Here is a 144179-nt window from a genome sequence, read left to right on the forward strand (position 1 = left end):
GTATGAGAGAGTTGATACTAGGGGTGGAGTGACCGTGTGGGGCTGATAAATCGATGATCAATCTTTCTTTATTACTAAATTTGCCTGTGACTACGCCAATAAGGCTGACTCTCTACCGACCAAAAGGAGGAAAAGAAAAGGGGCCTATAAGGAACCCCTTAGCCAACTCGATGGAAATCAGTTTATCTGCTGCCTGAGGGTGAAGCTCCGCTGACAATAAATTCCTGCATTCATCAGATGATTCGGGCAGGGCAATTAGGCCAGTGTGGAAACCTGATCTAAACCCTGACATGAGGAACTGTACGAAGCTAGGGTTGTGGTGGTTGCATAGGAAATGCAGCAGGCAATCAACGTTAAGGACACTCAAATATGACTTATCTGCCTTTAATGTACAGACCGACTTGGGATGGGCTCTGAAGCAATTCACACAGACATGTAACAGCCTACACTGACTGTAATTGCAGGAGGAAAAATAGAAATTGTTGCAGATCTGTGACCGGCCGAGGTATTGTATGGGCCTTCCCAACTTGTCGACTAAACCTGAGGCATTCTGGGGTTCAGGGTGCCTAGACGGCTGTGCGGAAGGGCTACTATCAGCACTTGAGGCAGCCTTGTGACACCATTCTGCTGTGTGGTAGATGGACTGACACAGAGAACAAGCAGGAGCCCTGAGGCCAGCAAAGTGTCTGCAAAATATCTCAGTGTCGATATTACCCCATTTTGTGAGGAATTGAAATTGACTGAGGGCCGCCGCGGCTTTGGCAGAAAAGAAACAGTGATAATCGTAGAACGAACTACCACCATATTTGTACCCGAATTTGGTTACCCTGAACAAATAAAGATCTAATTCCTCCCTGCGGTCGGGCCGTACGGAGCAAATCACATCTCTATACAGGCTGTAAGCTAGAAGGAACTCAGGGATGGTAAGCTTTCTGTTAAGCCTGAGATCACGGCCCCCGAGTACTACTTAGACATCACCGCACGCAATGACTTTGCTGTCTGAGAAATCCCGAGTAGCAATCAACAGGGAAGCCAAGTTGACGTCCCTGCCTTCAAGAATATCCTTCTTGGTGTTGGCCGGTATGAAGTGAGCCGGAGTGATATTAGGAACAGAGACAGTCGTACCGGTACCCCCAGCAGTGGACGTGGATGGGATGGCCAACTCTGGACCCGGAGGAGTGAGAATAGCACCACGGGACTCGACCGTGTCCAGTCTGGATTGAATGTACGTGACTGATGACGTAAGATTGTTGAGCATAAGGTGAATCTGAGCAAGCGACGGTTGGACTGTGGCCATCAAGACTTCCTCCTGATGCTGAGGACTCGAAGTGGACATGAGTAGGCGGTATAATTCTGCCTTTCTGGCCGAGGCTGTAAACAGGATACCCTTCCTGGACAGCTCCGCCATCAACCTGGGTACGGTCCAATTCCGTAGTGACGGGATGCTGCCCACTTCGGATAGCCTGGCGGCATTTTCGTTGACCGAGGCCTTCATGATATCAGAGGCATGAGACATGGCCCTGTAGATACAGTATGTGACAATAAGGCTCAATCATCCGACCCGAGACCAGACACCAGTGACAACCCTACCACTGAACGATGCGGTGTGCATGCTCATGCCATCGTGAACGGTGTCACCTCGTGATCAATGATTACTGCCACCGACAGACTGAGCTGACTTACCCACAGCACGGAAGGAGCAAATAGCGGGATGAGGAGAATACCTGAGTTAAAACCGTGAGAGTTTTAGAAGACAGAATGAGAAGACGAATCTACCCTATACTTCCCTATACTACCTGTTGGAAACAAAACTGGGCCACCCAGAATCGACAGTTGACCCTGAAAAGAAGGAATGTCCCTGAAAAGAGAATGGAGAAAGCATACTTAAACAGACAAGGAAATGGCTATACATGACTGGAGACGTGAGCGAGATTGACGAATATACAAGCGTATCATGCGTAAACTACGAAGGTATGAGATGAGCTAGCGTAGTACTACCGTACTTGAAAATGACTAAAGGGGACCTAATGAAATGTGTAAGGAGAGTTTGCTAATAATCGTAGTACGTGCACGTGTTATTTCATTTTTTACCCCCTTTTTTTTTTTTATTCTTTATTGCTTTTTTTTTTTTCCTCAAGGAGTGTGTGTATAAAATAAATTTTTGCCAGACATGATATGAATATGAATATGTGTGTGTGTATATATATATATATATATATATATATATATATATATATGCAGGTCCTTCTAAAAAAATTTGCATATTGTGATAAAGTTCATTATTTTCTGTAATGTACTGATAAACATTAGACTTTCATATATTTTAGATTCATTACACACAACTGAAGTAGTTCAAGCCTTTTATTGTTTTAATATTGATGATTTTGGCATACAGCTCATGAAAACCCCAAATTCCTATCTAAAAAAATTAGCATATTTCATCCGACCAATAAAAGAAAAGTGTTTTTAATACAAAAAAAGTCAACCTTCAAATAATTATGTTCAGTTATGCACTCAATACTTGGTCGGGAATCCTTTTGCAGAAATGACTGCTTCAATACTACGTGGCATGGAGGCAATCAGCCTGTGGCACTGCTGAGGTGTTATGGAGGCCCAGGATGCTTCGATAGCGGCCTTAAGTTCATCCAGAGTGTTGGGTCTTGCGTCTCTCAACTTTCTCTTCCCAATATCCCACAGATTCTCTATGGGGTTCAGGTCAGGAGAGTTGGCAGGCCAATTGAGCACAGTAATACCATGGTCAGTAAACCATTTACCAGTGGTTTTGGCACTGTGAGCAGGTGCCAGGTCGTGCTGAAAAATGAAATCTTCATCTCCATAAAGCTTTTCAGCAGATGGAAGCATGAAGTGCTCCAAAATCTCCTGATAGCTAGCTGCATTGACCCTGCCCTTGATAAAACACAGTGGACCAACACCAGCAGCTGACATGGCACCCCAGACCATCACTGACTGTGGGTACTTGACACTGGACTTCAGGCATTTTGGCATTTCCCTCTCCCCAGTCTTCCTCCAGACTCTGGCACCTTGATTTCCGAATGACATGCAAAATTTGCTTTCATCCGAAAAAAGTACTTTGGACCACTGAGCAACAGTCCAGTGCTGCTTCTCTGTAGCCCAGGTCAGGCGCTTCTGCCGCTGTTTCTGGTTCAAAGGTGGCTTGACCTGGGGAATGCGGCAACTGTAGCCCATTTCCTGCACACGCCTGTACACGGTGGCTCTGGATGTTTCTACTCCAGACTCAGTCCACTGCTTCTGCAGGTCCCCCAAGGTCTGGAATCGGTCCTTCTCCACAATCTTCCTCAGGATCCGGTTACCTCTTCTCGTTGTGCAGCGTTTTCTGCCACACTTTTTCCTTCCCACAGACTTCCCACTGAGGTGCCTTGATACAGCACTCTGGGAACAGCCTATTTGTTCAGAAATTTATTTCTGTGTCTTACCCTCTTGCTTGAGGGTGTCAATGATGGCCTTCTGGACAGCAGTCAGGTCGGCAGTCTTACCCATGATTGCGGTTTTGAGTAATAAACCAGGCTGGGAGTTTTTAAAAGCCTCAGGAATCTTTTGCAGGTGTTTAGAGTTAATTAGTTGATTCAGATGATTAGGTTAATAGCTCGTTTAGAGAACCTTTTGATGATATGCTAATTTTTTTAGATAGGAATTTGGGGTTTTCATGAGCTGTATGCCAAAATCATCAATATTAAAACAATAAAGGCTTGAACTACTTCAGTTGTGTGTAATGAATCTAAAATATATGAAAGTCTAATGTTTATCAGTATGTTACAGAAAATAATGAACTTTATCACAATATGCACATTTTTTTAGAAGGACCTGTATATATGTTATATTTTTTTTTACTTTCTTCTGCAGTAGCAGGAGTGACCACCAGAGGGAGGTGATCTCTAAGCCTGCCACACACTGTCCTGTGAGCTCCCCGGCCTGCATTCTCAACTGTGGCCACCAGGGGCGCAAGGACCCAGCCAGGAGACAAGCCTGAGACACCGTGCGGGAGACCTGAAGCAAGCGAGCCGGCGGCAACAGGAGAGGACACCAGACAGGAGAGGACACCGGAAAAGTAAGTCAAACAATAACCGGCCTCACTAATGGCACATCCCGTCCTCGATATTATTATTAAATAATTTAAATAATACAGAACCCAGCACTGAACCTTGGGGTACACCACTTATAACCCGGGACCATTCTGAATAGGAATCATTGACCACAACTCTTGACACGGTCCTTCAACCAGTTTTCAATCCAATTACAAACAATACTTTCCAAGCCTATAGACCTTACTTTACCTATTAAACGTCTATGAGGGACAGTATCAAAAGCCTTTGCAAAATCCAGAAACACTACATCCACAGCTGCCCCTCTGTCCAGGCTTCTACTCACCTCCTCATAAAAACAAATCAGGTTAGTCTGACAACTTCTGTCCCATGCTGGTTATCACTTATAATATTATTTACAGTCACATACTAAACAAAAAGTTTTGAGAATGACACAAATATTAGTTTTCACAAAGTTTGCTGCTAAACTGCTTTTAGATCTTTGTTTCAGTTGTTTCTGTGATGTAGTGAAATATAATTACACGCACTTCATACGTTTCAAAGGCTTTTATCGACAATTACATGGCATTTATGCAAAGAGTCAGTATTTGCAGTGTTGGCCCTTCTTTTTCAGGACCTCTGCAATTCGACTGGGCATGCTCTCAATCAACTTCTGGGCCAATTCCTGACTGATAGCAACCCATTCTTTCATAATTACTTCTTGGAGTTTGTCAGAATTAGTGTTTTTTTGTTTGTCCACCCGCCTCTTGAGGATTGACCACAAGTTCTCAATAAGATTAAGATTTGGGGAGTTTCCAGGCCATGGACCCAAAATGTCAACGTTTTGGTCCCCGAGCCACTTAGTTATCACTTTTGCCTTATGGCACGGTGCTCCATGGTGCTGGAAAATGCATTGTTCTTCACCAAACTGTTGTTGGATTGTTCGAAGAAGTTGCTGTTGGAGGGTGTTTTGATACCATTCTTTATTCATGGCTGTGTTTTGGGGCAAAATTGTGAGTGAGCCCACTCCCTTGGATGAGAAGCAACCCCACACATGAATAGTGTCAGGATGCTTTACTGTTGGCATGACACAGGACTGATGGTAGCGCTCACCTTTTCTTCTCCGGACAAGCCTTTTTTCTGATGCCCCAAACAATTGGAAAGAGGCTTCATTGGAGAATATGACTTTGCCCCAGTCCTCAGCAGTCCATTCACCATATTTTCTGCAGAAGATCAATCTGTCCCTGATGTTTTTTTTTGGAGAGAAGTGGCTTCTTTGCTGCCCTTCTTGACACCAGGCCATCTTCAAAAAGTCTTCTCCTCACTGTGCGTGCAGATGCGCTCACACCTGCCTGCTGCTATTCCTGAGCAAGCTCTGCACTGGTGGCACTCCGATCCCGCAGCTGAATCCTCTTTAGGAGACGATCCTGGCGCTTGCTGGACTTTCTTGGACGCCCTGAAGCCTTCTTAACAAGAATTGAACCTCTTTCCTTGAAGTTCTTGATGATCTGAACATAAATTGTTGATTGAGGTGCAATCTTAGTAGCCACAATATCCTTGCCTGTGAAGCCATTTTTATGCAACGCAATGATGGCTGCACGCGTTTCTTTGCAGGTCACCATGGTTAACAATGGAAGAACAATGATTTCAAGCATCACCCTCCTTTTAACAGGTCAAGTTTGCCATTTTAACCCAATCAGCCTGACATAATGATCTCCAGCCTTGTGCTCGTCAACATTCTCACCTGAGTTAACAAGACGATTACTGAAATGATCTCAGCAGGTCCTTTAATGACAGAAATGATATGCAATTCATCTGATCACTCTTCATAACATTCTGGAGTATATGCAAATTGCTATTATAAAAACTTAAGCAGCAACTTTTCCAATTTCCAATATTTATGTAATTTTCAAAACTTTTGGCCACGACTGTATATAGTCCCTTAAGAGTCCTTCAAACATTTTTCCCATGACAGAAGTTAAACTAACTGGTCTATGATTACCTATGGAGAACCTAGATCCTTTTTTGAATATGGGCACCACATTTGCTTTGCGCCAATCACTTGGCACTGTACCAGTTCGTATAGAATCTTGAAAAATTATAAACAGGGGCACATCAATGATTGAACTCAGATCTTTAAGATCTCTTGGGTGTAATCCATCTGGACCCGGAACCTTGTTCACATTTACCTTATTTAACTTAGCTTGGACCATATCTACAGTTAGCCAATTGAGTATATTACTAGATGTAATAACAGCCCCAGCACCACAGATATCAGCTCATTTCTCTTCTTTTGTATATACAGAGCTAAAATAAAACATTTAGTAATTTAGTAACTCTGCATTTTCCTTATCTTCAGTGACTAACCTCCTTTACCATTATTTAGGAGACCTACCTGCTCAGACCATGTTTTTTTGTTTTTACTAGCATTTATATATTTTTTTTGCTCTCTTTTGCCACCTGCTGTTTTGTATTTTGTATTTTTGCAAATTTGATCTCCTTTTTTTATATCTCATAAAATGGATGTTAATTAACATTCACCATATGTCTGTTTTTATGTTGGCATAATTTTGGTAATGTTATTTTATTTTTTAGGACATTAGAAGGTGTAGAATTTTAGATTTTTTTTTACAATTTTCAAAAAATGTCCCAAATCAACTTTTTTTTTAGGGCCAATTCAGTTATGAAGTCACTTTGAGGAGCTTACATAGAAACCAACCATAAGTTACCCCATTTTAGAAACTACATCTCTTAAACTATTAAAAACTGATTTAAAATGTTATTAACCCTAAGGAATTAAAGCAAAATGGAGGTAAAATTCCCAAATTTCACAATTTTTTGGCAGATTTTCCACTTTAATCCATTTTTTCCTGTAACACATGAAGGGATAACAGCAAAACAAACCTTTATATTTATTACCCTGATTCTGCAGTTTACATATACACCACATGTGGTCGTAAACTGCTGTCTGGGCACATGGGAGCAATCAGAGAGCAAGGAGTGCCATATGGTTTTGGAGGACAGATTTTGCAGAAATGGTCTTTTGGTGACATGTTACATGACCCTGAGGTACCCCTACAGTGGAAACACCCAACCACATTTTGGAAACTACAACAACCAAGGGATTTTTAACGGCTGTAATAAGCTCTTTGACCCAACAGGCGTTTCATAGACTTTATAACACTTGGCTGTGAAAATGAAAAATTATATTTCTTGTTTTACAAAAGAATTGTGTTTTAACCCCAAACTTTCTTTTTCACAAGGGTTAATGGTAGAAAAATCACTCAACAGTGCTACCCATTTTTTCCTGAATATAGTAACACCCCATTTGTGGTTGTAAACTGATGTTTGGTGACACGCCAGGGCTCAGAAGGGAAGAAGCGGCATCTGGATTTTCTAACATGGAATTTCCTAAAAATGGTTTGTAAAAGCCATAATGGTTTTATTTTTTTTGACTTGAGGGCTTTATTTTTTACAGGACAAGCTGTAGTTTTTATTGGCACCATTCTGGGGTACAGTTGGCTATCTGATCACTTTTTATCTAATTTCTTTTGGAGGTGAGGTCGTTAAAAATTTAAATTCAGTCAGTGTTGTTTATTTTTATTTTTTAGTTCACCATGTGGTGTATATGATATGATAACAAATGTTTGCATTGTCATATACTAACATCCATAATGTTTTTATTTTTCTACCAACATAGATATCTAGATATCTAAGGGCTTGCCTTTTGCAGAACAGATGGTACTTTTTATAGGTATCTATTTGTTATTTGTGTAAAGTTTTTTACAGTAAGAACATTTTTGAAAAAGATAAACATCATGTTTTTGTGTTGCCATTTTCTTAGAGACATATTTTTTATTTTTACTGATGAGGTGATGGTCTTGTGTGAGGGTTTGTTTTTCACTGGATGAGGTGATATTTTCATTGGAAAAACTTTGGGGTTCATAAAACTTTTTGATCACTTGATATTATGTTTTTTGTCACTGAGGTGACTAAAGATTAGTTGTCTTGTCATCATTTATTTGTTATTTTTTACAGCATTCACTTGATGGGATAGATCATGTGTTATTTTTATATAGCCAGTCATTATGGACACAGCAATAAAAAATATGTCTAGTTTTTTATTTTAATAAAGCAATTTTAATTTTTTTTAACTTTATTTTACACTTTGTGTTCTTCATAAGGTCATATTTTAACGTTAGGTTATATTTAACATTACTTTTTTTTTTTCTAATTACGGATTTCTCCTGTAACTGGGGCTGACTAATATGTCCCCAGTTACAGAGGGAATACAGCCCCAGAGAGGCTGTACAACACTATACACCACTGTACAGCCTCACTGCAGGTCTGATTGAGGACTAAGGAAGACCTGGCAGCCCTGCTGGGGCTAGGAAGTGGCATAGCTCTTTCTCAGTTGTATACACAGCGCTCGTTCAGCGATGTGTATACAGCGATCCAGAAGGCAGGGGCATAGAGGAACGGTCCCTGCCTTCTCTCTGGGATGCCCTACTGTCACTGACAGCAGGCCCCCACCTCAGCAGCTGCATGATAAGCGTGCAGCTGTGATCTCTGAATAGATGTTCTAAAACGTCCATTCAGAGATAAGTTCCAACCACCAGAACATTTACAGTCTATGGAGGGTCAGGAACAGGTTAGATTTAGACAGCTTAAAAGTAGACTAGATGTGCTAAATGTATATGCGACTCATGCTGTATGATAAATTTGGTTTATATTTAGATTCTTTACATTAACGTTATGCTTCTATTTGGTTGGGCCAATTTTTTTGTGCTACAATTATGCCACAATGTGATGCATTACTATGTGTCCCACACAGTTATGTATACCAGTTTATGTCACAAATTGAGCAATGATTCTGTCACATTTAGCTTAGTAAATTTGATAAATCTGATTTCATTGTGCTGCTTTCTAAACCATGCATTAGAATATGAGAAAAAAAAATCTACTGTAATAAACTTACCTGTCCGGGCTCCAGTGGCTCAACCCTCAGTTGGGAGAGACATGCTGCTGAGTCATGCCCCACGGTGACGTGGCCACATCCTTAGTTACAGGACGCAATGCTCTGCTTTCTCCCCGCAGTACATGTGCACTGGTGGAGACAGGCAGTGGGCTAAATGACAGCCCAGCTGCTCAATTACCTTTTGTGTTTGGCGTCTGACCTATGGGAGAGTCAGGTCACCGGACCAATCATGCCTGGCTCTCTATTTAAATACCCTATTGTCATGTAACTTTTGCCAGTGATAGTCCTATTTGGCTCATTAGTGTTGTTCCTGGTTCCCTATTCCTGATTTGCTGCTTGATATCCCGTTTTGGTACTGTGCTGCTCATCTGTTTCTGACCCTTTTTCTGATGACTACGCTTATTGAGTTTGTCTGTTTGTGTGTTTATTTTTCCATCTCTTCACTTATTTAGCATAGGGTTACCGTAGTACAGTAGCAGTTCTGACGATTATGGCTAATACTAAAAGTACAATGCCTTGCAAAAGTATTCACTTTTTTGTGTTTTGTTACATAACAGCCTTAAGTTCAATGTTTTAATTTGAATTTTATTTGATGGATCAGAAAACAATAGTCTAAGTTGGTGAAGTGAAATGAGAAAAATATATAAATAAAACTATTATATATAGAAAACAGAAAATTGACATGTGTGTATGAATTCACCCCTTTTGTTAGGAAGCCCATAAAAAGCCCAAGAGGCTACAACACCTAAGCAAGAGGCATCACTAGCCAAATGCAGCGTCCCACTCAGGAAACGTGGGAACTGCAAAATAACTGTAAACTGCATTACCGTGTTGCATGTCATTCTGCATTACATCACCTGTTGTATCCCTGTTCATAGGCTGGTTAGGTGTGTTTTATACATCCCTCCACTAGAGGGGGATAGCACTCAGTCTATATAAATACCTTAGTCAGGCCTAGTGTGGGTTGTTGTTGGTGGGAGTTATTCAATTCAGTTAAGACTACACATCACAGAGTAGTGAGTGGAGTCAGAAGCGATGATGTGGTAGTGCCAAGGTATGAGGAGCAGGAGAGCGTTTTCCTCCTGTGATCCTCTTAGTTCCTTTCATCCTACAACCAGAGGATAGAGTTTCGTCCCTGGAAGAAATCCAAGCAGAGAGACATCGGTGATAACAGCCACTACCTAAGGCTTAACGGGCACCTTTGCAATCTATCTACAGGCGGCCTCACCATAAAGTATAGAAGACAGATTAGCTATCTGTTCAAGAGCTTGGAAGATACAGTAATTATAGGACTAAGCATACCCGAAAAGAGTACTACTGAACCACAGATTCAGGACCTAGCCAAAGCCTATTAACAGTGGATCAACAGAATTCTTCTATATACCCAGAGACTGTATTCTGTCTGGATGTTTATGCTGCAACTAAAACCAGCTACAGTAAAAGTTGTGAGTTATATCCTACCGCTGTCTACCTCATTCTTCAATACTACCACTACAACAAGTTGTTATACAACCATAAACGGTACTGGTGTCACGACAAATACCACCAAGGGACCCAGCCACCACAAGCACCCTAAACACCGCCATCATCAAGGGCACCTCAACCTCCATCTAGGCTGGTGCTCCCCTACCACAGAGTGTGCCCCGGAAGGTTTCGTACTGTCTTCCCCATCACTGTGCTGCCGGCCCAGGGAGGCTTTCTGCTAACCGTGAGTAAACCGATTAACTGTATTACTACTCCCCCTCATCGGCCCACCGTGCACCTCACGTGTCGCCCCTGCGGTTCTGGCACGTCGCACAAACACTGCCATGAAGACCAAGAAACTCTCCAAACAAGTAAGGGACAATGTTGTTGAGAAGCACAAGTCAGGGTTAGGTTATAGAAAAGTTTTCAAATCTTTGATGATGCCCAAGAGCACCATCAAATTTATCATACATAACAAGAGATGAGCGAATTTATCAAAAATTTGATTCGGCCAGCCCGCCAAATTTTTCAAAACATACGGTTCGATCCAAATTTATTTGCGGTGATTCACGTTAAAAAACGGCTTTCCTGGTTGCAGAGAGCCTTTATAGTGGTGTAGAACACTGTGCCTGTCAGTCAGTATGACATGCAGATGACAGGCGTCGCTGTTAGAATCACTGCACACTTCACTTTTTTGGGAAGTCACAGGGTCAAAACAGACCAAATAACTCAAGTATGAACTCAGCCTTACAGGTCGATCTTAGCGTCAAGAAGAAGCACACTCCTTTTACACAGTCATCAGTGGATTCCACATTGATGTCTACAGAACCTGTTCTATTAAACGCTTATACAAGTAGAGCCCCCGACAGAGTGGAGAGGGTGTCAGCAGTAAGTTTGTGTTGACGTCACTGATTATTTTTCCCTTCCTCTGATCCGTCAGAACAATAACCCCCAAAAAACAGATCCTTTCTGTTGAGCATCCGCCTTCACTCTGTCAGCATTTGATCAGTAATCCATCAGTATTGCTAATGCAAAAAAAACAGGAGTGGATCCAAAACAGAGATGACACATGAATATAGTATTTGCATATCTCCTGTGTTTTGTACCCACTCCTGCTTTTGGCTACCAAATCATAAGCCAATTCTAATGGGACCATACAGGCCTTAGAGCTGCTACACAGACAGGATCCGTTGTGCATCTCATTTTTCCTTCCTTCTGACAGATCAGAAGAAGGGTCAAATAAATTATGATGTCAGCCAGGCCGAAAGGAAAAATAGTGGCTTGGTTATAAAGTAGGGAGGGTGGGAACAGCATGAGAAGTCCATAGAGTGGCCCTATGACATAGTGGTGAGGTGGAAGCAGCATGAGGAAACCACAGAGTGGCCCAATGACATAGCCTGGAGGTGGCAGCAGCATCAGAAGCAGGCCACAGAGTGGCACAATGACAGTGCGGAGGTGACGACATTATCAGGAGGCCACAGAGTGGCACAATGACAGAGTGTGGAGGTGGCGGCAGCATCAGTAGACCACAGAGAGGCACAGTGATAGTGTGAAGGTGACAACATCATCAGGAATCCACAGAGTGGCACAATGATAGTGTGGAGGTGGCAGCAGCATCAGGAGGCCACAGAGTGGCACAATGGCAGAGTGTGGAGGTGGCGGAAGCATCAGGAGGCCACAGAGTGGCACAATGACAGAGCGTGGAGGTGGCGGCAGCAGCAGCATCTGGAGGAGGCTACAGGGTGGCACAATGACAGTGTGGAGATGGCAGCAGCATCAGGAGGCCACAGAGTGGCACAATCACAGTGTGGAGGTGGCATAAGCAGCAGCAGGAGACCATAGAGTGGCAAGGTGACATAGTGTGGAGGTGGAAGCAGCATCATGAGACCACAAAGTGACCCGGTGACAGAATGGGGAGGTGGCAGCAGCATCAGGAGACCACAGAGTGACCTGGTGACAGAGTGGGGAGGTGGTAGGAAATACGAGTACCAGCTGAAGATGGTGGATGAAAGAAGGAGCACATGGCATCAGATGTGTGGCATCAGGCGGGTGGCAGCATCAGAATAGTAACTGAAGCAGGGAGCCAGAAGAAACCGGTCTATTTTGTCAAAATGTGGCACCATGGATATTCTAGTCTGATGCATCAGGCATTGGTGGGTGGAAATCCTGGCTGATCCACGCCTGATTCATCTTGACAAAGGTCAGTCTCTCCACAATTTGGGTGGACAGGCGAGTTCTTCTTGGGGTAACTATGTCCCCCGCCGAACTAAATGCCCGCTCTGATGCCACACTACTGGCCAGGTAGGACAGCTTTTCCAGGGCAAACTCTGCTAGTTGTGGCCACAAATCCAGTTTGGCTGCCCAGTAGTCCAGCGGCTCTTTAATGTGGGGTGGCAGGGTGCTCCAAGTATGCACCACCTGCTGGTTCAGGTCCTGCTCCAGGTCTAGCTGCTGCTGCTGGTGAGTAATTTCTTCACTAGGCGGGTGAAGAAAGTTGCTCATCAGCGACTCTAGACTCAAGTTGCTGCTGATGGAGCTGGAACTGCTTCTACCCTACCACCCTGCCACAGCAGCCATGGCAGAGGAACGTGAGTGCAGAGGGCCGTACCGGTCAGACCTGGGAGAGGATGGACGATGGCGCAGATAAACAGCGGCCAACTGACTACATAGGATGTCTCTATAGTAGTTCAGTTTGTTCTCCCTCTCAGTGGGTGTAAAAAAGGCCCCCATTTTGGACTGGTGCCGAATGGTGACAATTCGGCTATAACTACGCAAGCAAGTAAGCATGCATCGGGCCATTTGTGCAAGTGACTTGGAGGGACTTCCTGCCTCCATCTCCACTGCATACTGCCACGGTGTGTCTGGGTCCTCTGCCTTGTCTTCCTCATCGCCCTGTAGCTCCTCTGACTGCTCCTGCTCCTCCTCTCCTGTCACCTGTGTGTAAAAACCACCCATTTCGCTACACATTGCTTGTCTCCTCCACATTGCTATGTCCTCCTCCTTCTTCTCCTCCAGTTCAGCCCCCGTAGAGTTCATGTGGCCATGAGATCTAGGCACCATGTCTCCAGTCCCCTGACCAGACAGATTTACCAGCTCCTCTTCCAGGACAGGAAGCAGTGGAATGACGTTTTTCATCCCATAGTCCTGGCGATGGACAAATAACGTGGCCTCCTCAAAGGGCCTGAGCAAACTGCAGGTGTTATGCATGAGCTGTCACTGGCTGTCCGCTTGGATGATCAAGAAAAAGTTTATGGCCTTTCTCTGTTCGTATAGTCGGTCCAACATGATGATGTAGGGTGGAGTTCCAACAGGTGGAAACTTTGCACATCAGCCTATGTTGGGGGATGCCGTTCTGCTGCTGCAGCTCAAGGAGGGTGTGCTTAGCGGTGTACGAGTGGCTGAAGTGCATGCAAAGATTCCTGGCCATTTTTAGGATGTCTCACTTGGGAGCCGGGTGAATTAGGAGCTTTATCATAACCGGAAGAAGAGGTAGCATCCACAATAACACTATGACATAAAATACCTGAGTGGTGAACTGGATAACCCCAATGCACGTTTCACGTTAGCTTCTTCAGGGGGAAAAGATGTGTGTCTCATGTTGAGACTGTAATAAAGGTTACTTTCTTTTCTATTTGTGCTGGCCCCATCTCCTTTTTTGGTGTCTTCCGATGATGATAATGTAGCTGATCGCACCTGGGAGCCAGGTGAATTAGATGCTTCATCATCATTGGGAGAAGAGGGTGGCAGCTTTCCCATGAGGCAGCGGTGGAGCCAGCAAGACGCTAGCATAGCCGGGAGTCAGCAGGGTGGCAGCAGTGGTAGGTCAGTAGCCAAAAATGCCCGGGGTAGAGCACCCACTTCGCAGGAGCCTACCTGCCTGGAAAGTAGTGGTGCACTGGTTCACGGAAGCAGTGGCGGTAGTAGTCAGTCAGTCCGTAGTGTTGGGGGTAAAATCATCTACTCAGTGGTGTGGACGTTTTTTGTCAAGCCGCCGGAGGTGAACATGGCCATATGTAGAATCTGTGGGCAGAAGGTGAAGCGTAGCCAGGGTGCCAATGGCACCACGGCCCTGCATCAACATATGCAGCGTCACCATAAAGTGGCCTGGGAGAACCGTGGCTCCGGCACCCGGTTTCAGGCAGTCAATGCTCCACCACAGCAGCCGAAGGGAGCTGTCTGTCCTTCCCATCATCTGCTAGTCCTGAGGCTCCTGCTCCTCGTCAGTGATTCCATCAGATATCGATCGCCGAAGTGATTGTCAAGAGACAACAATATGTGTGCACTCATCCAACGGCGCAGAAGCTGAATGTGCTCCTGGCCAAGTTGCTGGTGTTGCAGTCCCTCCCTTTGCAAGTGGTGGACTCTGCAACTTTCAGAGAACTGATGGCTCGTGCCGAGCCTGTCGGTGTCTGCCAAAGTGCATGGCAGCGCCGACGTGTGGAGCTGTAACTACGGTCAGGGACAATACATGTCCTTTACAGCCCGCTGGGTGAATGTGGTTCCTGCACAGCCACACCAGCAACTTGGCCAGGTGACACTGCTTCCGCCTACACGTCACGCCGTTGGTCCTGCGACAATGTCCGCCTCTGGCTCCTCATCCTCCACCGTGTCCTCAGCCTCCACTGGAGGGACAATTCACAGTGCCCCTCCAGCATACCACATGTGTAGGGCACAGCAGTGTCACGCTGTTCTGCACCTCGTTTACCTGGGCGAATGGAGTCTCACAGGGGAGGAACTGCTCTGTGTCCTTCATCAAGAAATCGAATCCTGGCTTTGTCTGCGACAACTCAAAATCGGAACCATGGTGACCAACAACGGGAAGAACATGGTGTCGGCGCTGCATCAAGGAGGGCTGAGCCATGTGTCCTGCATGGAACACGTGTTTAATATGGTTGTCGAGCGATTCCTGAAGTCTTCCACCCATCTGCAAGACATCCTAAAAATGACCAGGAATCTTTGCATGCACTTCAGCCACTCGTACACCGCAAAGCACACCCTCCTTGAGCTGCAGCAGCAGAACGGCATCCCCCAACATAGGCTGATGTGCAAAGTTTCCACCCGTTGGAACTCCACCCTACATCATCATCGAGTAGTGTCTGCACGTCACTGATGTCCTCCTCATTGGTCTCTAGGTCAGGAGCCTCTCTGCTCGCAACAACAGCTACCACAGCACTCTCCTCATCACTACTTGCCCGCCTAGCGGAGGAAGCTGCGGTTGTCTCCTCCACATCTTGGCTGGACAGTAGCTGCTGACTATCCTCCAGTAGCTTGTCCTCACTGTATAGTGGGGCTAAGCCCACTGCATATAATACTTATTCTGGCTGAGGGAACAGAAAAGGACACAGGCAGGTTGAGGACAGGTGAGGGCACAGGGCCTGCTCCCGGGCCATGCCAACTAAGGGTTGTGTCTGACGAACGCACCGACTCTTGGCTGGGGGTGTCTGATGTCACTTGGGATGAAGTGAATGACTGAGCCAACCATTCAAGAACCGCTGTGTTACTGGTCAATACATGACTGCTAGATGACACCGGGAGTTCAGGCCTCTCGCTGCAACTCCTGCTGCCACGCCCCTTACTCTGCTGCGACCTGTGCCTGCGCCAGAAACATTTAGGCTTCTGCCACTCCCCTCTGCAGGGCCTGGCACTTCTCTGTCTGACATAGGCCTCATGCACACGAACATTTTTTTGGTCCTCATCCGAGCCGCAGTTTTTGCGGCTTGAATGCAGACCCATTCACTTCAATGGGGCCGCAAAAGATGAGGACAGCACTCCGTGTGCTGTCTGCATCCGTTGCTTCGTTGCGTGGTCCACAAAAAATATATAACCTGTCCTATTCTTGTCCGTTTTGCAGACAGGAATAGGCAGTTATATTAATGGCTGTCCGTGCCGTTCCAGGCTGTAATTTTCTCACTTCACCACACAACGGCAAATACTTTTTTTGTGCATCTAATTCACGCAAAAAAGGGCTTTAGAACATATAACTGCACAGCTGAACGGCAAATATATTTTTCTTTTGCCACTAATACAAGACAAAATGGGCTTTAGAACCTATAACTGCACCGCTGAACGGCAAATATATTTTTCTTTTGCCACTAATACACGACAAAATAGGCTTTAGAACATATAACTGCACCACTGAACGGCAAATAGGTCCTTATTTATTTCCACTATTACACTCCACAAAAGGCTTTAGAACATATAACTGTACCGCTGAATGGCAAATATGTTTTTATTTTGCCACTATTACACTTCAAAAAGGGCTTTAGAACATATAACTGCACCCCTGAACGGCAATTTTTTTTTCTTTTGCCACTAATACACGACAAAAAGGGCTTTAGAACATATAACTGCACCGCTGAACGTCAAATATATCTATATTTTTTCCACTTATATACTCCACAAAAGGCTTTAGAACATATAACTGCACCGCTGAATGGTAAATATATTTTTATTTTGCCACTAATACACGACAGAAAGGGCTTTAGAACATAAACCTGCACCGCTGAACGGCAAATATATTTTTCTTTTGACACTAATACACGACAAAAAGGGTTTTAGAATATATAACTGCACTGCTGAACGGCAAATATATATATATATATACTTTTTCCACTTATACACTCCACAAAAGGCTTTAGAACATATAACTGCACCACTGAACTGCAAATATATTTTCTTTTGCCACTAATACATGACAAAAAGGGGTTGAGAACATATAACTGCACCGCTGAACGGAAAATATATTTTTATTTTGCCACTAATACACAACAAAAAGGGCTTTAGAACATATAACTGCACCGCTGAATGGCAAATATATTTTTATTTTGCCACTAATACATGACAAAAATGGCTTTAGAACATATAACTGCACTGCTGAACGGCAAATATATTTTTCTTTTGCCACTAATACATGACAAAAATGGCTTTAGAACATATAACTGCATCGCTGAGCAGCAAATATATTTTTCTTTTGCCACTAATAGACGACAAAAAGGGCTGTAATTTTCGCACTTCACCACACAACTGCTAATAAGCCCCTTTTTCCCACTAATACAAGCCAAAACATGCTTTAGAACATATAACTGCACTACACAAGGGGAAATAAGACATAGAAATATTTCCTTGCAATAAACCCTGTTAATGGCTGTATCAAACAGCACTTGCACCCCAATAACAAGAACGGTTTGCTGGAATTACAGAGCTGTATAATGGCAATTTTGATCCGCAGTCAGTGCAGCAAGATGTAATAGGATTGTTCCTATTACCCAGGCTGTAACCTCCCCTACTGAACCCTGTTCTACATAAATGCTGTGACATGATTCCTCCCTATCTTTTCCCTACACCTTGAATAATCTTTCCCTGAACTTGTAAATCTTTTTTTTAGCACAATGAAGTCTTTCCTAGCACTGTCCCAGCGCCTGCTGACATCTCTCCCTGCACTAAGTACACTGGAAAATGGCAGAATCCAACATGGCTGAGGCAATTTATAGGGCTGTGACATCACAGGGCTGGCTGGCTGCTGATTGGCTGCATGCATGGCATTATGGGTGATCCCGCATTCCCAGAGTTCCTTGCCCCATGTCCTCACACATGTAGCAGCCATTTTAGGAACAAAATTTGATTCGTTACCACAAACAGTGAGGAAATTCGGATTCGGTGCGAATCGAATTATTCCTGAAATTCGGATCGAGTTCCAGTTCGTCAACTTCGATTCGCTTATCTCTAATCATAACCAAATGGAAAGAACATGGCACAGCAGCAAACCTGCCAAGAGACGGCCGCCCACCAAAACTCACGGACCGGGCAAGGAGGGCATTAATCAGAGAGGCTGCACAGAGACCTTAGGTAGCCCTGGAGGAGCAGCAGAGTTCCTCAGCAGAGACTAGAGTATCTGTACATAGGACGACAATAAGCTGTACGCTTCATACAGTTGGGCTTTATGGCAGAGTGGCCAGAAGAAAGCCATTACTTTAAACAAAAAACAAAAAGGCACGTTGTGAGTTTGCGGAAAGGCATGTGGGAGACTCCCAAAATGTATGGAGGAATGTGCTCTGGTTTGATTAGACTAAAATTGAACTTTTCAGCCATCAAATAAAAAGCTATGTCTGGCGCAAACCCAACACATCACATCACCCAAAGAACACCATCCCCACAGTGAAACATGGTGGTGGCAGCATCATGCTGTGGGGATGTTTTTCAGCAGCCAAGACTGGGAAACTGCTCAGAGTTGAGGGAAATATGGATGGTGGTAAATACAGGCATATTCTTGAGCAAAACCTGTACCACTCTGTGTTTGATTTGAGGCTAGGATGGAGGTTCACCTTCCAGCAGAACAATGACCCCAAACACACTGGTAAAGCAACACTTGAGTGGTTTAAGGGGAAACATGTAAATGTGTTGGAATGGCCTAGTCAAAACCCAGATCTCAATCCAATAGAAAATCTGTGGTCAGACTTAAAGATTGCTGTTCACAAGCACAAACCATCCAACTTGAAGGAGCTGGAGCAGTTTTGCAAGGAGGAATGGGCAAAATTCCCAGTGGTAAGATGTGGCAAGCTCATAGAGACTTATCCAAAGTGAGTTGGAGCTGTGATTGCCGCAAAAGGTGGCTCTACAAAGTATTGACTTTAGGGGGGTAAATAGTTATGCACAGTGACTTTTTTTCTGCACAGTGACCCATTTGTTGTTTGCTAAACAATAAAAAAAAATACATCTTCAAAGTTGTGGGCATGTTCTGTACATTAAATTATGCAAATCCTTGTTCATTCCAGGTTGTGAGGCATCAAAACACGAAAAAAAGTCAAGGGGGGGGGGGGGGGGGGAGAATACTTTTGCAAGGCACTGTAGGTAAGGACAGTGGGATGGGGTTTAGTTCTGGAACTTACTGCACAGATATTAAATCTACTTTATAAAATTCCTAAAAATCTCTGTTGTTATTGTCTTTATGGTAAAGTAGGTTTTTTAATTATTCTTTTCTTATGAATCCAAGTCTTCTTCTGAAAAGTTATATTGTTCTCTGCAGGTACAAACTCCCAGACAAGCAATTGTAAGGTTACTTCTGGAGAACAAAAAAGAACTGCAAATGTACTCTCAACACATTAGTGCTAAAATTAACATGAACTGTAAGCAAACAACCAGGATACATAACAGACTCAATCCATTATGATCTCATGCAATTTATCTTTGAAGAGCATTTTAGGTCAATAAAGGGATTTGCCAATCTCAGAGACAAAGGCATATAGTGAGGATATTCCATCAATGTCAGGTGCGGGTCCCATCTCTAGTACCCATCCCGACCTCTATTTACACCGAGTTCTAAAAGTAGCTCAGTGTTCTACTTGGAAGTGCCATAGCGATGAATGGAGAGTGCACCATGCATACATAGCCACCTCTCTGTTCACTGCTATGAGACAACTGGAAATAGCAGACTCAGCCCTCAGCTTTTTCAGAACTCCCGTAGAGGCAAATGGAGGGTAGCCACGCTTACGCGGTGCGCTCTCCTTCACTTTGGGAGGCCCATTATAGAGATAGGAGTACCACCTCTGTGGCCTGCACCTAACTGACATTTATAGCATATTCTAGCTATATGACATACATTTCTGAGATGGGAGAGTTCCTTTAAAGAGGTTGTCTCATTTCAGCAAATGGCATTTATCATATAGAGAAAGTTAATACAAGCCACTTACTAATGTACTGTTATTATCCATATTGCTTACTTTGCTGTCTGGATTAATTTTTCCATCACATTATACACTGCTCAATGGTTATGACTAGAGATGAGTGAATTTTTAAAAAATTTGATTCGGCCGGTTCGATACGAATTTATTTGTGACGAATTGCGTTACAAATCCTGGCTGCAGAGAGCCTTTATAGTGGTGTAGAACACTGTGAGTTTCAGTAACACACATAGGGAGTCTGCTGTGGTAGGGAAACAATACTGTGAGTCAGTATGACATGTAGATGACAGGGTTCGCTCTTAGAATCACTGTACACTTCACTTATTTGGGCAGTTACGGGCCCAAACTGACCAAATAACTCAAGTGTGAATGTCTTACAGCAGGCATCCTCAAACTGCGGCCCTCCAGCTGTTTCAAAACTACAACTCCCAGCATGCCCGAACAGCCTACAGGTATCAGCCTACAGCAGGGCATTGTGGGAGTTGTAGTTTTACAACAGCTGGAGGGCCGCAGTTTGAGGATGCCTGCCTTACAGATTAATGCTAGCGCCAGGTATAAAGAACCGTGCAGAGGCCCAAGATCCTTCTATAGCGTGAAAGAGCACACTCCTTTTACACCAATTCACTGATTCCACATAGATTTCTACAGAACCTGTTCTATTAAATGCTTATACAAGTAGAGCCCTCCCCGACAGAGTGGAGTGAGTGTCAGCAGTAAGTTTGTGTTGACATCACTGATTATTTTGCCCTTCCTCTGATCCGTCAGAACAATAACCCCCAAAAAACGGATCCTGTCTGTGGAGCATCCGCCTTCACACTTTCAGGATTTTGTCAGTAATCCATCAGTATTGCTAAAGCCCAAAAAAAGAGGAGTGGATGGAAAACAGAGATGACACGTGAATGGAATATTTGCATGTCTTCTGTGTTTTGTCCCCACTCCTGCTTTTGGCTACCAAATTATAAGCCAATTCTGATGCAAAATTGTCACCGCCAGCTCTGTGAGAAGATCTGGCAGACGTTCTTCTCTACCTGTTATATGATGTTCTTTGTTTTGGTTTCACTTTCTATCTCATTTCCTTCTCCCAGCTGTCATCTATTTGCACTGATTGTCTCCCTTTATATTCCCTCCCATACTGCCTCACTTTGCAGTTTATACTTCTTCCTGGATTGTGTTCACGGCTGGAGGCTCCTGCTCCTGATTCCTCAGATAAGTCTGTTTCCTTTATTTGTGTTTTCTTGCTGGCTTGATTGTAGGTGACCCTGACTCCGTCCGTATTAAGTGCAGGGAGCCGGTGGTCGTGTCCCCTCACTATTGTAGGGTTTTCAGGTGTCACATAGTATAAGGTACGAGGGCATGCAATTGTCTACCATTAAGACCTTTGCATGGGCATAGCAGTCAGGGAAAGGTCTAGGGGTTTTATAGGGCTCATCCATATGCTCCTTAGTTTGGGATCAAGCCAGTCGGATGTTTGTTTATAAGTTCCAGCTTTCTGCAAAACCATCCGTGACAAAAATAGGGACCATGTCATGCAGGCCTTACAGCTGTTACATAGATAGGATCCGTTGTGCATCTCATTTTTCTTCCTTCTGACAGATCAGAAGGGTCAAATAAATGATGATGTCAGCCAGGACGAAAGGCAAAATAGTGGCCAAGTCATGAAGTGGGAAAGTTGGGAACAGCATGAGAAGTCCACAGAGTGGCCCTATGACATAGTGGTGAGGTGGAAGCAGCATGAGGCGACCACAGAGTGGCACAATGACAGTGTGAAGGTGGCAGCAGCATCAGGAAGCCACAGAGTGGCACAATGACAGTGTGGAGGTGGCGGCAGCATCAAGAGTCTGGAGGTGGCAGCACCATCAGGAGGAGGCCACAGTGTGGCACAATTACAGTGTTGAAGTGGAAGCAGCAGCATCAGGAGGCCACAGAGTGGCACAATGACAGGGTGTGGATGTGGCAGCAGCAGCATCAGGAGGAGGCCACAGGGTGGCACAATGACAGTGTGGAGGTGACAGCAGCATCAGGAGACCTGAGTGGTGAGGTGGCAGCAGCATCAGGAGACCATAGTGTGACCTGTTGGCAGAGTGGGGAGGTGGGTGGCAATACCAGTACCAGCTGAAGATGACGGGTTAAAGAAGGAGCACTTGGCATCAGATGTGTGGCATCAGGTGGGTGGCAGCATCAGAATAGTAGCTGAGGCAGGTAGCCAGAAGAAACTGGCCTCTTTTGTCAAAGTGTTGGTGTGGCACCATGGATGATCTAGTCTGATGCATCAGGCATTGGTGGGTGGAAATCCAGGCGGATCCACGCCTGATTCATCTTGACAAAGGTCAGTCTCTCCACATTTTGGGTGGACAGGTGATTTCTTCATGGGGTGACTATGGCCCCCGCCGCACTAAACACCCGCTCTGATGTCACACTACTGGCCGGGCAGGACAGCTTTTCCAGGGTAAACTATGCCAGTTGCGGCCAAAAATCCAGTTTGGCTTCCCAGTAGTCCAGCGGATCTTTAATGTGGGGTGGCAGGGTGCTGTTCAAGTATGCCACCACCTGCTGGTTCAGGTTCTGCTCCAGGTCTAGCTGATGCTGCTGGTGAGTAGTTTCTTCACTAGGCGGGTGAAGAAAGTTTCTCATCAGTGACTCTAGACTCAAGTTGCTGCTGATGGAGCTGGAACTGCTCCTACCCTGCCACAGCAGCAGAGGAACGTGAGCTCAGAGGGCCTTTCCGGTCAGATCTGCGAGAAGATGGACGATGGCGCAGATAGGCAGTGGCCAACTGACTACATAGGATGTCTCTATAGTAGTTCAGTTTGTCCTCCCTCTCAGTGGGTGTAAAAAAGGCCCCCATTTTGGACCGGTAGTGAGGGTCCAACAAGGTGGAGAGCCAGAAGTCATCCCTCTCCAGAATAGTGACAATTCGGCTATAACTACGCAAGCAAGTGAGCATACATCGGGACATTTGTGCAAGTGACTTGGAGGGACTCCCTGCCTCCATCTCCACTGCATACTGCCACAGTGTGTCTGGGTCCTCTGCCTTGTCTTCCTCATCGCCCTGTAGCTACTCTGGCTGCTCCTGCTCCTCCTCTCCTGTCACGTGTGTATATAAACCACGCATTTCGCTACACATTGCTTTTGCTCCAATGTCCTCCTCCTCCTCCAGTTCAGCCCCCACAAGGCTCATGTGGCCGTGAGATCTAGGCGCCATGTCTGCAGTCCTCTGACCAGCCAGATTTACCAGCATCTGTTCCAGGACAGGAAGCAGTTGAATGACGTTGTTCATCCCATAGTCCTGGCGACGGACAAATAACATGGCCTCCTCAAAGGGCCTGAGCAAACTGCAGGTGTCACGCATGAGCTGCCACTGGCTGACAACAAAGTTACACAGGGGAGTACTCCTGTCTGCTTGGATCATCAAGAAAGCGTTTATGGCCTTTCCCTGTTCGTATTGTTGGTCCAACATACGGAGGGTGGAATTCCAACGGGTGAAAACGTTGCATATCAGCCTATGTTGGGAGATGCCGTTCTGCTGTTGCAGCTCAAGGAGGGTGTGCTTGGCAGTGTACGAGTAGCTGAAGTGCATGCAAAGTTTCCTGGCCATTTTCAGGATGTCTTGCAAATGGGTGGAAGACTTCAGGAACTGCTTGACAACCAGATTGAACACATGTGCCATGCAGGGCGCATGGCTCAGCCCTCATTGATGCAGCGCCGACACCATTTTCTTTCCGTTATTGGTCACCATGGTTCCGAATTTGAGTTGTCGAGGAGAAATCCAGGATTCGATTTCTTAATGAAGGACACAGAGCAGTTCATCCCATGTGGGACTCCATTCGCCCAGGCAAACAAGGTGCAGAACAGCGTGACACTGCCGTGCCCTGCAAATGTGGTATGCTGAAGGGGCACTGTAAATTGTCCCTGCAGTGGAGGCTGAGGACACGGTGTAGAATGAGGAGGCAGAGGTGGACATTGTCGCAGTACCAACGGCGTGACAATGTGGAGGCAGAATCGGCGTCACCTGGCCAAGTTGCTGGTGTGGCTGTGCAGGAACCACATTCACCCAGTGAGCCGTAAAGGACATGTATTGTCCCTGACCGTAGTTTGGGCTCCCCACGTCGATGCTGTCGTGCACTTTGGCAGAAACCGACAGGCTCAAGGACTGCTGCAGCTCAAGGAGGGTGTGCTTTGCGATGTACGAGTAGCTGAAGTGCCTGCAAAGTTTCCTGCCCATTTTTAGGATGTCTTGCAAATGGGTGGAAGACTTCAGGAACTGCTTGACAACCAGATCGAACACGTGTGCCATGCAGGGCGCATGGCTCAGCACATTCAGCTTCTGCGCCATTGGATGAGTGCACGCATACTGTTGTCTCTTGGCAATCGCTTCGGTGATCGATTGCTGATGGATTGACTGACGAGGAGTAGGAGGAGGAGCAGGGGCATCAGGACCAGCAGATGATGGGAAGGACAGACAGCTCCCTTCGGCTGAGGTGGTGGAGCCTTGACTTCCTAGAAATCAGGTGCGTGCCACTGGGTGATGCAGTGGTTTCTGCCACAGACCACTATATTGTGACGCTGCATATGTTGACCCAGGGCTGTGGTGCCAACATTGGCACCCTGGCCACGTTTCACCTTCTGCCCACAGATTCTACATATGGCCATGTTGACCTCCTCCGGCGGCTTGACAAAAAAACTGCCACACCGCCTAGTAGTTGATTTTACCCCCAACACTACGCACTGACTGACTGCTACCACCGCTGCTTCCATGAACCCCTGCACCACTACTTTCTATTTCCGGGCAGAAAGGCTCCTGCGAAGATGATGGTCTATCCCGGGCACGTTTGGCTCCTGATCTTCCACTGCTGCCACCCTGCTGACTCCCGGCCACGCTAGCGTCTTGCTGGCTCCACCGCTGCCTCATGGGAAAGCTGCCACCCTCTTCTCCCAATGATGATGAAGCATCTAATTCACCCGGCTCCCAGGTGCGATCAGCTACATTATCATCATCGGGTACTGTCTGCACGTCACTGATGTCCACCTTGTTGGTCTCTGGGTCAGGAGCCTCACAGCTCGCAACACCAGCTCCCACGCCACTCTCCTAATCACTACTTGCTGACCTATCGGTGGAAGCGGCGGATGTCTCCTCCACATCTTGGCTGGTTAGTAGCTGCTGACTGTCCTCTAGTAGCGCGTCCTTGCTGTATAGTGGAGCTGAGCCCACAGCATATAATACTTGTCTGGCTGAGGGAAAAGAAAAGGACAGAGGCAGGTTGAGCACATGTGAGGGCATAGGGCCTGCTCCCGGGCCATGCCAACTAAGGTCTGTGTCTGACGAACCCACCGACTCTTGGCTGGGGGTGTCTGATGTCACTTGGGACGAAGTGGATGACCGAGTCAACCATTGTAGATCCGCTGGGTTGCTGGTCAAGACACGACCGCTAAATGACACCGGGAGCTCAAGCCTCTCGCTGCGACTCCTGCTGCCACTCTGCTGGGACCTGTGCCTGCGCCATTAACATTTAGGCCTCTGCCACTCCTTTGTGCCGTACCAGTCCTGTACACGTATGAAGAATGTTTGTAGAACAGACGTATGTAGAACAGAAGGTGGGCCAGTCCAGTCACTTCTCTGTCTGACATACTCTTAGATACTGACATACTGTTAGATCAAATAAATAAATAAAAAGGAAATTAAAACACCCCAAAAAGTCTGTAATTTTCTCCCTTTACCACACAACAGCCAATAAGCCCTTACTTTTTTCCACTAATACATGCCAAAGAAGGCTTTAGAACATATTACTGTGCCGCTGAACGTCAAATAGGCCCTTACTTTTTTCCACTTATACCGCCACAAAACTGCTTTAGAACATAATATATATTTTTGGCCGCTAATACATGCCAAAAAGGGCTTTAGAACATATAACTGCACCTCTGAATGGCAAATAGGCCCTTACCTTTTTCCGCTTATACACGCCACAAAAGGCTATAGAACACATAACTGCAACCATGAACGGCAAATATATATTTTTGGCCGCTAATACATGCCAAAAAGGGCTTTAGAACATATAACTGCACCGCTGAACGGCAAATAGACCCTTAATTTTTTTGTCACTTATACACGCCAAATAGGCCTTCAGAAGATATAACTGAACTGCTGAACGGCAAATAGGCCCTTACTTTTTTCCACTTATACACGCCACAAAAGGCTTTAGAACATATAACTGCACCGCTGAACGGCAAATATATATTTTTTTGCCACTAATACATGCCAAAATGGTCTGTAGAACATATAACTGTACCGCTGAACGGCAAATAGACCCTTACTTTTTTCCACTTATACACGCCAAAAAGGGCTTTAGAACATATAACCGCACCGCTGAATGGCAAATAATATATTTTTTTGCCACATATACATGCCAAAAAGGGCTTTAGAACATATAACTAGAGTTGAGCGAACACCTGGATGTTCGGGTTCGAGAAGTTCGGCCGAACATCCCGGAAATGTTCGGGTTCGGGATCCGAACCCGATCCGAACTTCGTCCCGAACCCGAACCCCATTGAAGTCAATGGGGACCCGAACTTTTCGGCACTAAAAAGGCTGTAAAACAGCCCAGGAAAGAGCTAGAGGGCTGCAAAAGGCAGCAACATGTAGGTAAATCCCCTGCAAACAAATGTGGATAGGGAAATGAATTAAATTAAAAATTAAATAAATAAAAATTAACCAAAATCAATTGGAGAGAGGTTCCATAGCAGAGAATCTGGCTTCCCGTCACCCACCACTGGAACAGTCCATTCTCAGATATTTAGGCCCCGGCACCCAGGCAGAGGAGAGAGGTCCCGTAACAGAGAATCTGTCTTCATGTCAGCAGAGAATTAGTCTGCATGTCATAGCAGAGAATGAGGCTTCACGTCAGCCACCACTGCAACAGTCCATTGGCATATATTTAGGCCCAGCACCCAGGCAGAGGAGGGAGGTCCCGTAACAGAGAATCTGTCTTCATGTCAGCAGAGAATTAGTCTGCATGTCATAGCAGAGAATGAGGCTTCACGTCAGCCACCACTGCAACAGTCCATTGGCATATATTTAGGCCCAGCACACACACAGGCAGAGGAGAGAGGTCCCGTAACAGAGAATCTGGCTTCATGTCAGCAGAGAATCAGTCTGCATGTCATAGCAGAGAATGAGGCTTCACGTCAGCCACCACTGCAACAGTCCATTGGCATATATTTAGGCCCAGCACACACACAGGCAGAGGAGAGAGGTCCCGTAACAGAGGATCTGGCTTCATGTCAGCAGAGAATCAGTCTGCATGTCATAGCAGAGAATCAGGCTTCACGTCAGCCACCACTGCAACAGTCCATTGTCATAAATTTAGGCCCAGCACCCAGGCAGAGGAGAGAGGTCCCGTAACAGACAATCTGGCTTCATGTCAGCAGAGAATTAGTCTGCATGTCATAGCAGAGAATGAGGCTTCACGTCAGCCACCACTGCAACAGTCCATTGGCATATATTTAGGCCTAGCACACAGGCAGAGGAGAGAGGTCCCGTAACAGACAATCTGGCTTCATGTCAGCAGAGAATCAGTCTGCATGTCATAGCAGAGAATGAGGCTTCACGTCACCCACCACTGCAACAGTCCATTGGCATATATTTAGGCCTAGCACACAGGCAGAGCAGAGAGGTCCCGTAACAGACAATCTGGCTTCATGACAGCAGAGAATCAGTCTGCATGTCATAGCAGAGAATGAGGCTTCACGTCACCCACCACTGCAACAGTCCATTGGCATATATTTAGGCCTAGCACACAGGCAGAGCAGAGAGGTCCCGTAACAGACAATCTGGCTTCATGACAGCAGAGAATCAGTCTGCATGTCATAGCAGAGAATGAGGCTTCACGTCACCCACCACTGCAACAGTCCATTGGCATATATTTAGGCCTAGCACACAGGCAGAGCAGAGAGGTCCCGTAACAGACGATCTGGCTTCATGTCAGCAGAGAATCAGTCTGCATGTCATAGCAGAGAATGAGGCTTCACGTCAGCCACCACTGCAACAGTCCATTGGCATATATTTAGGCCCAGCACCCAGGCAGAGGAGGGAGGTCCCGTAACAGAGAATCTGTCTTCATGTCAGCAGAGAATTAGTCTGCATGTCATAGCAGAGAATGAGGCTTCACGTCAGCCACCACTGCAACAGTCCATTGGCATATATTTAGGCCCAGCACACACACAGGCAGAGGAGAGAGGTCCCGTAACAGAGAATCTGTCTTCATGTCAGCAGAGAATTAGTCTGCATGTCATAGCAGAGAATCAGGCTTCACGTCACCCACCACTGCAACAGTCCATTGGCATATATTTAGGCCCAGCACCCAGGCAGAGGAGGGAGGTCCCGTAACAGAGAATCTGTCTTCATGTCAGCAGAGAATTAGTCTGCATGTCATAGCAGAGAATGAGGCTTCACGTCAGCCACCACTGCAACAGTCCATTGGCATATATTTAGGCCCAGCACACACACAGGCAGAGGAGAGAGGTCCCGTAACAGAGAATCTGTCTTCATGTCAGCAGAGAATTAGTCTGCATGTCATAGCAGAGAATGAGGCTTCACGTCAGCCACCACTGCAACAGTCCATTGGCATATATTTAGGCCCAGCACACACACAGGCAGAGGAGAGAGGTCCCGTAACAGAGAATCTGTCTTCATGTCAGCAGAGAATTAGTCTGCATGTCATAGCAGAGAATCAGGCTTCACGTCACCCACCACTGCAACAGTCCATTGGCATATATTTAGGCCCAGCACCCAGGCAGAGGAGGGAGGTCCCGTAACAGAGAATCTGTCTTCATGTCAGCAGAGAATTAGTCTGCATGTCATAGCAGAGAATGAGGCTTCACGTCAGCCACCACTGCAACAGTCCATTGGCATATATTTAGGCCCAGCACACACACAGGCAGAGGAGAGAGGTCCCGTAACAGAGAATCTGTCTTCATGTCAGCAGAGAATTAGTCTGCATGTCATAGCAGAGAATGAGGCTTCACGTCAGCCACCACTGCAACAGTCCATTGGCATATATTTAGGCCCAGCACACACACAGGCAGAGGAGAGAGGTCCCGTAACAGACAATCTGGCTTCATGTCAGCAGAGAATTAGTCTGCATGTCATAGCAGAGAATGAGGCTTCACGTCACCCACCACTGCAACAGTCCATTGGCATATATTTAGGCCCAGCACCCAGGCAGAGGAGGGAGGTCCCGTAACAGAGAATCTGTCTTCATGTCAGCAGAGAATTAGTCTGCATGTCATAGCAGAGAATGAGGCTTCACGTCAGCCACCACTGCAACAGTCCATTGGCATATATTTAGGCCCAGCACACACACAGGCAGAGGAGAGAGGTCCCGTAACAGAGGATCTGGCTTCATGTCAGCAGAGAATCAGTCTGCATGTCATAGCAGAGAATCAGGCTTCACGTCAGCCACCACTGCAACAGTCCATTGGCATATATTTAGGCCTAGCACACAGGCAGAGGAGAGAGGTCCCGTAACAGACAATCTGGCTTCATGTCAGCAGAGAATCAGTCTGCATGTCATAGCAGAGAATGAGGCTTCACGTCAGCCACCACTGCAACAGTCCATTGTCATAAATTTAGGCCCAGCACCCAGGCAGAGGAGAGAGGTCCCGTAACAGACAATCTGGCTTCATGTCAGCAGAGAATTAGTCTGCATGTCATAGCAGAGAATCAGGCTTCATGTCAGCCACCACTGCAACAGTCCATTGGCATATATTTAGGCCTAGCACACAGGCAGAGGAGAGGTTCATTCAACTTTGGGTAGCATCGCAATATAATGGTAAAATGAAAATAAAAATAGGATTGAATGAGGAAGTGCCCTGGAGTCCAATAATATATGGTTATGGGGAGGTAGTTAATGTCTAATCTGGACAAGGGACGGACAGGTCCTGTGGGATCCATGCCTGGTTCATTTTTATGAACGTCAGCTTGTCCACATTGGCTGTAGACAGGCGGCTGCGTTTGTCTGTAATGACGCCCCCTGCCGTGCTGAATACACGTTCAGACAAAACGCTGGCTGCCGGGCAGGCCAGCACCTCCAAGGCATAAAAGGCTAGCTCTGGCCACGTGGACAATTTAGAGACCCAGAAGTTGAATGGGGCCGAACCATCAGTCAGTACGTGGAGGGGTGTGCACACGTACTGTTCCACCATGTTAGTGAAATGTTGCCTCCTGCTAACACGTTGCGTATCAGGTGGTGGTGCAGTTAGCTGTGGCGTGTTGACAAAAGTTTTCCACATCTCTGCCATGCTAACCCTGCCCTCAGAGGAGCTGGCCGTGACACAGCTGCCTTGGCGACCTCTTGCTCCTCCTCTGCCTTGGCCTTGGGCTTCCACTTGTTCCCCTGTGACATTTGGGAATGCTCTCAGTAGCGCGTCTACCAACGTGCGCTTGTACTCGCGCATCTTCCTATCACGCTCCAGTGCAGGAAGTAAGGTGGGCACATTGTCTTTGTAGCGTGGATCCAGCAGGGTGGCAACCCAGTAGTCCGCACAGGTTAAAATGTGGGCAACTCTGCTGTCGTTGCGCAGGCACTGCAGCATGTAGTCGCTCATGTGTGCCAGGCTGCCCAGGGATAAGGACAAGCTGTCCTCTGTGGGAGGCGTATCGTCATCGTCCTGCCTTTCCCCCCAGCCACGCACCAGTGATGGACCCGAGCTGCGTTGGGTGCCACCCCGCTGTGACCATGCTTCATCCTCATCCTCCTCCACCTCCTCCTCATCCTCGTCCTCCTCGTCCTCCAGTAGTGGGCCCTGGCTGGCCACATTTGTACCTGGCCTCTGCTGTTGCCAAAAACCTCCCTCTGAGTCACTTCGAAGAGACTGGCCTGAAAGTGCTAAAAATGACCCCTCTTCCTCCTCCTCCTCCTCCTCCTCCTGGGCCACCTCCTCTTCCATCATCGCCCTAAGTGTTTTCTCAAGGAGACATAGAAGTGGTATTGTAACGCTGATAACGGTGTCATCGCCACTGGCCATGTTGGTGGAGTACTCGAAACAGCGCAACAGGGCACACAGGTCTCGCATGGAGGCCCAGTCATTGGTGGTGAAGTGGTGCTGTTCTGTAGTGCGACTGACCCGTGCGTGCTGCAGCTGAAACTCCACTATGGCCTGCTGCTGCTCGCACAGTCTGTCCAGCATGTGCAAGGTGGAGTTCCACCTGGTGGGCACGTCGCATATGAGGCGGTGAGCGGGAAGGCCGAAGTTACGCTGTAGCGCAGACAGGCGAGCAGCAGCAGGATGTGAACGCCGGAAGCGCGAACAGACGGCCCGCACTTTATGCAGCAGCTCTGACATGTCGGGGTAGTTGTGAATGAACTTCTGCACCACCAAATTCAGCACATGCGCCAAGCAAGGGATGTGCGTCAAATTGGCTAGTCCCAGAGCTGCAACGAGATTTCGCCCATTATCACACACCACCAGGCCGGGCTTGAGGCTCACCGGCAGCAACCACTCGTCGGTCTGTTGTTCTATACCCCGCCACAACTCCTGTGCGGTGTGGGGCCTGTCCCCCAAACATATGAGTTTCAGAATGGCCTGCTGACGTTTACCCCGGGCTGTGCTGAAGTTGGTGGTGAAGGTGTGTGGCTGACTGGATGAGCAGGTGGAAGAAGAGGAGGAGGAAGCCGAGAAGGAGGAGGTGGCAACAGGAGGCAAAGAATGTTGCCCTGCGATCCTTGGCGGCGGAAGGACGTGCGCCAAACAGCTCTCCGCCTGGGGCCCAGCTGCCACTACATTTACCCAGTGTGCAGTTAGGGAGATATAGCGTCCCTGGCCGTGCTTACTGGTCCACGTATCTGTGGTTAGGTGGACCTTGCCACAGATGGCGTTGCGCAGTGCACACTTGATTTTATCGGATACTTGGTTGTGCAGGGAAGGCACGGCTCTCTTGGAGAAGTAGTGCCGGCTGGGAACAACATACTGTGGGACAGCAAGCGACATGAGCTGTTTGAAGCTGTCTGTGTCCACCAGCCTAAATGACAGCATTTCATAGGCCAGTAGTTTAGAAATGCTGGCATTCAGGGCCAGGGATCGAGGGTGGCTAGGTGGGAATTTACGCTTTCTATCAAATGTTTGTGAGATGGAGAGCTGAACGCTGGCGTGTGACATGGTTGAGACGCTTGGTGACGGAGGTGGTGGTGGTGGTGTTGGTGGTACATCCCCTGTTTGCTGGGCGGCAGGTGCCAACGTTCCTCCAGAGGCGGAGGAAGAGGCCGAGGCGGCAGCAGCAGAATAGGCCGAGGCGGCAGCAGCAGAAGAGGTAGCAGGGGGAGCCTGAGTGACTTCCTTGGTTTTAAGGTGTTTACTCCACTGCAGTTCATGCTTTGCATGCAGGTGCCTGGTCATGCAGGTTGTGCTCAGGTTCAGAACGTTAATGCCTCGCTTCAGGCTCTGATGGCACAGCGTGCAAACCACTCGGGTCTTGTCGTCAGCACATTGTTTGAAGAAGTGCCATGCCAGGGAACTCCTTGAAGCTGCCTTTGGGGTGCTCGGTCCCAGATGGCGGCGGTCAGTAGCAGGCGGAGTCTCTTGGCGGCGGGTGTTCTGCTTTTGCCCACTGCTCCCTCTTTTGCTACGCTGTTGGCTCGGTCTCACCACTGCCTCTTCCTCCGAACTGTGAAAGTCAGTGGCACGACCTTCATTCCATGTGGGGTCTAGGACCTCATCGTCCCCTGCATCGTCTTCCACCCAGTCTTGATCCCTGACCTCCTGTTCAGTCTGCACACTGCAGAAAGACGCAGCAGTTGGCACCTGTGTTTCGTCATCATCAGAGACATGCTGAGGTGGTATTCCCATGTCCTCATCATCAGGAAACATAAGTGGTTGTGCGTCAGTGCATTCTATGTCTTTCACCGCTGGGGAAGGGCTAGGTGGATGCCCTTGGGAAACCCTGCCAGCGGAGTCTTCAAACAGCATAAGAGACTGCTGCATAACTTGAGGCTGAGACAGTTTCCCTGGTATGCATGGGGGTGATGTGACAGACTGATGGGGTTGGTTTTCAGGCGCCATCTGTGCGCTTTCTGCAGAAGACTGGGTGGGAGATAATGTGAACGTGCTGGATCCACTGTCGGCCACCCAATTGACTAATGCCTGTACCTGCTCAGGCCTTACCATCCTTAGAACGGCATTGGGCCCCACCATATATCGCTGTAAATTCTGGCGGCTACTGGGACCTGAGGTAGTTGGTACACTAGGACGTGTGGATGTGGCAGAACGGCCACGTCCTCTCCCAGCACCAGAGGGTCCACTAACACCACCACGACCATGTCCACGTCCGCGTCCCTTACTAGATGTTTTTCTCATTGTTATGGTTCACCACAACAACAAATATATTATTTGGCCCAATGTATTGTATTCAAATTCAGCGGGATATAAATTTGAGGCCTAGTATTTAGGCGCTGGGTGACCGGTATGGATTTAGTGACAGAATTAGACTTGGAAATGCACAGAAGCGTGTGTGTGAAGTTATTCTGAATGACCCTATGTGCACCTTCAATATGATCTACCCTTTTAGGGATAGATTTCAAATAGCTCTGATATAGCAGAAACGACTAAATTATGAAATTGCTAAATTGGGAATTGTATTTCAACCCAGAACAAAAAATGTGCTTTGACGGACACTAAATAACTTTCCCAGCCACAACAGGACAGCGGTAACGAGAGATTTAGCGGGATATAAATTTGAGGCCTAGTATTTAGGCGCTGGGTGACAGGTATGGGTTTAGTGACAGAATTAGATTTGGAAATGCACAGTAGCGGGTGTGTGAAGTTATTCTGAATGACCCTATGTGCACCTTGAATATTATATACCCTTTTAGGGATAGATTTCAAATAGCTCTGATATAGCAGAAACCACTAAATTATGAAATTGCTAAATTGGGAATTGTATTTCAACCCAGAACAAGAAATGTGCTTGAACGGACACTAAATAACTCGCCCAGCTACAGCACTAAGGACAGATTTAGCGGGATATAAATTTGAGGCCTAGTATTTAGGCGCTGGGTGACAGGTATGGGTTTAGTGCCAGAATTAGACTTGGAAATACACAGTAGCGGGTGTGTGTGAAGTTATTCTGAATGACCCAATGTGCACCTTGAATATTATATACCCTTTTAGGGATAGATTTCAAATAGCTCTGATATAGCAGAAACCACTAAATTATGAAATTGCTAAATTGGGAATTGTATTTCAACCCAGAACAAGAAATGTGCTTGAACGGACACTAAATATCTCGCCCAGCTACAGCACTAGGGACAGATTTAGCTGGATATAAATTTGAGGCCTAGTATTTAGGCGCTGGGTGACCGGTATGGATTTAGTGACAGAATTAGACTTGGAAATGCACAGAAGCGGTGTGTGTGAAGTTATTCTGAATGACCCTATGTGCACCTTGAATATTATATACCCTTTTAGGGATAGATTTCAAATAGCTCTGATATAGCAGAAACCACTAAATTATGAAATTGCTAAATTGGGAATTGTATTTCAACCCAGAACAAGAAATGTGCTTGAACGGACACTAAATAACTCGCCCAGCTACAGCACTAAGGACAGATTTAGCGGGATATAAATTTGAGGCCTAGTATTTAGGCGCTGGGTGACAGGTATGGGTTTAGTGCCAGAATTAGACTTGGAAATACACAGTAGCGGGTGTGTGTGAAGTTATTCTGAATGACCCAATGTGCACCTTGAATATTATATACCCTTTTAGGGATAGATTTCAAATAGCTCTGATATAGCAGAAACCACTAAATTATGAAATTGCTAAATTGGGAATTGTATTTCAACCCAGAACAAGAAATGTGCTTGAACGGACACTAAATAACTCGCCCAGCTACAGCACTAAGGACAGATTTAGCGGGATATAAATTTGAGGACCTAGTATTTAGGCGCTGGGTGACAGGTATGGGTTTAGTGCCAGAATTAGACTTGGAAATACACAGTAGCGGGTGTGTGTGAAGTTATTCTGAATGACCCAATGTGCACCTTGAATATTATATACCCTTTTAGGGATAGATTTCAAATAGCTCTGATATAGCAGAAACCACTAAATTATGAAATTGCTAAATTGGGAATTGTATTTCAACCCAGAACAAGAAATGTGCTTGAACGGACACTAAATAACTCGCCCAGCTACAGCACTAAGGACAGATTTAGCGGGATATAAATTTGAGGCCTAGTATTTAGGCGCTGGGTGACAGGTATGGGTTTAGTGCCAGAATTAGACTTGGAAATACACAGTAGCGGGTGTGTGTGAAGTTATTCTGAATGACCCAATGTGCACCTTGAATATTATATACCCTTTTAGGGATAGATTTCAAATAGCTCTGATATAGCAGAAACCACTAAATTATGAAATTGCTAAATTGGGAATTGTATTTCAACCCAGAACAAGAAATGTGCTTGAACGGACACTAAATAACTCGCCCAGCTACAGCACTAAGGACAGATTTAGCGGGATATAAATTTGAGGCCTAGTATTTAGGCGCTGGGTGACAGGTATGGGTTTAGTGCCAGAATTAGACTTGGAAATACACAGTAGCGGGTGTGTGTGAAGTTATTCTGAATGACCCAATGTGCACCTTGAATATTATATACCCTTTTAGGGATAGATTTCAAATAGCTCTGATATAGCAGAAACCACTAAATTATGAAATTGCTAAATTGGGAATTGTATTTCAACCCAGAACAAGAAATGTGCTTGAACGGACACTAAATAACTCGCCCAGCTACAGCACTAAGGACAGATTTAGCGGGATATAAATTTGAGGCCTAGTATTTAGGCGCTGGGTGACAGGTATGGGTTTAGTGCCAGAATTAGACTTGGAAATACACAGTAGCGGGTGTGTGTGAAGTTATTCTGAATGACCCAATGTGCACCTTGAATATTATATACCCTTTTAGGGATAGATTTCAAATAGCTCTGATATAGCAGAAACCACTAAATTATGAAATTGCTAAATTGGGAATTGTATTTCAACCCAGAACAAGAAATGTGCTTGAACGGACACTAAATAACTCGCCCAGCTACAGCACTAAGGACAGATTTAGCGGGATATAAATTTGAGGCCTAGTATTTAGGCGCTGGGTGACAGGTATGGGTTTAGTGCCAGAATTAGACTTGGAAATACACAGTAGCGGGTGTGTGTGAAGTTATTCTGAATGACCCAATGTGCACCTTGAATATTATATACCCTTTTAGGGATAGATTTCAAATAGCTCTGATATAGCAGAAACCACTAAATTATGAAATTGCTAAATTGGGAATTGTATTTCAACCCAGAACAAGAAATGTGCTTGAACGGACACTAAATAACTCGCCCAGCTACAGCACTAGGGACAGATTTAGCTGGATATAAATTTGAGGCCTAGTATTTAGGCGCTGCGTGACAGGTATGGGTTTAGTGACAGAATTAGACTTGGAAATACACAGTAGCGGGTGTGTGTGAAGTTATTCTGAATGACCCAATGTGCACCTTGAATATTATATACCCTTTTAGGGATAGATTTCAAATAGCTCTGATATAGCAGAAACCACTAAATTATGAAATTGCTAAATTGGGAATTGTATTTCAACCCAGAACAAGAAATGTGCTTGAACGGACACTAAATAACTCGCCCAGCTACAGCACTAGGGACAGATTTAGCTGGATATAAATTTGAGGCCTAGTATTTAGGCGCTGGGTGACCGGTATGGATTTAGTGACAGAATTAGACTGGGATATGGCCAAAAAATAAACAGACTATTGCTGGTTAAATGCACTTGGTGTGACAGCTTCACCCTGATGTAGGCTTTAGCCAAAAAACAACCACACCATTGAGGGTTAAATGCACTTGGTGACAGGCGCAGCTTGCCCCTGATTTAGTATATGGCCAAAAAATGAACAGACTATTGCTGGTTAAATGCACTTGGTGTGACAGCTTCACCCTGATGTAGGCTTTAGCCAAAAAACAACCACACCATTGAGGGTTAAATGCACTTGGTGACAGGCGCAGCTTGCCCCTGATTTTGTATATGGCCAAAAAATGAACAGACTATTGCTGGTTAAATGCACTTGGTGTGACAGCTTCACCCTGATGTAGGCTTTAGCCAAAAAACAACCACACCATTGAGGGTTAAATGCACTTGGTCGCAGCTTGTGCTGGCGCACCACAAGACACAAAATGGCCGCCGATCACCCCAGAAAAATGTGACTGACAAACGGTCTGTGCAGCCTAAAAACAGTGAGCAATTGAGGATCAGCAGCTCAATGATCCACAGCTGCAGATCGATCAGTTAATCAAGTCCTTTGGAGGAGTTAATCTGCCTAATCTCGCCCTACTGTCGCAGCCGCAACCTCTCCCTACGCTAATCAGAGCAGAGTGACGGGCGGCGCTATGTGACTCCAGCTTAAATAGATGTCATGGAACCATGAACCAGACGTACAACAAGAGATAAGTGGAAAATAAGAAGGTTTTATTGAAGAGCAAGCCGTAGCAAAGTCCGAACGGATGGCTAAACCGAAGCAGGGTCTTGCGGAGACAGAGGTCAGGAACCAGAAGGGTAGTCAGACGAAGCCAGGAACAGGAACCAACGGGGTAGTCAGACGAAGCCGGAATCAGGAACCAACGGGGTAGTCAGACGAAGCCGGAATCAGGAACCAACGGGGTAGTCAGACGAGGCCAGGATCAGGAACCAGAAGCAGCAGCAGTCTTGGAAGCATGTGAACACAGGAGGACCAAGCAAGGAACTGAAGCCACAGACCTCCTATATATATGAGCTAGGCATCCAGCTCCTCCCAGTGGGAAGGAGGAGCCGCAGGGTGGGAGGCTACAAGAAAACCCAGAAACCAAGATGGCCGCCAGCACATGTCAAACGAAGGGAACAGCAAGGAGGTAAGACCATGACAGTACCTCCCCCTCAAGGGCCCCTCCTCCGCGGAGTAAGGAACGGTTTCTGAGGGAAGCGTGCGTGGAAGGCTCGGAGCAAGACAGGAGCATGGACATCTGCGGAGGGAACCCAGGAACGCTCCTCTGGACCATAACCACGCCAATGGACCAAAAACTGCACCCGGCCGCGGACCAGGCGTGAGTCCAGGATATTGCTCACCTCATACTCCTCACGATTGCCCACTTGGACCGGACGAGGCCGAGGAATCGAGGAAGTGAAACGATTACACACCAGTGGCTTCAACAGGGAGACATGAAACACGTTGGAGATCCGCATGCCAGGAGGAAGCGCAAGGGCATAGGCTACCGGGTTTACCCTGCGAAGCACTCGGAAGGGACCAACAAAGCGAGGCGCCAGCTTGGGAGTGGGCACTCGAAGGTTGAGGTTGCGGGTGGACAACCATACGCGGTCTCCGACCTGGTAGGAAGGAGCGGGCGCTCGTCTGCGATCAGCCTGGAGTTTCTGGCGCTGCGCAGAGACCTCAAGGGACCTCTGGATCTGTACCCAAGAAGCACGTAGGACGGAAAGGTGATCCTCCACAGCCGGAATATCCTGGGGAGAGAATACCTCCGGTAACACGGCAGGTTGGAACCCATAATTGGCCATGAAGGGAGACGTCCCAGAGGAAGAGTTCACCGCCGTGTTCCTGGCAAACTCAGCCCAAGGCAGGAGGTCAACCCAATTGTCTTGGTGATCGGAGACATAGCAACGAAGGAATTGCTCCAAGGCCTGATTGGATCGTTCTGCGGCCCCATTGGACTGAGGGTGGTAGGCCGAGGAGAAAGAGAGATGAATCCCCAACTGGGAGCAAAAGGCGCGCCAGAACCTGGACACAAACTGACTCCCCCGATCCGACACAATCTCCTTGGGCAAACCGTGCAACCGGAAGACCTCCCTGGCAAAAATCGAGGCCAACTCTTGTGCAGAGGGTAACTTCTTGAGAGGAACACAGTGGCACATTTTGGAAAACCGATCCACAATCATGAGAATGACCGTATGGCCTCGGGATGCAGGGAGGTCCACAATGAAATCCATCCCCAGGTGTGACCATGGACGCTCCCCGGTGGCTATGGGTTGCAAAAGGCCCAACGGAAGGTGCCGAGGGGACTTACTCTGGGCACAAACGGAGCATGCCGCTACATATGCGGCGATGTCGGAACGTAGAGAAGGCCACCAGAACAGACGTGAAACCGCCCAGGACAGCTGATTCTTTCCAGGGTGCCCCGCGGCCTTGGAGTTATGGTAGGTTCGCAACAACCGAGTGCGCAACTCCTCAGGCACAAAACATCTGCCGTTGGGTCTCCCAGAGGGAGCACCAGATTGAGCCGCCAAAATCTGCTCACCCAGAGGAGAAGTCAGGCTGGTGCGAATAGCGGCCAGGATCTGATTCGGGGGTATGACCGTAGTCGGAATCGACTCCTCCCCGGACAGCTCGGAGTACTGCCGTGATAAGGCATCCGCTCTGATGTTCTTGGAGCCGGGTAGGTAGGAGACCACGTAATTAAAACGTGACAAGAACAGAGCCCATCTGGCCTGACGTGGTGTCAATCTCTTGGCCTCAGAGAGGTAGGTCAGATTCTTGTGGTCCGTCAGGATGAGAACCGGAACCACCGAGCCCTCGAGCAAGTGCCTCCATTCTTTAAGGGCCTGCACGATGGCCAATAACTCCCTGTCACCAATCTGATAGTTGCACTCCGCGGAAGACAGTTTCCGGGAGTAAAACCCACAAGGAAGCAGAGGACCCTCTGGTGTTCTACGCTGAGACAGGAGGGCGCCTACTCCCGTCTCAGACGCGTCCACCTCGAGGACAAAAGGCAACCCAGGGTTGGGATGCGACAGAATCGGAGCCGACACAAAGGCGGACTTTAGAGCCTCAAAAGCTCGGATGGCCTCGAGCGGCCAGACCTGAGGATTACTGCCCTTCCTGGTCAGATCCGTGAGAGGCTTGGCTAGCATGGAAAAGTCCCTGATGAACTTCCGATAATAATTGGCGAAGCCCAAAAAGCGCTGCAGGGCACGAAGCCCACTGGGCTGGGGCCACTGTAAGACAGCCGAAACCTTCTCAGGATCCATGGAGAACCCCTCAGCGGAAATGATGTAACCTAAGAAGGTTACCTGGGATCGGTGAAATTCGCATTTCTCAAGCTTACCGAACAGCTTGTTCTCTCGTAAGCGTTGCAACACTCGTCTGACATCCAGAATGTGGGCCTCCATGGATGCAGAATATACCAAGATGTCATCCAAATAGACCACCACACACTGCTGCAACAGGTCACGGAAAACATCGTTGATGAATTCCTGGAAGACTGCGGGCGCATTGCACAACCCAAAGGGCATAACCAAGGATTCATAATGACCGGTCCTGGTGTTAAACGCGGTCTTCCACTCATCGCCCGCCTTGATCCTTACCAGGTTATATGCCGCCCTCAGGTCGAGTTTGGTAAAGACCGTGGCCCCTTTGAGGCGATCGAACAGCTCGGAAATCAAGGGTATCGGGTAAGCGTTCTTGATCGTGATGCGATTGAGACCCCTGTAATCGATGCAAGGCCTCAACTCGCCGCCCTTCTTTTTCACAAAGAAAAATCCAGCCCCTGCCGGGGACGAGGATTTGCGAATGTGTCCGCGTGAAAGCGCCTCCCTCACGTACTCCTCCATGGCCTCATTCTCCGCTACCGACAGTGGATAGACTTTGCCACGAGGAGGAACGGCACCGGATTGTAACTCTATGGCACAATCGTATGGGCGGTGCGGAGGTAGGGCAACCGCGCGCACCTTATCGAATACATCCCGGTACTCTTCGTATTCAGGAGGCAACAGAGAGTCCGAGGAAGTACACAGCAACTTGACAGGCCCATGGATGCAACTAGCCCCACACTGCGGTGACCACGAGAGGATCTCGGACCGATCTCCAATCGAAAGTCGGATTATGCTTCTGGAGCCAGGGGTACCCCAAGACCACCGAGTAGTGTGGAGACGAAATAACCTGGAGACAGACCGACTCTCTGTGAACGGCACCAATGGCCATCCCCACTGGAAGGGTCTCATGAGTCACGTGTGGCGGCAGAAGGGGTCTGCCGTCTATCGCCTCAAGAGCCAGTGGGGAACCTCGAGGCTGCAGAGGAATGGAATTGGCGGCAACGAACACTCTATCAATGAACAAACCACCAGCACCAGAGTCCACCAACGCCTGGGTCGTCACCGAGCCCCCGACCCAGGAGAGGACAACCGTGATCAGTGGTTTGTCAACACGGGAAACCGGGGACGAGGAGACTCCACCCAAGATCTGCCCCCGACAGGACCTCAGGTGCGAGCGTTCTCCCGGACGGTTCGGACATGCCAACCGAAAATGCCCACCGAGACCACAGTACATGCATCGGCCCTCGCGTCTCCGGAGTACCCTCTCCCCCTCAGACAGGCGAGCAAACCCCCGCTGCATGGGTTCACCCCCAGACAAGTCATCCCCAGGAGGCGTGGGAGGAGAGGGAGGCACGGGTGGGACAGCAAACGTAGGCGCCAATCTGTTAGGAGACCTCCGCAGGCTCTCCTTAAAGGAAGGTCTCTCCCTGAGTCTGGTGTCAATCAAAATCAGGAAAGAAATAAGAGACTCGAGCTCCACTGGTAGGTCCTTAGCTGCAACCTCATCCTTCAAGGCATCCGAGAGACCATGAGAGAAAGCAGCGACCAGAGCCTCATTATTCCAGCCCACCTCTGCTGCCAGGGTACGAAACTCAATGGCGTATTCAGCTACGGATCGTGAACCCTGTCTGATGGACATAAGGAGCTTCGCAGCAGAGGCAGCACGAGCCGGCACATCGAATACCTTCCGAAGAGAAGCAACAAAACCGGAAAACTCGGCAACCACCGGATTGTTGTTCTCCCATAAAGGGCTGGCCCAGGCCAAGGCCTTGTCCGAGAGCAGCGAGATCAAGAAGCCCACCCTTGATCTCTCAGTAGGAAAGGCATGTGGCAGCAACTCGAAGTAAATGCCCACCTGGTTAAGGAAACCTCGGCACTGAGTTGGCTCTCCCCCAAAGCGCTGTGGAAGGGGGGCAGAACCGGTCATACCCTGAAACACCACAGGCGCAGCAACAGGTGTCAGGGTAGACTCTGGCGCAACAACCGGAGCGGCAGTAGGAGCGGGCCCAGGAGCGACAACCGACCCATCGGCAACGGAAGCTAAATGAGCCGTGCGTTCAAGCAGGGTTTGCAACGCCACAGCGAACCGACCCAACAGGTGATCCTGCTGATCAAGTCTGGCAACCAGCGTAGGTAGCGAGGGTGGCCCTGTACCGTCAGAATTCATGGCTTGGTCCTAATGTCATGGAACCATGAACCAGACGTACAACAAGAGATAAGTGGAAAATAAGAAGGTTTTATTGAAGAGCAAGCCGTAGCAAAGTCCGAACGGATGGCTAAACCGAAGCAGGGTCTTGCGGAGACAGAGGTCAGGAACCAGAAGGGTAGTCAGACGAAGCCAGGAACAGGAACCAACGGGGTAGTCAGACGAAGCCGGAATCAGGAACCAACGGGGTAGTCAGACGAAGCCGGAATCAGGAACCAACGGGGTAGTCAGACGAGGCCAGGATCAGGAACCAGAAGCAGCAGCAGTCTTGGAAGCATGTGAACACAGGAGGACCAAGCAAGGAACTGAAGCCACAGACCTCCTATATATATGAGCTAGGCATCCAGCTCCTCCCAGTGGGAAGGAGGAGCCGCAGGGTGGGAGGCTACAAGAAAACCCAGAAACCAAGATGGCCGCCAGCACATGTCAAACGAAGGGAACAGCAAGGAGGTAAGACCATGACAATAGAGGCTGGGTCACATGGTGCTCTGGCCAATCACAGCCATGCCAATAGTAGGCATGGCTGTGATGGCCTCTTGGGGCAAGTAGTATGACGCTTGTTGATTGGCTGCTTTGCAGCCTTTCAAAAAGCGCCAAGAAAGCGTCACAAAAGCGCGAAGAAAGCGACGAACACCGAACCCGAACCCGGACTTTTACGAAAATGTCCGGGTTCGGGTCCGTGTCACGGACACCCCAAAATTCGGTACGAACCCGAACTATACAGTTCGAGTTCGCTCATCCCTACATATAACTGCACCGCTGATCGGCAGATAGGCCCTTACTTTTTTCCACTTATACACACCACAAAAGGCTTTAGAACATATAACTGCACCACTGAACGGCAAATCATATATATTTTTTGGCCACTAATACATGCTAAAAAGTGCTTTAGAACATATAACTGCACTGCTGAATGGCAAATAGGCCCTTACTTTTTTCCACTTATACACGCCACAAAAAGCTATAGAACATATAACTGCACCTCTGAACGGCAAATAATATAGATTTTTTTTGCCAATAATACTCACCAAAAAGGTCTTTAAAACATATAACTGCACCTCTGAACGGCAAATAGGCCCTTACTTTTTTCTACTTACACATGCTAAAAAGGCTTTAGAACATATAACTGCACCGCTGAATGGCAAATAGGCCCTTACTTTTTTCCACTTATACACGCCACAAAAGTCTTTAGAACATATAACTGCACCGCTGAACGGCAAATATATATTTTTTTGCCCCTACTACATGCCAAAATAGGCTTTAGAACATATAACTGCACCGCTGAACGGCAAATAGACCCTTATTTTTTTCCACTTATACACGCCAGAAAGCACTTTAGAGCATATAACTGCACCGCTGAATGGCAAATAATATATATTTTTTGCCACTAATACACGTCAAAAAGGGCTGTCATTTTCTCACTTCACCACACAATGGCAAATACTTTTTTTGTGCCACTAATATATGCCAAAAAGGGCTTTAGAACATATAACTGCACCACTGAACGGCAGATAGGCCCTTACTTTTTTCCACTTATACATGCCACAAAAGGCTTTAGAACATATAACTGCACCACTGAATGGCAAATAATATATATATTTTCTGGCCACTAATATGTGCCAAAATTGGCTTTAGAACATATAACTGCACCGCTGAACAGCAAATTGACCCTTACTTTTTTCCACTTATACATGCCAAAAAGGGCTTTAGAGTATATAACTGCACCGCTGAATGGCAAATAATATATATTTTTTTGCCACTAATACACGTCAAAAAGGGCTGTAATTTTCTCACTTCACCACACAACGGCAAATACTTTTTTTGTGCCGCTAATACATGCTAAAAAGGGCTTTAGAACAAATAACTGCACTGCTGAACGGCATATAGGCCCTTACTTTTTTCCACTTATACATGCCACAAAAGGCTTTAGAACATATAACTGCACCACTGAACGGCATATAATATATATTTTTTGGCCACTAATACATGCCAAAAAGGGCTTTAGAACATATAACTGCTCCGCTGAATGGCAAATAAATTTTTCCCCCCACTAATACATGCCAAAAAGGGCTGTTATTTTCTCACTTCACCACACTGTTATGGAATATAATGGACACTTGCTTGTCACTTACAAAATGGTGTCTGTCCGTGAGACAACCCCCAGTATGCATTCTATGATTGAAACTATTTGCAGCAAAAACTTGAAACTGTCAGGAATTCCTCTGTCTATCATACATATGCCTTAAACTTATTTCCTGTTTACATTCTAATAAATTAGAGTTATGCTTTGACCTTATTTAGTGTTATTTCTCTCGCCGAGCATGCACGTATCTATCTATCTAATTTGGAGCAGTGTATCAACCTAACTGACCATTCATCAGAACCAGAACATTTAGGCGCCCAACGTGGGGCTCGAAGGTTGGACCCCCCTGTTCCCGTACCCCCGGAGATCAGACGTAGGAGGGGCGCACCAACGGACAATGGGATCGCTACCTGTGATATGAGGTAATAAAACAGAGTAATTTTGCCTATACTGTGTCCCCTGGTGTAGCCTCTTGTCATCTGTCTGAGGAAGGGGTGCGGAAGCAGTTGGGGCACCTTTAAGGGCACGTGAGTAAGAACCCCACAGTAATTCATGAGATTTTGATACACTGTGTTTTATGTGTTGTTCTGATGTCTTTATGACCTTGTGCACCTGTGTATTAACTACCGAGTTACAAAATAAGGAAGCCTACATCATTAGCCTACATCGCGGTACAGCCAGAGGAGCGTGTCCGGATAGTACAGTCGTGGCCAAAAGTTTTGAGAATGACACAAACATTAGTTTTCACAAAGTTTGCTGCTAAACTGCTTTTAGATCTTTGTTTCAGTTGTTTCTGTGATGTAGTGAAATATAATTACACGCATTTCATACGTTTCAAAGGCTTTTATCGACAATTACATTACATTTATGCAAAGAGTCAGTATTTGCAGTGTTGGCCCTTCTTTTTCAGGACCTCTGTATGTTTTTTAAAAATTAATAAAAAGTATTGATCACAGAATTAGTGGGTTTTTGTTTGTCCACCCGCCTCTTGAGGATTGACCACAAGTTCTCAATGGGATTAAGATCTGGGGAGTTTCCAGGCCATGGACCCAAAACGTCAACGTTTTGGTCCCTGAGTCACTTAGTTAGCACTTTTGCCTTATGGCACGGTGCTCCATTGTGCTGGAAAATGCATTGTTCTTCACCAAACTGTTGTTGGATTGTTGGAAGAAGTTGCTGTTGGAGGGTGTTTTGGTACCATTCTTTATTCATGGCTGTGTTTTGGGGCAAAATTGTGAGTGAGCCCACTCCCTTGGATGAGAAGCAACCCCACACATGAATGGTGTCAGGATGCTTTACTGTTGGCATGACACAGGACTGATGGTAGCGCTCACCTTTTCTTCTCCGGACAAGCCTTTTTCCTGATGCCCCAAACAATCGGAAAGAGGCTTCATCAGAGAATATGACTATTGCCCCAGTCCTCAGCAGTCCATTCACCATATTTTCTGCAGAAGATCAATCTGTCCCTGATGGTTTTTTTTGAGTGAAGTGGCTTCTTTGCTGCCCTTCTTGACACCAGGCCATCTTCCAAAAGTTTTCGCCTCACTGTGCGTGCAGATGCGCTCACACCTGCCTGCTGCCATTCCTGAGCAAGCTCTGCACTGGTGGCACTCCGATCCCGCAGCTGAATCCTCTTTACGAGACGATCCTGGTGCTTGCTGGACTTTCTTGGACGCCCTGAAGCCTTCTTAACAAGAATTGAACCTCTTTCCTTGAAGTTCTTGATGATCCTATAAATTGTTGATTGAGGTGCAATCTTAGTAGCCACAATATCCTTGCCTGTGAAGCCATTTTTATGCAACGCAATGATGGCTGCATGCATTTCTTTGCAGGTCACCATGGTTAACAATGGAAGAACAATGATTTCAAGCATCACCCTCCTTTTAACAGGTCAAGTCTGCCATTTTAACCCAATCAGCCTGACATAATGATCTCCAGCCTTGTGCTCATCAACATTCTCACCTGAGTTAACAAGACGATTACTGAAATGATCTCAGCAGGTCCTTTAATGACAGCAATGAAATGCAGTGGAAAGGTTTTTGGGGGATAAAGTTAATTTTCATGGCAAAGAAGGACTGTGCAATTCATCTGATCACTCTTCATAACATTCTGGAGTATATGCAAATTGCTATTATAAAAACTTAAGTAGCAACTTTTCCAATTTCCAATGTAACTGGCTTTTATGTGCACTGAAAAATAAAGGTAACATTTTAACCGAGCTGGACCTTTTTCTCTTTTTTTCTCAAGCAACGCTGTGGTTCTTGGCGTGGTCCGTGCTTGGGGTCTGAGCATGCCTATACTCTCTCTTTGCCTACCAAAGAAGAACTCAGGTAGTTCAGGAACATAGGGTGCAAGCACAGATTATGGACTAGATGGCTCCAGGAGATATTACATTATGAGAAATGTTGAACGTGTTCCGAAGGGATGCTGCTCACTGGAGCAGTACGTGGCGGACAAGAGAGGGAAATGCTTTGTAAAGTGTTTACCCAGGTTGGAGAAACATTATGAGATGTGTAAAGGTGGCACTCTTTGTGCTGATACATGGAGAGCATTGTTAAATGAAAAAAAAGGCAGGAGGTGTGGCTTGACTGCAGCAAAGAATTTGAACGGACGGGGGAGAACAGAAATATAATGAAAAGAGAGGAAGATATTACTGTATGCCCGGGCAGCAGCCACCTTATCATTTTGGTGTTATCAAGAAGAAGGGGGGGGTGGACCTGTGCCGTTTGTGGGCAACAGAATCCTCCCTTCAGTGTTACGTGCCTCGTATGTGGTTCTTCACGCCCAGAAAACCACATTCCTGTAGCTCCCAGGCACCTACTACCCACAGCTCTTCATGAGACACCGTCATATTCCCAGCCGACACCCACAGCTGAACTGTTAACCCCCGGTAACCCAGATCCCTCCGTCCTGCCTGTAAGCCCACAAGTTCAAGCACTCTATCCCATGATAAATCCTGATGGCACATTCAGTCTGCCACAGCAGGTTGTTCAAGTGATGGTCGGGAAGAAGGAGGAGGAGGATAGTGGGGATGAGAACCCAGCAGAACCACCCCCCATGCATACAACTTTCCCCTCTCCTGCAGATATTAGCACTCCAAAACGGCGGTCAGACTTGACTGAGGAGGAGCGGCGGATACAGTATGAGTTACATGAGATAAAAGAACAGATGAAGAATGTGGCAGAAGAACAGTCTGAATTTTTGCGATATGAAAATGAGACCTTTTTTTAGCCAAAGCAATATCCAGGGGGCCACCTAGATATGTGTCATTCATACCAAATCAGCTGTATTCAATTGTCAGTCAGTTGCCGGACCCACTCCATGCCATTTTATCGTAAATTAGATCAAATATACAAGACATATGGGTGTAAGTGGTCAGATCTACAAAGTATAGTAGAGAACAAAACTGGAAAATACTCAGCCCTCATTCTGGATAAACTCAAAAAGCCAGAAGGCGGATATGATGACCGTACCTCGGGATCGGGGTATGACTTCATAACACGAATGGAAAAATGGGCGAAGGACAAGTTAGCTGACCATTCATCTACGCTGCAAGACATGACTTAGGACAGGATGGAATCAGTGGAAAGATTTGTCCAGAGAGTGAAAGAAAATTATAGGGACATGGGGTTCAGCGTGAACGAGCCCGTACACATGAGACTTCTATCACGTTCTTTTGTTAAGGGTCTGAGACCGGACATCAACAAAGCACTAACCACATGTCGCCCTGAGTGGAAGGCTTTACCCATAGACATACTTGAACAAGTTGCCAAAGGACTTGAAGGGAACAACAAGAGAGCCAGGACGGCTGTGATTGCCGTCATGTCAGGGAAGGAGAGTGGGGACCGCCCCCCCCCCCCACACGTACCTGTACCTGCTATGGGTGTGGAAAACCGGGACATATAAAAAGGAACTGTCGCAGTCGACACCTCTGGCCCTCCTATCAGCAATTGCGACAGCAGCAGCAGGAAAGCATGCCACCGCCCCTACCCGACAACCAATAGGACACCGGCAAGCCAGTGCCGGGAGGGGATAACACCTACATGGCGGTTCACACCCCTCCTGCTGGTTGCGCCCCTCAAGTGACACTCGATGTAGCGGGAGGAAGATTGTCATTTCTTGTAGACACTGGTGCAGCCTGCAGGGTCCTCTGTGAAACCGCTGCGCTCCCATCCTGGCTCAAGAACAATCAACTACCGTGTTCGGGGTTAGAGGAGGTTGTGCAACACAACCCGATCACAAAATCCCTTTCCATCACCTCACCACAGCTGCGCTTACCCAGCGGCATCATGACCCATTTCGTTGTTAGCCCGACTTGTCCCTTTAATCTTCTGGGGGCGGATTTCCTCCAGAAAATAAGGGCCATCATACAATTTCAGCAAGATGGAACAGTACTCCTCGGGACAACCCTGTGTCCCGAGGAAAGTTGCCTCATAATGGCCCTCAGAACGATCAGTGATGTCATTGTAACTCCACCAAACAAAGATGTGTTAAACACCCTATTAGCACATATCCCAGAATGCCTTTGGGCTAAGGGGCTCCAAGACATAGGGCACCTGAATGTCCCTCCCATCTCAGTGCTCCTAAAAGACCCTAGCGTGCTGCCTTACAAGGCCCAATACCCGCTGTCAATGCAACAGCAGGATGCCATTACGCAGCAGGTACATGCCTTGTTGCAAAATGGAGCATTAGTGGAGACGACCTCTCCGTGTAAAACAGCCCCTGTACCCGGTAGGGAAAAAGCCAGAGAGAGGTAAATCCCCGACATACAGGATGGTACAAGACTTGAGAGCAGTCAATGAAGCAACTGTATTAGAAACCCCGGTTGTACCTAATCCACACACCCTGCTGTCTGGAATTCCACCGGTTGCCAATACCTTCACTGTGATTGATCTGGCTAACGCTTTCTTCTCTGTTTCTCTAAAAGAAGGTTGTCGATATCTCTTCGCATTCACACATGCAGGCAAGCAATACACTTGGACTGTGATGCCTCAGGGAGCACAGAATAGCCCCTCATGCTTTAGCAAAGCCATGTCTTCTGTGCTCCAACCATGGCAGGCAGACAACCCAGAGGTCGAACTCCTACAATACGTGGATGACCTCCTTATTTGTGATTCAAGCTTTCAGGAATGTCTGTCCTGCTCAATCTCTCTCCTACAGTTCCTGGCCGAATCGGGCTGCAAAGTATCTCAAACCAAACTCCAATTGTGTTTACCCAAAGTAGTCTTTCTTGGACACTGTATTGCCCAAGGTAGTAAACACTTGACAGATTCCAGGAAAAAGGCGGTTTCAAACATACGGATAACAGAGACTCTACACCAATTGCAGACCTTCTTAGGCCTCATTTTCTACTGCCGACCCCGGATCCCCGATGCCTCAGTGCTGATGCAGCCCCTATATGACTGTATTCCCCGGAATGCAACCTCTCTGTTCCAGTTAACAAGGGAGGCAAATGAGTCCTTTGACAAGTTGAAGACTGCAATTGCAACCGCTCCGGCCCTTGGGATTCCTAACTACAGCCTTCCCTTCAGGCTGTGTGTCATGGAACATCAAGGTCACGCTACTGGAGTTCTTACCGAAACTCATTGTGGACGCAACAGACCGCTGGGCTACTACTCTAAGCGCCTTGACCCTGTAGCCAGAGCTGCCCCTTCCTGTGTCAGAGCTGCCCATGCTGCCAATTCTCTTCTGGACGTCACATCTGACATTGTGCTTGGGCACCCCCTCACTATTTTGGCTCTGTATGACATCTCTGCCATCCTCCAGCAGACACAACCCAAACACCTCACTGCACAACGCCACCTCCGGCTGCAGTGTAATCTGCTCCTGCCAGAAAATGTCAACATTCAGAAATGTCACATCCTTAACCCTGCTGCACTCCTTCCTCTTCCAAGGGGTGAGTATACTAGAGATTCAGGAGATGCTTCTGAAATTTTTTTTTTATCTGCATGCTGAGGATCTTCAGGAAGAAGAACTATGGACCTCAACTGACTCTCTTTACCAGGAACAGGATCATGATTGCATCACAATGATGGAAGCTGAAGTAGGGACACCACCATCGGTCCAAGACACTCCTCTGACAAACCCGCATTGGATTCTCTTTGTGGACGGCTCAAGGTACGCCGATGACAAAGGGAAATTTCATACAGGCATGGCAGTCACTAGTGAGCATGAAGTGCTGTGTGCAAAACAATTGCGCCCAGACCAGTCAGCACAGGAGGCTTAACTCATTGCCCTCACTGAAGCCTGCCTCATGGCAAAAGATTCCACCGCTAATATCTACACGGATTCCAGAATTTTGGACTAATATGGAAGGCACGGGATTACATCACAGTCGCAGGAACCCCAATCGAAAATGCCTCAGTAGTAGCGGCCCTAATGGTGGCAGTACTCCTGCCCACTCAAGTGGCAGTGATCAAGGTAAAGGCCCATACACAAACTGACACTCCTGAGGCCAGAGGAAATGCCCTAGCTGATCAAACAGCAAAGAGAGCAGCAATGGAAGAGGAAGGAGCCCAGACAGAACAGATCCTGACAGTACAAGAAGATCTGGAGCAAGAGGAAGTCACATGGGACCTACTGAAACAAATGCAGAAACAGGCCACGCCCAGGGAAAAGGAAACCTGGTTGAAAGAGTCAGCCCGGACTCTGGACACAGGAAAAGAGAGTATGCCTACCCAGAACTCTCTATCCCCTAATAGCCGCAATAGTTCATGGGCCCGCCCACCAATCCAAAACAATCATGAAAGAGCTAATTGACAAAATATGGGTGGCCCCAGGGATCACCCCCATCCTGGTGAGACATACTCAAGCGTGCCTCATCTGCGCAGAGTGTAATCCAGGTAGAACTGAGCCCACGGCCCGGAAATGTCTCCCAAACGCCTTATATCCCTTTCAGAGTATACAAATCGACCACATCCAGATCCCAATGTGCCAAGGGTTTCAATATGTGCTGGTAGTGATAGACTTGTTCTCTGGGTGGCCAGAAGCCTACCCCGTCCGAAATCAGACAGCAACTACTACTGCTAAGAAAAAATTATGCAGGAGCTTGTCTGTAGGTTCAGAGTACCTGAGGTCATTGAGAGTGATCAGGGCCCAGCATTCACTGCCAGATTAACCCAAGAAGTCTGGGAAATGGTAGGGTCGCACCTGGCGTATCACACCCCCTACAGGCCCCAAAGCAGCGGTAAAGTTGAAAGATTGAACGGGCAAGTAAAAAATGTTGAAGATGACCAGGGAGACAGTGCTCAATTGGGTTCAGTGCTTGCCTATAGCACTCTTTTCAGTTAGGCACACACCAAGGCCTCCGCACAAACTGACTCCATACGAGATCCTATTTGGGACAGGGCCAAGAATGGGACAGTATTTCTCGCAACAGTTGCAAATGCATTATGAATCTGTTGCCAAATATGTGATAGCTTTGAGTAAACAATTGTCTAACATACTGTACATGTACAAGTTTTCTCTTCCATTCCAGATCCTAACTCCCTAGAAGGAAGACACACTCTAAAACCTGGAGAGTGGGTGGTGGTCAAAAAGCATATCAGAAGCACCCTCGAACCACGATACGAGGGACCTTACTAGGTGCTGCTGACCATCCCAACTTCTGTAAAACTCGAGGGGAGACCTAACTGGATCCACGCATCACATTGCAAAAGAATACGAGTGCCAGCTCCAGATATCGAGGGAACCACTGCTGAATCTGCATGATGCCTGTTGCAACAGTTATCGCTCTGCTACTTTTTGTCTACACCTACACAGTCACATATACACAGAATCTTCCAAAGACAGGAGGACAAGTGGCCATCACCCAACAAAAAGAGAAGGATGGCTACATATTGACCAATTTCAGGTTTAATTCCTCCAGCACTCACGTGGCTACCTTCATATTTGATTACTGCAGTCTAGTATTGTGCCCAATGCCCGCATGGCAATGTAGTATGTACCAAACGGGCAGCCATAGATCCACATACATCTGTGTCACTGATAACCGTTTAAGAGTGGAAGATGCCACCCAAGTGGACAGACAGGCTCCAACATGCCACTTACCCTCACACCAGAAAACCCCAGCCCCAATGACGCAGGGACATACCTTATAGGCGCCTGGATGGGGGTAACTGCTGGGGATATAGGCATGTTCCACTTGAAAGACCTACATAATCTCACAAAGATAGAGAAGGGTCCGTCCAAACCCTACACTAGCTCCCTTAGGCAGATGACAGCCATAGCAGACCCCACCTTTGAAGATACTATGGCTGCCGAGACAGGATTTTCTGACACCAACCTGTGATTAGAATGGATGAAATACAATGCTGACACACACAATAAGACGAACTGTTACATATGAGGGGGGCACGCCCACACCTAGGCACAGTGCCCTTGCATCTGCCTCCTGAGACTGAAAGCTGCTTCCTCAGCCTATACACCAACACTAGCGTGAATGACTCTGCCTGTGAAAAGTTGAAGAGAAAATACCCCCTAGTAGTAAAAAAAAACAAAACAGGTGAAGGCATTACCATATACCCCGGTAACTACACCTGTTACTTCAATCCTGGCAGTCATAGATTCTTGGGCAACTTCACAGAGGGGTACTGCTCATCCTACAGCAACCTGTCCACTGAAACACAGAATCAGAGGGTATCTTTGGGGGACATCTATTGGATCTGTGCAGATGGAAAAATAAGAACTAGGTTAGAAGGCAATTGGTTAGGTGAATGCGCCCTAGCGAAAGCCATAATGCCCCTTCACATACTAGAAGATGACCCCACAGTTAGAGGGTATACTCAAGAAACCTATTTAGGGAGGTCAAAAAGGGAGGCCTCCCCACTGGGGAGCTTTGACCTACATGTGTATAAAGACGCAATAGGAGTCCCAAGGGGGGGGTCCCCAATGAGTTTAAGGCCAGAGATCAGGTGGCAGCTGGATTTGAATCCCTACTCCCAATGGTGACAATCAACAAGAACGTCGACTGGATAAGCTACATATGATATAATCAGCAAAGATTTGTAAACTACACCCGTGATGCCCTAAAAGGAATTGCAGAACAGTTAGAGGCTACTTCTGCTGTGGTCTTTCAGAACAGGATGGCCCTAGATATGATCCTAGCTGAGACTGGGGGAGTTTGTAAAATGATTGGGGAAACTTGCTGCACTTACCTCCCAGATAACACTGGCCCCAAAGGGAAGGTAACTGAAGCAATAAACAAGCTTACTAACCTCTCAGAGGAATTAAAACCCAACTCAGGGATAACAGACCCATGGGATGAGTACTTTGTATGGTTTAAAAATTGGAAATCCTTCCTCATCCAGATAGGTATGGTGATAGTCTTGATGCTAGTATTAATGTCAGTAGTGTTATGTTGCATTGTACCCTGTACCCGAAAAATATGTGAAAAAATTGTGATTTCAACTACTGAACAGCCCATCATGCTGCTATATGGTGAAGAAGAAATGGAAACCAAAGAATTCAACACAAGTTCCCCCACCAATTACGACGTCGTACCGAGATAGGGAAAGATGAATCCCAGGGTACTATTATAAGTTCGATTAACCGGGAGTCTACCCAAAAGGGGTAGGTTGTCGCCACTGGGGGTGAAGAGGATTGCGAATGGTATTCCCAGGGGTTCACTAGGCAGTGAAAGTTCTACAATCAATAATCCAAGGGGGGACTGTTATGGAATATAATGGACACATGCTTGTCACTTACAAAATGGTGTCTGTCCGAGATACAACCCCCAGTATGCATTCTATGATTGAAATTATTTGCAGCAAAAACTTGAAACTGTCAGGAATTCCTCTGAGTCTATCATACATATGCCTTAAATTATTTCCTGTTTACATTCCTTCTTGCTAAAAGACCAATCATGTGAGCCTACTCCTCCCACTAATATGGAGGGTATATAATGTGAAGCCCTCACCTAATAAATTAGAGTTATGCTTTGACCTTATATAGAGTGTCAGTGTTATTTCTCTCGCCGTGCATGCACGTATCTATCTATCTAATTTGGAGCAGTGTATCAACCTACCTGACCATTAATCAGAACTAGAACAACACAACGGCTGATAAGCCCCTTTTTCTCACTAATACAAGCCCAAACATGCTTTAGAACATATAACTGCACTGCACAAAGGCAAATAAGACATAGAAATATTTCCTTGTAATAAATCCTGTTAATGGCTGTATCAAACAGCACTTGCACCCCAATAACAAGAACGGTTTGCTGGAATTACAGAGCTGTATAATGGCAATTTGGATCCCCAGTCAGTGCAGCAAGATGTAATAGGATTGTTCTTATTATCCAGGCTGTAACCTCCCCTACTGAACCCTATTCTGCTTTAATACTGTGGAATGATTCCTCCCTAAGTCCCTATTCTTTCCCTGAACTTCTATACAGCCAAGTAAAAGTTTTTAAGTCTTTTCTACCACTGTCCCTAGCTGAATCCAAGATTGCTGAGGCTATTTATAGGGCTGTGACATCACAGGGCTGGTTGGCTGCTGATTGGCTACATGCATGGCATTGTGGTGATCCCTCATTTCCAGAGTTCCTTGCTCCATGTCCTAACATGTGCAGCAGCCATTTTAGGAAAAAATGTGATTCGTTACTACGAAGCGTTAGGAAATTCGGATTCGGTGCAAATCAAATTTTTCCTGAAATTCAGGTCGAATTCCACTTTGTCAACTTTGATTCGCTCATCTCTAGTTATGACCACCCTGCAATCCATTAGCAAAACACTATACAAAATCCACTGGCCTCAATAGGAGCTGGGACCATGGGGACGCGCTCAGGCTGGTGCTTTTTCCTATAGTATGCAAGCAGGTCCACCTCTGCTGGATTACAGGGTGGTCGTAACCATGGAAACGAAAAGTGTATAATGTGATGGAAAAATGAATCCAGCTAGCAAAGGAAGCAATATGGACAATCACAATGCATAAGAAAGTGCTGTGTGTTAACTTTCTGTACAAAATAAATGCTATTTGCTGAAGTGAGACAAACTCTTTAAGCTATGTTTACCTGATGGATTAAAATCTAATGTGTGTTCCCCTCTGCAGAATCTGATTTTCTCCCTTGGATTTCTGCTGCGCATGTGCCACAGATTTTTACTTTGTACTACTGCAGATCTGCATGAACATTAGCTCCATTTTTACTCAATGGGGCTAATCCTTGAGATTTACTCCAAAGATAAGTGACAGGCCTTTTATTTCTACTGCATATTTTCTTCCACAAAACTGCCAGAAATGTTACTATGTGAAGGAGGTTGTGGAAATCCTATTCACATACAGGATGCACATATGGGATGCAGATTTCACATGGATCTTGACAAAGAATGCAAACCAAATGTGTTAATATAGCCTGATATTGCTGCTAGGAAGGTCTGTACAATGGAGTTTAGTTACCGGTATACATCAACCCCATTTATGAAGACACCAATGACCAAATGACCATTTTCGAAATTTCTTTTGTGTTACTTTCCAAAACACCTGTCTGTGGATGCATATATGGCTTGGCTATTTTCCCTGGTCATGTTCCAAAGCATGTTAAAAAGTTGGCCTTTGACTGATAGGTAAGCACTTCCAAAAGTTGGTTCTAGCGAGATATGCCTGGGAGATATCTTTTTGAATATTATTAAATATTATTTTCCCATGAAGCATTGCCAATAACTCTCCATACACTGTCTGCAGATGCATGTTTGGCTTGGCTATTTCCCCTTGTTATGTCTCAAGACTTGTTAAAAAGTTAGAGCCACTTCCAAAAGTTGGCGCTAGCGAGATTATTCTCTTTCCCCCATAGATACTTCTTTGTGTATTTCCTGTTACTTTCAGTAGACATATTTCCTCTAATTATGCTATATGAAACTTTTGTAAATATTTACTTTATTTGGGCAGTAAGATAAGAACCATATGTGAAAAGACCAGGCATTGCAATTCACCATCAGTGATGGTTAAGTTCGCAGTGTTCACCAGTGAACACATACGGGCTGCCATCTTGACTCACATGTCCGGTGATGCATAGGTAAGCCCTTACCTGTGCCTGTGCCGGGAGCCGGTCTGAAATCAAATGCGATCACCGGGAGCAGGCAGTTCTGAGAACAGCCCAATGAAGGCCCCCGGTGGCTGGTCTCGGAACTGCCTTCTCCCAGTGACCGCATTGGATTTCAGACCGGGCTTACCTGTGCATCGCTGAATGGGTGAGTCAAGATGGCAGCCAGCACTGCGAAGTGACCATTACTGTTCACCATATATATATTTAAAAAAAAATCAGCATACAGATGTGTCCACCCTTACTATAGCTTTATTTTGGTTTGGATTCCGATTTCTCATGAAACCAATTCAATGCAATATTGTGACATGTCATCAGAACCCTTAACAGGCTGCAATCCAAATCACAACCACTGGGTGGCTGCATATATAGGACAGAGATCTTGCGATACAATATCATGTGGTTTTGAAAAACTAGTAATCTTGTGACACACATGGCAGTATTTGTCAAAATGAAAAATATGGAAGGACACAACTGTAATAGCAACCTCTGTAAGAATGGGACACTATAGTGTCAAAATACTCACATATATACTCTGCATAATGAATATTATACAGATTAATTTACTAGAGAGCATGTGACCAAAATTTCATTGAAAAAAATAGAAAATATACAACTGTTAATGATAGTTACGATGGTAAACAGAACTGGTTAAACAACTATTAGATGGTAAGGTAACATAATACGAAAGTTAAAAGAAGGAAACATTAAATGTGTTAACTAAAAATGAAAAAATAAATACTGTAAGTAAAAAACGTCTGTATCAACTAATACAAGAAAAACCTTAAAGGATAGCTACCTTACATTTGATAGCATTAGAGGCAGAGCTTGCAAAGAGCTCATTTGCATACCCTTCTCACAGAATTCCAGAGGAGCATTGCCTGACCCATAAGACTCCTCACACCGCTTAAGGCGCCCTCATATGGAGATATTGTATTCCCAAAATCCTGACCTAGGCCTCTCACCCATTTAAGTCAGTACTCTCTGCTTTGAACTGATGAGGGGCAATCACCCCAAAACAGATGTCTGCATATTAGGTGCAGCCTTATTTAATATCCAGGTTATGTCTCAATGCCTTTTATTGTCATCCAAGTCATGTCTCAATGCCCAACATTGTCTTAAAGTATAGCTGCCTTATATCTGGTGGCATTAGAAGCAATGCTGGCTAAGAGCTAATTGTCATACTCTCTAACCAGTGAAGAATACTGTACATGATTCAAAATAATCTAATAGCAAATTAGAGAAATTACACTGTAATGTATGTAGTATAAGGAAAGTCTTTCCTCAATTAAATAAGAAAATAAAAAATTAGCAGGATTTTAAAATAGATCCAGGAGAAGGTACCCTTTATTTATAGGAATTGACTCTCATATAAAGGTCCATCAATTTGGCTTCAATGGCTTCTTCTAATCAAATAATTTTGTAAAGATCATTGAAGATGACTTTATAATATGTCACTTTAAAAAGGGCCTTGTTACATATTCGTCCAATAACGATTTACAAGATGCAATAGATTACAAATTACCATGAAGTGAGGGGCTAGACAAAGTAACCAAAACACTAAGATGTGCACCAAGTCCATCCTTTGAGGAATTAATTTATATCTGGTAATTTGGAAAGTTGTTTTAGGCAATCAACTCTGACATTTCTAAAGCAGAGTTCAATGTTGTCCCTTTTCCATGCTTGGTATTAATGAAGTATGGCCATATTTTAATGTTATGGCATATCACTAAAATATCGCTATAATATGCCAATATAGTATCAAATAGTGAAGGCAGGCATGGGATTCAGCCAGTTCCCTTCAGTTCTACAGATACGGTTGTTAAAATTACAACTGGATGGGAGAACCGTGTTACCGGCTGAGTCCCAATCCGGTGCTCTGGCGGCAGCAGGGTAGCTGGAAATGTTCACTTCCATTGCTTTGCGCACAGCTAAATAGTTTAGCTCTTTAGTTTGGTGGTATGTGTGTGCAGTGTTTATATGGTGTATTTATGTATGTGTACCATGTATATGGTGTTCTTATATGTGTTGCATATACAGTATATGGTATATGTATATGTAAACATGTGTTGTGATGCTGCGTGTCTGCCGTTTAGTAGAGAACCTGTTGTTAAAAATTTGAATCCCACCCCTGTGTGAAGGCATATCCTATCAAGATGCCATGTCTTTTCATAGAGGGATAACCCTTTAAATGATACCAATTATGGTTATTTTCTACTGTTTTTAACTTTTCAAATGATAACTGGAAAATTTATTTTTTAGTCATTTATGTAGATTTTAGGTTTCTTTTATATTTTTAGAAACTTTATTCTACTTTTAAGGGAATTGAACCTGTGCTCATTTAATCATTTATTGTGAATAGCAGTTTTACGATAATTTTTACCCATAATTTTACTGTCACTTTATTACACATATTAAATCGAGCAGTAAAATGGTAGGATCCATACAATTACATTGCAGGGGTCCCAATCGGTGGACTGAGAGAGCACACTCCCTCTGTCTAACCACTTAAAAGCCATGGTCACAACTGTCCATGGCAGCTGATGAGTTAAGTGTCTGGAATGAGAGTTGTCTCTGATCCTGGCTGCTGCGGGAGTTTGCCAGCTCTGTAACATAGCTGGCACCCACCCATTACGGAGTCGACTCAGCTCCTAAGCCCTCTCCATACATTCCTTAGAAATCAATTAATGAATGATCATTAGTCGTGAAAAGGTTACAAAATTGTAAATCGTGATACAGTACATAGTACATTCTTCATATAAGAGAAAGGAAAAAAAAAAACGTATTCTAAGAATAGTGAACAATCTTGTTCTAAACTGCAGTTCTCAGAAACTTATACTGACCTAGCGGGCTTTAATGTTAAATTCTGTACAATATGATCTCCCAAACAAGGAAAACTTTAGCACCGCACAATAGTAAGAGTTTAACTTTTAAGATATGACCTTTTAAACAGCATGTAACCACACAAATCAAAGGAAACTTCAGATTTCTGTGTGAATCTGGGAGAATTCACGCTATAGCCACAGAACAAAATGTATCTATTAGTGTTGATTAGATGAATCATGCTTTTATCTTGCATAATGCTTTCTTATATAAATTCAGAAGGAAAAATACAAAGTTGGATTTTTTTGCAGGAAAACTCATGGTGAATTGTTCAACTAGAGAGTTAGAGACCTTTAGTTCAATTAGAGAATTTAAATCTTCTTCCTCCAAAAACACTCCCAAATTTTTGTCGGAAAAGAATACTGAAATCAATCCATTCAAAATCAATCAATCTGTATTAAAATAGGTAAATATAGGTAACTAATTCTGCAACATACAAAACCATTACACATGTGCCACCCATAAAATAGGACAGAAGAAATTTGCCTATTTCTGGCTCAGATGGCGGCGCAAAGGACAATCTGTGACTTTTCACCACTCACGCCAGGTCTAAAAAAACAGGTGTGGCGTGGGCGGGGAAGGGGATGGTCCTTGTTTTAGGTGTTGAAAATAGTCTAAATGTAAGACATCTAGGTGGCTGTCTGACATCTAGAATCAGCGGTGGATCCGCTGAAGTTAAAGGGAGAAAGTCCTGTAAGGAGGATTTTTTCTCCCATGCAAAATAACGGATCTCTGATGAAGCTGACTTAAACAGATGCAAAATGAGCACAACGGATGCTCAAAATAAAGGATCAATTTTTTTAAAAACGGTCATGTGAATGCGACCTTATATGTGTCCTAAGATATCATAATGAGGCTACATTCACATGACTGTATGTGTTTTGTGGTCTGCAAATTGCAGATCCGCAAAATAAAACGGATGACGTCCGTATGGCACCTTTTTTTTTTTTGCGGACCCATTGTAACAATGCCTATCCTTGTCCGCAAAACAGAAAAGAATAGGACATGTTCTATTTTTTTGCGGGGCTACGGAATGGACATACGGATGCGGATAGCACATGGTGTGCTGTCCAAATTTTTTGCGGACCCATTGAAATGAATGGACCTGCATCCTATCCGCAAAAAAAACGGACACGGAAACAAAATACGTTCATGTGAGAGTAACCTTAAAAGGGGTGGCTGAGTTATGAAAAAAAATTATATAGCACTGAAAATCTGATATATAACTGAGCTAAGCAAGTTTTATGCAAAAAAATATATATATATTTCCTCATTTCTCTGGTTCTTTTCTGGCCCTTTGTTTACATGCAATAAAAACACTCTCCTGCACTGCTAAAGAAGTGAATACAAGAGCTGTCCCGAGTGACATGTCTGCCTGCTGGGGGACTTTTCAGCATGTTGTATGTGTAGGACTACAAGTCCAAGCTGTATAATGACACTGCTAAGGGAGTGGATACAAGAGCTGGGAGTGCTGGGAGAAAACAGCAACTTGTAAGTGTAGAACTACAAGTCACACTTGTATAATGACACTGCTAATACACACAGGATCTTCCCCCTACCTTCTTGTGCAATGCTCTCTCTAGTCTCTCAGCTCCAGTGCCCAGCATTGTCTCCACACTGCCTGCTGCAGCTGGCCAGTATGTGCAGCTGAAGGGGTTAAGAATCCTAGCAGAGAGTAGACGGCAGTGAAGGGGGGGGCGTGGCCAGCACAGTGACGTCTCGTTTACAGGCTTGTAAACGACCTTTATCAGAGCAGGGAGAGAAGCTGACATCACAGGTCATGTGACCCTCAGTGAAATCTGAGAAACCAGCCACTGCAGATAAAGTGAGTTAATTGGAAAGCTGTTTTCATTTGCTTAGTTAGGAACATAGAAAGAACAAAAAAATAACTCGGATAATCCCGTTAAGTGAAGTGCCGAATCTGCTGAATTTTGGATGTATTGACACCTGGGAACCAGCCCTGCAGTTTTAATACAAACTTCATGGTATCGGGTGAGCTGATTATTCTTTTTTTTTATATCTAAAATATTTATGTGCAAAACATAAAGGAAACAACTTAAAATGTAAAAACCACCACCACTTATGTTCCCATTCCTTTCTGCAAATAAATTTTTTAGGGTTTTTTAAGGTTTTATTTACTAGACATCCATGCATTCAAGACAATGCATCCGACAAAAGTTATTTCTAGAACTAATTTTTTTGTCTTCTCTACTGTGGCGCCAATTTGAAACCATCAATGAATACCCATTAAACCTGGAATAAGACGTAATGCTATTCTGTCCTGTAGTCGAGTGCCTAACTATGGGGGATGCAGAAGGAGGCAGATTGGGGGCTTGTAGCTGCAAATTACCCCTTCTCTCTATAATAAACAGAAAGAAAGATATTCTCCTACACTTCTAGCTATAATTGTGTTGCCATGAGGCTTCATGACAAAAAGTGGTTAAAATCTTAATAAAGTTTGTCATTTAGGCACATGCCAGTCTGTCAGTTTATACAAATGATAGTGTGAAGTCAATGTACTTTGAATGCTCTTTCAGTCGGTAAATTATTTGGGAGAGAGCAATAAATACAGTAATGATGTTATTCACTGGATGTGACCTCTTTTTGGTCTAGCTCCTTGTCAGGCGATGCCAGCAAAGACAAAGAGTTGATTTATTTTCTCAGATTCAAGTGGTGCATTGGGTACAGGAAGATATCCGTTTTAGTGTCAATGAGATAAAATCAGGTGGCTGTAGACTGCCGTCCTATGCCAGATAATTACAGCCTCATCCTGTGGTCTAATACTTTCGCTGGGGTTTTGGAGACATTGTGATAGATGTAGATCCTGAACCATTGATTTTTCTGTACCTGTCTCTGTATATTATGATGAAGTTTTTCAGAAAAGACATTGAATTACTAGTTCTTCTCAAGACTTGAGTGAAGTGGCTCTTGGTGAGCTGTCTAATCACTGTGACTCACTGACTATTAGAATTCATCATAACTGTTATTGTCCTGTTACGAATCACTTTGTGCAGTCAGGGTAAGAAATAAAAACTCTTCCGCAACAGAAGCAAACGGTCCCTGAAATATTACTATTCCTTCCATTATTCAATGCAAATAAATTAGGATAGCGATTTTTAAGAAGACAAATAAACCAGGCATTGAACATCCCAGTCTGTGACCAAATAGGCATGACTAGACATGACCGCATTTCTTTATAATATATTTTAAGGTGTCTCATGAAGACAACCCCTCTTCTATTCCTTGCTAAGGCATATAGACACAATTGAGGGTGATGCCCCACTAAGAAGCCAACTCAGTGGGCTCTGGCAGACTCAAGCCATCCATGTATTACATGGATAGCCATCCATCTACATTACTCCTGCTGCCCTACTTCAATATGAAAGAGATTGTAACTTATTTAGCAAGGCCAGAAACAGTAATGTTTAATAGGGTTGGCCACTTTATTTCAAGTGTTAATATGTGTGTTCTAATGAGCATTAGTTATGAGCGGGAGGTGCCATATTCGATTTTGCGATATTTCACGAATATTCTATTGAATATTCGTCTTATATTCGTCAAAATAGAATATTCGTCATTATGCTATTTATCGCGAATAATATGCGATTTAATTAATCGCGTATTGCATATTTTACGAATATTTGCCATATTGCTATATATTCTTGTTTTAGAATATGCCGTATATTCTAAAAAACAAAGTTATAGCAATATAGCGAATATTCGTAAAATACACATATAGACTGCAATTTCACTAATGTAGTGCTATAATCTTTTTTTTTGGTCTAATTTTTGTTGTCTCTTTCTAAATCAGAAAGAGACAAAAAAAAATTGACAAAAAAAAAGATTATAGCACTACATTAGTGAAATTTCAGTCTATATGTGTAATTTACGAATATTCGCTATGTTGCTAAATATTCTTGTCTTACAATATGACGAATATTCTAAAAAACAAATATATAGAACTATATCACATACAGTGGGATGCGAAAGTTTGGGAAACTGTATGTGTATAAATCGTTGGTTGTTACGATAAAAAAAAGTCAGTTAAATATATCATATAGGAGACACACACAGTGATATTTGAGAAGTGAAATGAAGTTTATTGGATTTACAGAAAGTGTGCTATAATTGTTTAAACAAAATTAGGCAGTTGTATAAATTTGGGCACCACAAAAAAGAAATGAAATCAATATTTAGTAGATCCTCCTTTTGCAGAAATTACAGCCTCTAAACGCTTCCTGTAGGTTCCAGAGAGAGTCTGGATTCTGGTTGAAGGTATTTTGGACCATTCCTCTTTACAAAACATCTTTAGTTCATTCACACCACAGATTTTCAATTATATTCAGGTCTGGGGACTGAGATGGCCATTCCAGAACGTTGTACTTGTTCCTCTGCATGCCTTAGTGGATTTTGAGCAGTGTTTAGGGTCGTTGTCTTGTTGAAAGATCCAGCCCCGACGCAGCTTCAGCTTTGTCACTGATTCCTGGACATTGGTCTCCAGAATCTGCTGATACTGAGTGTAATACATGCGACCCTCAACTTTGACAAGATTCCCAGTCCCTGCACTGGCCACACAGCCCCAACAGCATGATGGAACCACCACCATATTTTACTGTAGGTAGCAGGTGTTTTTCTTTTCACTCTCGCATACAGCATCTCCTTGTGTAAAGTGCGCCAAATGGTTGAACGAAGCACAGTGACTCCATCTGCAGCAAAATGATGTTTTAGGTCTTTGGTGCTGGTCTGTGGGTTGACTCTGACTGTTCTCACTATTCGTCGCTTCTGTCTATCTGAGATTTTTCTTGGTCTGCCACTTCGAGCCTTAACTTGAACTGAGCCTGTGATCTTCCATTTCCTCAATATGTTCCTAACTGTGGAAACAGACAGCTGAAATCTCTGAGACAGCTTTCTGTATTCTTCCCCTAAACCATGATGGTGAACAATCTTTGTCCTCAGGTCATTTGAGAGTTGTTTTGAGACCCCCATGTTGTTACTCTTCAGAGAAAATTAAAAGAGGAGGGAAACTTACAATTGACCCCCTTAAATACTCTTTCTCATAATTGGATTCACCTGTGTATGTAAGCCAATTTGAGTTCCAATAATTAGTTCTAAAGGTTTTGGAATCAATAAAATGACAACAGTGCCCAAATTTATGCACCTGCCTAATTTTGTTTAAACAATTATAGCACACTTTCTGTAAATACAATAAACTTCATTTCACTTTTCAAATATCACTGTGTGTGTCTCCTATATGATATATTTAACTGACATTTTTTATCGTAACAACCAACGATTTATACAGGAAAATCATGACGATTAACAAGGTTGCCCAAACTTTCGCATCCGACTGTATATTCGTTTTTTAGAATATTCATTCCCCCCCCCCCCCCCAATTAGTACAGTTATTTCCCTTCGGCATACTCCTCCCCGACAAGCGTCCCCGTTTTCACGATCCAACTCAGATCACAGCGCCCTGGCGGTATATTCCAACTTCAAGCATCCCCATTACCATGGGAACGTCTGGTGGTTAGAATATACCATCGGATCTGAGTTAGATCGTGAAAAATCAGATCCGATGGTATATTCTAACAACCAGGCGTTCCCATGGTGACAGGGACGCTTGTCGGGGAGGAGTACGCCGAAGGGCAATAGCTGTACTAATTGAGGGGAAAAAAAATAATATTCTATAAAACTAATATATGTGATATAGTGCTATATATTTGTTTTGTAGAATATTCGTCAATGACGAATATTTTAAGAAATGAATATATATTCGATATAGTGCTATATATTAGTTTTTTAGAATATTCGTAATTTTTTTACCATCTAAACTCTTGATTCCTCCCTGCTTCTTGCTTGTGGGCCAATGAGTCATTGGCCCACAAGCATTTTAATACGATATAACGAATATATAGCACTATATTCGCGAATTATCGAAGTTGCGATATTCGCGATTAATATTCGCTATGTGAATATTTGCGCTCAACACTAATGAGCATTATACTGCATTTACTAGTTTATCTTAATTTCATTTAGTTCTGTTTTGTACATTATTGAAGCCACACATCCACAACCCTCTAGATTTTCTTCCCCCTCACAGAGTCTCCATTTCTATTAAGACGGTTCTCCCGTCCCTGTAAATGACTGCAAATGGAAGACCGTGTGACTATACACGGCACCTCGCCCTTTGAAAGACAGTGGGAAAGATTTATCAAACTGGTATAAAGTAGAACTGACTTAGTTGCCCATAGCAACCAATCAGATTCCACCTTTTATTTTTCCCAGCTCTTTTGGAAAATGAAAGGTGGAATATAATTGGTTGCTATCGGCAACTAAGTCAGTTCTACTTTATACCAGTTTGATAAATCCTCCCCATTGTGTTTACTATTGTACACCAGCATGTAGCAACACACTATAACACAGGTATATCCAGGCGTGAACATGTGCTTGAAATGCAACACGGCAATAAGAGGGAAGATGAGTAGCCATAGACATGTACACAAGGAAGGTGCTGATCTTCGACAAGCATGGTCTCTAACTAATAACTATGGAGTAGACATACCAGTGATGCTACTGTAGTTTTGGATTAGGAGGATAACTTCAGATACTGCTAGTTCAGCAGATACTAAGAGAAAAAATGGCTCCTACATGATCGTCGGGTAATCCAAATCTTTTGACATGTTAAAAAATTATTGTTTGCAGGTGGCAGATCGTGGTTTCTAATAACGATCTGTTGCTGGCAAACCACTATACAGCATGGGGACGAACTATGGTATAGCGATCACTCCTCCCCATGCTGCGGGGGAGATCGCTGCATGCAATAGCAGTGGTCTCCTCTGCTAGAGAACAGGCAGTCTGCCACATTGGACTGTCTAATACAGCCTTTAGAAGCAGTCCTAACTCAAAACTGTTCAGTGGCACAGCAGATCCACATCCGCTTCTGAAACACATGCTGACATGTAGAATAAAGGAAACATGTCCTTTTTGCAGCACAGGGAAAGCATAAAGACAAAACCTGTCAAAATATATATTTTGCCAATTCCACCCCATTAATACTTTCTTCCAGCTTCCCAAAACATTGTATGGAATATTAAATGGTGCCATTAGAAAGTACAACACATCCAGCAAAACCAAGCCTGCATATGGCTATGTGAATGGAAAAATAAAAAGTTATAGCTTCGAAAAAGGTGGAGAATAAAAAGCTAAAACACAAAAATGGACAATGGCTGCAGTGGGATAAGACAGTTTCCCCCCAATTAATGTGTAAAATTTTGCCAAAATTCAGAAACAAGACCTTAAAATATCAAAACCATAGTTACATAGTTAATACAGTTGAAAAAAGACATAAGTCCATCAAGTTCAACCAAGGGATAGGTGGGGACGCGAATCCCAGAAGGAATTGAGACTCAGATTTCTACACTTTTCATAAGCATTAATGTTGTTTACTTTTAAGAATTCATCTAAACCCTTTTTAAAACTGTCCACTGTTCCTGCTGTGGCCACGTCCTGAGGAAGTCTATTCCACAGCTTCAAAGTTCTTGAAGTAAAGAAGCTTTGACGCTTCCGGAGAACTTTTTCTTCTCCAATCGGAGGCAGTGCCCCCTTGTCTTTTGAGAGCATTTTACATGGAACAGTTTTTCACCGTATTTTTTGTATGGCCCACTTATAAATTTGTATATGTTAATCATGTCCCCCCTTAGACATCTCTTCTCAAGACTAAATAAATTCATAACTTCATAACTAAGACCCTCCATGTCCCTTATCATTTTAGTTGCTCTCCTCTGTACTTTTTCCAGCTGTAGTGCGTCCTTTCTATGGACTGGTGCCCAGAACTGAACTGCATATTCCAGATGAGGCTGCACCAACGCTTTGTAAAGTGGTAGTATTACATCCCTACCCCGCGAGTCCATGCCTCATTTAATGCATGACAATATCTTGGTGGCCTTAGAAGCAGCTGAATGACATTGTATGCTGTAATTTAATCTACCATCTACAAGGACACCCAAATATTTCTCTATAAGTGACTCTCCCAGTGTTACATCACCTAGGATATATGAAGCACAGAGATTATTACTACCAAGATGCATAACTTTACATTTGTCCACATTGAACCTCATTTGCCAAGTTGATGCCCAATCACTCAGAGTGTTCAAGTCAGCTTGTAGTATATGGACATCTTCTATAGACTGTACAGTACTACATAGCTTAGTGTCATCTGCAAAAATAGAAATGGTGCTATTAATCCTGTCCTCAATATCATTAATAAATAAATTAAATAATAGAGGGCCAGCACTGAACCTTGGGGTACACCACTTATAACCCCGGACCCTTCTGAATAGGAATCATTGACCACAACTTTCTGGACAAGGTCCTTCAGACAGTTTTCAATCCAATTACAAACTATACTTTCCAAGCCTATAGACCTTACTTTACCTATTAAACGTCTATGAGGGACAGTATCAAAAGCCTTTGCAAAATCCAGAAACATTACATCTGCAGCCGCCCCTCTGTCCAGGCTTCTAGTCACCTCCTCATAAAAACAAATCAGGTTAGTTAAAATCTCCCACTATGACCACTGTACCAGCCTGTGCCACCTTCTCTATTTGGTTATACAGTTGCGTTTCTATCTCCTCTGTGATGTTAGGGGGTCTATAGATCATGCCAAGTATTATTTTTTCAGTGTTTATATCCCTTTGAACTTCGACCCATACGGTTTCCACATACTCACTATCCTCACCCACAATTGCCTCTTTTACACTTGTCTTCAGATCACTCCTCATATACATGCACACGCCACCTCCTTTTCTATTCATCCTATCTTTCCTAAATAGTGTAAAACCCTTAATATTTACATAAAAGTAAAAGACCCCCCTGCGCTCCTATTGTTTGGATGTGTCAATCTACCTCTAAAGGGAGATTCCGCTGCTTAATGTCTGGCAAGGAGCTATTGTCCTTCTTAAATAAGTGTATATGAATAGTACCCCCTTATAAGTATGATTCCCCCCCCCCAGATCCTAGTTTAAAAGCTCCTCTAGCCATCTAACCATTTTTTCTGCCAGGGTAGTTGCACCCTCCCCCTTAAGGTGCAGCCCATCCCTACTGTAGAGCCTGTAACCGACAGAGAAGTCAGCACAGTTCTCTATGAACCCAAACCCTTCCTTCCTGCACCAGCTTCTAAGCCACTTATTTAACTCCCTAATCTCTTGTTGTCTCTCTGGTGACGCTCGTGGCACTGGTAGTATTTCTGAAAACTCTACCTTGGAGGTCCTGGACTTGAGCTTCTCTCCTAGTTCCCTAAAATCATTTTAAAGCACCTTCCATCTCCCATTGACTTTGTCCCTGGTGCCAATGTGTACCATGACTGCCAGGTCTTCTCCAGCCCCACCCGGCAATCTGTCAATCCGATCTGCAATATGCCGAACCCGAGCACCCGGCAGACAACACACTGTTCAGCATTCACGGTCTCGGCGACAGATGACCCTGTCTGTCCTCCTAATAGAGTACCCTACCACCAGCATCTGTCTAACCTTTGCTGCACTCCTTTTCCCATCCTTCCTGCGGGGGGCCTCCTCCTGGTTGCTAGGAGAAATGCCCTGCTGCAGTGTTGCTGGCCCTGGGCTTTTATCCCTAATATCAGCCAAACAGGCATATTTACTATGGTGTTCCAGCTCAGGACTAGCCTCCCTGGCACTTTTCCCTCTACCCCTTCTTCCTACATTAACCCAACTGCTGACCTGATAGTCCTAATCTTGCCCTCCTCCTCCCACCTCCATTTCACTGACCCCAGTCAGTGCCTGCACAGTGAGGTCTAAGCCTCTCTCTCGGTTTCAAGCTGCTTATTTAGATCCAAGATCTGGGATTCCAAATATGAAACATTATTGCATCTAGTGCAAATGTATTCACCCACGAAAGGTTCTTCAAGGTATGCATACATTGCACAGGAAGAACCCACGCACAACTGCGCATGAGCTGCGCGACACAGGGCTGCGCACCAACTCCGAACACCTCAACAACCAAGACGGGCTGAAATGTTTAACAGCATCATGGGGTAAGTTAATGGCATATGTTAGATGACTAGAGCCAGTCGCCTCTAGTTAATGGCATATGTTAGGTGACTAGAGCCAATCGCCTACCAGGAAACCCTGGTTATACCGAATACAGTGCCTAAATAGTATTGGTGACAAGATAGGCCAAATTAATAACAGAGGATACTACATGACTGTAATTTGACATCTGATGATTACTTACAGTTAATTGGTTACATGAAGAGGGCTACCAATACCCCAAAACTTGCTCGCCTGCATGTTCAGTTGTAGCATACCTTGGCTGTACTGCCCACCCCAATGATGTCAGATCTGTCACTATATTAGATAATTATTTAAACAAGATATTATAGCTATTATTTACAGTATTGAATCCATAAAAATATAAATCCAATATTGATGTCATAAATACTGGTCTGTCTCAACGTCTGAATAAGACCTCTATGTGAGCTTACATTCCTACCCACTGCAAGTGGGTGGATTTGCATGTGAGATAACCACAAATTAATAAAAGCTTTCCTCTCATAGTTATAAGAAGGCAGTAAATGCAAAGCCTTCATTGAGCCCCTTTGGGCTACGACTATCAAGGCGATATATCCACCTGGTTTCTTCTTGTAGAAGAAGCGCGTCCAGGTCTCCTTTCCTTGCACCCAAGGATTTTTTACAGATACCCCAAAATTTGAGTGTCCTGTAATTGCCACCATGATAGGTTCTCACATGTCTAGAGATTGAGGTATCTGCCGAGGTGTTGATGCTGCTAATGTGTTGACAGATCCTTCTCCTAAACTGTTGGGATGTCTTACCAACATAAATCTTGCAGCACGGACATTCAATGGCATAGACAATACCTGTGGTTTTACAATTAATGAATTGTCTGATCTGATATTCTCTTTTGTCCACAGGATTGACAAAGGCGCAAATATCGAGGTCGTGGTAAGTCAAACCAGAAGAGGGCACCTAGTCCCCAGATAGGTACAGGAAACACGTCAGGTCAGATATGGCAAGAAGCACAAGGATTTGTCCCCCTCACAAATGTAGCTATGGCAACAGCTACCCCAGCGACAGGAGTCAGCTCCCAACAACATGGCCAACCATTGCCTCCGTCATCATCTGGGGCCTTCTGTCCTCCATCTATGCCCCTGTCGTCTACAGCAGTGCCCATGAATTTACCTTCTTTTTTAGGTCAAGGCCCTTCCCTGAGGGACAGGGAGAAGTGGGCATACAATGCCAGAACATAGATGACCCGTTAAGGGTGATTAATCTGTCAAGCTTCCCCCTTAGACCTGAACATCTTAGGGTACTTAATAAGGGACTGTCCTTTACACCCACACCTTCCTTCCACTGTTTTGACTGGGTTAAGGATATAAACCTGTTTGCTAGAAGGCTTGCCCTCCACAAACTGTTTAATCAACAATCTAGAGAGTGCCAACGGATCCAGACTAATGAAAGACAGGCCTTAGCCATATTGGAATCATTGGACACTCTTGATGTAAATGCCCAAGACCTAGTTGTAGCACCTTTTTCAACACTAAAACCTCAATCTAAGTACACCCCCCCGTTTAGTCAGTATGGTAACATAGATACCTTCGTGCAACTAGTAACAAGGGATCTAAAGACTTTGAGTACCAAAATACCCACCACATATGCTAATCTTGCGGTGGATGAACAACGGGCCTTAGAAGAGCTTAGCCAGAATGAAGAACTGGTAATCAAACCTTCAGATAAGGGGGGGAATATTGTCCTAATGGATAAACAGTACTACAAAAAGATGGTGGAAGATCTAGTTGAGCAGAATGATACATATCAAAAGTTGGATTGTAATCCCACTGAGAGGTTTTTAGGAGAACTGAAGGTCATCCTAACTACAGCAAAGGTGAACAACCTGATCTCAAAAGAGGAGTACCAATATCTTTTGAAAACACATCCGACGACTGCCACTATATATGCCACTCCAAAGGTGCACAAACAGAGGCGACCAGTGCCGGGCAGACCAATAGTGTCCGGTAACAACAGTCTAACAGAGAATATCAGCGAATATGTGGATGGATTTATTGCCCCCTTTGTGCCCAGTCTGCCCTCGTATATTAGGGACACTAAGGATGTGGTCACCAGGCTCCAGGACATTCAGGTCACCCCAGAAACAAAATTGGCCAGCCTCGATGTCGAGGCCCTTTATTCAAATATTAGGCACGACTTGGGAATTAATGCAGTATCCACTTATCTTTCAACTAAGAGTATTCAGTTTTGTGCACATAATGAGTTTATTTTAACTCTCCTTCGATTCTTACTCACACACAATTACTTTCTGTTTAACGGCCACTATTATTTACAATCTGTTGGGACCGCGATGGGAAGTAAATGTGCACCAAATTATGCTAATTTATTTTTAGGGTGGTGGGAGGATACTATAGTTTTCACATCGGATTTATCTGATTTCACTCAACACATATTATTTTGGGGTAGGTACATCGATGATGTACTGGTACTCTGGGAAGGCACTATTGAGAAATTTCACCGTTTTGTTCTAGCACTTAATTCTAACAATATAGGTATGGCATTCACGTCAGAAATACACGAAAGCACCATTAATTTTTTGGATCTGAAATTGGTCCTGGATCCTGATGGCCACATCCGCTCAGAAGTTCACCGGAAGTCCACAGCGACGAATAGTCTGTTAGAATGGAGCAGTTTCCATCCCAGGCCCCTTAGAAAGGGCATACCTGTCGGCCAATACATCAGGGCCCGCAGGAACTGCTCGGATGAAGCATCCTTTCAAAAAGAAAGTAAGATCCTGTATGATCGGTTTCGTGCTAGGGGCTATCCCAAAAAGGTGTTACATCATGCATATGCTAGGGCAAGCAATACTAATAGGATAGAGCTCCTGACCACTTCACCTAAGGACTCCAGTAAACAGATAGTCAGGTGCATTGGCACCTATGATGCTCAAAATAAAAGAATATGTGGCATCCTTAGGAAGCACTGGCATGTCCTGTGGGCAGACAACGACCTGAGGGCAGTGATTACACAGTATCCAAGTGTTACCTATCGGCGTGGCAGAAACATAAAAGACGCTTTAGTGCATAGCTTCTTTCGTCCAGTTCCACCCAAGACCACCTGGCTGAAATCAAATCTAGTAGGCACTTACCCGTGTGGAGACTGCATCTTCTGTCCGCTTGTCAGGAGGTGCCGCACCTTTGTCAATCCTGTGGACAAAAGAGAATATCAGATCAGACAATACATTAATTGTAAAACCACAGGTATTGTCTATGCCATTGAATGTCCGTGCTGCAAGATTTATGTTGGTAAGACATCCCAACAGTTTAGGAGAAGGATCTGTCAACACATTAGCAGCATCAACACCTCGGCAGATACCTCAATCTCTAGACATGTGAGAACCTATCATGGTGGCAATTACAGGACACTCAAATTTTGGGGTATCTGTAAAAAATCCTTGGGTGCAAGGAAAGGAGACCTGGATGCGCTTCTTCTACAAGAAGAAACCAGGTGGATATATCGCCTTGATAGTCGTAGCCCAAAGGGGCTCAATGAAGGCTTTGCATTTACTGCCTTCTTATAATTATGAGAGGAAAGCTTTTATTAATTTGTGGTTATCTCACATGCAAATCCACCCACTTGCAGTGGGTAGGAATGTAAGCTCACATAGAGGTCTTATTCAGACGTTGAGACAGACCAGTATTTATGACATCAATATTGGATTTATATTTTTATGGATTCAATACTGTAAATAATAGCTATAATATCTTGTCTAAATAATTATCTAATATAGTGACAGATCTGACATCATTGGGGTGGGCAGTACAGCCAAGGTATGCTACAACTGAACATGCAGGCGAGCAAGTTTTGGGGTATTGGTAGCTCTCTTCATGTAACCAATTAACTGTAAGTAATCATCAGATGTCAAATTACAGTCATGTAGTATCCTCTGTTATTAATTTGGCCTATCTTGTCACCAATACTATTTAGGCACTGTATTCGGTATAGCCAGGGTTTCCTGGTAGGCGATTGGCTCTAGTCACCTAACATATGCCATTAACTAGAGGCGACTGGCTCTAGTCATCTAACATATGCCATTAACTTACCCCATGATGCTGTTAAACATTTCAGCCCGTTCTGGTTGTTGAGGTGTTCGGAGTTGGTGCGCAGCCCTGTGCCGCGCAGCTCATGCGCAGTTGTGCGTGGGTTAATCCGCCACTGCTGGCCCGTTTGCGCATGCGCCGTAGCGACTGCGCACAATTAATTACGTCATCAGGTGGCGACGGTGGTTTCCTCCTGATATGGTGTATGCGCCGCAGGGCCAGCGCACTGATAATGACGCGGCCTCCCTATGACATGGCGAGCATCGTCTTTGCCTTATGCAGATTGGCTGTACAGTCTAAACACTCCCTCCCCTCCCCATGATCGATAGGCAGTTAAGATCTGTCAATCAATATCTTGACTATTTCAGCTTCCGTTTTTTGATGTCATCCATTGCTGCCCATTACCCCTGAGGAAGCCAGAGTACTGGCGAAACATGTCGGGGGGCAGTGTTAGGTTTTAATGTGCGGTTACCTTCCCACTGTGTGGTTGCCTCATGAGTAGTCCGGATGGATTACAGCTTTATTACTGACAGTAGTTGGCGAATATAGGAGAATTCAAAGTGTTATCCACGTCTGCACTAATAGGGAGGAGATAGGTAGCATCTATATTTGCCTGGGTGTTCTGATGACACAAATCGTACACCAGTATACATGCAATAGATGTGAAAGTAATACAATTAGTTATCACTGTAGCCATTAAGTGCAGACGAGGTAGGGTAATCAAATTTCCCTTTCACAATTAGGGGCAGGGATAGTGAATGTTCCCCCTCCCCCCCCCCTCTTTCCCTCGTGTTTTTCCCTTTTTCCTCTTGCTTTCTCCTATGTCATTAAGCCAATGTCAACAGCAGAGGTTTGGTGGCTGTGTTTTTAATATCCTATATACTTTTCTGTTTCAATGGTCAGTACCATTGTGTTCTATGCAACTATTCAGGTTTTAATGTATATTCAATAAAAGTGATATATTAATTTGACTTGGGCCAAGATAGGTTTTTTTGCCTGTTTAGGCATCTGTAAATAAAGTGTAATTAACCTTGCCCTAGTCTGGTCCTATAGGTATTTAGTAGATTGATAGGCTCAGCGGCCTTTATATTTGATGTGGACCCGTTTCACCGACCACAATTTTCCTCTCATTTTCCCATCAAGGGTTGTCTGCAAGTGACTATTACATGGCAGGGTTCCTTTTGAATGCACCCCAAGCAGTTTTCAACAGTACGGAGGCAGCACAGGTGTTTTCCACTGGCTGTCTCCCTATAAATATTACTGATATATCAACAGCATTTAAAGAGGTACAGAAAACATATAAGCAATATGTCAGAGCTCAATGGGAGGTAGCCAGCTTAGAAACATACCAACAGCAGGGCCTAGTGTTCAGGGGCATGAGAATAAATATTGTCCCCCACTCGCATCAAGATGATGCCACGTTCGTTAAAGGATGGCAACAACTGTTAACGGAGAACTCATTGCGTATGCAACAATATCTGTTGGATTTTGAAAAAGTGTCATTGGCAGATACTGCCAGGAAACTAGAGCAGGACATCTCCCAGATTCAAAATCTTAGGTCTCATCCAGAGTTCGCTACACAGGAGACTAGGTTACAAAAACATATTGAGTCCTTTCAAACTGAGATAAAAGAAAGGAAGCACAACAAATATATTAGGGACAAAAGGGATTTCGATACTGGTCAGATATATCACATTAGGTCTAACATTAGTAACCAGTCAAAAAGATATAACACCAATAGACAAGGAGTATCCCAGTCAGATCTTTCTGAGTCTGATTGGTCAGGATCGGAAGGTCGCCCAGTAAGGTATACTGCTGATTCTAGGCGCAAATATCGAGGTCGTGGTAAGTCAAACCAGAAGAGGGCACCTAGTCCCCAGATAGGTACAGGAAACACGTCAGGTCAGATATGGCAAGAAGCACAAGGATTTGTCCCCCTCACAAATGTAGCTATGGCAACAGCTACCCCAGCGACAGGAGTCAGCTCCCAACAACATGGCCAACCATTGCCTCCGTCATCATCTGGGGCCTTCTGTCCTCCATCTATGCCCCTGTCGTCTACAGCAGTGCCCATGAATTTACCTTCTTTTTTAGGTCAAGGCCCTTCCCTGAGGGACAGGGAGAAGTGGGCATACAATGCCAGAACATAGATGACCCGTTAAGGGTGATTAATCTGTCAAGCTTCCCCCTTAGACCTGAACATCTTAGGGTACTTAATAAGGGACTGTCCTTTACACCCACACCTTCCTTCCACTGTTTTGACTGGGTTAAGGATATAAACCTGTTTGCTAGAAGGCTTGCCCTCCACAAACTGTTTAATCAACAATCTAGAGAGTGCCAACGGATCCAGACTAATGAAAGACAGGCCTTAGCCATATTGGAATCATTGGACACTCTTGATGTAAATGCCCAAGACCTAGTTGTAGCACCTTTTTCAACACTAAAACCTCAATCTAAGTACACCCCCCCGTTTAGTCAGTATGGTAACATAGATACCTTCGTGCAACTAGTAACAAGGGATCTAAAGACTTTGAGTACCAAAATACCCACCACATATGCTAATCTTGCGGTGGATGAACAACGGGCCTTAGAAGAGCTTAGCCAGAATGAAGAACTGGTAATCAAACCTTCAGATAAGGGGGGGAATATTGTCCTAATGGATAAACAGTACTACAAAAAGATGGTGGAAGATCTAGTTGAGCAGAATGATACATATCAAAAGTTGGATTGTAATCCCACTGAGAGGTTTTTAGGAGAACTGAAGGTCATCCTAACTACAGCAAAGGTGAACAACCTGATCTCAAAAGAGGAGTACCAATATCTTTTGAAAACACATCCGACGACTGCCACTATATATGCCACTCCAAAGGTGCACAAACAGAGGCGACCAGTGCCGGGCAGACCAATAGTGTCCGGTAACAACAGTCTAACAGAGAATATCAGCGAATATGTGGATGGATTTATTGCCCCCTTTGTGCCCAGTCTGCCCTCGTATATTAGGGACACTAAGGATGTGGTCACCAGGCTCCAGGACATTCAGGTCACCCCAGAAACAAAATTGGCCAGCCTCGATGTCGAGGCCCTTTATTCAAATATTAGGCACGACTTGGGAATTAATGCAGTATCCACTTATCTTTCAACTAAGAGTATTCAGTTTTGTGCACATAATGAGTTTATTTTAACTCTCCTTCGATTCTTACTCACACACAATTACTTTCTGTTTAACGGCCACTATTATTTACAATCTGTTGGGACCGCGATGGGAAGTAAATGTGCACCAAATTATGCTAATTTATTTTTAGGGTGGTGGGAGGATACTATAGTTTTCACATCGGATTTATCTGATTTCACTCAACACATATTATTTTGGGGTAGGTACATCGATGATGTACTGGTACTCTGGGAAGGCACTATTGAGAAATTTCACCGTTTTGTTCTAGCACTTAATTCTAACAATATAGGTATGGCATTCACGTCAGAAATACACGAAAGCACCATTAATTTTTTGGATCTGAAATTGGTCCTGGATCCTGATGGCCACATCCGCTCAGAAGTTCACCGGAAGTCCACAGCGACGAATAGTCTGTTAGAATGGAGCAGTTTCCATCCCAGGCCCCTTAGAAAGGGCATACCTGTCGGCCAATACATCAGGGCCCGCAGGAACTGCTCGGATGAAGCATCCTTTCAAAAAGAAAGTAAGATCCTGTATGATCGGTTTCGTGCTAGGGGCTATCCCAAAAAGGTGTTACATCATGCATATGCTAGGGCAAGCAATACTAATAGGATAGAGCTCCTGACCACTTCACCTAAGGACTCCAGTAAACAGATAGTCAGGTGCATTGGCACCTATGATGCTCAAAATAAAAGAATATGTGGCATCCTTAGGAAGCACTGGCATGTCCTGTGGGCAGACAACGACCTGAGGGCAGTGATTACACAGTATCCAAGTGTTACCTATCGGCGTGGCAGAAACATAAAAGACGCTTTAGTGCATAGCTTCTTTCGTCCAGTTCCACCCAAGACCACCTGGCTGAAATCAAATCTAGTAGGCACTTACCCGTGTGGAGACTGCATCTTCTGTCCGCTTGTCAGGAGGTGCCGCACCTTTGTCAATCCTGTGGACAAAAGAGAATATCAGATCAGACAATACATTAATTGTAAAACCACAGGTATTGTCTATGCCATTGAATGTCCGTGCTGCAAGATTTATGTTGGTAAGACATCCCAACAGTTTAGGAGAAGGATCTGTCAACACATTAGCAGCATCAACACCTCGGCAGATACCTCAATCTCTAGACATGTGAGAACCTATCATGGTGGCAATTACAGGACACTCAAATTTTGGGGTATCTGTAAAAAATCCTTGGGTGCAAGGAAAGGAGACCTGGATGCGCTTCTTCTACAAGAAGAAACCAGGTGGATATATCGCCTTGATAGTCGTAGCCCAAAGGGGCTCAATGAAGGCTTTGCATTTACTGCCTTCTTATAATTATGAGAGGAAAGCTTTTATTAATTTGTGGTTATCTCACATGCAAATCCACCCACTTGCAGTGGGTAGGAATGTAAGCTCACATAGAGGTCTTATTCAGACGTTGAGACAGACCAGTATTTATGACATCAATATTGGATTTATATTTTTATGGATTCAATACTGTAAATAATAGCTATAATATCTTGTCTAAATAATTATCTAATATAGTGACAGATCTGACATCATTGGGGTGGGCAGTACAGCCAAGGTATGCTACAACTGAACATGCAGGCGAGCAAGTTTTGGGGTATTGGTAGCTCTCTTCATGTAACCAATTAACTGTAAGTAATCATCAGATGTCAAATTACAGTCATGTAGTATCCTCTGTTATTAATTTGGCCTATCTTGTCACCAATACTATTTAGGCACTGTATTCGGTATAGCCAGGGTTTCCTGGTAGGCGATTGGCTCTAGTCACCTAACATATGCCATTAACTAGAGGCGACTGGCTCTAGTCATCTAACATATGCCATTAACTTACCCCATGATGCTGTTAAACATTTCAGCCCGTTCTGGTTGTTGAGGTGTTCGGAGTTGGTGCGCAGCCCTGTGCCGCGCAGCTCATGCGCAGTTGTGCGTGGGTTAATCCGCCACTGCTGGCCCGTTTGCGCATGCGCCGTAGCGACTGCGCACAATTAATTACGTCATCAGGTGGCGACGGTGGTTTCCTCCTGATATGGTGTATGCGCCGCAGGGCCAGCGCACTGATAATGACGCGGCCTCCCTATGACATGGCGAGCATCGTCTTTGCCTTATGCAGATTGGCTGTACAGTCTAAACACTCCCTCCCCTCCCCATGATCGATAGGCAGTTAAGATCTGTCAATCAATATCTTGACTATTTCAGCTTCCGTTTTTTGATGTCATCCATTGCTGCCCATTACCCCTGAGGAAGCCAGAGTACTGGCGAAACATGTCGGGGGGCAGTGTTAGGTTTTAATGTGCGGTTACCTTCCCACTGTGTGGTTGCCTCATGAGTAGTCCGGATGGATTACAGCTTTATTACTGACAGTAGTTGGCGAATATAGGAGAATTCAAAGTGTTATCCACGTCTGCACTAATAGGGAGGAGATAGGTAGCATCTATATTTGCCTGGGTGTTCTGATGACACAAATCGTACACCAGTATACATGCAATAGATGTGAAAGTAATACAATTAGTTATCACTGTAGCCATTAAGTGCAGACGAGGTAGGGTAATCAAATTTCCCTTTCACAATTAGGGGCAGGGATAGTGAATGATTCCCCCTCCCCCCCCCCCCTCTTTCCCTCGTGTTTTTCCCTTTTTCCTCTTGCTTTCTCCTATGTCATTAAGCCAATGTCAACAGCAGAGGTTTGGTGGCTGTGTTTTTAATATCCTATATACTTTTCTGTTTCAATGGTCAGTACCATTGTGTTCTATGCAACTATTCAGGTTTTAATGTATATTCAATAAAAGTGATATATTAATTTGACTTGGGCCAAGATAGGTTTTTTTTGCCTGTTTAGGCATCTGTAAATAAAGAGTAATTGACCTTGCCCTAGTCTGGTCCTATAGGTATTTAGTACATTGCACAGGACACACACTTAGTAGCATTGCCCATGAAGCCAGTGGCGTTGCTAGGGCTGGTATCACCCGATGCGGTAGAAAATGGTGTCACTCCCCCTATATAGTGCCCCCAGTAAATGCCCCCATAGTGCTCCTCTCCCCCTTCCTCCTAGTGCCCCCATAGTGTACCAGTATAAAATGCCCCATATATAGTGCCCCAGTAGATCCCCTTAGTGTCCCCCATAATTTGCAAGTATAAAATACCCCTTCTTAGTGCCCCCCGTAGATGACCCCAATAGCACTCCTCTCCCCCCTTCCCCATAGTACCCACCATAATGTGTCCCAGTATAAAATGCTACTGTACAGAGCCCACCATATAAAATACCCCTTCTTTGTGGCCTCAGTAGATGCCCCCATAGTGCCCACCAATAATGTTCCAGTAATAAGTGCCCCAATAATGTGCCAGTAATATGTGTCCCCAATAATGTACCAGTAATAAGTGCCCCCAATAATGTGCCAGTAATAAGTTTCCCCATAGATGCCCTCCAATAATGTGCCAGTAAAATGTGCTCCCATAGCTGCCCCCCAATCATGTGCCAGTAACAAGAGCCCCCCCAATCATGTGCCAATAGCAAGAGCACCCCCCATCATGTGCCAGTAACAAGAGCACCCCCCATCATGTGCCAGTAATAAAAGCCTCGGCCCCCCATCATGTGCTAGTAACAAGACCCCCCCAATCTTGTGCCACTAACAAGAGCCCCCATCATGTGTCAGTAACTATAGCCCCCTCATCATGTGCCAGTAACAAGAGCCCCCCCATCATGTGCCAGTAACAAGAGCCCCCCTCATGTGCCAATAAAAATACTGTACATACTTACCTCCATGTCAGCGATGCAATGCAGGCCTCTTCTGGCCTGTGTCCCGCGCTGTACGGCTCAGGCGGCGAGATAACGTCATTGTGCCGCCTGCACCGAACTCTGATAGGCTACCAACACTAGGCCGGCAGCCTATCAGAGGAACAGGGAAGGGACACGCCTCTGCCTCCCCTGCCCCACCGGCTGCAGCTGCGCTTGTCTGTGATAACGCCCCCTGCCGTGCTAAACACACGTTCAGACAATACACTGGCTGCAGGGCAGGCCAGCACCTCCAAGGCGTAAAGGGAAAGCTCAGAGGATGAGGAAGCAGAGTAGGAGGAGGAATCAACAGGAGGCAAAGAGAAACGCCCTGCAATCCTCGGTGGTGGAAGGACATGCGCCAAACTGCTATCCGCCTCCAGCCCAGCCGCCCGTGCATTTATCCAGTGTGCTGTTACGAAGATATAACGTCCCTGACCGTGCTTACTGATCCACGTATCCGTAGTTAGGTGGACCTTGCCACAGATGGCGTTGCGCAGTGCACACCTGATTTTGTCCCCACTTGGTTGTGCAGGGAAGGGATGGATCGCCTGGAAAAGTACTGGTGGCTGGGCATGACGTACTGTGGGACAGCCACCGCCATCAGATTCTTAAAACTGTTCGTGTCCACCAGACGGAATGACAGCATTTCAAAGGCCAGGGATTTCAAAATGCTGGCATTCAGGGCCAGGGATCGCGGGTGAGTAGGGGGGTACTTCTTCTTTTGCGCCAGTGTTTGGGAGAAAGACAGCTGAATGCTTCCATGGGACATTGTGGAGATGCTTGGTGACTGAAGTGGTGGCGTTGCTGCCACATCCTCTTTTTGCGGGGTGGCAGGTGCCACTTTCACTCCAGAGGGGGGTGATGAGGCCGAGACTGCAGCAGAAGAGGAAGCAGGAGGAGCCAGAGACCTTTCTTGGTTTTTGAGGTGTCTACTCCACTGCAGCTCGTACTTTGCACTTAGATGCCTGGTCATGCAGGTTGTGCTCAGGTTTAGAACGTTTATGCCTCGCTTCAGGCTCTGATTGCACAGCGTGCAAACCACTCTTTTCTTGTCATCAGCACATTGTCTGAAGAACTGCCATCCCAGGTAACTCCTTGGAGCTGGCTTTGGTGTGCTCGGTCCCTTGGTGCGGTGGGCAGTATCAGGCATACTGTCTAGGGGACGGCCACTCCGCTTTTGCACCCTGCTCCCTCTTTTGCTGTGCTGGTGGCTCTGTGCGACCACCGCCTCTTCCTCCAAACTTCACAGGTCACTCACATGACCTTGATTCCATGTGGGGTCGAGGACCTCATCATTCTTCACATCATCTTCCACCCAGTCTTCACCCCTGCCCTCCTTGTCAGTCTGCAAACTGCAGAAAGCCATAGCAGTTGGCACGTGTGTTTCATGATCATCCGTGATGTGCTGCGGTGGTCCTCCCATGTACTCATCCTGAAACATAAGTGGTTGGGCATCGGTTGGAAAACTCTGCTAGCATTGTATCAAAAAGCAGAAGAGACTGCTGCATGACTTGGGGCTCAGACTGCTTGGCTGATTTGCAAGGGAGTGAGGTGAAAGACTGATGGCCATAGGCTGCAGGTGCCAACTCTGATCTTTCAGCAGGGGAGACAATGTAAAGGAATTGGAGGCACTGTCAGCCACCCAATCTTCTATCGCCTGTACTTGTTTTGGCCTCACCATTCGTAGAGCTGCATTCGGCCCTACCAAATAACGCTGAAGGTTCTGTCGCCTACTCGCACCTGAGGAAGGTGTTTCACATGGGCTTGTAGCTGGCACAGATCGACCATATCCTCTCTCTGCAACATGAGCTCCACTAACACCAACAGAACCACCACCAGGGCTATGTCACTTGTTTGACGCTCTCCTCATTTTTTGCGGCTACCCACCGAAGTAACAGATGTTTTTACTAAATTATGAACAATGCAAAGCAGTTTTTTTTTTAGGCCAAAATGGGTTAATGTCACCCAACAATGGAATAGACGACTTTTAGAAATTTAGGTCCCTGTCACCTAGGCAAGGAAGGGTTTTTTTGACGGGAAAAATGGGTTAATGTTACCCAACAATGGAACAGACACATTTTTTAAACTTATTGCCAGGTCTGCTATGCAGTGCAGGCAGCAAAGGTACTTTATTGCCCCAAAAAGTTTTTTTTTCTCACACACAATGAAACAGATGGATTTATCTGTATTTCTTTAACTACCAGAAATGCAGCACAGGGCAAAAAGGTACTTTATTGCCCAACAACAAGGTTTTTTTCAACCCTAAATGAAACAGAGATTTAACTGAGATTATATTTCACTCTCACAGATAAAGCACAGGGGTTTTTAACATAAAAAATTCTGGATATCTCAACCCTACAATGGAACAGATGGATTTGCTAAATTTATGTGCGTGCCTGTCACATGTGCAGGCCTCAGAGGTACTTTACACCCAAAAATGGGAATTTGAAGCCCAAAAATGTAACAGCGGTATTTAATGGTTTTATTTGACTGACAGGAACACAGCGTAGGCCGCAAATGTACTTTATAGCAACAAAAATTGACATTTTTCAGCAAAAATTTAACTGCAGTATTTGGCACTTTTGTTGGACTGTCAGAAATGCAGTACAGGGCAAAAGGGTACTTTATTGCCCCCAAAAAGTTTTTTTAACCCAAAATGAAACAGATGGATTTGACTGAGATTATATTTCACACAGGAGTTTTTAATAGAGGTGGGCCGAATCAAATTTTTTTCGAATCCGAATACCAAAAGGTTCTCGAATATATTTAATCTTTCGAATTTTGAATCCTACGAATCCTGTACATAAGAATTGTGTGAACGGTGTAAGAAACAAAGTGATCCAAACTCAATATTCTTTTAATATGAAAAAATAGAGTCCTTACTTTTTTAACAAAGTATTTGTCAACACAGAAAGAAAGTAACCTTAAAGACAACTGAAATGAGAGGTATATGGAGGCTGCCATTACTTGAGCAATAACAAAGAGGGACTTCTTGTGTCTACAGAAAAGTGACATGATCATTGGGAAGTGCATTAGTACTATGACCCCCATCATCAGCCTGGCACTCACATATCAATAGACAGCAGCAGACCAGCGTGACACAACTTACAAGAAGTCACTACTACTACTCCAACCCTCTCCTTACAGCATGCTCGGTGCAGTAGTTTCAAGAGGCTGAACTACGGACTTGCTATGAGACGTAAAGCAGTTTAGTGAGTGCAATGAGAAACATACAGAGCTGCGCACACAACTTACCCTGGAGCTCACAAACACATCTCTGCAGTGTAGCAGCCAGCAGATAAGGCGCAAGCAGATAAGACTACAGAAGCCGCCAGAGAACCAACAACCTCAAGGACGGCGGCTGAAGAGGTTCAAACAGCGTCAGTTTGTTTGAACCTCCTCCTCCTCCCTCTTTTGTGGGTGGATAAAAAAAAAACTTGACAGGAGAGCTGTGCAAACAAGTCCAGAGAGTGTCACTCGCTGCCCGGGCATGGCAGAGGCGGCCGCCCGGGACTCCTCAGGCTGCTGTTATGCAGTGCTTGTTTAGGGTTTTACTAGGGAAAGTTCACAGGTAGGGAAATGGCAGGTGTCTTGGGAGGCGCGGGGATGTGGAGCGGGGACGTGACGTCGTGGTGGGATTCATCGGATTTGAATTTTGGAAATTACATCGGGATTCGAGTACACGAATCCCATAAATCCAGCAAAATTCGAGGGATTCTTGGATTCGAAGGATTCGTCGCCCCACCTCTAGTTTTTAACATAAACAATGGTGGATATGTAACCCCCTACAATGGAACAGATGGATTTGCTGAATTTATGTGCCTGTCACATGTGCAGGCCTCAGAGGTACTTTACACCCAAAAAATGGGAATTTGAAGCCCAAAAATGACTGACAGGAACGCAGCACAGGGCAAAAAGGTACTTTATTGCCCCCAAAAAAGGGTTTTGGTATTGCTGAATACTGGATTTGCTGAATTTATGTGCATTCCTGTCACATATGCAGTGCAGGCCTCAGAGGTACTTTACAACAAAAAATGTAAATATGTCACCCCACAATGGAACAGATGAATTTAACTGATTATATTTTACTCTCAGAAATGCAGCACAGGGGTACTTTACAGAAAAAAATGGGGATATGTCACCCTCTGGGTCCCTAAACTCACAGACGGTATTATTTTCCCTTCCCCTGGCACATATGTAGTGCAGGTGCACTTTAAACATGGGTATATGTCGGCCACTGAACTACAAGAATAGGATTAAATGATTGTCCCTGGCACATATGCAGTGCTGGTGCTCTGCTTTTGCACAAAATGGCCGCCGACGCCCATCTAACTAACAGACGGATTAAAACTTTTTTTTCAGTCTCACTGGGCTCAGGGCAGGGTACAAAAATGTTGCATTGCACCCCCAAAACAAAAAACGCTGTATATCGCAGACTTCACACCAAGTGCAGATATCAGAGTCTTTCCTAATCTCTCCCTCACAGCAGCAGCATCCTATCCTACAACTAGTAAGAGCAGAGTGACGTGCAGCGCTACGTGACTCCAGCTTATATAGAGGCTGGGGCACATGCTGCACTGGCCAATCACAGCCATGCCATTAGTAGGCAAGGCTGTGATGGCTTCTAAGGGCACATGAGTTAAACTCTTGTTGATTGGCTGCCCTGCAGCCTTTCAAAAAGCACCATTTTACGAAAATGTTCGGGTTCGGGTCCGGGTACAAAAATCCCTAAAGTTCGGTACAAACCCAAACTTTACAGTTCGGGTTTGCCTAACCCTAATTGTATAGATTTTCTACAAAAGCAGACAATGGAATGATAATCAATGTAATCTGTAATTCAAGGTTATTTGTTAGTGTTTTGATTTGAAGATAATTCGTTTACAGATCCTTCCCCTGCTTAACTGAATTGTGGCTGTTCACTTCACTTCATTGTATAATATATTTTGCAAATCCCAGTCTGAAATCTTAGTTGATTAATTCAATTTATTACCACATATTCTTCTCAGTGTGGCAATTATCTGTGAACTTTCAATACTTATGTAAATTAGATGTAAATCAAAGGATGAACCATTTACGATATAGTAATTTCATTTCAGAGGCAAAGGGTATATTTTGAAATATAACTGCATATCTTCAAATAAAATAATAAGACTTGGATATCTTTGAACCTCATGAGATACCTGGCTAGGTCACTGCTAGCCAGTGATGCTGCTCATTTGTGCTTACCCAGTTAAATAGTTGTAGTGCGTACTCCAGACACTTGATTTAATTCTAAATTGTCGTTGCACCCTTGAAAACATCAAAATGCAATATATAATTTTATATCTCCCTTGTAACTATTCACATACACTCCTTACTCCATTGTGCCTTCAAATATATCTGTATAATCCCAGTCATATAGCTAGAAATACTGATGTTTCTTGCATTGTTGACAACCTAACCCTCCATAATGGAACTGTGCAGTTTACTACTTTAAGGCTTCCTGAAAAGATTGTGTATTAAACAAGGCAAACTATATTCTTTATACATAAATAATGTCTAGATTATCTGCAGGTCTTTTCTGCATCACTCTTGAAGGGGATGTCCAGAATTACAAAAAGGGGTCTGTATTTTTTATGAAACAGTGGCATTCTTGTCCATAAGTCATGTCTGGTACTAGATCTCATCCATATTTGTTTGACAATGTGTAGGTGCTCTAGGTTTAACTGATTCACCTGATCAGGAAAGGAAGGTATACAATAAAAATATGAAAAACCGGCACTCTTTACCTGGTAGAACACTCAGAGAGCAATGAAGGGAAAATTGTAGGTAAATGTATTTATGGAATAGAATGGATCCTTATTTAAGTGGAACAACTTTTTTTAACTCATGAAAAATGCCATATTCTGTATCTGGCATACTCTGTCAGGGCTGTGGAGTCGGTAGATAAATGCTCCGACTCCTCAGTTTTTTGTACTTCCGACTCCGACTCCGACTCCCCGACTCCGACTCCTCTGTATTTGATATGCAAATGTATTTTATACATTCCTTGAAGGAAAGAAAGAAGTTCTTCTAAGCTCTTCTAGCACAGAGAGGTAGTTGGGCAGAAGCTGCTGCCTTCTCCTTTGTGTGCTGATCTTCTGCTGAAGATAGGGCAGTGGGAGGATCCAGGAAGGGACATTTATTTTAAAACATGATTTCCCTAGAAGAATCCCATAGTCATGTTTAAAGTTTAAGATAACATTCTGAGTTTACACGTTTTATAGCCTTAGCTGAATGACAGCAGTTTTTCCAATGGTTTACAGCTTCAGTCTTGAACTATTGACCCTCCATTCCCTTCACTTATACAAGTGTCTCTAGTCTTGCAAAACACATATTTACTTAATCCCTTATCAGTGAGAGGCTAGGTAAACTATGGGCATTGTGTTCCCTGTAACATCAGAACACAACACAATGGAAAGTATATGTATTGCCACTCCTAATTGTGCATTGCGTACCATATAGTGAAGCATATGAAAAGCATGCTTCTTCACATCACTGAACGCGTTTGTTTTGCGGTTACATGAGGCACTGCATGCATTGGCCTTTATTCTTACAGTAGAGAAGTCATTAATTATAACTGTTTATGAATTCGGACATTTAAACTTGCATTTTTATTTTATTTTTTTTATTCCAATTTAAATTTAGTAGGAGTCGGTTCATTTTTTGCCGACTCTGACTCCGACTCCAGGTACCCAAAATTGACTCCGACTCCGACTCCTCGACTCCGACTCCGACTCCACAGCCCTGTACTCTGTAGACCAGTTCTTCTCAAACTGTAAACCGAGCCATACTGGTGAGATGCTACTTAATTGTTAAGGTGCAGCTAGCAAGGCTTTTTTGACAGAAGTGATCATATGCTATAGCAAATTGGGTAGACCTGGCTCAGTAGAAAAATGAAAGACACATTTAGATACATTTTTATTTTTTAGATGGACCTTGAACATTGGTTAAGAAAACATCTTCTGAATGGTGGGGACACCAGTACAAAAAGCTTGAAAAGCAAAGTTCTCGACCACAATATCAAAGTGAATCTCTGCCTTAGGACTTTGGGATCTCAACAAGCAGGACTGTTTCATTATCATGGAACTGTCACCAAAAAATACTGAACTTGAACATAAGCTACAACTTCATGTGAAATGAATATGGCAAGTCTACTGATGTTCCTAGTAATGTCTTGTTTTATGTACTAAAAATATTCTCAGTGCTCTTTTCTGTCTTTATTTTGTAATAAATAAATTAGGTGGAATTATTGGGATGATTTCTACTAAGTGTATTAAAGAATATGTAATTATTTTGGTTTACCAATAATGAAAATATTCTGCTTCTGTTCTAGAGAGCAAGAAATACTTTTCTGTTTTTACGTACCCTAAAATTGTTCTTTTAAAAACTACGAGTTGTCAAGGAATATGAGGATAAAAAAAAAAACTTTGTGTTCTGAGGTCAAGAAGGCAGAATCCTTCTTGACCTTCACATAGCGAGACATAATCAGTTTTCATACCACAGTAAAAGTATGGATGTTCTTTCACTAACACCTCCACTCATCAAGCAAGCTTGCCTCATGAAAATATAAACCGCTATCTTATTATCTTTTGTGCATGCAAAAATTATGATGAAAATAAAGCTGAAAGTTCTAACAACTTTATGATAGGAGTGCAATGTGGGAACATATTGCATAATTAACTTTTCAAACAAAAAATTTAAGCGTTTCCATTTAGAGAGTCAAGGCATTGTGCCTTGATAAAGAGGCAAATAAGGTAATGATACAGGTGGAGTTGGACTCACAGCACTTGCAGTCTATAGGAATACATGAACAAACAAATCTCACAAGGTTTTCATGTGACTGTTTCATGTCAAATATAGATAAGCAAATCGCACAAAATTCAGTTCAGGTTTGATTCAAATCAATTCTACCTGAATGAAAGGTGTCCAGTTGGTGTGAAAATGTGTGTATGACACTGAGATCTCCTAGGATTTATATTTTTTTTCTCTCACTTTTTTTGTAATATACAGTGCCTTGCAAAAGTATGCACCCCCTTGACTTTTTTCGTATTGTGTTACATAACAGCCTTAGGTTCGATGTTTTGGTAATCTGAATTTTATGTGATGGATCAGAACACAATAGTCTAAGTTGGTGAAGAGAAATAGGAAAAAAATATAAATAAAACTATTGTTTAGAAATAGAAAACAGAAAATTGGCATGTGCATATGTATTCATCCCCTTTGTTAGGAAGGCCATAAAAAGCTCTGGTGCTACCAATTACCTTCAGAAGTCACATAATTAATGAAATGATGTCCAACTGTGTGCAATGTAAGTGTGTGTCACATGATCTGTCATTACATATACACACCTTTTTTGAAAGGCCGCAGAGGCTGCAACACCTAACCAAGAGGCATCACTAACCAAACACTGCCATGAAGACCAAGGAACTCTCCAAACAAGTAAGGGACAATGTTGTTGAGAAGTACAAGTCAAAGTTAGGTTATAAAAAAAGTTCAAATCTTTGATGATCCCCAGGAGCACTATCAAATCTATCATAACCAAATGGAAAGAACATGGCACAACAGCAAACCTGCCAAGAGACGGCCACTCACCAAAACTCACAGACTGGGCAAGGAGGGCATTAATCGGAGAGGCAGCACAGAGACCTAAGGTAACCCTGGAGGAGCTGTAGAGTTCCACAGCAAAGACTGGAGTATCTGCACATAGGATGACAATAACCCGTATGCTCCATATAGTTGGGCTTTATGGCAGAGTGGCCAGAAGAAAGCCATTACTTTCAGCTAAAAACAAAAAGGCATGTTGTGAGTTTGCGAAAAGGCATGTGGGAGACTCCCAACATGTATGGAGGAAGATGCTCTGGTCTGGTGAGACTAAAATTGAACTTTTCGGCCATCAAATAAAACGCTATGTCTGGCGTAAACCCAACACATCACATCACGCAAAGAACACAATTTTTCAGCAGCCAGGACTGGGAAACTGGTCAGAGTTAAGGGAAAGATGGTGCTAAATACAGGGATATTCTTGAGCAAAACCTGTACCATTCTGTGCGTGATTTGAGTCTAGGACGGAGGTTCACCTTCCAGCAGGACAATGACCTCAAACACACTGCTAAAGCAACACTTGAGTGGTTTAAGGGGAAGCATGTAAATGTGTTGGATTGGCCTAGTCAACCCCCAGATCTCAATCCAATAGAAAGTCTGTGGTCAGACCTAAAGATTGCTGTTCACAAGCGCAAACCATCCAACTTGAAGGAGCTGGAGCAGTTTTGCAAGGAGGAATGGGCAAAAGTCCCAGTGGTAAGATGTGGCAAGCTCATAGAGACTTATCCAAAGTAACTTGGAGCTGTGATTGCCGCTCTACAAAGTATTGACTTTAGGGGGGTGAATAGACCTTTTCTGTTATTTTGTCCTATTTGTTGTTTGCTTCACAATAAAAAAAAAAACATCTTCAAAGTTGTGGGCATGTTCTGTAAATTAAATGATGTAAATCCTCAAACAATCCATGTTAATTCCAGGTTGTGAGGCACCAAAACACAAACAAAAGTCAAGAGGGGTGAATACTTTTGCAAGGCACTGTATATATATATATATATATATATATATATATATAAAAGAGACTGGGCACACCTCCAGATAATGGGCCACTAGTTTTAATGATTAAAAATATCAATATTAAGGCAGACAGTAGTATATTGAGGCAAACAATAGTATATTAAAATCTTATAAACATCAATATTATATTTAGGCAGACAATAGTATATAAAACCCTATAAATAATATAATACTATACTACTAGTAAAATACATAAATACTAAAAATACAAAAAATCCGATTGGGACCAAAGCGCTAATAATAATTGATAAGGTAGAGCTCAGCAGCAGTCATATGAATATAGCAATATGCGATACTGGAATAGTAGAGAATGGCAGTCAATGGCAATGGGAGAGTTCCTTAGGAGCTGCCGTGCATTTGAACAACTGGATGAATGTTCTTCTAAGTTAGTTACACTCCGTGTCTCACAGGCAGCTATGTACTGCCTGTATAGCGCATACAGTGAAGTTAGTTCTGTGCAAGGGGGAGCTAAACATACGGCGGCGTCCCGCTGTATGTATAATTCAACAATGTTTCACTGCACAGTTACTTGATAGCACATTAGGTTATATCAACCTCGAAGTCGGAACGGTCTTACCCGCTTGGTGCGGCCCCAGCCGTCCTACGAAAATCGGATGGACTTGCGCTCTCTATCCTCCAGAATATCTTACCCTGGCGTAGGTTTGTGCAAGTGGGGCCGCCGGTTTGGCTTCGGATCCAGTATAGTAATGTCCTCTACGCGGGTTTTCAGTGGACAATGAGCAGCAGTCTTTATCCATTTGAGTAGTGCACTACTTCTTTAAATGATGGGGGGTCTGACCAGACGCGTTTCGGGGCTAGAGTGTCCCACTGAAGAAGGGGACACTCTAGTGCACTACTTTCATATATATACTATTTCTATTTTGAGTAGTGGGGTGTTACTACTCGACTGTGGGCACCCCGTGTGGTGGTCACGCAAACCTGTGCGTTTAAACTACCTTTTTTGAACATATATATATATATATATATATATATATTTAGTATGATTGTATCACTCTCCTCTTTCTCTCTGTCTTACTTGCTCCCAGAAATTCATCTGAATCAACAAAAATTCAAATCCACCTCAAATTATGTCAAATCAGAGTTGTTTAGATGTAAAATATCCAGGATAAAAGAATGCCAGCCAGAAATGATATGCAAGATATGAACAAGATGTATTATCACACAGAAGTCATTCACTAGTTAGAACTAAAGCTGTTGGGTAACTTAAGGCCCCCATACACAGTAGTGTACTGTCAGCCAAACCAACCAAAAATGGCATGTATGGTCAACACTCTAATGCCTGTGGAGAGCTCTTAACAGATGATGTTGGAGAAGAAATGGATCGGGTGAAATTTTTTCACCCTTTTGTTTCCCTGGAAGATAAGCCGCGTCTAGAAGTATTCCTGATCCTGCCTGAGGTTCTCCTACCTGATGACAGTCAAGGTGCCATAAGTGTTGAGGGTTTTTCGTTGCAAGAAAGTTTCCCAGTTTTGGTGATGCTGGCACTTTTCAGTGCAATAGTAGGAAGCAGTGAAGTTGTGCAGCAGATCAGTTCTTTTACTGAAGAATTTAAATGCAAACAGATCAGGACAGTTCTTATCAGACACGGACTGGCAGGATGTTACAAAACATGCACTTTCACAGATGTTACAAGGTTCACAATTGCACAAGTAGTAACAGGCCTTAAAGTTAACTTCCTCAAACTGCACTCCACCAGCTTACACTGACATAAGAATCCAGACATGAGGTGGAATACTTTAGATAAATGCAATGCAATTAGGAGAAGGCAAACTCTTCTGTTACATTCTATGAACAAGTTGCAGTACTGACAAAGTATTTCCACAATATCCACCCTGGATGTGGAGATGTTTACAGCAGGCCAAACTGTTTTGGTGTGCTCAGGCATCGGAGGCAACTCCTGAACGCTAGTGCTGTAGATTTAATATTTAGTCAACAAAAATTTAGACAATTTATCTCTACTGGTTTTTCCCGACACCACCGTCTCTCATCAAGTCTGCTTTCTGTAGGTGTTCTGGCTCTGTACAGGGTGGTACAAGGTCTAGGGCAAGCTAGAGTATCATCTCTACATCTTGGCATGTGTTTTCTTTGCTGTCCTGACTTAGACTAGACTAGATTACCTCTGAATAGAGTGTTCTAACTCCTCTAACCCAGTCTAGTGGTGGCTGATAACATGGCCTGTTGTTACCATGTGCACATACATATACAGTAAAGGCATACATTATACATAAATATATTAGTGCGCTTTCTTTTGCAGTTTGTAGTATACTGTAACACTGGAGAAGGATGCTGCATACATGTTTGGCTGAGCTGAACATTTATGTGTATGAGATACCAGGGAGGGTGTTAGGAGAAATAGATTGTTTGGCAGACAGCTATTGGATGTGTATGCCCAGCTTTACACTTGGTGTTGGCATTATTAATTATTAGGAGACTTTCTATTTATTTCTTTAGCTTCTTGACATGCAAATTTTCTTAGAAACTGTGCATGAGACAGTTGCTGTTATCACCATTGCTCTACAACAGGGGTGCACAACCTGCGGCCCAGGGGCCACATGCGGCCCTTGATACCATTCTGTGCGGCCCTAAACCATCTGGTAACAGACATGTATGCCTATGTCTTGTGGCTGCTCACATGTATTTTTCATGTATTTCTCCCATTAGATGGGAGTCCTGGAAGTGTAACTAGACATTAATGGTATATAATGTGTGTTCAATATGCCATAAGTACAATATTTCAGTTGTTAATACACCTTTAAATTTTAATTTTGGCCCTCGTCATTAGTTCAGTAGGGCAATGTGGCCCCCAACCAGGAAACGTTGAGCGCCCCTGCTCTACAACATGGCTGTGTGTAGCCTTATTGGTGTAAAATTTTGGCTAACTACTTATTACTACTGCTATAAATTATTACAATGTTTACAGTATGAGATGTTCTTTAACAATTTTTTATGTTTTTCAGGAAAATATGTTAACAACATAACTATTTGCCACAATTTGACCCATATGATCCCTTTACATGATCATTATGGACAGTATGATATATATACATTATTGTCAGGATTATTAGGCAATTGCTGTTTCTTCGGATCATTTTACTGATTTCTCATGATTTATTGTAGTTAGTGCTTTACTTAAAGGGCTGTCTGAGTTAACGGGGTTGGCCACTTTCTGGCTACTGTTCACCAATGTGTTTGTAAGATAATTATATGACACTAATATAGCCTTTGTAAAAAAAAATACAAATCTGTGACACTTTCTATGTTTCATAAAATATGCCCCCTTGTTAGCCAAGTGTTTTGTGCTATCCATACAGAGGTCTTCTCCATAAAATGTCTGCTCATGGAAGATCATATGACCAGGCAAATCAACCCCATGTGATACCTCATTCATTCAAATACACTGCACCTGCCACCTGTACTTTACTGTTGGGAGAGGAAACAGAATCATGTGTCTGTTCACATGACCTTTCAGCAGAGGCCATTTTATGTACAGGACCTCTATGTGGACAGCACAGAAAATTTTGATAGATATAGTCATCTTACATACATATTGGTCACAAGTAGCAAGAAAGTGACCAACCCTTTTAAATAATAACTGAAGTGGCAGATGTAAATAGTCTAAAATAACAAAATCAAGTACTTACCACCTTCCTCCTTTGCCAGTTCCAGCGTCCCGTACTGCTAATGTCGTCTTCATGGCTACTGCGATAACATTTTGTGCATGCAGATCACCATGCAGCCAATCACTGGCCTCAGCAGTATATGAAACGTCGCCGATGCAGCCAGGAAATTGACTGCGGCGGGGGGGGACCGGAGCACAGCGTACTTCTTCTTTTGATATTTTAGGACATTTACAGCTGCTGTCTGAGTTTGTATTTAACTTGAACAAACTCTTTAACCACCTCCCGACCGCTGTACGCGTATATGCGTCCGGGAGGTGGTTGCTTTACTCCTCCTGGACGCATATACGCGTCTTCTCGCGAGACGCGAGATTTCCTGTGAACGCGCGCGCACAGGCACGCGCGCTCACAGGAACAGAAGGTAAGCGAGTGGATCTCCAGCCTGCCAGCGGCGATCGCTCGCTGGCAGGCTGGAGATCCGAATTTTTTAACCCCTAACAGGTATATTAGACGCTGTTTTCATAACAGCGTCTAATATACCTCCTACCTGGTCCTCTGGTGGTCCCTTTTGTTAGGATCGACCACCAGAGGACTCAGGTAGGTCAGTACAGTCCCACCAAACACCACACTACACTACACTACACCCCCCCCCGTCACTTATTAACCCCTTATAAACCCCTGATCACCCATGATCACCCCATATAAACTCCCTGATCACCCCCCTGTCATTGATCACCGCCCTGTCATTGATCACCCCCCTGTCAGGCTCCGTTCAGACGTCCGTATGATTTTTACGGATCCACGGATACATGGATCGGATCCGCAAAAAGCATACGGACGTCTGAATGGAGCCTTACAGGGGGGTGATCAATGACAGGCGGGTGATCACCCATATACACTCCCTGATCACCCCCTGTCATTGATCACCCCCCTGTAAGGCTCCATTCAGACGTCCGCATGATTTTTACGGATCCGATCCATGTATCCATGGATCCGTAAAAATCATGCGGACGTCTGAATGAGCCTTACAGGGGGGGTGATCAGTGACAGGGGGGTGATCACCCTGATTACCCTGATCACCCCCTGTCATTGATAACCCCCCTGTAAGGCTCCATTCAGACGTCCGCATGCGTTCTGTGGATCCGATCCATGAATCCGTAAAAATCATGCGGACGTCTGAATGGAGCCTTACAGGGGGGGTGGTCAGTGACAGGGGGGTGATCACCCTGATTACCCTGATCACCCCCTGTCATTGATAACCCCCCTGTAAGGCTCCATTCAGACGTCCGCATGCGTTCTGTGGATCCGATCCATGTATCCATGTATCCGTAAAAATCATGCAGACGTCTGAATGGAGCCTTACAGGGGGGGTGATCAGTGACAGGGGGGTGATCACCCTGATTACCCTGATCACCCCCTGTCATTGATAACCCCCATGTAAGGCTCCATTCAGACGTCCGCATGCGTTCTGTGGATCCGATCCATGTATCCATGGATCCGTAAAAAATCATGCGGATGTCTGAATGGAGCCTTACAGGGGGGGTGATCAGTGACAGGGGGGTGATCACCCTGATTACCCTGATCACCCCCTGTCATTGATAACCCCCCTGTAAGGCTCCATTCAGACGTCCGCATGCGTTCTGTGGATCCGATCCATGTATCCATGGATCCGTAAAAATCATGCGGACGTCTGAATGGAGCCTTACAGGGGGGGTGATCAGTGACAGGGGGGTGATCACCCTGATTACCCTGATCACCCCATGTCATTGATAATCCCCCTGTAAGGCTCCATTCAGACGTCCGCATGCGTTCTGTGGATCCGATCCATGTATCCATGTATCCGTAAAAATCATGCGGACGTCTGAATGGAGCCTTACAGGGGGGGTGATCAGTGACAGGGGGGTGATCACCCTGATTACCCTGATCACCCCCTGTCATTGATAACCCCCCTGTAAGGCTCCATTCAGACGTCCGCATGCGTTCTGTGGATCCGATCCATGTATCCATGGATCCGTAAAAAATCATGCGGATGTCTGAATGGAGCCTTACAGGGGGGGTGATCAGTGACAGGGGGGTGATCACCCTGATTACCCTGATCACCCCCTGTCATTGATAACCCCCCTGTAAGGCTCCATTCAGACGTCCGCATGCGTTCTGTGGATCCGATCCATGTATCCATGGATCCGTAAAAATCATGCGGACGTCTGAATGGAGCCTTACAGGGGGGGTGATCAGTGACAGGGGGGTGATCACCCTGATTACCCTGATCACCCCATGTCATTGATAATCCCCCTGTAAGGCTCCATTCAGACGTCCGCATGCGTTCTGTGGATCCGATCCATGTATCCATGTATCCGTAAAAATCATGCGGACGTCTGAATGGAGCCTTACAGGGGGGGTGATCAGTGACAGGGGGGTGATCACCCTGATTACCCTGATCACCCCCTGTCATTGATAATCCCCCTGTAAGGCTCCATTCAGACGTCCGCATGCGTTCTGTGGATCCGATCCATGTATCCATGTATCCGTAAAAATCATGCGGACGTCTGAATGGAGCCTTACAGGGGGGGTGATCAGTGACAGGGGGGTGATCACCCTGATTACCCTGATCACCCCCTGTCATTGATAACCCCCCTGTAAGGCTCCATTCAGACGTCCGCATGCGTTCTGTGGATCCGATCCATGTATCCATGTATCCGTAAAAATCATGCGGACGTCTGAATGGAGCCTTACAGGGGGGGTGATCAGTGACAGGGGGGTGATCACCCTGATTACCCTGATCACCCCCTGTCATTGATAACCCCCCTGTAAGGCTCCATTCAGACGTCCGCATGCGTTCTGTGGATCCGATCCATGTATCCATGGATCCGTAAAAAATCATGCGGATGTCTGAATGGAGCCTTACAGGGGGGGTGATCAGTGACAGGGGGGTGATCACCCTGATTACCCTGATCACCCCCTGTCATTGATAACCCCCCTGTAAGGCTCCATTCAGACATCCGCATGCGTTCTGTGGATCCGATCCATGTATCCATGGATCCGTAAAAATCATGCGGACGTCTGAATGGAGCCTTACAGGGGGGGTGATCAGTGACAGGGGGGTGATCACCCTGATTACCCTGATCACCCCCTGTCATTGATAACCCCCCTGTAAGGCTCCATTCAGACGTCCGCATGCGTTCTGTGGATCCGATCCATGTATCCATGGATCCGTAAAAATCATGCGGACGTCTGAATGGAGCCTTACAGGGGGGGTGATCAGTGACAGGGGGGTGATCACCCTGATTACCCTGATCACCCCCTGTCATTGATAACCCCCCTGTAAGGCTCCATTCAGACGTCCGCATGCGTTTTGTGGATCCGATCCATGTATCCATGGATCCGTAAAAAATCATGCGGATGTCTGAATGGAGCCTTACAGGGGGGGTGATCAGTGACAGGGGGGTGATCACCCTGATCACCCCCTGTCATTGATAACCCCCCTGTAAGGCTCCATTCAGACGTCCGCATGCGTTCTGTGGATCCGATCCATGTATCCATGGATCCGTAAAAAATCATGCGGATGTCTGAATGGAGCCTTACAGGGGGGGTGATCAGTGACAGGGGGGTGATCACCCTGATTACCCTGATCACCCCCTGTCATTGATAACCCCCCTGTAAGGCTCCATTCAGACGTCCGCATGCGTTCTGTGGATCCGATCCATGTATCCATGGATCCGTAAAAAATCATGCGGATGTCTGAATGGAGCCTTACAGGGGGGGTGATCAGTGACAGGGGGGTGATCACCCTGATCACCCCCTGTCATTGATAACCCCCCTGTAAGGCTCCATTCAGACGTCCGCATGCGTTCTGTGGATCCGATCCATGTATCCATGGATCCGTAAAAAATCATGCGGATGTCTGAATGGAGCCTTACAGGGGGGGTGATCAATGACAGGGGGGTGATCAGGGAGTCTATATGGGTGATCACCCCCCTGGCATTGATCACCCCCCCCCCCTGTCATTGATCACCCCCCCCCTGGTAAGGCTCCATTCAGACATTTTTTTTGGCACAAGTTAGCGGAAATTTTTTGTTTGTTTTTGTTTTGTTTTTTCTTACAAAGTCTCATATTCCACTAACTTGTGTAAAAAAATAAAATCTCACATGGACGCACCATACCCCTCACGGAATCCAAATGCGTAAACATTTTTAGACATTTATATTCCAGACTTCTTCTCACGCTTTAGGGCCCCTAAAAAGCCAGGGCAGTATAAATCCCCCACATGTGACCCCATTTCGGAAAGAAGACACCCCAAGGTATTCCGTGAGGGGCATATTGAGTCCATGAAAGATTGAAATTTTTGTCCTAAGTTAGCGGAAAGTGAGACTTTGTGAGAAAAAAATAAAAATAAAAATCAATATCCGCTAACTTATGCAAAAAAAAAAAAATTCTAGGAACTCGCCAGGCCCCTCATTGAATACCTTGGGGTGTCTTCTTTCCAAAGTGGGGTCACATGTGGGGTATTTATACTGCCCTGGCTTTTTAGGGGCCCGAAAGTGTGAGAAGAAGTCTGGGATCCAAATGTCTAAAAATGCCCTCCTAAAAGGAATTTGGGCCCCTTTGCGCATCTAGGCTGCAAAAAAGTGTCACACATGTGGTATCGCCGTACTCAGGAGAAGTTGGGGAATGTGTTTTGGGGTGTCATTTTACATATACCCATGCTGGGTGAGAAAAATATCTTGGTCAAATGCCAACTTTGTATAAAAAAATGGGAAAAGTTGTCTTTTGCCAAGATATTTCTCTCACCCAGCATGGGTATATGTAAAATGACCCCCCAAAACACATTGCCCAACTTCTCCTGAGTACGGCGATACCACATGTGTGACACTTTTTTGCAGCCAAGGTGGGCAAAGGGGCACCTTTCGGATTTCGCAGGCCATTTTTTACACATTTTGATTGCAAGGTACTTCTTACACATTTGGGCCCCTAAATTGCCAGGGCAGTATAACTACGCCACAAGTGACCCCATTTTGGAAAGAAGACACCCCAAGGTATTCCGTGGGGGGCACGGCGAGTTCCTAGAATTTTTTATTTTTTGTCACAATTTAGCGGAAAATGATGATTTTTCTTTTTTTTTCTTTTTTCCTTACAAAGTCTCATATTCCACTAACTTGCGACAAAAAATAAAAAATTCTAGGAACTCGCCATGCCCCTCACGGAATACCTTGGGGTGTCTTCTTTCCAAAATGGGGTCACTTGTGGGGTAGTTATACTGCCCTGGCAATTTAGGGGCCCAAATGTGTGAGAAGAACTTTGCAATCAAAATGTGTAAAAAATGCCCTGCAAAATCCGAAAGGTGCACTTTGGAATATGTGCCCCTTTGCCCACCTTGGCAGCAAAAAAGTGTGACACATCTGGTATCGCCGTACTCAGGAGAAGTTGGGCAATGTGTTTTGGGGTGTCATTTTACATATACCCATGCTGGGTGAGAAAAATATCTTGGTCAAATGCCAACTTTGTATAAAAAAATGGGAAAAGTTGTCTTTTGCCAAGATATTTCTCTCACCCAGCATGGGTATATGTAAAATGACACCCCAAATCACATTCCCCAACTTCTCCTGAGTACGGCGATACCAGATGTGTGACACTTTTTTGATGCCAAGGTGGGCAAAGGGGCACATATTCCAAAGTGCACCTTTCGGATTTCACCGGTCATTTTTTACAGATTTTGATTGCAAAGTACTTCTCACACATATGGGCCCCTAAATTGCCAGGGCAGTATAACTACGCCACAAGTGACCCAATTTTGGAAAGAAGACACCCCAAGGTATTCCGTGAGGGGCATGGCGAGTTCCTAGAATTTTTTATTTTTTGTCGCAAGTTAGTGGAATATGAGACTTTGTAAGGAAAAAAGAGAAAACAAAAAAAATCATCATTTTCCGCTAACTTGTGACAAAAAATAAAAAATTCTAGGAACTCGCCATGCCTCTCACGGAATACCTTGGGGTGTCTTCTTTCCAAAATGGGGTCACTTGTGGCGTAGTTATACTGCCCTGGCAATTTAGGGGCCCAAATGTGTGAGAAGTACCTTGCAATCAAAATGTGTAAAAAATGGCCTGCAAAATCCGAAAGGTGCACTTTGGAATATGTGCCCCTTTGCCCACCTTGGCTGCAAAAAAGTGTGACACATCTGGTATCGCCGTACTCAGGAGAAGTTGGGGAATGTGTTTTGGGGTGTCATTTTACATATACCTTTGCTGGATGAGAGAAATATCTTGCCAAAAGACAACTTTTCCCATTTTTTTATACAAAGTTGGCATTTGACCAAGATATTTTTCTCACCCAGCATGGGTATATGTAAAATGACACCCCAAAACACATTCCCCAACTTCTCCTGAGTACGGCGATACCAGATGTGTCACACTTTTTTGCTGCCAAGGTGGGCAAAGGGGCGCATATTCCAAAGTGCACCTTTTGGATTTCACCGGTCATTTTTTTACACATTTTGATTGCAAAGTTCTTCTCACACATTTGGGCCCCTAAATTGCCAGGGCAGTATAACTACCCCACAAGTGACCCCATTTTGGAAAGAAGACACCCCAAGGTATTCTGTGAGGGGCATGGTGAGTTCCTAGAATTTTTTATTTTTTGTCGCAAGTTAGTGGAATATGAGACTTTGTAAGAAAAAATAAAAAAAATAAAATCATCATCATTTTCCGCTAACTTGTGACAAAAAATAAAAAGTTCTATGAACTCACTATGCCCATCAGCGAATACCTTATGGTGACTACTTTCCGAAATGGGGTCATTTGTGGGGTTTTTCTACTGTTTGGGCATTGTAGAACCTCAGGAAACATGACAGGTGCTCAGAAAGTCAGAGCTGTTTCAAAAAGCGGAAATTCACATTTTTGTACCATAGTTTGTAAATGCTATAACTTTTACCCAAACCATTTTTTTTTTTGCCCAAACATTTTTTTTTTATCAAAGACATGTAGAACAATAAATTTGGCGAAAAATTTATATATGGATGTCTTTTTTTTGCAAAATTTTACAGCTGAAAGTGAAAAATGTCATTTTTTTGCAAAAAAATCGTTACATTTTGATTAATAACAAAAAAAGTAAAAATGCCAGCAGCAATGAAATACCACCAAATGAAAGCTCCATTAGTGAGAAGAAAAGGAGGTAAAATTCATTTGGGTGGTAAGTTGCATGACCGAGCGATAAACGGTGAAAGTAGTGTAGTGCCGAAGTGTAAAAAGTGCTCTGGTCATGAAGGGGGTTTCACCTAGCGGGGCTGAAGTGGTTAATACACAACGTTATTTTACATAACTGCATAGAATATATGAAAAAAGACATACAGTATATCCATGTAGTTTAATGAAAGAGAGGATCTAGGAAAAAGGTAAAAATGATGTCTAAATGTTATAAATATGCTTCCCCTACCCAGAGGAAGGCAAAAAAAAAAGGTTTGCAATTATTAGGCAAATTGATTACAGTTATTTTTCTTTATTTAGTTTTATGTTCTTTATTTACTCTTGATGTTTTCTTTCTTTTGAGCAATTAATATAGAATTACATAATAAATATTTTCTCCTGTAAGTTCATGTGATTTTCTTCCAGTAACTTACACTGTTGCTGTGATGGATGGCAGCTGATTGGTCAGTCGTGTCATTTCATCTAGCTTGCTGAGCCATACTGAATCTGATTGGTCAGACCCTTCAGGTAGCGTCTTTAAAAAAAAGAAAGATATCGTATAACTGAATATCATCAAAAAACAACATTGATTAAGAGTGGTGACAGTGATGTTGGTAAGACATGTTAAACAATTTAATACAGTATTTTATTATTTTCATTCTTTCTTTTTCTTTTTTTTTGTTTGAAAGTTATTTTTGTAACAATCAGCAGGTGTGAACCCACTGTGCCACGTGGCCAATCTCCTCTAAGGGCATTGTCTAAGTGAACCCCTTGTTCTTCACAGTACCCCAGATGGTGGGGATAGGCTTTCCTGAGGAGAACACCAGGTCACTACCTGTTGAGGTGGGTTACAACAGGAAGCAGCTGGCCAAGGCACACCAGGTTGTACTTGTGCTAGGCACCAGAGGTGCAGGCCTAATCAGCAGGCCGAGTCATTAGCAGGAGAGACAGTGCCGTACCAAAGGATGAGTCTGAGGTAGTTGTACAAGCAAAGGGTCAGGGCAGGCGGCTCAGGTACAGGTCAGGCAACCCGGGTCAGAACCAGGAGAGTCCGAACAAAACAGGGAAGGATCAGACAGGTAACGGAATCCAGAAGACAGACATGGGTCAAGATACAGAAACACTGAAATGTGAGAACGCAGACATTGGCAGGACTCTATGGACCAATGACGCTCAGGCAATTGAGAAGATAGGACCACTTATATAAATTTTTCAGGAGGGCTGGGATTGGCCAGGGAGCCAGAACAATTAATATGTGCTGGCCTTTAAATTACTTGAAGTAACGTGGACTGGCCCTTAACACGAACGCTCACAGGAAGCCAGGAGCGAGACACCCGCATTATGGCACTGAAAGAAGACAGGGACAGAATTAGTGGGAAGGTTAGTGTGCACCCAGACAGAGAGCCCGAGGGTAAGGGGGAAAGTTGGTGGCTGGCAACCACCATTAAACATTTCAATAACTTTCATAAATCTTCCAACCAACTAATCTGAGTTTTCTAATTCGTTCACAACCATTTTCAACAAAAACAACCACAATAGCCTTAAGATGTTTTTCTTTTCTTCTCTCTCTGTAAATCTCACACTTTTCTAGCGAGCCAAGCAGCAGTATTTGGATGAATGCAATAATAGGGCATTGTCTTACATACTATCATCATCTACTTGAATTCTTGTTGAATTCTCATACTTGTGTTTTAAGAAAAAGGTTCAACTTCTTATGGGACACTCATGGGACACAATTCTCTGCAGATGAAAATCAGTTCCAATAGTTTGAATGGGGTTGTTTTCACAGGAAGCACATGGATTTCTGTAAGCCTGTTCAGGTGACCTATGGCATGAATGGGTTAGTGCCAGTATCCCTAGTGTTGTCTGACAATGAAAGAGTTCTTGTAAGGATCCTTGTGGTCTAGGGTATTCCTGAGGTGGTCTAGAGCAGTGAAGGGATTAGTTAAATAATCTCTGGTGGTCTAGGGCATTGAAGGGTTTAATATAAGAATCAATAAAAGTATAGGACATTCAAATTGTTAAATGTGTCCTTTGTAGAGGGCATTGGAAGGGTTAATGCATACCTGGGGCCCAGTGGTCTCCCACCCTGTATGCATTGTCCTGGATGCTGGTTGTAACAGCCAGCTCAACACAAAGGGTTCAGTTTCATGCTTCCTCCCTGCACTGACCATAAACATGAGAGCAAAGAGGGGTCTGCACAGATGTAATTATACTGCTGTCCACTGTGCCCAGTTTTTTCTATGATCTGGAGAAGAGATTCAGGTGTGTTCTGTGTGATCATTAAGGAGGGAGTTCAGGGAGTCTGCACTTTCAGTATGCTCAGAGACAAAGGGCAGTTATAACCATATGAAATGTCTCGTGTGAACACCCCTGATGTCATAGAAATTGTATGTTCAGTGGTATCCCACACTGCAGCATCAATTGCTCTAACTGTTCTAACTTGCTCTTTTTTTTCCTGCCCCATAAGTGAGAGTTGCTTAGAGGATCTAAAATACTTTCTTGTAATTCTGACCAGCTAATCGTCTTTTTTTGACTCCTTCCCCTGTATGCATTTTAGGCTTAACGAACAAGCAATTTTTTTTTCATGTTTTGATCGTTGCCTTCTAAGAGCTACCATTTTTATTTATTTTTTGCAGTGGATGCAGCTATATAAGGGCTTGGTTTTTGGCACCATTTTGGTATACACATAACATACGGATTTACGGATTAACTTTTATTAACTCTTTATGTTTTTATGTTCTAGCATTGTTTTTTTTTTCAGGGTTCCATGCAGGATAAATTACATGATAATTGTCTAGTGCTGGTCATTACAGACATGGTCTGGGCAGTTAGAGCAGGAGCCCGGTTATCATCTGATGGCCTATTATAAAGCCCAATAAAGACCTAATAAAAAAACACCTATCGGTCAATAAGGGGTTTAAAGGTTGCCTACTTTGAACAATCCCTATGTTATGAGCAACAAAAACTTCCCTGTTGCTTTATGTTCACCTATTTACTAGCATTTTTTAGGTAGGTACTGTGCCTTGCATCTGAATCTGGGGAAAGTGGAGTTGTTGATTGTTTAGCCTTTTTATGTCCTCCAGGCCTTATTTCATTCTGATTGCTAGGGATAGTGTATGCTATGTGGATTTCTGTGTAGTTTCTTGGCATGTTATTCTAGTTTACTGAATTATTTGTGTATTCTGGGATCTGTAATCCTACAGTATTTCATTGCTGTGTTTTGAAACTTGTCGCTGAGGTGCTGATTTGTCTTGGCTGTTTTGCTGGTTTGTACTCAGAGCAGGGTCAGTTTAGTATAGCTTATTTCTGTTCACTGTCATTCATCTGCTTCTTATTTGTATACCATACAATTTTCCATCCAATCTTTTGCAGACTCCCATCACCTTCATTCATGGTCATCATTAGAGATGAGCAAATTTTTCAAAAAATTGATTCGCCAGTTTGCAGAATTTTTCGGGAAAAATTCGGTTCGATTTGAATATATTCACGGTGAATTATGTTAAGAAAAAGCTACAGTGGGATGCGAAAGTTTGGGCAACCTTGTTAATCGTCATGATTTTCCTGTATAAATCATTGGTTGTTATGATAAAAAATGTCAGTTAAATATATCATATAGGAGACACACACAGTGATATTTGAGAAGTGAAATGAAGTTTATTGGATTTAGAGAAAGTGTGCTATAATTGTTTAAACAAAATTAGGCAGATGCATAAATTTGAGCACCACAAAAAAAGAAATGAAATCAATATTTAGTAGATCCTACTTTTGCAGAAATTACAGCCTCTAAACGCTTCCTGTAGTTTCCAATGAGAGTCTGGATTCTGGTTGAAGGTATTTTGGACCATTCCTCTTTACAAAACATCTTTAGTTCATTCAGGTTTGATGGCTTCCGAGCATGGACAGCTCTCTTTAAGTCACACCACAGATTTTCAATTATATTCAGGTCTGGGGACTGAGATGGCCATTCCAGAACGTTGTACTTTGGCCTTGTACTCTGCATAAATGCCTTAGTGGATTTTGAGCAGTGTTTAGGGTCGTTGTCTTGTTGAAAGATCCAGCCCCGACGCAGCTTCAGCTTTGTCACTGATTCCTGGACATTGGTCTCCAGAATCTGCTGATACTGAGTGGAATCCATGCATTCCTCAACTTTGACAAGATTCCCAGTCCCTGCAATGGCCACAGAGCCCCACAGCATGATGGAACCACCACCATATTTTACTGTAGGTAGCAGATGTTTTTCTTGGAATGCTGTGTTCTCTTTCCTCCATGCATAACGCCCCTTCTTATGGCCAAATAACTCAATTTTAGTTTCATCAGTCCACAGCACCTTATTCCAAAATGAAGCTGGCTTGTCCAAATGTGCTTTAGCCCACCTCAAGCGGCACTTTTTGTGCTGTGGCGGAGAAAAGGCTTCCTCTGCTTCACTCTCGCATACAGCATCTCCTTGTGTAAAGTGCACTGAATGGTTTAACGATGCACAATGACTCCATCTGCAGCAAGATGATGTTGTAGGTCTTTGGTGCTGGTCTGTGGGTTGACTCTGACTGTTCTCACCATTCGTCGCTTCTGTCTATTCGAGTATTTTCTTGGTCAAGCCTTAACTTGAACTGAGCCTGTGGTCTTCCATTTCCTCAATATGTTCCTAACTGTGGAAACAGACAGCCGAAATCTCTGAGACAGCTTTCTGTATCCTTCCCCTAAACCATGATGCTGAACAATCTTTGTCTTCAGGTCATTTGAGAGTTGTTTTGAGACCCCCATGTTGCTACTCTTCAGAGAAAATTAAAAGAGGAGGGAAACTTACAATTGACCCCCTTAAATACTCTTTCTCATAATTGGATTCACCTGTGTATGTAGGTCAGGGGTCACTGAGCTTACCAAGCCAATTTGAGTTCCAATAATTAGTTCTAAAGGTTTTGGAATCAATAAAATGACAACAGTGCCCAAATTTATGCACCTGCCTAATTTTGTTTAAACAATTATAGCACACTTTCTGTAAATCCAATAAACTTAATTTCACTTATCAAATATCACTGTGTGTGTCTCCTATATGATATATTTAACTGACATTTTGTATCGTAACAACCAATGATTTATACAGGAAAATCATGACGATTAACAAGGTTGCCCAAACTTTCGCATCCCACTGTATTTCCTAGCTGCTGAGAGTGGTGTAGAACTCTGTGCCTTGTAGTAACACGCATAGGGAGTCTGCTTTGGTAGTAAATAATACAGCGAGTCTGTATGACATGCAGATGACAGGCGTCACTCTTAGAATCACTGTACACTTAACTTATTAGGGAATTCACGGGGCCAAAAGTGACCAAATAACTCAAGTATGAATTCAGCCTTACAGGTCGATGTTAGCGCCAAGAAGAAGCGCACTCCTTTTACACCGTCGCCAGCTGATTCCACATAGATGTCTACAGAACCTTTTCTATTAACCACCTCAGGCCCCCTAGCTTAAACCCCCTTAATGACCAGACCACTTTTTACAATTCTGCACTACACTACTTTCACGGTTTATTGCTCGGTCATACAACTTACCACCCAAATGAATTTTACCTCCTTTTCTTCTCACTAATAGAGCTTTCATTTGGTGGTATTTCATTGCTGCTGACATTTTTACTTTTTTTGTTATTAATCGAAATTGACCTAAATTCTTGCAAAAAAATGACATTTTTCACTTTCAGTTGTAAAATTTTAAAAATAAAACTACTTTTCTATATAAATTTTTCTCTAACTTTATTGTTCTACATGTCTTTGATAAAAAAAAATGCAATAAGTGTATATTTAATGGTTTGCGCAAAAGTTATAGCGTTTACAAACTATGGTACAAAAATGTGAATTTCCGCATTTCGAAGCAGCTCTGACTTTCTGAGCACCTGTCATGTTTCCTGAGGTTCTACAATGCCCAGACAGTAGAAACACTCCACAAATGACCCCATTTCAGAAAGTAGACACCCTAAGGTATTTGCTGATGGGCATAGTGAGCTCATGGAAGTTTTCTTTTTTTGGCACAGGTTAGCGGAAAATGATATATATTTTTTTCTTACAAAGTCTCATATTCCACTAACTTGGGACAAAAAATAAAATTTTACATGAACTCGCCATACTCCTCACAAAATACCTTGGGGTGTCTTCTTCCCAAAATGGGGTCACATGTGGGGTATTTATACTGCCCTGGCATTTTAGGGGACCTAAAGCGTGAGAAATATTTTGAAATCCAAATGTGTAAAAAATGCCCTGTGAAATCCTAAAGGTGCTCTTTAGAATTTGGGCCCCTTTGAGCACCTAGGCTGCAAAAAAGTGTCACACATGTGGTATCTCCGTACTCAGAATAAGTAGGGCAATGTGTTTTGGGGTGTATTTTTACATATACCCATACTGGGTGAGAGAAATATCTCTGTAAAAGTCAACTTTTCCCATTTTTTTATACAAAGTTGTCATTTGACAGAGATATTTCTCTCACCCAGCATGGGTATATGTAAAAAGAGACCCCAAAACATATTGCCCTACTTCTCCTAAGAACGGCGATACCACATGTGTGACACTTTTTTGTAGCCTAGGTGCGCAAAGGAGCCCAAATTCCAATGAGTACCTTTTAGGAGGGCATTTTTAGACATTTGGATTCCAGACTTCTTCTCACGCTTTAGGGCCCCTAAAATGCCAGGGCAGTAAAAATACCCCACATGTTACCCCATTTTGGAAAGAAGACACCCCAAGGTATTCTGTGAGGGGCATGGCGAGTTCATAGAATATTTTTTTTTGGCACAAGTTAGCGGAAATTGATGTTTTTTAGTTTTTTCTCACAAAGTCTCCCTTTCCGCTAACTTGGGACAAAAAATTCAATCTTTCATGGACTCAATATGCCCCTCACGGAATACCTTGGTGTGTCTTCTTTCAAAAATGGGGTCATTTGTTGGGTGTTTGTACTGCCCTGGCATTTGAGGGTCTCTGCAATCATTACATGTATGGCCAGCAGTTTCTGCTATTCTCCTTATATTGAGCATACGGGTAATGAGATTTTTTTTTCCCGTTCAGCCTCTGCCTGAAAGAAAAAATAAACGGCACATATTTCTTCATTCGCATCGATCAATGTGGATGAAAAAATCTCTGCCAAAATGTGCAAAAAAAAAAAAGGAGGGGAAAGGCGTCTGCCAGGACATAGGAGCTCCGCCCAACATCCAAACCCACTCAGCTCGTATGCCCTGGCAAACCCGATTTCTCCATTCACATAAATCGATGTGGATGAATAAATCATTGCCGGAATTATTATTATTTTTTATATACAAAGTGTTTGCCAAAGCATATGAACACTGCTCCTCAGCTCATAAGCCTCGGCAAACGTATCTTTTTTAATGGAGAGGAGAAATCTCATCTTGCAGCGCCGCATACACTGACTTTTGTGTAATCTGACAGCAGCGCAATGCTTCTGTCAGAATGCACATCAGTGCTGCAGCTGGTCGATCGGTTGGTCCACCTAGAAGGTAAAAAAACAAAACAAAAACAAAAAAAAACTGGCCGCAACGCAATACATTTATTAACATTAACTTTATATAACATTTGAAACAGAACATTAACTTTTAAAAACTTTATTGAACTTTTGGAACATTAACTTTTTTGCTTACCTGTGATTTATTTTTATTTTTTTACCTTTATAAGACAAACCTCTTCTTCCCCATGGGACAATGTGCAAAGCGCAATTCGCCCAGATATGTGGCAAAGTACATTATGCACTTTGTCCCAGGTGAAAAAAGAGGTTTGCAGCAGCTGTGAGTGAAAGGGCCCTAAGAGCCCTGTGTGCCTGTCCTGTGTCACGCAATCCCTATACTAATAGTGTACCTGTGTGTGGTACTTCCGGAAACACTCCCCTAAGCATAGGGCAGGGTGGTCAGGGCAGTCAGGACAGAAATAGCGGGTGTCACGCCTTATTCCACTCCTGCTACAGACACGATTTTTTTTCGGAGTGGTGCTTGGTTTAAGGTACCAGCAACGACATTGGGGAAATGTTGCTCGTGTAGACGGCTCACTACACTGGTGGTTGGTGCCACGGAACCTCCTGGATACAGGAGGTTCTCGATGATCTCTTCCTGAAATTTGAGGCAGGATCTTGTTCTCCCAGCCTTACTGTAGAGAACAAAACTATTGTACAGTGCCAATTTAATTAAATATACAGACACCTTCTTATAGCAGCGTCTGGTCCTGCGGGAAAGTAAATAAGGAGCCAACATCTGGTCATTGAAGTCCACCCCTCCCATGAGCGAATTACAGTTGTGGACACAGAGGGGCTTTTCAATGACTCCAGTTGCTCGTTCAATTTCAATTGTCGTGTCTGCGTGAATGGAGGAGAGCATGTAAACGTCACGCTTGTCTCTCCATTTCACTGCGAGCAGTTCTTCGTTACACAAGGCAGCCCTCTTCCCCCCTTGCAAGACGGGTGGTACCGGGCCGTTGGGGGAAGCCCCGGCGACTAGGACGCGCGGTGCCACAGGAGCCAATCTGTTTTAAAAACAAATGCCTGAAGAAATTTTCCACATAAAGATGGTACCCCTTGCCAAATAAGGGTGACACCAAGTCCCAGACTGTCTTCCCACCGCTCCCCAGGTAGTCAGGGCAACCGACCGGCTCCAGGGTCTGATCTTTACCCTCATAGACTCGAAATTTGTGCGTATAGCCTGTGGCCCTTTCACAGAGCTTATACAATTTGACCCCATACCGGGCGCGCTTGCTTGGGATGTATTGTTTGAAGCCAAGGCGCCCGGTAAAATGTATAAGGGACTTGTCTATGCAGATGTTTTGCTCAGGGGTATACAAATCTGCAATTTTGGTGTTAAAGTGGTTTATGAGGGGCCGAATTTTGTGGAGCCGGTCAAAAGCTGGGTGGCCTCTGGGATGAGAGGTGCTGTTGTCACTAAAATGCAGGAAACGCAGGATGGTCTCAAATCGTGTCCTGGACATGGCAGCAGAGAACATGGGCATGTGATGAATTGGGTTCGTGGACCAATATGACCGCAACTCATGGTTTTTTGTCAGGCCCATGTTGAGGAGAAGGCCCAGAAAAGTTTTAAATTCGGAAACTTGGACGGGTTTCCACCGGAAAGACTGGGCATAAAAGCTTCCCTGGTTGGCGGCTATAAATTGAGTGGCATACCGGTTTGTTTCTGCCACGATTAAGTCCAAGAGCTCCGCTGTCAAGAACAGCTAAAAACCCCCAGTGCCGATCCGATCTGAGCTGTCGCAACCCGAACTCCAGACTGGGTGGTGAAAGCGGGAACTACTGGTGTGGCTGAAGTTGGGGGCTGCCAATCAGGGTTTGCCAGCACCTCAGGGACTCTAGGGTCTCTACGGGCCTGTCTGTGCGGTGGCTGCGACGGGGGAACTAATGCACGTGCCACCGTACCAGCTTCAACTGCCCTTCTGGTGCTCGCCACTTCACCATGTTCTACGGCAGTGCTGGTACTAGGTACAGGATGGGCTGCGCTGCTGGTGTATGCCTCACAACGTAATCCGACAGTGCCACAGTGCCAGCCCCACTCTGCTGCCCTTGAAGCGGATCCTGCGCAACCTGTGGTCTAGCAGCACGGGGCCGGGTACGCCTGGTGGTATCAGGAACCTCAACCTCCTCGTCCGAACTTTGGGTCAGACTGCCACTACTTTCTACAGGTTCATATTCTGACCTGCTGGATTCGTCAGATGAGGGTTCCCATTCCTCATCCGACTGGGTCAGAAGCCTGTAGGCCTCTTCAGAAGAATACCCCTTACTTGCTATTTGGTCAACTAAATTTAGGGGGTATTCCCTGAGACTACCCAAGAAAAAAAGCAAGCCCCTCTTACAAATGGGAGGCTAGCAAAGTACAGGAAGCCGCTGCGATTGATAAAAAAATATCCAAACTGAATTTTTTATCGCCGCAGCGCTTGTGAAGTGATTGTGCAGTGATAAAAAAAAAAAATGTTGTCACTGCGGCGGGGCGGGCGTGGGTGAATGCACGTCTGGGCAACCGATCAGGCCTGATCGGGCAAACACTGCGTTTTGGGTGGAGGGCGAGCTAAGGTGACACTAATACTATTATAGATCTGACTGTGATCAGTTCTGATCACTTACAGATACTATAAAAGTACCAATGCTGATTAGCGATATGCTAATCAGTGAATCAGTGACTGCGGTGCGGTGGGCTGGGCGCTAACTGACGCTAACTACCTACCAAAGGGGCCTAAACTAACCTAAAACCTAACTGTCAATACTGGTGAAAAAAAAAAAGTGACAGTTTACACTGATCACTTTTTTCATTTTCACTAGTGATTGACAGGGGTGATCAAGGGGTTAATTGGGGTGATGGGGGGTGATCTGGGGCTAAGTGTGTAGTGTTTGGTGTACTCACAGTGATGTGTGCTCTCTGCTGGAACCAACCGACGAAAAGGAACCAGCAGAGAGCACAGAAGCCATTTAACACACTATATTTATAAATATAGTGGGTTATATGGCTTCTGATTTGATTTTTCAAAAGTCACCAGCCTGACAGCGATGACAGACCTGGAAACTGTTGCAAGGCCCCAGGCTGTCATAGCAACTGATAGGAGCCCCATGATTTCACTGATCCAAGGACAGGGGGAGCCACTCCCCTCTGTCTAACCTCACAGATGCCGCGGTCACTATTGACAATGGTATTTGAAGGGTTAAATGACTGATTGCTACTTGCTCATCCCTATAGAAAATTTATGTTTCTGGGCAGCAGATGTCTGTTTGAATAGGACAATCTGCTGCTCAGAATTGATCATTTTAGGTGTCGGACAATCAATATGACCTGAAGAGTGTTTGCAATGGTCAGTCCATGTAAAAGGACTTTTAGGCTTTTTCCATGTTCAGGCTTTTTTATGCAGTTTTTGAAGCCAAAGCCAGGAACAGAAAACAAAATGGGGACATATAAAGTAAAGACTGAATCTAATCCTTGTTTTGAATAGGGATGAGCGAACTCGAACTGTATAGTTCGGGTTCGTACCGAATTTTGGGGTGTCCGTGACACGGACCCGAACCCGGACATTTTCGTAAAAGTCCGGGTTCGGGTTCGGTGTTCGTCGCTTTCTTGGCGCTTTTGTGACGCTTTCTTGGCGCTTTTTGAAAGGCTGCAAAGCAGCCAATCAACAAGCGTCATACTACTTGCCCCAAGAGGCCATCACAGCCATGCCTACTATTGGCATGGCTGTGATTGGCCAGAGCACCATGTGACCCAGCCTCTATTTAAGCTGGAGTCACATAGCGCCGCCCGTCACTCTGCTCTGATTAGCGTAGGGAGAGGTTGCGGCTGCGACAGTAGGGCGAGATTAGGCAGATTAACTCCTCCAAAGGACTTGATTAACTGATCGATCTGCAGCTGTGGATCATTGAGCTGCTGATCCTCAATTGCTCACTGTTTTTAGGCTGCACAGACCGTTTGTCAGTCTCATTTTTCTGGGGTGATCGGCGGCCATTTTGTGTCTTGTGGTGCGCCAGCACAAGCTGCGACCAAGTGCATTTAACCCTCAATGGTGTGGTTGTTTTTTGGCTAAAGCCTACATCAGGGTGAAGCTGTCACACCAAGTGCATTTAACCAGCAATAGTCTGTTCATTTTTTGGCCATATACAAAATCAGGGGCAAGCTGCGCCTGTCACCAAGTGCATTTAACCCTCAATGGTGTGGTTGTTTTTTGGCTAAAGCCTACATCAGGGTGAAGCTGTGACACCAAGTGCATTTAACCAGCAATAGTCTGTTCATTTTTTGGCCATATACAAAATCAGGGGCAAGCTGCGCCTGTCACCAAGTGCATTTAACCCTCAATGGTGTGGTTGTTTTTTGGCTAAAGCCTACATCAGGGTGAAGCTGTCACACCAAGTGCATTTAACCAGCAATAGTCTGTTCATTTTTTGGCCATATACAAAATCAGGGGCAAGCTGCGCCTGTCACCAAGTGCATTTAACCCTCAATGGTGTGGTTGTTTTTTGGCTAAAGCCTACATCAGGGTGAAGCTGTCACACCAAGTGCATTTAACCAGCAATAGTCTGTTTATTTTTGGCCATATCCCAGTCTAATTCTGTCACTAAATCCATACCGGTCACCCAGCGCCTAAATACTAGGCCTCAAATTTATATCCAGCTAAATCTGTCCCTAGTGCTGTAGCTGGGCGAGTTATTTAGTGTCCGTTCAAGCACATTTCTTGTTCTGGGTTGAAATACAATTCCCAATTTAGCAATTTCATAATTTAGTGGTTCCTGCTATATCAGAGCTATTTGAAATCTATCCCAAAAAGGGTATATAATATTGAAGGTGCACATTGGGTCATTCAGAATAACTTCACACACACCCGCTACTGTGTATTTCCAAGTCTAATTCTGTCACTAAACCCATACCTGTCACCCAGCGCCTAAATACTAGGCCTCAAATTTAAATCCCTCTAAATCTCTCGTTACCGCTGTACTGTTGTTGCTGGGCAAGATATTTAGTGTCCGTCAAAGCACATTTTTTGTTCTGGGTTGAAGTACAATTCCCAATTTAGCAATTTCATAATTTAGTGGTTCCTGCTATATCAGAGCTATTTGGAATCTATCCCTAAAAGGGTATATAATATTGAAGGTGCACATTGGGTCATTCAGAATAACTTCACACACACCCGCTACTGTGTATTTCCAAGTCTAATTCTGTCACTAAACCCATACCTGTCACCCAGCGCCTAAATACTAGGCCTCAAATTTAAATCCCTCTAAATCTCTCGTTACCGCTGTACTGTTGTTGCTGGGCAAGATATTTAGTGTCCGTCAAAGCACATTTTTTGTTCTGGGTTGAAGTACAATTCCCAATTTAGCAATTTCATAATTTAGTGGTTTCTGCTATATCAGAGCTATTTGAAATCTATCCCTAAAAGGGTATATAATATTGAAGGTGCACATTGGGTCATTCAGAATAACTTCACACACACGCTTCTGTGCATTTCCAAGTCTAATTCTGTCACTAAATCCATACCGGTGACCCAGCGCCTAAATACTAGGCCTCAAATTTAAATCCCTCTAAATCTCTCGTTACCCACCGCTGTACTGTTGTTGCTGGGCAAGATATTTAGTGTCCGTCAAAGCACATTTTTTGTTCTGGGTTGAAGTACAATTCCCAATTTAGCAATTTCATAATTTAGTGGTTTCTGCTATATCAGAGCTATTTGAAATCTATCCCTAAAAGGGTATATAATATTGAAGGTGCACATAGGGTCATTCAGAATAACTTCACACACACGCTTCTGTGCATTTCCAAGTCTAATTCTGTCACTAAATCCATACCGGTGACCCAGCGCCTAAATACTAGGCCTCAAATTTAAATCCCTCTAAATCTCTCGTTACCCACCGCTGTACTGTTGTTGCTGGGCAAGATATTTAGTGTCCGTCAAAGCACATTTTTTGTTCTGGGTTGAAGTACAATTCCCAATTTAGCAATTTCATAATTTAGTGGTTTCTGCTATATCAGAGCTATTTGAAATCTATCCCTAAAAGGGTATATAATATTGAAGGTGCACATAGGGTCATTCAGAATAACTTCACACACACGCTTCTGTGCATTTCCAAGTCTAATTCTGTCACTAAATCCATACCGGTGACCCAGCGCCTAAATACTAGGCCTCAAATTTATATCCCGCTAAATCTCTCGTTACCGCTGTACTGTTGTTGCTGGGCAAGATATTTAGTGTCCGTCAAAGCACATTTTTTGTTCTGGGTTGAAGTACAATTCCCAATTTAGCAATTTCATAATTTAGTGGTTCCTGCTATATCAGAGCTATTTGAAATCTATCCCAAAAAGGGTATATAATATTGAAGGTGCACATTGGGTCATTCAGAATAACTTCACACACACCCGCTACTGTGTATTTCCAAGTCTAATTCTGTCACTAAACCCATACCTGTCACCCAGCGCCTAAATACTAGGCCTCAAATTTAAATCCCTCTAAATCTCTCGTTACCGCTGTACTGTTGTTGCTGGGCAAGATATTTAGTGTCCGTCAAAGCACATTTTTTGTTCTGGGTTGAAGTACAATTCCCAATTTAGCAATTTCATAATTTAGTGGTTTCTGCTATATCAGAGCTATTTGAAATCTATCCCTAAAAGGGTATATAATATTGAAGGTGCACATTGGGTCATTCAGAATAACTTCACACACACGCTTCTGTGCATTTCCAAGTCTAATTCTGTCACTAAACCCATACCTGTCACCCAGCGCCTAAATACTAGGCCTCAAATTTAAATCCCTCTAAATCTCTCGTTACCGCTGTACTGTTGTTGCTGGGCAAGATATTTAGTGTCCGTCAAAGCACATTTTTTGTTCTGGGTTGAAGTACAATTCCCAATTTAGCAATTTCATAATTTAGTGGTTTCTGCTATATCAGAGCTATTTGAAATCTATCCCTAAAAGGGTATATAATATTGAAGGTGCACATTGGGTCATTCAGAATAACTTCACACACACGCTTCTGTGCATTTCCAAGTCTAATTCTGTCACTAAATCCATACCGGTGACCCAGCGCCTAAATACTAGGCCTCAAATTTAAATCCCTCTAAATCTCTCGTTACCCACCGCTGTACTGTTGTTGCTGGGCAAGATATTTAGTGTCCGTCAAAGCACATTTTTTGTTCTGGGTTGAAGTACAATTCCCAATTTAGCAATTTCATAATTTAGTGGTTTCTGCTATATCAGAGCTATTTGAAATCTATCCCTAAAAGGGTATATAATATTGAAGGTGCACATTGGGTCATTCAGAATAACTTCACACACACGCTTCTGTGCATTTCCAAGTCTAATTCTGTCACTAAACCCATACCGGTCACCCAGCGCCTAAATACTAGGCCTCAAATTTAAATCCCTCTAAATCTCTCGTTACCGCTGTACTGTTGTTGCTGGGCAAGATATTTAGTGTCCGTCAAAGCACATTTTTTGTTCTGGGTTGAAGTACAATTCCCAATTTAGCAATTTCATAATTTAGTGGTTTCTGCTATATCAGAGCTATTTGAAATCTATCCCTAAAAGGGTATATAATATTGAAGGTGCACATAGGGTCATTCAGAATAACTTCACACACACGCTTCTGTGCATTTCCAAGTCTAATTCTGTCACTAAATCCATACCGGTGACCCAGCGCCTAAATACTAGGCCTCAAATTTAAATCCCTCTAAATCTCTCGTTACCGCTGTCCTGTTGTAGCTGGGAAAGTTATTTAGTGCCCGTCAAAGCACATTTTTTGTTCTGGGTTGAAGTACAATTCCCAATTTAGCAATTTCATAATTTAGTGGTTTCTGCTATATCAGAGCTATTTGAAATCTATCCCTAAAAGGGTATATAATATTGAAGGTGCACATAGGGTCATTCAGAATAACTTCACACACACGCTTCTGTGCATTTCCAAGTCTAATTCTGTCACTAAATCCATACCGGTGACCCAGCGCCTAAATACTAGGCCTCAAATTTAAATCCCTCTAAATCTCTCGTTACCGCTGTCCTGTTGTAGCTGGGAAAGTTATTTAGTGCCCGTCAAAGCACATTTTTTGTTCTGGGTTGAAGTACAATTCCCAATTTAGCAATTTCATAATTTAGTGGTTCCTGCTATATCAGAGCTATTTGAAATCTATCCCAAAAAGGGTATATAATATTCAAGGTGCACATTGGGTCATTCAGAATAACTTCACACACACGCTTCTGTGCATTTCCAAGTCTAATTCTGTCACTAAATCCATACCGGTCACCCAGCGCCTAAATACTAGGCCTCAAATTTATATCCCGCTGAATTTGAATACAATACATTGGGCCAAATAATATATTTGTTGTTGTGGTGAACCATAACAATGAGAAAAACATCTAGTAAGGGACGCGGACGTGGACATGGTCGTGGTGGTGTTAGTGGACCCTCTGGTGCTGGGAGAGGACGTGGCCGTTCTGCCACATCCACACGTCCTAGTGTACCAACTACCTCAGGTCCCAGTAGCCGCCAGAATTTACAGCGATATATGGTGGGGCCCAATGCCGTTCTAAGGATGGTAAGGCCTGAGCAGGTACAGGCATTAGTCAATTGGGTGGCCGACAGTGGATCCAGCACGTTCACATTATCTCCCACCCAGTCTTCTGCAGAAAGCGCACAGATGGCGCCTGAAAACCAACCCCATCAGTCTGTCACATCACCCCCATGCATACCAGGGAAACTGTCTCAGCCTCAAGTTATGCAGCAGTCTCTTATGCTGTTTGAAGACTCCGCTGGCAGGGTTTCCCAAGGGCATCCACCTAGCCCTTCCCCAGCGGTGAAAGACATAGAATGCACTGACGCACAACCACTTATGTTTCCTGATGATGAGGACATGGGAATACCACCTCAGCATGTCTCTGATGATGACGAAACACAGGTGCCAACTGCTGCGTCTTTCTGCAGTGTGCAGACTGAACAGGAGGTCAGGGATCAAGACTGGGTGGAAGACGATGCAGGGGACGATGAGGTCCTAGACCCCACATGGAATGAAGGTCGTGCCACTGACTTTCACAGTTCGGAGGAAGAGGCAGTGGTGAGACCGAGCCAACAGCGTAGCAAAAGAGGGAGCAGTGGGCAAAAGCAGAACACCCGCCGCCAAGAGACTCCGCCTGCTACTGACCGCCGCCATCTGGGACCGAGCACCCCAAAGGCAGCTTCAAGGAGTTCCCTGGCATGGCACTTCTTCAAACAATGTGCTGACGACAAGACCCGAGTGGTTTGCACGCTGTGCCATCAGAGCCTGAAGCGAGGCATTAACGTTCTGAACCTGAGCACAACCTGCATGACCAGGCACCTGCATGCAAAGCATGAACTGCAGTGGAGTAAACACCTTAAAACCAAGGAAGTCACTCAGGCTCCCCCTGCTACCTCTTCTGCTGCTGCCGCCTCGGCCTATTCTGCTGCTGCCGCCTCGGCCTCTTCCTCCGCCTCTGGAGGAACGTTGGCACCTGCCGCCCAGCAAACAGGGGATGTACCACCAACACCACCACCACCACCTCCGTCACCAAGCGTCTCAACCATGTCACACGCCAGCGTTCAGCTCTCCATCTCACAAACATTTGATAGAAAGCGTAAATTCCCACCTAGCCACCCTCGATCCCTGGCCCTGAATGCCAGCATTTCTAAACTACTGGCCTATGAAATGCTGTCATTTAGGCTGGTGGACACAGACAGCTTCAAACAGCTCATGTCGCTTGCTGTCCCACAGTATGTTGTTCCCAGCCGGCACTACTTCTCCAAGAGAGCCGTGCCTTCCCTGCACAACCAAGTATCCGATAAAATCAAGTGTGCACTGCGCAACGCCATCTGTAGCAAGGTCCACCTAACCACAGATACGTGGACCAGTAAGCACGGCCAGGGACGCTATATCTCCCTAACTGCACACTGGGTAAATGTAGTGGCAGCTGGGCCCCAGGCGGAGAGCTGTTTGGCGCACGTCCTGCCGCCGCCAAGGATCGCAGGGCAACATTCTTTGCCTCCTGTTGCCACCTCCTCCTTCTCGGCTTCCTCCTCCTCTTCTTCCACCTGCTCATCCAGTCAGCCACACACCTTCACCACCAACTTCAGCACAGCCCGGGGTAAACGTCAGCAGGCCATTCTGAAACTCATATGTTTGGGGGACAGGCCCCACACCGCACAGGAGTTGTGGCGGGGTATTGAACAACAGACCGACGAGTGGTTGCTGCCGGTGAGCCTCAAGCCCGGCCTGGTGGTGTGTGATAATGGGCGAAATCTCGTTGCAGCTCTGGGACTAGCCAATTTGACGCACATCCCTTGCTTGGCGCATGTGCTGAATTTGGTGGTGCAGAAGTTCATTCACAACTACCCCGACATGTCAGAGCTGCTGCATAAAGTGCGGGCCGTCTGTTCGCGCTTCCGGCGTTCACATCCTGCCGCTGCTCGCCTGTCTGCGCTACAGCGTAACTTCGGCCTTCCCGCTCACCGCCTCATATGCGACGTGCCCACCAGGTGGAACTCCACCTTGCACATGCTGGACAGACTGTGCGAGCAGCAGCAGGCCATAGTGGAGTTTCAGCTGCAGCACGCACGGGTCAGTCGCACTACAGAACAGCACCACTTCACCACCAATGACTGGGCCTCCATGCGAGACCTGTGTGCCCTGTTGCGCTGTTTCGAGTACTCCACCAACATGGCCAGTGGCGATGACACCGTTATCAGCGTTACAATACCACTTCTATGTCTCCTTGAGAAAACACTTAGGGCGATGATGGAACAGGAGGTGGCCCAGGAGGAGGAGGAGGAGGATGAGGAAGAGGGGTCATTTTTAGCACTTTCAGGCCAGTCTCTTCGAAGTGACTCAGAGGGAGGTTTTTTGCAACAGCAGAGGCCAGGTACAAATGTGGCCAGCCAGGGCCCACTACTGGAGGACGAGGAGGACGAGGATGAGGAGGAGGTGGAGGAGGATGAGGATGAAGCATGGTCACAGCGGGGTGGCACCCAACGCAGCTCGGGTCCATCACTGGTGCGTGGCTGGGGGGAAAGGCAGGACGATGACGATACGCCTCCCACAGAGGACAGCTTGTCCTTACCCCTGGGCAGCCTGGCACACATGAGCGACTACATGCTGCAGTGCCTGCGCAACGACAGCAGAGTTGCCCACATTTTAACCTGTGCGGACTACTGGGTTGCCACCCTGCTGGATCCACGCTACAAAGACAATGTGCCCACCTTACTTCCTGCACTGGAGCGTGATAGGAAGATGCGCGAGTACAAGCGCACGTTGGTAGACGCGCTACTGAGAGCATTCCCAAATGTCACAGGGGAACAAGTGGAAGCCCAAGGCCAAGGCAGAGGAGGAGCAAGAGGTCGCCAAGGCAGCTGTGTCACGGCCAGCTCCTCTGAGGGCAGGGTTAGCATGGCAGAGATGTGGAAAACTTTTGTCAACACGCCACAGCTAACTGCACCACCACCTGATACGCAACGTGTTAGCAGGAGGCAACATTTCACTAACATGGTGGAACAGTACGTGTGCACACCCCTCCACGTACTGACTGATGGTTCGGCCCCATTCAACTTCTGGGTCTCTAAATTGTCCACGTGGCCAGAGCTAGCCTTTTATGCCTTGGAGGTGCTGGCCTGCCCGGCAGCCAGCGTTTTGTCTGAACGTGTATTCAGCACGGCAGGGGGCGTCATTACAGACAAACGCAGCCGCCTGTCTACAGCCAATGTGGACAAGCTGACGTTCATAAAAATGAACCAGGCATGGATCCCACAGGACCTGTCCGTCCCTTGTCCAGATTAGACATTAACTACCTCCCCATAACCATATATTATTGGACTCCAGGGCACTTCCTCATTCAATCCTATTTTTATTTTCATTTTACCATTATATTGCGATGCTACCCAAAGTTGAATGAACCTCTCCTCTGCCTGTGTGCTAGGCCTAAATATATGCCAATGGACTGTTGCAGTGGTGGCTGACATGAAGCCTGATTCTCTGCTATGACATGCAGACTAATTCTCTGCTGACATGAAGCCAGATTGTCTGTTACGGGACCTCTCTCCTCTGCCTGGGTGCTGGGCCTAAATTTATGACAATGGACTGTTGCAGTGGTGGCTGACGTGAAGCCTGATTCTCTGCTATGACATGCAGACTGATTCTCTGCTGTCATGAAGCCAGATTGTCTGTTACGGGACCTTTCTCCTCTACCTGGGTTCTGGGCCTAAATTTATGAAAATTGACTCTTACAGTGGTGGGTGACGTGAAGCCTGATTCTCTGCTATGATATGAAGACTGATTCTCTGCTGACATGAAGCCAGATTGTCTGTTACGGGACCTTTCTCCTCTGCCTGGGTTCTGGGCCTAAATTTATGAAAATTGACTCTTACAGTGGTGGGTGACGTGAAGCCTGATTCTCTGCTATGATATGAAGACTGATTCTCTGCTGACATGAAGCCAGATTGTCTGTTACGGGACCTTTCTCCTCTGCCTGGGTTCTGGGCCTAAATTTATGAAAATTGACTCTTACAGTGGTGGGTGACGTGAAGCCTGATTCTCTGCTATGATATGAAGACTGATTCTCTGCTGACATGAAGCCAGATTGTCTGTTACGGGACCTTTCTCCTCTGCCTGGGTTCTGGGCCTAAATTTATGAAAATTGACTCTTACAGTGGTGGGTGACGTGAAGCCTGATTCTCTGCTATGATATGAAGACTGATTCTCTGCTGACATGAAGCCAGATTGTCTGTTACGGGACCTTTCTCCTCTGCCTGGGTTCTGGGCCTAAATTTATGAAAATTGACTCTTACAGTGGTGGGTGACGTGAAGCCTGATTCTCTGCTATGATATGAAGACTGATTCTCTGCTGACATGAAGCCAGATTGTCTGTTACGGGACCTTTCTCCTCTGCCTGGGTTCTGGGCCTAAATTTATGAAAATTGACTCTTACAGTGGTGGGTGACGTGAAGCCTGATTCTCTGCTATGATATGAAGACTGATTCTCTGCTGACATGAAGCCAGATTGTCTGTTACGGGACCTTTCTCCTCTGCCTGGGTTCTGGGCCTAAATTTATGAAAATTGACTCTTACAGTGGTGGGTGACGTGAAGCCTGATTCTCTGCTATGATATGAAGACTGATTCTCTGCTGACATGAAGCCAGATTGTCTGTTACGGGACCTTTCTCCTCTGCCTGGGTTCTGGGCCTAAATTTATGAAAATTGACTCTTACAGTGGTGGGTGACGTGAAGCCTGATTCTCTGCTATGATATGAAGACTGATTCTCTGCTGACATGAAGCCAGATTCTCTGTTACGGGACCTCTCTCCTCTGCCTGGGTGCTGGGCCTAAATTTATGACAATGGACTGTTGCAGTGGTGGCTGACGTGAAGCCTGATTCTCTGCTATGACATGCAGACTGATTCTCTGCTGACATGAAGCCAGATTCTCTGTTACGGGACCTCTCTCCTCTGCCTGTGTGTGTGCTGGGCCTAAATATATGCCAATGGACTGTTGCAGTGGTGGCTGACGTGAAGCCTCATTCTCTGCTATGACATGCAGACTAATTCTCTGCTGACATGAAGACAGATTCTCTGTTACGGGACCTCTCTCCTCTGCCTGGGTGCCGGGGCCTAAATATCTGAGAATGGACTGTTCCAGTGGTGGGTGACGGGAAGCCAGATTCTCTGCTATGGAACCTCTCTCCAATTGATTTTGGTAATTTTTATTTATTTAATTTTTATTTTAATTCATTTCCCTATCCACATTTGTTTGCAGGGGATTTACCTACATGTTGCTGCCTTTTGCAGCCCTCTAGCTCTTTCCTGGGCTGTTTTACAGCCTTTTTAGTGCCGAAAAGTTCGGGTCCCCATTGACTTCAATGGGGTTCGGGTTCGGGACGAAGTTCGGATCGGGTTCGGATCCCGAACCCGAACATTTCCGGGATGTTCGGCCGAACTTCTCGAACCCGAACATCCAGGTGTTCGCTCAACTCTAGTTTTGAATCCTCCTGACTTTGGCTTCAAAAACCTCATCTGAATGTGGAAACCCAGACTTAGGCCCCTTTCACACGGGCGAGTATTCCGCGCGGGTGCAATGTGTGATGTGAACGTATTGCACCCGCACTAAATCCTGACCCATTAATTTCTATGGGGCTGTGCACATGAGCAGTGATTTTCACGCATCACTTGTGCGATGCGTGAAAATCGCAGCATGCTCTATATTCTGCGTTTTTTCACTTCATAGAAGTGAATGGGGCCGCGTGAAAATCGCAAGCATCCGCAAGCAAGTGCGGATGCGGTGCGATTTTCACGCATGGTTGCTAGTTGACGATCGGGCTGGGGACCCAATCTGTATTATTTTCCCTTATAACATGGTTATAAGGGAAAATAATAACATTCTGAATACAAAATGCAAAGTAAAATAGTGATGGAGGGGTTAAAAAGAAAAAAGAAATTAACTCACCGAGTCCACTTGATCGCGTAGTTGCGGTTCTCTGTCTTCTTCTGTAATGTTGAGCTGCTGGCTAAGGACCTGTGGTGACGTCACATCACATGATCAAATCACATGGTCCCTCACCATGGTGATGAACCATGTGATTCGACCATGTGATGAGCACAGTGACGTCATCAAAGGTCCTATTCCTGTGCACAGCAAAGAAGAAGACAGAAAAGAAGCCGGGCTGCACGATCAAGTGGATTAAGGTGAGTTAAATGTATTTATATATTTTTTTTAGCCCCTCCAACCTTATCGTACTATGCATTCTGTATTAAGAATGCTATTATTTTCCCTTATAACCATGTTATAAGGGAAAATAATACAATCTACACACCAGAAAACATGGCGATTTTTCTCACGGGCGTGCAAAACGCATTACAATGTTTTGCAGTCGCGTAGAAAAATCGTGCATTTTCCCGCAACGCTCCCGCATCTTATCCGGGCAAAAAAACATGACGCCCGTGTGAAAGAGGCCTTAGGGTATGTTCTCAAATGGCAAACTTGTTTAACAATTGTTGCAATTGCAATGGGGCAGTTGAAACTGCATGGGGCAGGTAAAAATCCATGAACATACTGCAATATGCAATAATCCCATTCAGAAATGTCTGCCATGAATCCGCCCCATGTGAACCTACCTTTAGGGTACATTTTTATGCCGCAGTAATGATGCGGTAGAGAGCCACTCAATTAACACTCAGCAGTGAAACAGTGAAACTACTTATAAATACACTCAGTTTTACAGTAATTGCTGTTTTCTAACGTTATAATCACAATTTCAATAAAACCATGGTAACTACTGCATGAATGATTTTCAGTATCAATATGTTTATGGTAGTTGTTCACAGTACAGTATTCAGTATGTAGCTTGTTTTGTATATTTGTTGTCTGCAAAAGATGAAAAATCAGGTTGAGTCCTTGATATTCCTTTTATTCTTGGTATGCAAAAGTTTATCCGTGGCACTTTTCTGCAACACGTTACTTCTACTTCAGAAATTGGTAAGTTTTCTATGGTTTGAATCAGGTTTGGTTCTATTCTCTGAAGGTGAAAATTTCTACACAGATGTAGCAGACACCGGTTTGTCAGCAGATGGCTACTGATGCCTAATTAGTACTAAGGTGCAATGCTGTGAAATGGACTATCATGACTGGTTTCTCAAAAATAAGTAATGGGCTTCATTATAAAACACAACTGTGTGACCATCAAATGAAAATGTTGCCAACTACTAGATCATGAAATATTACCCTTGACAGAAACCTATTTTATTTTTAGTGCATGTGTTTTGCTTATTTTGGATATAGATTTTATTCTACTATTTAGATGTGCCCAAAACATGGCTGATAAAAAACAAAAAAAGCAAAAACATTTCTAGTGGCAGTCCCTTGTTTTAGTCTTTACATAGACACATAGGCCATGATTTATGATAGGGCCTGCACTGCCGGAGGAGGCATGTAGTTCATGACGAGGTGCAGATCTCGTCATAAATTACATGCCTCCTCTGGCAGCCTATGCAACAGAATCAAAGGGGTTATCCCATGACTAATTCAAAAAATGAAAATCAGAGATCATATAGTATATGCCAACCTCTTTCTAATAAAGCTATATCCAGCTCTGTACCTCACATGGATCCAGAGATCTCCTCATTCATTGCTCTGATAGATTTATATCAAGCTGGCAGCTCACAGGGAATGTTTTTTCTGCTGTATCTAAGGGGGCGTGTCTTTTCTGCTGGAGCTCTCCCTATCACAGCTCAGGCAGTTGAAAGATGAAACTGAGCACGTGCGGCCTTCTCAGTGAACAGGACAAAGAAATAAGAAAAAGAACAAAGAGCAGGTGGCGCTATACAGATACATTGTGTTGAACAACTCTGTAGCTATGCTAAATTTCTAATTACATGAAATGACAAAAGTATTCAGATACAGGTGCTGGTTTGAAAAATGTGGAATATTTTTTGTGGGACAACCCCTTTAAATCTCCAGCAGCTTGGAGCTGCTATAGATTTCTGTCTTATTTATGACAGTTTCTGGCATCAATAAAAGTGAATGTGCTGGGTCCGATGGGCCTGCCCACATCCTGCCTTTGCAACACCTGTAAACCTGGCGAAGGGCAGCGTAAAAGGCCAGTTGTGTCTTAAAAAGGCACAGGGAGAATGATGAATTTCCCCTTAGCGCCTATGGAATATTTCTGGTACAGTTGTTTTTTTAGCAGGTAGACCCCAATGAGACAAAAGACACTATATTGTCATTTCACTGTACAAGAAGCACAGGAAACAAAATTACAAGCCTACAATTCAAGCTAAAAGAGATAGCACCAAAAAAACAATCCATATAAAATAAATAAAATTATAAAGGCTCTAACAATGTTTCTCATTATTTAAAAATCTAATTATCGATGGATAAAAAACAATTTGTGTTTACACCGCAAGCTCCAATACCTTCTTCCTGATGGATTTTCCTGATTGCTCTACTTTCTATAAGTTTGGATCTGGTGGCGGAGAGATATGAGATATGGAAAGGATGACATTGTGATAGACAATAAATAGTATATTTGAACAGCCAATACATTTTAGGTTGTGCCTCACTAAGGTAGAGGTCCGCAATGTATTTTAGGTTGCATACCACTTTCAAATACAAAGATGGTATTGAGCCATCCAGAATATTAAAATGGAAAAAGCCCATTAAAAATATGACTATTACCCTAGTGTTAACCGCTAGTGATACTAAGTTCTAGTAATGCCATGACATCTGTGGTGCCACCAGCAAACAATAGCATCACTGGTAGGTAAACACTGCTCTAGGCCTGTGGTGACGAACCTATGGCACGGGTGCCATAGGCGGCACTTAGAGCCCTCTCTGTGGGCACCCGCACCCTGGAAAAAGTCTATGATGTACCAATATGCCTTAGACTTTTCCTGCCGTTCATCAGCGCAGGACACACTATGAACAGCACAGGCAGAGCACTGAATGCAGGATGTTATAGATAAATGATAAAGTACATGGAAGATACACTAATATTGGACTGTAGTATTCAGGTTAAACTGCCATGGTGGCGCTTTGCGATAAATAAGTGAGTTTTGGGTTGCAGTTTGGGCACTCGGTCTCTAAAAGGTTCACCATCACTGCTCTAGGCTATATTCTTAAAAGACTTATCCTTCTTTTTACAAAAATTCACCTTTAATTACTAGTTTAGCCACAGCCTTTGCTTGCAATGCACATCAATGTTTGATATTTTTTTTTTACCTGCACTTTTATAGAACCTAGCATGTGAATAGTTTTTTTTTATAACTAAAAGATGAAGAAATAGACTAGCAGAGAGGATTAGTGTTAGCCCTGAGGTTACTGTTGCAGAAAGATTCTATATATGTAATGGTTTGTGACCCAGTTTTATTAGCTCTGAGATAAATAGATAGACACCATGGAATGCACTGGAATAGCTATGGTAAAGTTAAACATATTTTTTTTATAAATGCTATTGAAAAGATTTCATATCATTGTTACTTTGTAGGGAAATCAGAGTAGATAGTAATTCTGTTGGGAATGATTGTCACATGTAAAGCAAAATATGAGTTTTGTAAATAGGTTCAACGCTAGGGCCTAAATCACAAACTAAAAAAATTATAAAAAAGGCTGCAAATTTAACAGATTCGAGAAAAAGACATGGATCTCACACCGACATTGATCTAGTGCTGCTGAGCATAAGTTATAAACATGTGCTCAAGGCAGTTGGGATATGTTTTGATCAAAATGCATAGGCCTACTCACCAGGTCAAGGTAGCCTATTTAAGGGGGATCACAACATAGCAGTTGGTGAGACCCAGCAGCCTAATAGCACCTCTGCTGTGAGTCTAAGACTTCTTGGCACTGGGCAACACCAACCTACAAGTACAGTGCTACAGCATGGCGTCAATATAAGAATCAAGCAAACATCGGGTCAGGTGGCAATAGGTCAAATCCAGTAGTCAGGCAGGGATCGTGGCAAATGGACAGAAGAATGGCACACCTTTAAGAACCAGAGAGAGTGTGCATGGTCTATGGGCAGTCTGAGGCACAGTATGCAGGAGGAGTAAGCTGCAGCCGGCATGGAGTATATAGTGCAGAGCTACTCTGGTGGTTGTGCCGCTGGGAAGGAACAGAGAGATGTCAATACACACAAACTATTGGACCATAGGAGGGAGAGATGAGATAAGCGATCGCGCATTCATGCATCTGAGGTAATGTATGAAGCGGGCTGCTGCAGTGAGCCCGCTCCATGCGAGGCGGGTTATGGCTGTATCACACAACAGACACCCGGCCACAATGATGGTGAACTATGATCCTGCCAAACCCCGTCATTTAACCCCTCAGATGCCGTGGTCAACGACAATCACACTATCTGTATGGTAAGGCAGAGGGATGCAGCGCCCTCTGCCTTCCAACCAAAGCCCCCACAGAGAAAGTGACGCTTTCCAGGCTTGCCATGCTAAGCTCTGCTGTGTCGTGCACGAGGCACGGTATGATGCCATTCACCCTAATAGATCTCTATTAGGGTGAATGGAACAGGTTCTAGCCCCCTAAGGGGGGCTAAAAGGTAATGTTAAAACTGTTTAAAAAAACTTAAAATATTAAAAGTTTAAATCATCCCCCTTTTCCAATTTTACAAATATAAAAATATAAACAATAAAAAATAAACATATAAGGTATCGCCGCATCTAAAAAAGTCTGAACTATTAATATATTAAAAAAATGTCCTGTGCGGTGAACACCGTAATGGAAAGAAAATAAAAAAACACATGATTTGCTGTTTTTTAGTCACTGTTTCCCCCTAAAAAATTGAATAACAGTAATCAAAAAGTCAAACGTGCCACAAAAATAGTACTTATAAAAACTACAGTTCGTCCCACACAAAGCAAACCCTCCTACAGCATTGTAGACCAAAATATAAAAAAGTTATGTCTTTCAAAAAATGCGATGCAGTACCAGTGACAGAGTGGGGAGGGTGTCAGCAGCAGCAGTGGCAGTAAGGCTGTGTTCAACATCATATTTTTATTTTCCATTCTTCAGATCCATCTGAATCCCAGCGTTACAATGAAAAGGCAGCATTGCCATCACCTGGACAAGTTGTTGGTGTGCCTGGGCCGGAACTTAATTTACCCAGTGTGCTATGAATCACATATATTGTCCTTGACCATAGTTACAACACGTATGTATCGCAATATAGATCCTGATGGTTCATATGCAAAACGATTCATCCTCATAGCCTATTTAGCGCATTTATATTCTTAATGAATTCAAAATATTAATTAGCTTAACCTATAGTTACCCGCTACTATGTGATCGACTGCATGCATTCCACTGTGGTACGCATGCGCCGGAAGTAAGATGCGTTCCATGCTACTGATACCGGACATGCCCAACCACAAATGTCATTTCTGGTCCCGCGAGCCACGAACACGGCCGACAGGAGGCACCCTGTTTTAAATGCCGCTTAGGTGAGATTATAGTGCACCATTTTATATACCTTGCTCCTGAGGAAGGGGGATTCTTGACACCCCCGAAACACGTTGAGCCGAATTTGGAAATAAAGGAACTGATCAGAAGTCGTGTTTGCCTGGGCTGCCATCATTCCTTACATCTTACATGCAATTCTGGCTGGGGAGGTGTCTGCAGGTGTCTTGAGCTTTATCCTACAGACCACCTCCCCAGTAAAGTGAGTTGATGTAATCTATTTTTACTCTAGGTCATCTGTGAATTGACTATTACATTTTATTTATTTTTATTTTATTATATCTTCCTATTTATAATATTTATATTTCTCTATCTATATTAGAGAGATACCTGGCATCAATTTATTTCTATAGCCCCCGACCTTCCAGTACCTCTTTGATCCAATAGAGAGTGGTTGTTGTCTGACAACAGGTGAAGTCATAGAGGCAGCTCCTGGGCCATGCCAAATAAGCATGGTGTCAGAGGAACCCACAGATTCCTGGCTGTGTGTATCTGTTGTCACTTAAGAAGATGTTGAAGAGTGAGTCAACCATTCCAGTACAGCTGGATTGTTGGTCAAAACACGACCGTTGGATAACAATGGCAGCTCTGGTCTGTTGCTGCAACTGCTACCAACCCCCTCCCCTTCTTCTACTGATACTTGTACCGGCTACAGCTATATTTTTGTCACTGCCCATTTCTTTGTAGGGCCCAGGCAACCATCTATTGGCCATAGTGCACAGTGACTTTATTACTAAAACGTGATGCACATGACGATATATTACATTTGGCTTTAATACTGAGGCACAGTAACTGTATCACTAAAATAATGGATTAAGGCTACTTTCACACTAGCATTTTTTTGCGGATGCGTCATACATGTGCAAAAATGTTTCAGTTACCATAATACAACTGCATGCATCTGTGAGGAATGTGGATTATTATTTTATGTCAGCCATGTTCCCACACCAGCCATCAGCTGTCAGATAGCAGAGGTATTGAACTCCACAGGAGGGCCCTGCTTCAAAGCCCAGCCATCTGGCAAAGAATTTCTTGCAGGCCACCTTTGTTTACAATTTCTTACCTCCATTCAGACAGCCAGGAACCCAGCTAATGGAACACGAAAAACCTCTCTGCAGGGTGTCTAGGCCAGCGCCTAGTTCAGTCAGAATTATAAGACATATTGGAGCCGGCAGTTCATAAGGAATTATGAATCGCCCGTCTATTACAGGCATAAATCCGATACATATTTGTGTCCCTGTGGCCACGATGAACAGGCCTGGGGTCCTAGTTTGGTGGTGGGAGGCCAGGGAAGGGAGATATACATATTTCCCAACAGAAACCACATAATGGTACCAGGTTTGGACTCTACTTGTAGCCAGAACCCAGGCGGGTCCGTTGGTCCCAGAACCATCTCCCTGTGACCTTCTGGTCTGGAGCTATGAACCCTAAAGGGTTTTTTGGGTAATTTGCTGCTAGCCTAGAAGAGGGGGAGTGGACCCCTCCCTGAGGCCAGGAGAGGAGGGGCCAGCTACAGGTTAAAAGACTTGTGCCAGCAAGTGTGCGTGTTTTTTCTCTGAAGGAGGGTCACATCAAGCCATGTGTTTAGAGGGACCTGAAACCTGCTGACATCACTGCCCTCCATGTGACTACAGCAAACTATTCATCACAACCCAGAAGGACTCATCCATCTGGTAAACTGGCTTTCACTCTGTTTAATCCTGCTTGTACCATACCACCTGTATTTGTAACCTCAGGCCACTGTATACAGTTGCAAGAAAAAGTATGTGAACCCTTTGCAATGATATGGATTTCTGCACAAATTGGTCATAAAATGTGATCTGATCTTCATCTAAGTCACAACAATAGACAATCACAGTCTGCTTAAACTAATAATACACAAAGAATTAAATGTTACCATGTTTTTATTGAACACACCATGTAAACATTCACAGTGAAGATAGAAAAAGTATGTGAATCCCTAGACTAATGACATCTCCAAGAGCTAATTGGAGTGAGGTGTCAGCCAACTGGAGTCCAATCAATGAGATGAGATTGGAGGTGTTGGTTACAGCTGCCCTGCCCTATAAATACACACTTTTTAAATACACATGCTTTTCACAAGAAGCATTGCCTGATGTGAGTGATGCCTCGCACAAAAGAGCTCTCAGAAGACCTACGATTAAGAATAATCTTAACTTGCATGAAGCTGGAAAGGGTTATAAAAGTATCTCCAAAAGCCTTGCTGTTCATCAGTCCACAGTAAGACAAATTGTCTATAAATGGAGAAAGTTCAGCACTGCTGTCCTGCAACGATGACTGCAAGAGCACAGCGCAGACTGCTCAATGAAGAAGAATCCTAGCATGGCATATGCTAACATCCCTGTTAGGGAATCTACGATACGTAAAACACTAAACAAAAATGGATTTCATGGGAGGATACCACAGAGAAACCCACTGCTGTCCATAAAAAAACATTGCTGCATGTTTAAAGAGCACCTGGATCTTCCACAGCAGTACTGGCAAAATATTCTGTGGACAGATGAAACCAAAGTTGAGTTGTTTGGAAGAAACACACAACACTATGTGTGGAGAAAAAGAGGCACAGCACACCAACAACAAAATCTCATGGTAACATTTAATAATGTGTGTTATTAGTTTAAGCAGACTGTGATTGTCTATTGTTGTGACTTAGATGAAGATCAGATCACATTTTATGACCAATTTGTGCAGAAATCCATATCATTCCAAACGGTTCACATAATTTTTCTTGCAACTGTATATCCTTGTGTGCATAGTGTATTATCTAGTGAGCCCTTAAGGCGATAAAATATATAATTTAATCTTGTGCTGTCTTGTACCTGGATCACGAATACCCACGTCTGTATTTCTGCCTAGTTATACGCTACCGTGGGTTGGTTTCTTACCCTATATAATCCCATTAGCAGACCAGGCTTATATCAAACAAGAAACTGGTGGCAGTCTTCCTGGCTGAGAACGCGCTGTTTCATTGGGGCAGTGAAAAGGCTCTCTCAGCTTGTTGACTCTATGTACCTGTGTGGACAGGAGGACTCTATGTAAACTGTACCAAGACTGACCTTACCCGCTCCTCCAGGAGGGCGTAACGTCACGCCTTGGTAACCAGTGACCATACCGTATCTCGTGAGCTCAATGTAGTTGACATCCAACGTCAGTCGGGGTACAGTATTCGTCACAGCATCCGTTTTGAACGGATCCGGTTGTATTATGTCTTCTATAGCCATGACGGATCCATCATGAACACCTTTGAAAGTCAATGAGGGACGGATACATTTTCTATTTTGTCAGAGAATATGGATCCATCCCCATTGACTTAAATTGTGGGCCCGTCTTTCTCCGCACCACATCGCGGACAGAAAAACGTTGCTTGCAGTGTTATTCTGTCTGCGATGGGAGCGCAACCAAACGGAACGGAATGCATTTTGGTGCATTCCGTTTCGTTCTGTTTTGTCCCCATTCACAATAACTAAATGGGGACAAAACTAAAGCGTTTTCATCCGCTATTGAGATCCTATGATGGATTTCAATAGCGGAATTGAAAACGCTAGTGTGAAAGTAGCCTAACTGTGAATGTCGGTGCACTAGAATTTGATGCACACAGCAAAAAATTACTCCTGCCTTTAATACTGAGAAACACTAACTGTATCACTGAAATAACGGATTAAACTCTACCTGCAGTCTCCGTGAACTCTCTCTTACCAATATTCTTTTTTAAAACACTTTTGTCACGGATGGTGTAACAGAAAACAAGAAGTTACAAATAAGGATCCAACTGGCTTGATCCGAAACTAAGGAACAAAAGGGTGACCCCTATTAAAGCCCTGAAGCTCTCCCTGTCTTTTCAGCCCATGCAAAGATCTCTATGATAGATAATTGCATGCCCTCGTGCCTCGACTGTATGACACCTGAACACCCTATAATAGTGAGGGGACACGACTACCGTCTCCCTACACTTAATACGGAGGGAGTCAGGGTCACACTCCAGGAAGTTGTATAAACCGCAAGGGGAGGAGATATATAGGGAGGCAATCACTGCTAATAGATGACAGCTGGGAGAGGGAGGAGAGATGTCAAAATGAAAGCAAAACAAAAGAAGATCATGCAGGAGGTGCTGAAAAACGTCTATCAGAACTTCTCAAAGATCTGGTGGTGACAGTACCCCTCCCTCTACGAGTGGACTCCGGACACTCAGAGCCCACCTTCTCAGGATGGGACCTATGGAATGCCCTGAGAAGACGAGAGGCCTTAATGTCCGCCACTGGAACCCACATCCTCTCCTCAGGACCATAACCCTCCCAATGAACGAGGTACTGAAGAGAACCGCGGATAATACGAGAGTCCACAATCCTAGAGACCTGAAATTCAAGATTACCATCAACCACAATCGGTGGAGGAGGCAAAGAGGTGGGTACAGTGGGTTGGACATAAGGTTTTAATAGGGACTTGTGAAAAACATTATGGATCTTCCAAGTCTGAGGAAGATCAAGACAGTAGGCAACGGGATTGATGACGGACAAGATTTTGTAAGGCCCAATAAACTTAGAACCAAACTTCCAGGAGGGAACCTTCAATTTGATATTCTTAGTAGACAACCATACCAGATCACCAACATGATTCAGGTCCGGACCAGGCTGTCATGGTCTTACCTTCTTGCTGTTCTCCTTCGTTTGACATGTGCTGGCGGCCATCTTGGTTTCTGGGTTTCTTGTAGCCTCCCACCCTGCGGCTTCTCCTTCCCACTGGGAGGAGCTGGATGCCTAGCTCATATATATAGGAGGTCTGTGGCTTCAGTTCCTTGCTTGGTCCTCCTGTGTTCACATGCTTCTAAGACTGCTGCTTCTGGTTCCTGATCCTGGCTTCGTCTGACTACCATGCTGGTTCCTGATCCAGGCTTCGTCTGACTACCCTGCTGGTTCCTGATCCAGGCTTCGTCTGACTACCCTTCTGGTTCCTGACCTCTGGCTTCGCAAGACCCTGCTTCGGTTTAGCCATCCGTTTGGACTTTTGCCTTACAGCTTAATTTTCAATAAAGCCTTCTTATTTCCACTTATCTCTTGTTGTACGTCTGGTTCATGGTTCCATGACATTAGGACCAAGTCATGAATTCTGACGGTACAGGGCCATCCTCGCTACCTACGCTGGTTGCCAGACTTGATCAGCAGGATCACCTGTTGGGTCGGTTCGCTGTGGCGTTGCAAACCCTGCTTGAACGCACGGCTCATTTAGCTTCCGTTGCCGATGGGTCGGTTGTCGCTCCTGGGCCCGCTCCTACTGCCGCTCCGGTTGTTGCGCCAGAGTCTACCCCGACACCTGTTGCTGCGCCTGCGGTGTTTCGGGGTATGACCGGTTCTGCCCCCCTTCCACAGCGCTTTGGGGGAGAGCCAACTCAGTGCCGAGGTTTCCTTAACCTGGTGGGCATTTATTTCGAGTTGCTGCCACATGCCTTTCCTACTGAGAGATCAAAGGTGGGCTTCTTGATCTCGCTGCTCTCGGACAAGGCCTTGGCCTGGGCCAGCCCTTTATGGGAGAACAACAATCCGGTGGTTGCCGAGTTTTCCGGTTTTGTTGCTTCTCTTCGGAAGGTATTCGATGTGCCGGCTCGTTCTGCCTCTGCTGCGAAGCTCCTTATGTCCATCAGACAGGGTTCACGATCCGTAGCTGAATACGCCATTGAGTTTCGTACCCTGGCAGCAGAGGTGGGCTGGAATAATGAGGCTCTGGTCGCTGCTTTCTCTCATGGTCTCTCGGATGCCTTGAAGGATGAGGTTGCAGCTAAGGACCTACCAGTGGAGCTCGAGTCTCTTATTTCTTTCCTGATTTTGATTGACACCAGACTCAGGGAGAGACCTTCCTTTAAGGAGAGCCTGCGGAGGTCTTCTAACAGATTGGCGCCTACGTTTGCTGTCCCACCCGTGCCTCCCTCTCCTCCCACGCCTCCTTGGGATGACTTGTCTGGGGGTGAACCCATGCAGCTGGGGTTTGCTCGCCTGTCCGAGGGGGAGAGGGCACTCCGGAGACGCGAGGGCCGATGCATGTACTGTGGTCTCGGTGGGCATTTTCGGTTGGCATGCCCGAACCGTCCGGGAAACGCTCGCACCTGAGATCCTGCCGGGGGCAGATCTTGGGTGGAGTCTCCTCGTCCCCGGTTTCCCGTGTTGACAAACCACTGATTACTGTTGTCCTCTCCTGGGTCGGGGGCTCGGTGACGACCCAGGCGTTGGTGGACTCTGGTGCTGGTGGTTTGTTCATTGATAGTGTGTTCGCTGCCGCCAATTCCATTCCTCTGCAGCCTCGAGGTTCCCCACTGGCTCTTGAGGCGATAGACGGCAGACCCCTTCTGCCGCCACACGTGACTCATGAGACCCTTCCAGTAGGGATGGCCATTGGTGCCGTTCACAGAGAGTCGGTCTGTCTCCAGGTTATTTCGTCTCCACACTACTCGGTGGTCTTGGGGTACCCCTGGCTCCAGAAGCATAATCCGACTTTCGATTGGAGATCGGCCGAGATCCTCTCGTGGTCACCGCAGTGTGGGGCTAGTTGCATCCATGGGTCTGTCAAGTTGCTGTGTACTTCCTCGGACTCTCTGTTGCCTCCTGAATACGAGGAGTACCGGGATGTATTCGATAAGGTGCGTGCGGTTGCCCTACCTCCGCACCGCCCATACGATTGTGCCATAGAGTTACAATCTGGTGCCGTTCCTCCTCGTGGCAAAGTCTATCCACTGTCGGTAGCGGAGAATGAGGCCATGGAGGAGTACGTGAGGGAGGCGCTTTCACGCGGACACATTCGCAAATCCTCGTCCCCGGCAGGGGCTGGATTTTTCTTTGTGAAAAAGAAGGGCGGTGAGTTGAGGCCTTGCATCGATTACAGGGGTCTCAATCGCATCACGATCAAGAACGCTTACCCGATACCCTTGATTTCCGAGCTGTTCGATCGCCTCAAAGGGGCCACGGTCTTTACCAAACTCGACCTGAGGGCGGCATATAACCTGGTAAGGATCAAGGCGGGCGATGAGTGGAATACCGCGTTTAACACCAGGACTGGTCATTATGAATCCTTGGTTATGCCCTTTGGGTTGTGCAATGCGCCCGCAGTCTTCCAGGAATTCATCAACGATGTTTTCCGTGACCTGTTGCAGCAGTGTGTGGTGATCTATTTGGATGACATCTTGGTATATTCTGAATCCATGGAGGCCCACATTCTGGATGTCAGACGAGTGTTGCAACGGTTACGAGAGAACAAGCTGTTCGGTAAGCTTGAGAAATGCGAATTTCACCGATCCCAGGTAACCTTCTTAGGTTACATCATTTCCGCTGAGGGGTTCTCCATGGATCCTGAGAAGGTTTCGGCTGTCTTACAGTGGCCCCAGCCCAGTGGTCTTCGTGCCCTGCAGCGCTTTTTGGGCTTCGCCAATTATTATCGGAAGTTCATCAGGGACTTTTCCATGCTAGCCAAGCTTCTCACGGATCTGACCAGGAAGGGCAGTAATCCCCAGGTCTGGCCGCTCGAGGCCATCCGAGCTTTTGAGGCTCTAAAGTCCGCCTTTGTGTCGGCTCCGATTCTGTCGCATCCCAACCCTGGGTTGCCTTTTGTCCTCGAGGTGGACGCGTCTGAGACGGGAGTAGGCGCCCTTCTGTCTCAGCGTAGAACACCAGAGGGTCCTCTGCTTCCTTGTGGGTTTTACTCCCGGAAACTGTCTTCCGCGGAGTGCAACTATCAGATTGGTGACAGGGAGTTATTGGCCATCGTGCAGGCCCTTAAAGAATGGAGGCACTTGCTCGAGGGCTCGGTGGTTCCGGTTCTCATCCTGACGGACCACAAGAATCTGACCTACCTCTCTGAGGCCAAGAGATTGACACCACGTCAGGCCAGATGGGCTCTGTTCTTGTCACGTTTTAATTACGTGGTCTCCTACCTACCCGGTTCCAAGAACATCAGAGCGGATGCCTTATCACGGCAGTACTCCGAGCTGTCCGGGGAGGAGTCGATTCCGACTTCGGTCATACCTCCGAATCAGATCCTGGCCGCCATTCGCACCAGCCTGACCTCTCCCCTGGGTGAGCAGATTTTGGCGGCTCAATCTGGTGCTCCCTCTGGGAGACCCAACGGCAGATGTTTTGTGCCTGAGGAGTTGCGCACTCGGTTGTTGCAAACCTACCATAACTCCAAGGCCGCGGGGCATCCTGGAAAGAATCAGCTGTCATGGGCTGTTTCACGTCTGTTCTGGTGGCCTTCTCTACGTTCCGACATCGCCGCATATGTAGCGGCATGCTCCGTTTGTGCCCAGAGTAAATCCCCTCGGCACCGTCCGTTGGGCCTTTTGAAACCCATAGCCACCGGGGAGCGTCCATGGTCACACCTGGGGATGGATTTCATTGTGGACCTCCCTGCATCCCGAGGCCATACGGTCATTCTCATGATTGTGGATCGGTTTTCCAAAATGTGCCACTGTGTTCCTCTCAAGAAGTTACCCTCTGCACGAGAGTTGGCCACGATTTTTGCCAGGGAGGTCTTCCGGTTGCACGGTTTGCCCAAGGAGATTGTGTCGGATCGGGGGAGTCAGTTTGTGTCCAGGTTCTGGCGCTCCTTTTGCTCCCAGTTGGGGATTCATCTCTCTTTCTCCTCGGCCTACCACCCTCAGTCCAATGGGGCCGCAGAACGATCCAATCAGGCCTTGGAGCAATTCCTTCGTTGCTATGTCTCCGATCACCAAGACAATTGGGTTGACCTCCTGCCTTGGGCTGAGTTTGCCAGGAACACGGCGGTGAACTCTTCCTCTGGGACGTCTCCCTTCATGGCCAATTATGGGTTCCAACCTGCCGTGTTACCGGAGGTATTCTCTCCCCAGGATATTCCGGCTGTGGAGGATCACCTTTCCGTCCTACGTGCTTCTTGGGTACAGATCCAGAGGTCCCTTGAGGTCTCTGCGCAGCGCCAGAGACTCCAGGCTGATCGCAGACGAGCGCCCGCTCCTTCCTACCAGGTCGGAGACCGCGTATGGTTGTCCACCCGCAACCTCAACCTTCGAGTGCCCACTCCCAAGCTGGCGCCTCGCTTTGTTGGTCCCTTCCGAGTGCTTCGCAGGGTAAACCCGGTAGCCTATGCCCTTGCGCTTCCTCCTGGCATGCGGATCTCCAACGTGTTTCATGTCTCCCTGTTGAAGCCACTGGTGTGTAATCGTTTCACTTCCTCGGTTCCTCGGCCTCGTCCGGTCCAAGTGGGCAATCGTGAGGAGTATGAGGTGAGCAATATCCTGGACTCACGCCTGGTCCGCGATCGGGTGCAGTTTTTGGTCCATTGGCGTGGTTACGGTCCAGAGGAGCGTTCCTGGGTTCCCTCCGCAGATGTCCATGCTCCTGCCTTGCTCCGAGCCTTCCACGCACGCTTCCCTCAGAAACCGTTCTTTACTCCGCGGAGAAGGGGCCCTTGAGGGGGAGGTACTGTCATGGTCTTACCTTCTTGCTGTTCTCCTTCGTTTGACATGTGCTGGTGGCCATCTTGGTTTCTGGGTTTCTTGTAGCCTCCCACCCTGCGGCTTCTCCTTCCCACTGGGAGGAGCTGGATGCCTAGCTCATATATATAGGAGGTCTGTGGCTTCAGTTCCTTGCTTGGTCCTCCTGTGTTCACATGCTTCTAAGACTGCTGCTGCTTCTGGTTCCTGATCCTGGCTTCGTCTGACTACCCTGCTGGTTCCTGATCCAGGCTTCGTCTGACTACCCTGCTGGTTCCTGATCCAGGCTTCGTCTGACTACCCTTCTGGTTCCTGACCTCTGGCTTCGCAAGACCCTGCTTCGGTTTAGCCATCCGTTTGGACTTTTGCCTCACAGCTTGATTTTCAATAAAGCCTTCTTATTTCCACTTATCTCTTGTTGTACGTCTGGTTCATGGTTCCATGACACAGGCACACATCTTTTATCCGCCACATGCTTATATCTCTCACTCATGCTCTTTAGATTATCCTGAATCTTTTGCCAAATAGATGATAAAGACGAGGAGAATCTCTCCTCATCAGGTAAACCAGAAGCCCCCTCTCCAGAGAATGTCCCAAACTGCGGATGAAACCCATATGCACCAAAAAATGGTGACTTATCAGAGGACTCCTGACAACGGTTATTTAAAGCAAACTCAGCAAGGGAGAGAAAAGAACACCAATGATGCGCTCTGTCTGGCCATTCGACTGCGGGTGGAAAGCAGAAGAGAATGACTACTGAACACCCAAGCAAGAACAGAAGGCCTTCCAGAATCTGGAAACAAACTGCGTGCCCCTATCAGAGACCATGTCTGAAGGGATACCATGCAGTTTGACAATGTGATCAATAAATGCCTGCGCTAGCGTTTTAGCATTGGGCAAGCCAGGAAAAGGAACAAAATGCGCCATTTTGCTAAAACAGTCCACCACCACCAGAATCACAGTCTTCCCCGAGGAACGAGGCAGGTCTGTAATGAAATCCATGGACAGATGTGTCCAAGGACGGGAAGGAATGGGTAACGGAAGGCGAGGACCCGATGGCCGTGAATGAGGGACTTTGGCACGAGCGCAGGTCTCGCAGGCTGCCACAAAACCCTCAACCGACTTACGAAGAGCCGGCCACCAGAATCTCCGAGCAATGAGATCCACTGTGGCTCTACTCCCTGGGTGCCCAGCAAGGGCAGTATTGTGGTTCTCCTTAAAAACCTTGTGTCGTAAAGCGAGAGGCGCAAACAACCTCCCAGGAGAACAAAGATCAGGAGCCTCTGCCTGGGCTGCCTAAACCTCTGCTTCCAATTCAGGATAAAGAGCAGACACAACCACCCCTTCAGCCAAAATGGGACCCGGGTCTTCAAAGTTCCCCCCTCCCAGAAAAACAACGTGACAGGGCATCCGCTTTCACATTCTTAACCCCAGGGCGGAACGTGACAACAAAATTAAACCTTGAAAAGAACAAAGACCATCTGGCCTGTCTCGGGTTCGGACGCTTGGCTGACTCCAAGTAGGTCAGATTCCTATGGTCGGTAAACACGGTAATAGGGTGTCTGTCTCCCTCTAGCCAATGGCGCCATTCCTCAAAAGCTAACTTGATGGCTAACAACTCCCTATCTCCCACATCGTAATTTCTCTCTGCGGAGGAGAGTGTCTTCGAAAAAAAGGCACACGGTTGCCATTTGGCAGGAGAGGGACCCTGAGACAAGACCGCACCCACACCCACCTCAGAAGCGTCCACCTCAACTATAAAAGGCAGAGAAATATCAGGTTGTACCAAGATGGGAGCGGAAAAAGGCCCTACGCACCTCTACCGACCAGGAGGAAAAATCTACCCCCTTTCTAGTCATATCAGTGAGTGGTTTAACAACAGAGGAATAATTCAAAATGAACTTCCTGTAATAATTGGCAAAACCCAAAAAGTGCATCAGCGCCTTCTGATTCTCAGGAAGCTCCCACTGAAGCACAGCGCGGACCTTCTCGGGGTCCATCCGAAAACCAGAAACGGAGAGAAGAAACCCCAGAAATTGAATTTCTGGAACCGCAAACACACATTTTTCAAGTTTAGCGTACAATTTATTCTCCCGCAGAATGATCAAGACCTGACGTAGGTGGTCCTTATGAGTTTTGAAATCAGGAGAAAAAATTAAAATGTCATCTAGATACACTAGTACAAATTTCCATATAAAATTTTAAAAAAATGCTGTTCTCAAAATGCTGAAAGACGGCTGGAGCATTCATCAAACCAAAAGGCATAACCAAATTCTTAAAATGGCCATCAGGGGTATTGAAGGCCGTATTCCATTCGTCTCCTTCTCTGACCCTGACCAGGTTGTATGCCCCTCTTAAATCCAACTTGGAAAAAACTTTTGCCCCAACAATCTGGTTAAACAGGTCCGGGATCAGAGGAAGGGATAAGGGTCACGAATTGTGATACTGTTCAGCTCCCTGAAATCCAGACATGGTCTTAAAGAACCATCTTTTTTCTTAACAAAGAAAAAAACTGCGGCAACAGGTGACTTCAAGGGTCGTATGTGTCCCTTTCTCAGGCTCTCAGAGATATAAGCACGCATAGTGACCCTTTCAGGTTGGGAGAGATTGTATAAACGAGATTTAGGCAGCTTGGCACCTGGGATGAGATTAATAGGGCAATCGTACTCCCTGTGAGGGGGCAGCTCCTGAACACCACTCTCAGAAAACACATCCGAAAATTCAGAGAAAAAAGATGGTACAGTCTTAGTAGAAACCTCTGAAACAGATGTCAAGAGGCAATTCTCTCTGCAAAAGTCACTCCAACCATTTATTTGCCTCGCTTGCCAATCAATGGTGGGGTTATGTTTAGTGAGCCAGGGTAGCCCCAACACAAGAGGAGTAGGCAACCCGCTTAGGACGAAACATGACACATCCTCAACATGAGTATCACTCACAATCAAACGGATATTGTGAACTATGCCTTTTAACGATTTCTGAGAAAGTGGAGCGGAATCAATAGCAAAAACAGGTATATCCTTTCCCAAAGTGCATACCTGGAAACCATGTGTTATAGCAAATTGATTATCAATGAGATTGACAGCTGTTCCACTATCTACAAAAATCTCACAAAGAATGTTCTTGTTTTCTAGTGCCACCCTGGCAGGTAGGACAAAACAGGAACTACAAGCAAATGGAAAACCTTCAATTTCCGCATCAACCTTGCCAATAGTAACAGATGGGACGTTTTTAGAGGATTTTTTTCTTTTTGTTTCTTTATTACTCTCAAAAAACTGCCTGAATCTCCTAGAGGGACAAACATTTGCCAAATAATTTATACCTCCACAACAGAAACAAACCCTCCTCTTAGAGATGAATCCTCTATTGTCAGAGGCAAGCAAACCCAGCTGCATGGGCTCCTGCTCAGAGGGGATTGAGAGAGACTGAGACCCCTGCGCACTAAATGAGACCGCCCCACTGTCCCTGGACTGAGTATGACAGGAAGGAGTGATCTCTCCTCTCTCTCTCTAAGGCGCCTGTCAATACGAACGGCCCAAGACATGGCCGACTCCAAGGAGGTAGGTCTCTCATGAAAGGCAAATACATCTTTCAATCCCTCTGAAAGACCATGGCAAAATTGACTTTGGAGTGCAGCATCATTCCAACCAGTATCAGCTGCCCATCTCTGAAATTCTGAACCGTATATCTCTGTGGACTCTTTACCCTGGCATAAAAGACGCAATTTATATTCAGCCAGAGCAATACGATCCAGATCATCATATATCTGACCCAGGGCTACAAAAAATTCATCCACTGATCGGAGGGGCCGTGCCCCCACCGGCAGCGAAAAGGCCCAAGACTGAGCGTTATCCCTGAGCAGTGAGATGATGATCCCCACCCTCTGTTCCTCATCACCAGAGGAATGGGGAAGTAGGCAAAAATGGAGTTTGCAAGCCTCTCTAAAATGAACAAAATTCTCACTACCCCCAGAGAAGGTATCCGGAAGCGAGATCTTAGGCTCAGTACAAACTCCATGAACGCAAGCAGAACCGGTCACCTGAAACTGAGATACAGTTTACGGAGCTCTGCGACCTCCAGTGAAAGACCCTGCATGTGGTCAATCAAGGCTGAAACCGGATCCATGCTTAGGATGGTTTTGGCGGTTTATAATGTCACGGATGGTGTAACAGAAAACAAGAAGTTACAAATAAGGATCCGACTGGCTTGATCCGAAACTAAGGAACAAAAGGGTGACCCCTATTAAAGCCCTGAAGCTTTCCCTGTCTCTCAGCCCATGCAAAGATCTCTATGATAGATAATTGCATGCCCTCGTGCCTCGACTGTATGACACCTGAACACCCTATAATAGTGAGGGGACACGACTACCGTCTCCCTACACTTAATACGGAGGGAGTCAGGGTCACCTAGGATCAAGGCAACAGGAAAACACAAATAAGACTTATCTGTAGAAGCATCAGTTGCAGCTTGCAGCATGAGCACACTCCAGGAAGTTGTATAAACCGCAAAGTGAGGCAGTATGGGGAGGAGATATATAGGGTGGCAATCACTGCTAATAGATGACAGCTGGGAGAGGGAGGAGAGATGTCAAAATGAAATCAAAACAAAAGAAGATCATGCAGGAGGTGCTGAAGAACATCTATCAAAGATCTGGTGGTGACAACGTTGCAGCTACACTGTCCCTAGAGCATGAGCGCTTGCCACGTCTCTCCCTATGCTCAGCTCAAAGGACAATTGCAGACACTGCACAGAATGAGGGTTTTTATAGGGCTGTGACATCACAGGGGGTGACTACCTGCGGATTTGCTGGCTACACGCATTATAGGTGATCTTCCGTTCCCTGGCCTTACTTTCAATTTGTAACATGTGAAGCTACCATTTCAGGAAAAAATTGATTCTTTACCATGAAGCACAAGGAACTTCGGATTAATTGCAAATCAAAGTCTTCCTAAACTTTGGACCAAATTCTGCTTCGAATGCTTCGCTTCACTCAACACTTGTTAAAACAAACACATCCTATCCTTTTTCCCCCAAATGGCAACATTTAGGAAGGCTAACTAGTCGACAAGTCCAGCCAAAGTCGGTGTGTAGACACCTTAAACCAGTATAAACCATAATGTGACATGAATAGGATCTGTAGAGATTGTCACTGTGCAACCTGCTCAATACAAGGTTTGAGAAAGAAGAAAATGTACACTACCAGAAAATGAAAAAGATCACCTATAAGGACATAGGATAAAAAGGTCTATTTTAGAATATGGCAATGCTGGAGAGTGCTGAATGTAGTGATCAAAGTTCCAAGATCCCAACTTTACATACAAAAGTAATAGTAAACACAATGTGACAATACTCTGCAACCATACAATATATAAACTAATGCAATATTCACTATATGAAATAAATATGAGGTACTTGGCAAATATATTTTGATCAAATTATTTGTACCTATTGCCACAATTGTGATTTTAATTAGTGTAGTATATAGCTACTCCAAATTCATTTTTTATGCCAATTGGCACATGAAAGTAAGCTCATTACACATGTGGATCCTGTGCTCCCTGAATTTATTTGACGCCAGTTGGCACAGGCAGAGGCATTTTATATAGCGTAGGTTCTCATCCAAAAGAGGTCACATCACCATGATGGATGGGCACAAAATATCAGATCAAAATATACTGTATAAAGTTCTTCATATTCATTTTATATAGTAAGTATTAGCAGTAGTTCATATATTCTATGTTTGCATTTTCAGCCATGGCAATGCATATCTGTGCATTCACTTGATTTTACAGGATGTGCTGACTAACTTTGTCTCTTACCTTACATACAGATGTTCCAAAGCCATTTTTTGTCTCGCATCATTTTTTGTCTGAAGCACACTATTTTTCATCTTCTCTCTTACTGCACTATTGATTGGGTATTTTTAAAGTGTTAACTGTTGCCTGCTAAATGAGTCTAGCAATATACAGACGTGGACAAAATTGTTGGTACCCTTTGGTCAATGAAAGAAAAAGTCACAATGGTCACAGAAATAACTTTAATCTGACAAAAGTAATAATAAATTAAAATTCTATAAATGTTAACCAATGAAAGTCAGACATTGTTTTTCAACCATGCTTCAACAGAATTATGTAAAAAAATAAACTCATGAAACAGGCATGGACAAAAATGATGGTACCCCTAGAAAACACAGAACATAATGTGACCAAAGGGA

Source organism: Bufo gargarizans, chromosome 5 (assembly GCF_014858855.1).
Source record: "Bufo gargarizans isolate SCDJY-AF-19 chromosome 5, ASM1485885v1, whole genome shotgun sequence".
Taxonomy (NCBI): Eukaryota; Metazoa; Chordata; class Amphibia; order Anura; family Bufonidae; genus Bufo; species Bufo gargarizans.